We start from the raw sequence: 144,179 nt of genomic DNA, 5'->3' as shown, positions 1-144,179 counted from the left end.
GCAGGACTTGTAGCTCTGAACCCTCTGCATATCCACGGCCCTGATGGAGGCTGGTTGTGGGCGGGGCTTGAGCCTCCAAAAGTCGACCACATTCTCTTTGGTCTTGGAGGTGTTGATCTGGGGTTGGTTCGACCTGCACCATGTCACAAAGTTCTCCCCCAGGCTCCTGCGCTCCCCCTGCTGTCCTTCCTTGATACACCCTGCAATCACCATGTCATCTGAGAAATTCTAATGTTATAGGAATCTGTGTTGTTTCTAAAGTACCAGGTGGAGAGGGTGGACAGGACAGGGGAGAGGACAGTCCCCTGTGGTGCTCTGGCGCTGCTGGTCACAGTCTCAGAAGTGTGATCCCTCAGTCAAACAAAGATCTCCTGCCAACCTCAGCATCCCTCTACCCAGATCACCATCCCTCTGCTGTCCACGTCCAAACCATCTCAGTCTGACTTTATTTCCAGAACATCTAACATGTGCAGTTCCCCCTCTGGTCCTCTCCATCCTGGTCACTCCCAAGGAGGACCTCCACTTCTTCATCTCTGCTACCTGCAGCTCTTCCTCCTCAGTGTCTCGCACCAACGTCCTCTGCACCTTTCCTCTCATTCTGGCTGATCTCACCTTTATCACACCTGAAACTTTTCTCCACCTTTTCCAAACTGCTTCTCCTTGCTTGATCACCTCTTCTCCACTCTCACTCTGGACTCCAAGTACTTAAAATCCTCCACCTTCTTTATCTCCATTCCCTGTAGCCTCACCGTTCCCCTTGAGTTCCTCTCATTCACACACTTCCATTCTATCTGTGTGTGGCTAGCCTTCATTCCTCTGTTTCCAGAGCATACCTCCGCCTCTCTAGGTTTTCCTCCTTGTTCCGTCCCTCTGATGGACTCATTCCAGATCTTCACTCCAAAAGAGAACCTCATTTTCATCTCTGCTGCCTCCACAGTGTCTCATGAATGGTCTCACCTCCATCTTCTTTCTGATGCTCTTTTCTCCACCCATTCCAACCTCCTTGAACCCGTTTCTTCACCTCACCTCCACCCCTTCCATTGCGCTGGACTGTTGACCCTAAGCACTTGAAATCCTCTACCTTCTTCATCTCCACTACCTGTAGCCTCACCGTTCCACATGGGTTCCTTCTCACACATGTATTCCGTCTTGCTGCTCTTCTCCTCCTCAGAGCATACCTCCACCTCTGGAGATTCTCCCCCATCTGTTCCCTGCTCTCACAATAGATCGCAGCGTCGTCTCCAAACATCATAATCCACGGTGATTCCTGTCACACCTCAGTTGTCAGCCTGTCCATCACCATAGCGATCAAGAAGGGGGTGTGAGCTGACTCCTCATGCACTCCTGTGACCACCTTAAACACCTGCTGCAGGCCTCGCCACAGTTCTGCAGAAACTACTTCTCTGCCACTACATTCTTCCTCATACAAAACCACAGTACTTGTCTTTGCTCTGACTTGTATGCTTTTTGTAGGTCTACAAAGGAGCAACGCAACTCCCTCTGACCTTCTCTGTAAGCATTCTCAAAGCAAATACTGTGGTGCTACTCTTTCTTGGCATTAAGCCACACTGCTGCTCGCCGATGCTCACCGATGCTCACCGATGCTCACCTCTGTCCTAAGTCAATTGATCAGAATATTTTTTGATTAACATAAAAAATTCCTCAAAAAAATCTTTGAAAGCCATCACAAGCTTCAGTAAAAAACTAAAAATAAATTACATTAATAATTAAAATCAACAGAAAATTCTAAAGCAGGCATGTTCAATGTCTGACCCGCAGGCCAAATGTGGCCCGTGTTCAAATTTGCACCGGCCACTGTCATGAAATCATTTTTGAATCTTTCTGAATTTTTCCTTGTTTTATGTGATATTCAAATCTGAAAGTAATACCACAATAACTTTGGCAAAAACTTAAAATTTGAGTTCTATGTTAAGACTTGAAAAGTATACCACTTGCAATAAAAAAATTAATGAAATAGTTCATTTGCATTTAATGTTAATGGTTCAAAGAATGCCAGGCTGAAATGGTCGGTCGTCACACATTTTCACCTCACCAAATATGGCCCTCTTTTCCAAAAAGTTTGGACACCCCTGCTCTAAAGAAATAACTAAAAGGTCAAATTTAACTGAGAATGCAGCTGTATCAAAGCACCAAGAACTCATTGCAATAAAAAAATTGATGCCTCATCATCCTGTGACTGCTTCAGAGCAAAAGGGACAGACAAAAAAAAGGGGGGGGTTCAACTTCAAACATCTACTTATACAGATGTTTACATCGTCAGCAACATTTCTGATTTATTCTGATTTATTCCGCGTCCCCAAAAAATGGCAGGCTGATGGAAGACGCGCCGGCCCAAGCTTTGACGGTTCAGCAGAGTGGAGGGGTTCACTCCTTGTCTGCCGAGGCGTCGCTGTTGCCCTGTCGTGTGTTTGTTTCCCGTTTTCCGCCCCCCCCGGGTTAAAGCAGGAAGTCGACGAGGGCCTGTGCGGGCACGCAAACCTCGAGACGCCGGCCCCGGCGTAGACGTGTTTTACATATGCAGATGAGCTTCGGTCGCCGAGGACTTTGTGATGCATAAACAACACTTTGTTTCAAAGCTCAGAATGGCTGCAAAACAAGGTTCAAACACTATAGATTCATAAAAAAGCCAGTGTTAAAAACAACTCACCTTTTCTTTTTCCTTTTTTTAGGAACGCCGGGAGTGTGGCTGAGTGCGCGGAGAGGTGAGCGCCGCGTCGAAGGAAACAAAAACGACTGCGAGCGGTTTATTTAAATTTACATGTGACAATTTTGAAAAGGCGGCAGGCGCTTTCCCTGCAAATACATCAATCCCTATTTATTACATAAACTTTTATTTTGAAAACAAACCAAAAGACTCACCCTGACACTGAACTAAATTTAGCTTATATAGCCCTAATAGTGTTTTTGCATTTACATTTCATTCATTCTCTGTACCTCTCATCCTGCACTCAGGGTCCCCTGGAGCCTATCTCTGCTGTCATTGGATTAGAGGTGAGCTTCACCCTGGACCTGCAGCCAATCGATCGCAGGGTCGCAAATGGAGACATGCAACCGCTCACCCTGTCATTAGCACGCTGTGACGTGCAGTCAGGGGAGGCAGGAGAGGCGGTGCCTCTCTCGCCAATCCTGGAAAGACAAAAATGTAAAATGAATAAAAGACTGAAATTTATATACTTATCAGAGATTTCCACTATAAAGGTATTTTCCATTTAACTTCACCAGTTTTAGATTGTTTCAATTCAATTTCCACATTTACTGTTCAAATACTAGGAAGAGACGTGCGGTGAGGCTATGAACTGTCGAGCCTCAACATAGATTGCGCAATGACAGCTGACTGTTGGCATGCTCTGCAGTAAGACCGTATTGCTTTCTCTGTGTATGTCGCTATTAAAATATTTAAACACTCTTGCTATATGAGCTACATTTCCAAATGTACAGTGTTTCTTTTTTTGTCGACAACTATATGTGTGTTACTAGTTTCTTGTGCTGAGCGATACTAAAACTGCTGTGAAGAGTAACCAAGTGAGGCACGCAGTTCTCCTGCCTCATGCCAGGGGGCGCTCGTAGTTCCAGGGATTCTTCTTTCGATTCCTCGTGCAAAATACAGGGCCTCACCAGCCATGAACCTCACCGCACGCCACTGATCACACCTCATATAGAGACACGCAACCATTGAACCCCTCCTGCTGTCTCCTGCTCAGGGACCTCGGCCTTCCTCTCCCCTAAAAGTTTCCAGAGCAGGACCTCATACCTGGATCATTCGGTGGAGGAAGCTGCTGGTTCACATGCGCGTCCTCTGGCGGCGGCATGCATCCGTTGTGTTGACCGGTCAGTTTGCTAACCCCCATCACACACAATCACGGACACACACACACACACAATCTTATTGAAAGGGTCAGAACAGACGATTTCAGGGGTGTTTTGGAGAATAATATCAATTCTCCACGGGAAACGAATGAATAGAGGCTGCGCTGACGCACCTCCCCTCGTCCGACCGCCGCTGGCTTGGCGCCGGGGCACATGGCCGTCGTGTCAAAGCCCTTCAACGCTTTTTTTTTTTGTTTCGAGTGGGAGAGTCACCCCTTTGCCCCGACTCCCCATGTCGGGAAAACCCAAAAAAGGCACGGGGCTGAGAGAGAAAGGAAATATATAAACCCAAAAGCTCAGATTAATGGTTGATTGAAGGAGATGGAGAGGGCCGGAAGGAAGGAGGGAGGAGACGGAGGTACAGTCGGAGAGAAGAACCAGAACAAGGAGGGAGAACCATTCAAAGAGAGGAGATGGATGAGAAGAAATGATGAGAAGGAAAGAAAGAGAAGAGGCCAGGTGCGGCAGCGGAACAGATGGAGAGACGAGTAGAAGGAGGGATGAAGAAGAGCGATGGCAGGTGGGGAAACAGTGGAGTGGAGGAGTTAATGTCTGGACTGTTGTGTGATGGGGCGTTTCTACTTCTCTGCCAGACTCTTTCTCATCCTCCCTTCGCGCTTCCTCCTTTCTCCGCCCATTGTCTCCGTTTCTCGCTCTCTCTCACCCCGGGAAGCGCCTCAGACCGCCTCCCGAAACAGAGTCGCCTTTCAGCGACCTGCACAAACGGGACGCGTAAATAACCCATCGTTGCCAAAAGCGAAGGCTCCGCCCCCTCGGAGGGGCGAGTCCACCCCGGGGCGCCAGTTGGTCCATCGATGCAACCGCCAGACTTGAACTTTCGAATGGTCACATCAAACGATGGTAATCTCCTCCATCCCTGCAGCGAGGTGAGAACAGAGGCCTCTTTTGGAAAGGACCAATTTGTTTCAGTTCCTCGAGCCTTTCCAGGAAGTCCTCTGGATCTTTGTGCGTTCAGACAGCGCAGGAACAGGAAACCATCGAGGCAGGGTCTTTTACGGCTTCTTGGGTGAAGTTGTTTGCCGATTGGTAGACTCATAAGTCCATTTCGTTCTCAGAATGTCCTCGCAGAGCGCTGCTTTTACTGATCAGCCAGTTAAATTGTCTCATAGTTTATTTCTTCACACCTGGTAACGATACGGGGCGGCTTCAGACGGAAAGGTGTTGAATCCAAAACGCCGACACTCGGATACGGCCTCACATTCATGAGGTAAACCAAACCGGTTGATGCGCTAATTGGTCGGGTCTTTTTCTCAGTTTCTTCCGAAACAAAAAAAAAATTAATGAAGTCTTCAAAACCAAACTCTCTGCAAGGGGGAAAAAAAAAAAACAGCACCCTTCTTCTTTTTGATGCATGAGACGTTCAGAAAGCAAAGTGCGTGAAAAAGAACCGTTACTTTTCTCCGGCAGCCCCGTGGAAAAAGCAAATAAGTGCATTTTTCTGGTACTGTTGAATTTTTGCTTGCAGTTCGTCTGTGTGTGGGTATCTGATGTTTAAATCTTTCCTTTGTCTGACTCACACACACACACACACACACACACATACGTGCATGCCTGCACTTGCTGGCATCTTTGCGAAGGCTCGCTGTCGTACAGAAAGTGCGGTAGAAATAGCATGAACAGTCTCTCTTCTGTCCCATCAAATGGTCAGTGGAGCGGCGCGGGTATAAACATAATAATCCTTTTGAGCGGCGTGGGGGGGGGCAGGATGCCCATATATGGACGTGAAGAGAAAGGGAGGCGTGGCGCCCCCCCCCCCCCCCCCCCCCCCGTTGGGGCCCGCGACGGCCCGCTTGACACGGCTGAATTAAATAAAGCCTGAGAAAGAGTCGGAGCGTCCAGACTGTTGGAGCGCAGTCACTGTCTGTCTCAAACACACACACACACACACACACACACATACACACAATCTGCTTCCTCCTTTCCATTCTCCCGTCTCCACGCTTTTGTCCTTCACGCCTTTTTTTTCTTTTTCTTTTTTTCCTCAAAAAGACTTTACCTTTCTTTCGAACCCATCCGTCATCCACGGCAACTTTTCCCCCCTTTATCCCACCCTGGCTTGTGACTCCTCCGCCCGCCCCCTGTCCTGCCCACGTCTGACCCACACCTGTTACGTCCTGCTGGGACTTTTATTTTCGTGGTCTTTTTGGATAAAAAAAAAACAGCAACGGGTCAGACCGGGGAGGCCTCACCGCCGCCCCAGAGCTGGAGACCATGCCCCCTTCAGTATTCCAAGGAATCAAGATTGATTAATGACCATGCAGCTGTTGGGCCGCTGTGATTTGTTAGCATTTAGCGGTTAGCAGTTACGCAGAGCCGCTCCCACTGTTTTGTTTCTCTAAAAAGCAACTAATAAATCAAACCATGTAAACGGTACCAGGTCTCCACTTATATAGTGCTTTTAAACCGCTATTACACTGGATTGCACCCACCCACCCACTCACCCATCCGCTCGCACACACACACACACACGCACACACACCGACGGTGACAGAGCTGCCATGTAAGGCGCTAACTTGACGATCGGGAGCAATTTGGATGGACGGGTTGTGTTTGGTGTCTTGCCCGATGACACTTTGGAGCTCAGACAGCTGGGAATTGAAACAGCAACCTTCTGGTTAGACGGGTACCCGTGACTGTGTGAGCGCCAGCATCACACACACACACACACACACATACACACACAAGCAGTGTCAAAGTTGCCTCTTAAATCCAGCAAAAACAAAGTTGACCATGAATGCAAATCTTGGTGTTCTGTGTTCCCGTGGCTGTACTGACTGAGCTACAGCCGACCCCACATGTGATATCTTGTATTTTTCTTTTAAGGGACTAAAATTATTAGAGGTAAAGTCTCTATTCCTGGACCAATCAGGTCTCAGGTTGCAGGACACAGCAAGAAGATCCATGATTCCGACAGGCGGCCGTTCCATTTGTGCCGTTCATATTCTCCCCGTGTCTAAAAACACGCAGGATTGGACACCTTAAATTGACCAGACATGTGAGTGAGAGAGTGAAAGGTTGTACGTCTATATATCACATTTGAATGAAGGGGTGAATGTTGTTTGTCTCTATTTCATGAGTGAATGAGAGAGTGAATGGAAATATGTTTACATATGATGTGTAAATGACAGCAGAGTGAACGGTTCCATGCTGGCTTGTCTCTATATGAGGCGCGGATGAAAGGGTGAATGCTCAGAAACGTGACCAAAAAAAGGTTCGGCACAGGTGTCGACATGAATTCCTGCTTATGTAAGATTCATTTCAATCATTACCACGCTCTGCTCTCCCCATTCTTCTCCTGCATCCGTCCTCTCCTTCCTCCGTTCTGACAGATTTTAAATGTTTAAACAGCAACTGTGATCAGCCATCAGTCACTCTGACAGATGATTACTGAAGGGGGGGGTGCACACACACACACACACACACACACACACACACACACACACAAACATACGCACGCATACACATGCACGCATGTACGAAACCTCAGTCATTACTAAACACCTAATGGACACGCAGCTAGGCTTTGGCCTTTAAGCACTACGTCCGTCATGTATACACACACACACACTCAATCACTCAAGCTCATTAGCCTTCACACACGCTACATCAGTCTTTTCCTTTCCATCTCTTCTTTCGCTTTTCAGTAAAAAAAGAGAATAAACCTCCCCCTTTTTTTTTCCCCCCAGCATTTCTCTCCCCCTCCCTGTCTCTCAGTCTGTGTCTCTCCACCACATTTCAGTCTTCATTTCTGTCCACGCACACCTCCGGCTCCCGCCGCCTCTCCCCGACACACACTCACACACACACACATGCACACGCATCATCTAATAGTAAATTTTGTTTCCTGTCTGCAGAGGCCGACACCGCCTGCAGCTCCGCGCCGAGTGATAGATGATACAATATTGAGCCGCCCCGAAAGCCGGGGCTGAGATCTAGGGTTCTCATAAGGAAAGGGCCTCCCTAAGCCTTTTGGTGGGCGGAGGGGGTGGGGGGCCCAAAATGGAGAAAAAAAGAGAAGTTAATTAAGATAGAACTTGAGGATGATGTAAATTAAGGCTGACTGCAGAAATTAGGCCCACCGGAAGGTGAGCGGAGAGGAATACTACAAACGAGCTGATAAATGATTTTCCCGCCACAAAACAGCGAATTTTTAAAAAAAAATGTACAAAACATTTTTTTCAAACACTTTTTTTTTTTATTTTCAAAGTCAAGTGTTGGTGAGAGAAAAAAACGTGTTCGCTCGAGATGTTGTATTTGAGGCGTGTGCCAAAGCTATCGTAAGATTGGTCAGCTATTTGAAGTGGGCGTGGCTAATGCGGGATAGTTAATAGCCCTAATTTTAAATACCGCTTTTGTCACCAGCTGTTATCACCGGGGTGTGGAAGGATTCAAGAATTCAAGGTACTTTTATCGTCATACCAGCACACATTACAGTTTGTGGTACAAAATCAGTCCCCAGCCTTGGTTTTAAGCCGTAAAAAAAAAAAGAAACAAGAGCAAAATGTAAACATGTAAACAAGTAAGAACGATAATTCAGTAAAGCCTGGAGTTAGCTCTATTAGCACTAAAATTTACAAGTGAAAGCAAGGAGGTAGTTTGTTTTATTACCGCACCTATGATAATGAAATATTGCACTTAGCTCAAGCATCCTGGGAACTGAATCACCAACCTTCTGGTTGAAATTAGATGAAATTGTTGTTCCTGCTTTTCAGGGATGAATAGTATTAAGAATGTTAACTACTTGTGAGCTCTCCATCTGAGTTTCTTCTGATGTATGAAACGTCACGGACAGAAAAAACTTTGTTCTTCCTTCTCGTGGAGTATTTTGAGGCTTTAAACCTTCGATTGTCAAACTCGATTTGGGCGAAGACTGCGTATGGCTTCAGCCGTTCATCCCATGTCGTTTCAAACTGGGGCAGGAATTATAAAATAAGATTATACTTTATTGATCCCCATAGAGAAATTTGTTTGTCACAGCACCGCAACAATAATAATAAATGTGAATTTAGATATAAATAGAAGAGACAATTAAAGGGCCGAATACAACAGCAAGGATAAAAATAGATTACAGAATGACAACACTGTGATGCTAATTCATGCTAATCGTGCTAACGTTAGCCGACTCGGTAGTCATGTAGGACTTGCAAATTTGGTCATTACAGATAGCAGCAGGCTGACGGCTGGTTATCCCCGCTGTGCCATGGACTCTCTGTGAGCATTTATCCACTCATTTGCCATACCGCTTGTCCCACCTTCAGGGTCACCAGGGTGTCGGAGCCTATCCTAGGTGACATCGGGCGAGAAGCGGGGTTCATCCGGGACAGATCACCGTGCCACATATGAGAGATACAACCACTCACATCCACATGTCATATAAAGACACACAAGCATTCACTCATTCAGGTGTGGAATAGAGTCGTACCCCCATGTCACCAATTCTCATTTATGCTAATGCTATGTGCGTAAACCTGTACCCATCAAACGTCATCGTCTGCATACTTGCGACACGTGATTTACGTCACCATGGTCGTGAAGAACTTCATCCTCTTGCGGGCAGTGCAGAAAGTGGAGTTTACTTCTTATGTCTTCTCCTTGTCAAAATCTTCTTGTTCAGTTCTGAACAGAAGAAGCCTCTCGGATGAGGGATGAAACGTCTCCAAGTGAAGAAATCCAAGTCTATTTGCTGAGACAAGAAGAGTTTGACAAGAATTCACGATGACCTGGATGACTGGGAACCTCCACGGACACTTCTTAGGCCATGGTGTCATTTCAGACAACAACAAAAAAGACAGAAAGACGCAGAGGAGTGGTAGCATAGTGGCAGAGTACTCACAACACTGCCTGCCCTGTGGCATCTGCCGGTACCGTTTGGTTTAGCGTCCGCAACCTTCCGGAAGACCCACAGAATTACGCATGAACAAATGCGCTCTCTCTCTTCTGCCCCGACTGGTGGATGAGGAAGACCGCCGTCTGTAAGAGGCAGTGTTTCCTCGCTGCTGTGGCCAAGTGCTTGCTCATCGACTCATGTCTGTCGAGGTTCTCAGTCATCCAGGTCATGGTGGCAAGGTTATTGGACTTGAGGATATTCAAAATTTCGACAAGAACTCATCGGCTAATGTTGGGTTTCTGTAAATCGTCTTAAAGAGTACGACCCAGACCTGCTCTGCATGGAAAGCGTCATCGGACAAACGTGTTGTGATTAGGCACCATCTAGATTAAACGTGAATCGATTTAGCCTCGTGAGCTAGCCGACGTTGGCCACACATTAGCATCTTAAACCTGTACGCTAGCATCTATCAGGGAAGCTAACATCAAAAACAAACGATGTTGATCACGTAATTTGAAAATCTGCTTATTTAAGAACCCCGAGTAAGTTTTAAAAGTTGTTTGCAAGATAGAAGAAGGGGTAGGGGACATTATTCACTTTTATGCAACATTAACCAGACAGCGTGTTTATGAGAGAACAAAGCTTAGCCAAAACTTGCCTTGTCAGGCCCATTAGCCACTAATGGCATTTAAAAAAAAAAAAGAAATGTCAAAATGACACCAACTTGCACATTTTAACCGAGTGTGTCGGAGAGAAAACTTCATTTTTTTAATCCCTCACACATCAGGGTTTTTCTGTGTGTGTGTGTCTGTTTGTTGTCTGGTTGCACTCAGTTTTCAACAAGTGTGTAACGGCACCGAAAACACACACGTTTTCTCTTTATTACTTGTTGAAAATGAGCCCCTGGATACACAAGGGAGTCAAATGTCACTCCGCATCAGGTGATGAATAGCACGCTGGTCGGTCATCAATCCAACCGTTTCTCCAAACCTAAAGGCATGATTCTGTGCACGTATGTGTGTGTGTACGCACACATACACACTGGAAATGGCATGGGTAACGCACAGGCGTCCTGCACGCAGTGATTGATTCCTGGGAGCTCCGTCCGCACGTGAAGCCGAGGGCAATTATTAGGAAAAAAAATTAATGACGGACGACTTTTCATCCCTCGGAGAGTTAAAGAGCGCGACATGCCGAACCAGAGGCATTATTAGAAAACATCACAACCACAGAAACGTCTTCCATCATTACCTCACCCCCCCCTTTTTTAATTTCAAAATATATCGCAGTACACCAGAAGCCTCTTTGTTGCTCTAAATAATGTCCTCAATTAGGGCTGCAAAGAGAACAGAGGGAGGCTGTTGGAGCGAACGCTGGTTGTCGCTGCCGCCGGCGGCGGCGGCCACTTCTTTCCGGAATATCGGTGCTTCGTGAAACTGCTGGGGAAATTTGGTGAAGCAAGGGGTGGGGGGGTCAGCGTGCGCTCCTGCAAGAGCTGCTACGTTGGTGCTTGTTGTGATATTCAGTCTTGTTTGGCGAGAAACTCCTCGTAGGCCTCGCCCACATCATACGTGTTTATTGTGAAAATGGAGGCGATGCAATGAGATTATCTGCAAATGCCATTAGGCCAAATATACCTTTTTTTTTGTTTTTGTTCATGATTTCATTCTTTCATCCTCGAACCTCTAAAATCAAAAGGCTCTACGTCAGGGAAGTCAAACTCATTTTCTCAGAGGGCCACATCATCAGCATAATGGTTGTCCTCAAATGGACACATGTGACGGTAACAGTATAAATGTAACTAAATGTAACCAAATGTTGTGGATACTCTGCAATCTAATGGCGGGATGCCATCACTTCACGGGTAACATGATCTGCATGAATTGTGGGAAATTGAGTTTATGGTCAATGAACAAATTTGACTTATTTATTTTAAGACAATCAGGACCTTTTAAGATGTTCTTGTGGGCCACATAAAATCACATGATGGGACACATCAGGCCCAGATCACAATGTCATCTGCAAACATCACGGTCCAGAGATTTCTGATTCCTGGCAAACCTCATCTGTCAAGGGTTAGGGTTAGGGTTAGAAGAGGCTCAGAGCTGATCCCTGATGGAGTCCCACCTCCACCTTGAACATCGCTGTTACTCCTACAGCACACCACACCACTGTCTCACAGCTAGCATACATGTCCAGCACTAACGTACTTCATACATATCACCCTGTCATATGCTTTTCTAAGTCTACAAAAACGCCATGCCTTCTCCATACTTCTGTATTAGCATTCTCAAAGCAAATACTGCAGCGGTAGTACTCATTCTAGGCATGAAGCCATACTGCTGTTCACAAATGCAGACTTCTGCTCTCAGTCTAGTTTCCACTACTCTCTCCCATAACTTCATTGTATGGCTCATCAACTTTATCCCTCTATAGTTGCTGCAATTCTGCACATCCCCCTTTTTCTTAAAAATGGGCACCATCACACTTCATCTCCATTCTTCAGGCATCTTCTCACTCTCTAAGATCCTGTTGAATAATTGAGTTAGAAACTTGCCCGCTGCCTTTCCTAGAAACTTCCACATCTCCACAGGTATATTATCAGGACCAACTGCCTTTCCACTTTTCATCCTCTTCAATGCCTTCCTCACTTCACTTTTACTAATATCTGCTACTTTGTGGTCTATAATAGTCACCTCTTCTACCCTTCCCTCTCTTTCATGTTCCACATTCATCAACTCTTCAAAGTAGTCTTTCTATCTTCCCATCACTCTTCTAGCATCTTTCAATATATTTCCCTTTCTATCCTTAAGCACCCAGACCTGTTGTACATCCTTTCCATCTTTATCTCTCTGTTTCACCAACCAATATAGATCATTCTCACCCTCCTTACTATCCAATCAAGCATACAAGTCATCATTTGCCCTTTGTTTTGCTTTTGCTACCTCTATCTGTTACGTCCACTAGGAATGTTCGCTAGAAGCAATGTCTGTTGTGTTCTCCCTGTTCCTCCCTTCTCTGATTCTAGGTGGGCATGTGACGTTGTGTGGCGGTGAGGCAGACAGGTGGAAGCAATTGACAATCAGCAAACAAGGCGCAGCTGATTGGCCACACCCATCCTGTGCAGCTTAAAAGCCGCACACACCGGATGGCTAATCGCCGGAATGTTACATTCCACAATGACGACCACCGGGTCACACATGCGATGACCTGGTTCTGTTAGTTCCCCCGTGCCAGCTCAGCTTCTGTCCGTCAGAACCCCTGGATCATTCCACCGGTCTGCTACCCCGTCATCCAACTCCACCGCCACACAACGTGCTCTGCCTGCCTGGAACCCCCTGCTTGACTCACTGCCTTCCCACCAGTTGAGTACCATAGGATCGTTTAGATTAGGAATCCTTGCCTTACTGAATTTGCCAGTTCATTCATTCGCCTGTTTGTTCGTAGCCTGTTCGATAATTGATAACATTAGTTTGTATCGCCACTTAGGTCTGTTAACTAGCGTTAAAGCTAGTCGCCTTCAGTTTGTTAACCTGTTCACTAGATTTTCTAGTCTCCCTTAGTTGACCTGTTCACTAGTGTTGCTAGTTGTCCTTTGTCCCCTAGTCAGTTTTTGTTTGGCTCCATTTCTGTTTGTGTTTTGGCTATCATTAAATATTTATTTCTAAATTCTGAGTCCTGCTCGTGTCTTGTTGTTCCACACCTGAGTCTTTGAATCGCCCGTAACACTATCTTTACCTTATGTTGTAGCTCCCTGTACTCCTGTCTGTTCTCTTCAGTCTCCCTAGTGCCCCACTTTGGTAAGTGCTTTGTCTGTATGTACTCCTGCACTCTTGATCTTCTTTGTCACCAGTCATCCTACAAACCACCATTCTGTCTACACTCACCTGCAACTACTTTGCAGTCACTGATCTCTTTCAGGTTACCTCTTCTATACAAGATGTAGTCTACCTGCATGCCCCTGCCTCCGCTCATGAGAGTATCCTGTGTTCATCTCTTCTTTGTCACTGGAGTGACTGGCCGGCTTCAGGAAGCATTGAAAAATTCTCACAGCTGATGTAGAAAGTGAAGTAGTTCAGGACAGGAGGCATCATTTGTGGGAAAAAAAAGATGATATATTTAATTTACATCAAAATTGAATAATGTTTTCATTCTAGTAATATTTCTCAGTATATTAAGCCTTGTACTTGAGTCTCTGGTGCATCACTAGACGTGTGCGCGCCGGTGCGGCTGTGTCATTTTTGCTCATGGTAAAATTCCAGTCGATGTAGAACCACAGATTCATGAATGAATTATTCTGTATATCCCTGAATAAAAAAAATATAAAATGAGGTTTGAAAAATTAAAGGCAGACACATTGGTAACAGTGACTCATATTTAATGATAAATGATGAACGTCTTGCATGTTTTTGGACTGCGGAAGGAACCCGGAGGCAACCTCGCAGACACGAGGAGAACACGGAGACTCCATGCTGACGGCACCTTCCTGGTTTGAGCTGGAGTGTTTGACACAGAGGGAAAAGATTGAGAAGGCTGGGAGAGAACGGGAGTGCGATGAAGACGAGTTGAGAAAATTTGAAATGAAAACCGAAACGCTAGCTTTACCGTGTGAACGACTGGCTGGGCCGACGCCTCGCAAACACAGGGAAATCCTGGGAATCTGAGGGCCACAGAGGCTTTATTTCTTATTTTTTATGTAATTCGATTTACAAAAATCTTATTTGCGCAGGTGCAGTTGGAAAAAAAAACCAAACCTATGAAATGTAATTTGATTTAGCGGCGAGACTTTAAGACTTCAAGGCACAAAAAACATTGTTGTCGTGCAGTGGCCAAAAGGAAACAACAGCAACCAGCAAAGTTAGGAAATTTAAGGAACATGAATTGTCTGATGTCTGACTCACCTGGGTTTGGAAGATAACAAGGAAGATTACCGAGGGTTGAAAATGTGTGTGTTCACCCGGACCAGTCGATCCCAGGGCCACGTCTAGATACATACATAGAAACATACAATCATTCACTCACTCATTCACTTTTGCATAGAAATATACAACTATTCATTCAATTATTCTCCTGTCACATTTGTACAACCATTCATTGCTCATTAACGTCACATAGAAACATACAACTATTCATTGATTGATTCATTCATTCTCATGTCTCACAGAAATGTAACACTATTCCGTCACATGTGATATAGACATACAACCATTCATACACTCATTCACATCCCATAGTGACATACAACTATTCATTCATTCATTCTCACACCACATAGACACATAAAACTGCCTTAATTTCTGGACTATTGAGCGCACCTGAATATAAGCCTCACTGGCTAAAAATACGTTAACAAATATATGTGTACATATATAGGCTCTAATGAGTTACCCAGTGTTGGGAAAAAGTAGTGGCTATAGTCCAGTAATTACGGTATTCATTCATTTATCTACCATTCATATTGAAACATGCAACCATTCATTCACTCATTCACATCACAAAGAAACATACAACTATTTTCTCAGTCATCCAGGTGGTTTTGAATACTTCTTCTCGTGGCAACTGGACTTGAATCTCACCCCTCATCCTCAAGAAGATTTTGTCAAGAATTCATACAACTATTTATTCACCCATTCACATGTCATATGGAGACATGCGACCATTCACTAACATTCACCCTCTCATCCACACAGCACAGAAGCACAACTATTCACTCTGTCATTCACATCACATAGAGCCATTCAACCATTCATTCATTCATTCATTTCTACATCACATTGACACAAAGAAATATTCAGCCTCTCATTCATGGCACAAAGAAACATACTGTCATTTCCAGACTGCTATAAACTGCTACTTTTTTCACATGCTTTGAACACTGCAGCTTAAACAATGATGCAGCTTATTTATGGAGTTTTTTGGGATGACGAGCTTCATGCCACCCAAAACATTTAGCCTCGTCACATCGGACCAATGAAATTACAGTGAAATGCTGAGCCCGTTTAATTCTGACACTGAAGAAGACTGATTTAATGGATTTAGTGCACAGGAGGAAGATGAAGATAGTGATCAGCTGGAGTCGGACAAAGCGGGAATAGAAAATTTTTCTTTGTGTCATTTATTATACATCTTTTTCATCAGCTGTGTTACAGGCACTGTTTTTAATTAAAAGTTGAAAACAAAAGGTTTTTGTGTAACATTTTTCTGAATAAATATCTCATGTTACAGCATGGACACGTGCAGCATGTAGACATGTGCGGCCTATATATGTACACATATATTTGTTTAGGTATTTTTAGCAGGTGTGGCTTATATTCAGGTGTGCTCAATAGTCCAGAAATAAGGGTTTATTAATTCACTCAATCATTCATAAATAGACATACTATACACACAGCACAGAAACACAACTAATCATTCTCACGTTCACAGAGATTATCAACTATTAATTCCCTCATTCGCATAGAGACATGCACGTGCACGGTCTCATTACAATCACACAGAAACACAACTATTCATTCACACGTCATATAGAGACACACAATTATTCACACAGGAACAGAAACACATTTTGTAGGTTTGGATTGTGGATGATTTGAAGGCCTGGACTCCATCCAGGGTGACCTCATCCACAAATTTGAAATGATGAAATGTGCTAGAATTATGTGGCGGCGCCACCGAAAAAAGTATTGAAGTAGATGAAAAGAATATCATCTTGGGTGACACGTTAGCGCTTCCACCTCACAGCAGGAATGCACCCGGATGGATTCTGACTGTGTCTCCATGTTCTCCCTTTGTCTGCATGGGTTTCCTCCAGGTTCCTCCCCAGTGAAGCAAGGTGAGGTTCATGGCTGATGAGGCACGAGAACTGCATGCCTCACTTAGTAGCTCTTTGCAGCCGTTTTATGATTGCTCAGGACAAGAGCTTAGTTGACAATTGTTGACAAAAAAAACACTGTACATTGGAAATGAAGTACATAAAGATGTTTAAATATTTTAATAGCGACATGCAGAGAGACAGCAATACAGTCTTAGTGCAGAGTCTTAGTGCAGAGTATGCCGGCAGTCAGCCGTCATTCAATCTATGTTGAGGCTCAACAGCCCAGGGCCTCAACGCATGTCTCTTCTCAGTATTGAACAGTAAATGTGAAAATCCAGTGATTTTGAACAAAAAAAACAATCAGAAGCTGTTAAAGTTAAATGAAAAATACTTCTATAGTGCAAATCACAGATAAATATAACCATTACATTTTTTTTCTTTCCAAGATTGGCAAGTGAGGCACAACATCTCCTGCCTCACCTGACTCTACATCACTGTTCCTCCCACAGTCCAAAAGCATGCAGGACGAGGTCAGCAGTAGAAAGGGTAGCCTAACTGCAGGTTTCTATATGACATTTGAATGAGAGGATGAATAGTTGTACGTCTCCATCTCGCCAAATAGATGGAATGGAGTTGGTTGATTGGACCAAAAATGCAGAGGCAACAAATAAATTCATACTAAATGCTTTAGTGTCAGCTTGGAGGAAAACTCATGCGACGATATGTCCACCTAACATACATTTATAGCTTTACTTTTCTAATGTTTTTATCTACAAAAAGAAATGTTTTTTAAAAAATAGGAAAAGAAAGAAAACGTGCGAATCCAACGTGATCTGTCTGATGTGACTCCCTTTGGCTTTTGAAAATTATTAATGAGTATTTAATTAAAATGTATTTTATTTTAGTGTTTTTCATTTTTAAAATGTAATTTTACATTTGAATATGATGCCGATCTTGTAACATCTAACTATAATGTGTTCAAATATTTTTTTTGCTTTTAATAAGTGACTGACAGCACACACAGAGAGGATGCCATTTTTGGTTTGCTGGCGGTGGATAACATAAGTTTGGCTTTTTTTCTTAAATACAAGAAGGACCCAAATAGACATTGAATATTTTGCTTGAAAATATCCTGCAACTTAATGTCTTTTTTTTTTAGTTCAAAATGTTTTGTTGCATGCAGAAATGCAATTTTGTTTTCTCTGCAGTTGTCCCAGCCCCAGTTAAGGTCGGAAAACAATAAATGCTGCCTTTTGCCTCAACGGCACTTTTTCGCCACCGGAGGAGCCCTCGACGGCAAGGAACCCCATAAAAAGTCAAATAGATTAATTTTTTCATACTCTCCCAATGATGTTATGATTGGCTATGTCTTGTGGACATATAATTTCCCAATCCTGGGATCTAATATTCCTTTATTAGCGCTTATGCTGCATCCTATTCCAGCTGTCACTGGGCGTCTTTTTCACATCAAATTGAGACACGCAAACATTCATATTTCTGGACACTGACAGCCCCTCCCTGTTGGAATCCAACCAGGGACCCGTTGTTACAAATGCTTTCATTAAAAGAACAAGAAAATAAATGATGTCTTTACCTCCTATCATTGATGTACTGTATTTATCCAGCGTTTGTAAACAGTGTGTTCAAATGCCCATCTTGAAATAAATGAAAAATGAATCATGACTGATTGACTTCCCACCCCTTCATTTCTGTGGAATTGACTTTACACCCCATAATGCAATATTATAAATATATATATATATATGTTTGATATACTCTCAAGATCCGCGGCGGGGATCAATGGTTTATCCTTCCACCACACAACGTCCCCGCAGCTCTGCGCCATCTGGTTGGAATTTTGTTATACGTGTTGTGCGCTGGAACCCCCCCATCCCCCGGCCATATACACACACATAAAGGATGCATGGATTCATTACATGTTTATGTATAGAAAAAAACCACTCAAGGCTTCGTGCTGCTGGGATTCTCATGCCGATTCGAGCGATTAAGGGGCTGCTATGCTTTTTTATTTCCGGAATTTCCGGGGTGCAAAGGCAAAGGACATCACCAGGTTTGATGAAGATGTCGCTCCGCATTTTGTGCTTTGTATCTATCGTTGATTCTGGCGTGCAAGAATCTCATTGGACACCTATCATATGGACGTAAGACTTGACGGATGCCATTTCTGGGAGATGAAAAGAGACTGAACATGATCCTGGTTCTGAGGAATGTCCTACCGCATGTCAGGACAAACTTATTTTCATGGCCAAAAAAAAATCACAACACAGTTGTTTGGTATGGACTACACTCTTTCTGACTCTTTGAGGCAGCAGCGTCCAAATGTTTTGCAAAAAGGGCCACGTTTGGTGAGTTGAAAATGTGTGTGGGCTGACCATTCAACCTGACATTCTTTGAACCATTAACATTAAATGCAAATCAATTATTTAAATATATCTTTTTATTGTAAATGGCATTCTTTTCATGTCTTAACACAGAACTCAAATCCAAAGTTTTTCCCAAATCATGCTTTCTTTCATATTTGAGAACTACATTAAACGAGGACAAAGTCTGTCTGGAAAAAAAAAAAAACTTTCAGAGAGATTAAACATATCTAGGTTCATTTGAAAAATGACATATTATTTACTATTAAATGTTCGCTATGAACTTCTACATTAAAAAACATGTGAACATGTGGGCGGCCTTCTGCCTCGACCAGCTGGGGCTGAAAATGGGAGAGAACAGAGACAGAAAGCAGAAATTTGACAGAGGCAGTTCGAGATACGAGGAACGGGCACAAATGATCCATCACAACTAATTCCACTGTGGCTAACATGCTAATAGCTGAAATGATACGTTAATAGCTTTAAAGTTCATAAAAGAAATGGTGGATGCATCGCTGTAGATCAAGCCAGATCCCCTGAGAACCTGTGGAACATGAGAAGAAATGTGTCTACTATCATGCATCATGCAGAATAAGAGAGATGCATTATGGGATGTCCCTCAGCAGAGTAGTCCCATGGTGCTAGCCCAGCGTTAGCTATAGGCTTTTCTAAAAAAAGGAAAAGTTTTAAGTCTATTTTTAAAGAAAGAGAGGGTTAAACAGGTCGAGACAATGGTTGGAAAATGGTTCTGCCGAAGAGGAGGCCGGGGTCGCTCGGAAGAGGAGAAGGAGAGAGAAAAGGGATTACACTTCATCGTGTTAAATCTACATTCGTTTTAAAGTCTTTTGATTCCTTCTCAAAGGAAACAAAACTGAGGTGTGTGTGATTTGTGAATTGTGCTGGAGAACATTGTTAAAATCTGTGTAAGATTAGACCCATGCGTGCATATGTGTGTGTGTGTGTGTGTGTGTGTTGAGCGCGTCTTCATCAACTTTTCTGATGAATCCGTCGGTTGCGCATGCATGTGTTTCCACATCAGGGGGAGGCGTGAGAACCAGGTCAGTCTCCTGAGGAGATGAAGTGATGAACGAACGAGGGGAGCGGAGAAGAAAGGAGGTGAGGAAATGCTGATACGGGGAGATCAGCGATAACCAATGTCTGAGCTAATTAGAACTAAAGTTTATGGACATTTATGGGATTTTTTTCACGATACGAGATCTTTCTGATCTTCCTTTTTAACCTCCCCTATTATTTTCACTGGACTAAAAAAAAAAAAAAAGAGAGAAAAAGTATTCCTGCATCTCTGACCTACTGTGATAATCAGGGTGAGGAGTCAGAGGAACCTTATTTCCATGGCAACCCTCCATCCAAACACTTTCACGTGATGGCGCCGATGTTTTGAAAACAATCTCTGTGTGCAGGAGTCCACAGTAATCACCAGAGGTGCGGTGACACACATGCCGGGCCAGTATTTGCGATTTTGTAATGGAGTATAAAACATGTCCGCGTGTAGATACACTTCTTGTTTCCCGACGGCGAGATGAAAAGTCAACAGTGGTGATGAAGTGGAGGTAAGGCTCGGGGCGACCTCGAACTAGAAGGGTCCAAGACATAAACAAAAACATGCTTACGCTGTACCTGTCAGAATTGAACCAGGGGCCTGGCTACTATGCTGCTGGAAGAACCGCCCCCGTTCCCCAACTAACTTCCATAGCCTTGTTTGCAAACTACTTCAGTTGATAAAAACATAAAAGACATGTTGATGCACATACCTGCACAGGATTAAAATTGCCAAAATTAACTTAAACTGATGAAACTAACCCCTCTGTGAGCTGCTACCTTATTGCGGTGGAGGGGTTTGCCTGTCCCAGTGATCCTGCAAGCTATGTTGTCGGGGGCTTTATGCCGCTGGATGGGTCACCTAAGGTAAACGGAAGACCTCAGAAGACCTCCCATGAAGAAGACAATCATTGGATCCGGTTTTCCCGTGCCTGGGTAACCGGGTAGGTCACCGCCCCCAACCCCTCCCCCCGGAGCCAAGCCCGGGGACGGGGCTCGGTGGCAAGCGAGTGGCCGGGTACAGCCCGAAGGAACGCCATGGGTCCCTCTTCCCCTGCGCTCGCCACCCACAGGAAGGGTCAAGGGGGTCGGGCGCCAGGTGGTCTGAGTGGGGGGACCTTGGCGGTCCGATCCTCGGCTGGAGAAGCTGGCTCTTGGAACATGGAATGTCACCTCTCTGGTGAAGAAGGAGCCCGAGGCGTGTGAGGCTGAGATTTCACCTCGATATAGTCGGACTCACCTCGACGCACAGCGAGGGGTCTGGAACCAGGCCGCTCAATTCTGGAGTTGCCTTCGGTAAGAGGCGCCGGGCAGTTGTGGGCATATTGATTGCTCCCCGTCTCGATGCCTGCATGTTGGGGTTCGACCCGATTGGACGAGAGAGTAGCCTACCTCCGCCTTCAGGTGGGGGGACGGGTTCTGACTGTTGCTTGCACCTATGCACCAACAACAGTTCAGTTTACCCACCCTTCTCAGGATCCCTAGAGGGGCTACTAGAGAGGGATCATTTGTTTTACTGGGAGACTTCAATGCTCACGTGGGCAACGACAGTGTGACTTGGAAGGTTGTGCTTGGGATGAACGGCCCACTGATCTGAACCCGAGCTGTTTTTTGTTATTGGACTTTTGTGCTCGTCATGGATTATCCATAACAAACACGGTTCTGAGATGGCTATTTGGTAGAATGGTCACTTCTGACTTCCGACTACTGGTACTTCGGATCTTTGGTGACTGAATTACACTTTTTGTAAATCGTTTTAGATAAAAGCAAATGAATGTAATGTAATCGAAAACACCATGTTCAGGCATAAAGGTGTCCATATGTGCACTTGGCTCCAACACGCCTTAGACCACAGTTCTTTGACTGACTTGTGGTTGTACCGTTGGACTCGCGGCTGCATGTCCTGGAAACTCGGGTGAAGAGAGGGCTGGAGCTGTCAAGTGATCACCACCTGGTGGTGAGCTGGCTCCAATAGCAGGGGAGGATGCCGTTCAGTTGCTGTATTTCAGCTAGCAAGCTAAAAGCTAACACCATGTCAATGCTCACCGTTATATGAGGACTACATGTGTGGCTATTTTGGATTTGCACACCACAGGTGGTCGCTACATCGGCTAATGCGCACAAACAAATACCGATACGTTTGCGGAAGATCGAAACAGTCTGGATTCTCTCAAACCCGCCCCCCAAAACTCGGGAACAATAAGCCACTTATCCCAAAATGTCATCGCTTTAGCTCCCTTTATTACCCTCGCAATTTTTTTTTTGACGATAACATTTTTTTATTGTGCCATCCTCCCCCAGGCGCTAATCTCCGCCGGGCCGGCTGCCTCGCCGAGTGCCTTTTCACAGGGACGTGTTAATTAGAAAGCGAAGCTTTCTTTCCCGGCTCTGTTAAATAGGAGAGAGTCTTTGATCCTCTCGCGGGCGCAAACACTGGAACACCCCTGAGACTGAGAAAGAAGGCGAGAGAAGAGGAAATAGAAGAAAAAATGGTGGACGGCTGCAACGTTTTTAAGCTGAAACTCAAAGTAATGATGTTTGAAATTAGCTCGCTTTTGTCAAAAGTACGATGGCAGGTGGTGGAAATGTCATTAAAAGATATTTCCATTGATATTCTGAAGTAGAAATCAGGATAATTTAGGTGTAAACATGATGGGAAATTTGTGTTCATTATCGGAACTGCACTGCACATGATGGGCATCGATGAGCAGCTTACAGCTAGCGGGCTAAACCGGCTAGCATGCTCATGGGTCAGAAGGGGGAAGCTGCTGAGGAAAATTGTCTCTTTTTACTGACTCAAGCTTACATGAGTCCCTCACCGAGGAGAATCTGTTTTTTATAGCCTTTCGAGTCACTGAGTCAGTCCTCCCTTTTATTCGTTTACAAATGAATACCTGACTCAGTAACTCAGTGAACGACTCACTCGTTGACTCAGTGTAGTCGTCCTAGACAGAAAATGAACGACTCAGTGACTCAAAAGGCTCTAAAAATCTGTTTTTTTGGGTGAGTGACTCATAAGTGAATTCTTAATTGTGTCACTGAGCAAATCATATGTTTTAGTACGGAAGGCTATATTGAGCTATTGAGTAAGTTGTTCGCTGAGTGAGTTCTTGTTTTTGTGAATTTTGCAAGTGTTTTTTTATTGAGTTCTGAATAAATAATTTGCTTTGTGAGAGGGGAGTGCTGCTGAAAGCACTCCGGGATTCTTTGTCCACAGTCCAATGTGCAATTGTGATACTTTATCCAGTCTCTAAATTGCAGTCAGCTAGCTGGGTAGCAGTAGCAGGGGCGAATGATTGAATGAGTTGATACTGACGAGGAATCTTGACTCATGAATCATTAAAAAGACCTGAATTATGAGTGATTCTTCACAATTCGAACTTCACCAGAACAGAACTAATCGCTTGCTGTTCTTTATTTATTTATTTATTTATTTTATTTCTTACTTCAAAACAAAATTTCTTTGCCCGACCCCCAATTTTTTTTAAACAGTGAATATCAATGTTTATCATTCATGATGACTTATATTTGTGACACTGTGTGATTCCAAATGCCGCTTGCAAGGGCGTAACTTCGCTTTCAAGTTGCCCTGTTTGCGGTTCACCCAGATAGCCAATTTTGGCAAGCATCTGACTAGCTAAATAAATTTTTTTCTTTATTTTTCTTACAAAATGGCTCAAGTGATCTTACTTTTTTGTATAAGATAAAGGCTCAGAACCAAAACAAAGAGAACCAAAACATTAAAACCAGTTGTTGCCATTTGGGCTCTGTAGCATCCAACGATTAGCATGATGGAATTCAAAATGGTGTATTTATGACATATATATATATATATATATATATATACACACACACACACACACACACACAAACACACACCACACACATGCCATCTGCAGCCAGTCTATGCTCTTATTTGTCCATTTTTAGCTCTTACCTCACCAGCATTACCAGGTGGTAATTACCTCGTCATAACCCTGCCGTCTGAAAATCCCGAATCGCAGCGGCGGTAATCTAGTATAATAACCTGCCTTCTTGCGCTGTGAATCCAAATGAGGGACCCTGGACGTGGCTACGAGTCGGATCTACAGTCCAACACACACACAAACACACACACCTCCTCGGAGCAGATAAATAAGAGCTAATTAATTTTCGCTCCAAATTAGGTTGACGTGCTTCCCCTCACAGGAGAACGCTGATGTGTTGAGGGACTGTAGAGGTTTGTGCACACACACACAAAGACACACACACACACACACATACATACATACATACATGCATATACACACACACACACAAGCGCGCGCAATAACACACCGCCATGTCGTCTGTTATTTAGCCTTTATTAAATAATAATAATAACATTAAAAAAAGAATTTTTTTCTGTACAAAGTCTACAAACAACAGTTTGAGATATCTGGCCAGTGCCGCAGGGGTGTGTGTGTACTGTATGTGTGCATGGGAGCCTTTGTGTGTGTGTGTGTGTGTATGTTTCCATCAGGACAACAGAGGTAACATTATCTGGACTTGGGAAAGAGAGAGCGAGATGACCGACGAGTTGTGTGTTACTATATTACTCCTTAGCTGTTGTGTTCAGAAAGTGTGTGTGTGTGTGTGTGTGTGTGTGTGTGTGTGTGTGTGTGCGAGGGAGAGAAACGAGAGACAGACATAAAGTGAGAGCTCCAAGGCACTTGGAAAACAGTCAGATGTCGTGAAAGCTGACGGTCCATCTTTGCTCACCTTTCCAATTGACTATTTTTAATGTCCATTTGTATATATATATATATATATATATATACACACAAAAGAGTAAGAGAGAAAAGAGAGAGAGAGAGAGAGGGTTTTTAGGAGCCAAAGTTATGACCTCCTCTTCACCTTTACTTTGGGGCACGACGGCATTTCAAATCGACGCACGAATGCTTGAGACCCCCCCGCCCCCACGGCATTTACTTGTAAACAATGACAAAAAAAAACAAGAAATGGTTGTAATGGTTCGTTCGCTGAGTGACAATTTTCTAGACTCTTTTCTTTGAATGAAGACATTCATCATCTATGTTGCTCATCGAGAGGTGGGGCTCACAGGCCGACATATAAATGATATAAAGATTCACTCACTCATTCGCACATCATAAATTCACCCTGTCTGTCACATTCACCCTCTCATTTACACATCAAATAGACAGAACCATTCATCCTCTCATCCACAGGTCAGATGGAGAAGTAAATATTCACCCTTTCACACATCATGGAGATATACAACATTTACTCATTTTCTTGTCATAGACACGCAGTCATGCACACTCATTCATATGGAGACAAGATTCACCTTCTCATTTATACATCATGAAGAGACATACAACCATTGTATTATTGTCTCCTGTTATATATATACATATATATATATGTATACATGACTATTCATCCTGTAAGGTAGATGTCTGAGCCCAGGGGTCTTGCAGATGTTGAGGTCCCTCCTCCTCTGACGCCTTGTCTTTTCTCTCCTAGACATTTTTAAAGGATAAACAGGCGACGTTTTTCTTTTTTTGGGGGGGAAAAAATAAAAAAAAGAGAAAATATGGGTTTGAAACTAAAATAAAAGATATCATTTGATCATTTCCAGTCTCGCAGCTTGTCGGCTGTCATCTCTCTCGCTCTCCGTGTGTGTGTGTGAGTGTGTGTGTGTGTGTGTGTGTGTGTGTGTGAATCAGTCCCCTCCAGCGGCACCGTCCCTCCTCAATGGCTGTCCTCCGATACAGCGTTTACTATAGTAGCTTAAGGCTCGATTGTGTGTCCAAGGAAACCTCCGTTCTTCGTTTCTGGAGTCGCTCCTCTCCTCTGCGCGTGCTCGGGCGGGGGGGTCAAAGAGCGTTCAGACGCAAGGGCGGGTCCACTCCTATCTCCACCCTCCCTCCCGTGCACGGCAGCTCTTTGGCAATCCATAGGTTGCAATTGAAAAAAAAACAAAAAACAAAAAGCTTATATTTTTTTTGTCCACTTGGGACGTTGAGCGGATCCGGAAAAACTCTTAAGGATCGAGAGGAGAGGAACGGCGACTCCGTGGCGTCCCTGCTGGGCGTCTGGGGTGCGCCTGCCCTCTGGGCCCTCTGGTCGATGGGAGCAACGTGATACAGAAGAAATGGAGCTCAAACACGATGCTAAATTAAATCTAAAAGCAAAAAACAAAAACAAAGAATAGGGAAAAGTAAGAACCCTACAGGGCGGCTACGAACCGAAACTGGCTTTTCTATTCTCTATGCCCGCCCCCTAGCCCCCACCGAGAGAGACGCACGTCTAAATCAAAATCAAACAAAAACGGTCACTTTTTTTTTCTTCTTTTTTTTTTTTTTTTTTTTTTCCTAAAGCCACTGGTTTTCACGAAGCCGGCGGAGATAAGGAGCGAGCGGGGGTGGGGAATGGGGGACGCTAACATACTCAAGAGAACGAACAGAGAAGGGGAAAAAAAAGGAATCTAAAGTAAAATAAATAAATTTTTTTTTTTTTTTTTCAACCTTCGTCCTCTTCCCCCTTTTCTTAACGGTCGGATAGAAGTCTGCGGCGGGCGAGGGTCGGGCGGGGGCAGGCATCTTGATATGTGTCGATTTCAGTCACGGGGGACCCGCTCCGATCCGTCGGGGATGAGGAGGACGTCTTCGTTGCCCCACCCTCCTCGCCGCACCACCACTTCCGAATCGTCCTTTTTTTTTTTTTATTTATATATACGTCGTTAATTCAATGCTATTCATTCCTTCATTCATTCACAGGCTTTTAGAATCAAGCAGGCTTCTCTCCTGCAGGCGGAGGAGATGTGGGTGGAGGGCGGCGGCGGAGGGAGGGGGCGGAACCATCCTCCTCCTCCTCCTCCTGTTTTAGGCCTCTTAGCACGTAGGGCAGGTGAAGGTCAGTTCCTTCCGGGTTCCAGCTCGGCCCCTTTGGACATCAGTGCGTGGGTGAAGCGGGAAACAAGGGAGGGGTTGAAAAAAAAAAAAAAAAAAACCCTCCTCCTTCTTCACGCCTCCGAGCAGCACCTCTGCTGGTTGATCTTCACTTTATGCTTGATGCCGTCGTAGAGCTCAAAGTTGTAGTTCTCCAGCGTGGTGGAGGAGCGCGAGGAGAGGCCGCTGTAGGAGCACGTGCAGTAGAGCAGCAGGCCGGCGCAAACGGCGCCCAGCACGACGCCCAAGGAGCTCATGACGATGATGGTGAGGAGGATGGGGTCCAGCGTGTACAGCCAGGCGTTGTCCTTCACCTTCTCCGACACCAGGGTGACGGCGGGGGAGTCTGCGTTGGAGGACGGCGGGGTGGAAAAAGGCGACTGCCAACCGGGGAAAACGTATTCTGGGGAGGGAGAAGAAAGAAGAAAGAAGTTCAGCCAGGTGGAAAACTGAAAATGTTATTCTGAAGTTACTATTAAAATGATTATTGCTATCATATTATCATAACCAGGATCATCATGATTGTTTTTATCATCATCACCATTTTCCATAATATCATTATCATCATTATTACTCTAACAATAAATGTTAGTCATATCATTATTACTATTGTTATTATTCATTCATATCATTATCATCATTCTTGTTAATATTGTTTATTATATCTTTATTATAATAATTATCACTTTTTTTATTACTTTTATCAGTAGAGTTCTAGAGTTCCAGTCTTCTAGGATTAACAAAGCTATTATTATCATCTGTTGTCATCAAATTATCTTCATCATTATTTCTATAACGATAATAATTATTCATTTATAACAAAAATAATAATAATAATTATTATATTAAGATTACTATTGTTACTATGTAACTATTAATATTTTTCAAACTGTTTTAATTTAATTCTATATTGTCCTGTTCCTAATTTTGTTTCTGTTCTATGTTGTTCTTCTCAGATACACAAGTTTCTCACCTGTTGTTCGGATTTTCCCTGATTTCCCTGTACTTAGCTCTAAACTGTTCTTACAACCACTTGCTTAAACGGAATTTTTACATGAACAATATCTGTAAAAGATGTGACCGGTATTTGAATCTGGATGGGATGGTGGCGTCTCTGTCCCCACCCCCTGGGCCACTGGACCCTCCCCCCCTTGCCTTGCAGCGAAATGTCCCATCCTGCCAACTCAGGGCAGGAAAACTGACCTACACTTTCGGGAAATAAAATGGGAAAAAAGGCCATTTCTTGCTTACTCTCTTCTTGGTGCAGACAGCAACACAGATACAAACTGATATTTGCAGAAACACACACACACACACACACACACACACACACACACACACACACACACACACACACACACACTGGAAGACAGTCGTGATTGTTACAGACAGGCATTGCTCTGGTTGCCAGAAGGAAGCTGCCTACTTTGCTCTGTCTGCCATGAAAGATGAAAGGGTGGGATAGCAGGAAAGCAGGGGGACGCTGGCTGACATGCCCCCCCCCCCCCCACACACACACACACACACTAGCACACACACTAGCACATACGCATACGCTCTTTGCCCTCACGCAAAGCACAATGTTTCTGTCTGTCATAGCCGCCAGAGGGTTCCTTTTGGTGGAATCACAGGTGATGCAAAGAGCCAGCGGCGCCTCTACAGGCTGCTTCACTTCCTAGTGTGATTTTTGGAGTGAGATTCACAGAAAGCGAAAATTGTAGAAAAAAAAAGTCTAAACAAAAAAATAAAATAAATAAAATAAAGTAAAAATAAAATAAAATAAAATAAAATAAAATAGAATAAAATAAAATAAAATAAAATAAAATAAAATAAAATAAAATAAAATTGAATAAAATAAAATAAAATAAAATAAAATAAAATAAATAAATAGTTGAAAATTAAATTAAATAAAATTATCTCACCTTTGTTGTGTTTTGGCTTATTGAACGCAGGGTCTGTTTCAAAATCCATGGGCTTTAGATCTGTTAGAAAATGAGAGAGGGAGAGCGAGAGAGAGAAGAGCCATATTAATACAGCTAGTCTGATTTCAAAGAATTAGGATATGTATATATGTATATATAGAAGATGTTATACAAACAATTCCAGTTATAATCATAAAAAAAGACAAAACCTCTCGTGGAAAAAAAATACAACTTTTTTTTTATTATCATCATATACACAGTGCTTTCATTCCCAGAGCCGGAGAGCTGTGACAGCGCCAGGGTACGAACGCTTCGAAAAAAAAAAACAATCCTTGGTTCAAATCGAGGAAATTGACATTCCAATCAGAAAATGAAAAAAAAGGCAGGAAAAGGAGGGCGGAAGAATGGGAGGAGGAAGCAATATCCCTTGCATCTGATAATGATTTATCCACAAGCTGACTGGGAGGGGAACATAAACACATCACCTGCAGAAACCGTAGGTTATTTCATGAAAAAAATTATTTGTTTGATATTAAAAAAGATATGGAGCCTCATTTCCTATTTTTCTAAAAGGTGGTATTTGAATACCGGCATCTTTAGTAATCAGTTTTCGCAAACTTCTCACTTCCTCCGGCGTCACGACACTGTCAGGAAGAGTGAAGAGGCTGTTTTTTTCTCTTATTTTGACAGAAAGGCTGGCATTTAAAGAGGTGATTTAGCCACTTAATTACACCGAAAAGGCGTTTTATAATTCTTAGGATTAACCTGGTGGACCAATAACACCCAGGAAATCCTAAGATAACAGAATCCGATTCAATCTTAATGGTTTCTCAGGTGCTGATTGCTTTAAGGTGCATTCAAGTGGTTTAATGGCGTTCGATCGTCGTCGTCGAGTGAAAGCGCAGCCAAACAGGAAGTCAAAAGAACTCATCAAAATCAGGGCGCTTCCTTTACTGCCACTGTCGGTAAAGCATGAGGCTAACCGGTTAAATAAAATACATTAGAACAATGGCGATCGAGTGATGTTTAAAGGTATTTGCCATCATGGAAAACCAAAATAAAGACGCGGTGTAGCGTTGCTCAGATGGCCAGCAGCTCCACAAGAAAGCTGACACATGAGCCACTACTGCTAGCTTGATACCAATAAGGTTTCCCTCACTTGGCGGGGCGCTTACGTTGCATGAAGCAAACAATCCCGTGTGTTGATGATGTGAATTCCTGTAATTTTGAAAGGAAGTATAACTTTGAAAAAGATTATATGGCCAATTTATTGCATTCAAATAAAAGTGGTTAAATGTAAATTAATCAAATTCAGTCTAAATAATTTCTTGTGCAATAGCTGATAAGCTTTAAGTGCTTGAATGGTCTTCAATTGGTGTGAAAGTGAAAGTGAAAGTGAAAGCGCAGCCGAACAGGAAGTGAAAAAGACTCCCCATTAGCCAGCTATGCTTAAAATGTGCTATGGGTGAAAGTGCGTGCGTGAGTCGTTGACAGTCTGTTCTAGATTCCGATCTGACTCCCGCTCGAACCCGCCGTGCTAACGTTAGCGCTTAGCTTAAATTGGTGCGGGGCCTCTCAGGAAAACATCAAAACAGCTAGGGGGAGTGCCGGGATTAAGAGGAAAGATGTTCGGACACTCTTTGGACGGCTGTTGAACACTCTCTAATGATCCCCCCCACCTCCCCCGTGGGCTCGGATCCTGAGATGAATCAACGCTTAGATTTGAAAGGAGATTAAAAACTCCACCCCCCCCACCCCCCACCCCCCACCCCCATTCCGACACCAATTAGCCAAGAAGAGTTGAAATGGCGCGGCTTTCTTTCTTTTTTCTTATTCAGGCAAAGACCTAGACGGCTCTTTGGCATCTAGCGTCTGAGGGGGAAGGGGGCTAAAGGACCTGTTAGAGTGCTTCCACCCGTAATAAATAAATAAAAAGAGGACCCCCACCCCCGCCCCCACGGGCTAGAAATGCTTACCGCTGGGCTTTATGAATGCAATCTGCTCCATTAACTAATTAGAAATATTAATGGGTGCTTGATTTAAAGGTCCCGGAGAGATAACAGTTGGATGTTTGAAGAGGAGACATAACATAAATATAGCCGTATTGATCGGCATTAAGGCGCCTGGCTACAAGAACCAAATGTATTATATGTGATAAAATGCAGAAATGGAAAAATGTGGGATAATGTGACAAAAAAAAAGCATCAGCATGGCGTTCGAACATGGATGTGATGTCATTTGGGGGCGAAGGGAGGTACTTTGGCACAAGTAAAAAAATTATCTAAAATCATTCAGGAAACACCAGAATAATCCCAAGAAATAAGAAACAATGGGGTGTTTCTGTAAAAACACATGATAAATTAAGAAAATGGAAAAAAAAAAACATCAAGAAAACACATGGAATCAGGTGGAAATAAAGCAACAAATGTTTTTGGAAATCCACAAGATGCACGTGAATTACTCAGAAGTTACGCTCAACTGCATGTTGACGAAAGAAAAAAAATAGAAAATAAACCACATTAAAAGTTGAAAGTTGAAATCATCTTAAGAAAAATGTATGATTTAAAAAAATATGACAGAAAGTAAAGACAATGAAATAGTATACTATTTCATTCACAAAATAAAAAGAAAAAAATAAGCCGCGACTCCAAAAAAATGAAGATTTGTCAAAAAGAAAAAAGAAATAAAAAGATGTAAAATGAGAAATGTATATGCTCTGTTACACCTTTATATCACAAACTTTCACCCTCTTTAAGAACAGGCTCAAAACTTTTTTTTTTTAACCTACAGTTAGCATTAGGCTAACCCCAGTAATGCTAGCTTTTAAGACTCAGCTTCTCCAACAATCTCCATTGACCCTTAGCTAGGCTAGCGTCCTAGTCATGCCATTGTCATGTCCTTTATGAATAGCAAAGTTATTATCAGATCATTTCAGCTATTAGCATGGATCTGCTTTAGTAGCGCGGTTTAGTAGTCGTGGGCCCTCGTTCCCTCCTCTGTCCCTTCCTATCTCTCTATCCTCTCTTTTCTGGTGGACGCAGACGGCCGCCAACATCTAGCTGGAAAAAGGCCGTGGTTCCTCAAAGCCGATCCTCGATCGCGCTATCAGAGGGTCCTTTCCCTGGATTTCAACCATCTGAGCTACACAAGCTAGCTTGTGTGTGTGTGTGTGTGTGTGTGTGTGTGTGTGTGTGTGTGTGTGTGTGTGTGTGTGTGTGTGTGTGTGTGTGTGTTTGCGTGCACGTTCGCATGCTTGGAAGAGCAATGCATGTCTCCATCACACCACCATAAAGACTTGCTTTCATGTGCTTTTTGTGTTGGAAACAATCGCTCCCTCGAAGCCTAACCCCCTGAACCCACCTCCTGCTAGGCCATCCACTTGGAGGAAACGTGAGAAGAGAAAAAAAATCTATCTTGAGAAAGTAGAGAAGAGAAAATGCTTTCTTTCTCTCGCTATTTTTTTAACTTCTTTCATCTGCATCCATCTCTGAGGCGGTTCTTTGGGGGTTGAGGGGCTCCCTTCATGGGCCCTTGTCCACTGAGAGACTAGAACCCCTCTCCTGCTCTCTTTAGACAACGGACAGCATTTGTGATGGAGGTAAGAAAGACGAGGATGACAAAGAAAATGAGGGTATTGATGTGTGTGTGTGTGTGTGTGAGTGTGTGTGTGTGAGTGTGTGTGTGGCTTCAACAGAATATTCACATGGCACCTGAGGTCCGCCTGGGGATCTTCCAAACAATATGTCAATAATAATAATAATAATAATGTGGATCTTGATAACAATAATAATAATAATGATAATGATAATGTGTTTCTAATATATGATATTACTATTATAATTGTTGTTATTGTCATTAGTAGTTGTAGTATTATAGGCACACTTAATTAAGATAAGGCTCTGTTTGATCAAGTTTCCTGATGAGAATGAGAACAACTTTATTTATCCCGAAGGAAACTGTTGAATTGTTGATTGGGTAAGAGATGTAAATTAAATGTTTAAGTGTATACTAAATGTATACTACACCCCAGGGACAACAACTTGTCACCAATTTTATTTTCTTTTCAAATGTAAGATTTATACAGCATTAACAGTATAATTTGATTTTTTAAACGTAGATTATTATCACATTAATTTACAAATTTGTCATAATTTTATATGTAAATATAAGAAATATCAGCATCTCTTGTTAATTTTGTCTTGTTTTTCTCCTTTTGTCACAATAATATTGACATACAATATCAATTAATGAATTATAAACATTATTATTTAACAAAAGGAGAGGAAGACGATTATGTCATAATGTCAGATAATATTTATAATACTAACAACAAAACAAGAACAAGAATAACAATGACAACAATATCAACAGTAAAAAATAATACTGTTACTGTTATAATTACTATTATTACGATTATCATACTTCATTTTTCAAGATAATGGATTATTATTATTAAAAATGGTAATGGTTATAATAATAAAATAACATTTTTACTTTGTTATCATTATTATTTATTACTATTATTATCATTATTATTGTTATAGGATATATAAATATATTATTTTGAGAGCTGTTCTTTTACATTGTTTGAGTACGGTTTAGCCTCTTGGTTTCTTCCTATTACAGCCGCTAAGCTCAGGGTGAACAACAGGCCAGGTGGAAGAAACGCGACAAAACTAATTGTTTGACTAGGTTTTCTGACATATATATTTGTTTCCAAAGGGGTGCTGGTGCATTGTAGCACCCCCTCAGTGGGGAATTGTTGTATTAATATGTAATATTAGATTAAAAACATAAACATATTATTACAACTGGGTGGGTTTTAAGCAGGTAAATCATTGATAGAAACAGTGCAGCTCCTCCCCCACCCCTGATCCCACAAGCTAACCTGGTGCAGCCGAATGCAATGAATCTTATAGATGCCAGATGCTGGAACAACAAACGCGCACGTGCGCGTAGACGTGACATCAAAAATGTAACTGACAAACATGACAAACTCATCAAGAGTTCGGGCGCGAACCAGGTGGAAAACACCAAGAGCGAAAACATTCCTAAATATGAGGAAATGGTTTTGAGGATCACGGCAACAACGCGCATGCGTGTGTGTGTGTGTGTGTGTGTGTGTGTGTGTGTGTGTGTGTGTGTGAGAATGAATAAAGTATCAGCGTAAGACTCAGTTATGAAAGCCACCAGTTATGAAAGTTCGTGCAAATACTCCCGTGTTTGTGTGTGTTTCTCAAAATAAGATGCATCATCCTCCGCCACCCCCCCCCACCTGCAGGCTGATGTGTGGCTGTCAATCTCGTCCTATAACCCCGCCCCCTTTTTTTTTTTTTTTACTTTCAGCCACAAAGAAATAGCGCTTTTGAATTTTTACATTGCGTTTTGTGCAGATTCCTTCATGTCAGACTGGGGGATTTTTTTGGGGGGGGGTCATTGAGACCGTAACCCCCGCACACACACACACACACAAACAAACATACACACACCCACTCTGGTGTTTCACGGTACCAGTCTGTTGCAATTGTTGTCTGTTTTGATTGGCGGCTAAAGTTCAACAATCTCCAAGGATGCGAGAAGCAAAGGTGCATCCTGTTCAGTTTTTAATCACCCATGGGCGACAGGAAGTGCAGTGTCACGTCCACGGTGCAGCGCCAGAAAGAGCGATCGCGCCAATCCGCGCTGGCTCCATGATTGCGGAGGGGAGGCTCCGCCCCCCCCCCCCCCCGGCGGTTCAGAAAAAAAAAATGGTCAGGGTTTCAACACTGGGAATCGCAGCTGTCGTCCGTGGCCCGCCTGATGATGAGCGCGGGCTCCAGGTCGGGCCTGCCGCCGGCGCCTGCGGGCTGCTGCGCCGGCTCGTGGATCAGATTGTAGCTGGGGTTCTGGCTGCGATAGCAGTGGCCCTGCTGGCTGGGGTGCTGGCCGCTGCGGTACGTCACCGACGTCACCGCCTGATGGTGGCCGCCGCTGGTCTTCTTGGACGCCCAGTGGCACCGGCGGCAGCACAGCGTCGCCACAGCGACTACGGTTACCAGCAGAAACAGGGCGCCGCCTCCCGCCAACAGGTAGTACCAGTAGGCAGGGACGCTCTGCACCGCCACTGTATTTACTGTGGGTTCCATCCCAGATATGGCGCCCCCTGGAGGGCAGGAGGAGACATTACTGGGAGGCTCGGCGGGTGGAGGGAGACAGGCAGGCATGCAGGGCCGTGTTTCTTTTAAAAGCTAAAAGCTGTTAATTGACCATTCGCGAAACCCATTCGCTTAGCAACCAAGCTTTGGAATCCTCGACCCGGTAGGATGAAAACAGATTGGAACGGCAAAATGCACGGAACTGTTTTTCTAAGAATGTAGAGAAAACTTTTTCCTTGCACTTCAATTCCTGGCTGTTAGCATGTCAGCTAACTAGCTTAAAGTTAAAGGCAATTGTTAAGTCTTTTTCCCGCGGGGATGTGATTTCCAGCTCTTCCATAAAGGACTTTGTCTTGGACTTATCTGTCTTGAACAAGAAGTAAATCGCGTCAATAAAGATGGGGGCATGATCGCCGACCTGCAAAATAATCTGGTTTTGAGTTGAGGACTACTGAGTTTCTGGAAATTTTTCTCATGGGTGACGTCTGGAGCCGTGGATCGGCAGCAGCGGTGTTTAGCGATTGTAAATTGATAAAAAAAATACATGTGTGATAATGTCTTAATAAGCCAAAACACATATTATATCCTGAAATAATAATAACCCGTGGTACATGTCTTGACAAAAGGTGCAGCATCAGCATGTCAATCACATTTTGTGATTGTGTCATCAACAGCAGCATTGGATATTGGCCATATTGGATGTTAACAGAATTTCTTTTGGGATCAATAAAATATCTATCTATTTATCTATTTATCAATGGAATGGGCCCCGCTGGCTCTAAGGGTTAACAGGGCTTAGGGAACGGTCAATCGCTGAGATGCAGAGCTGCAACTGCAGAGCTGAATCCGCCGCACTTCGCTTAGCGTGGCAACGAAAGCAAGAAAAAAAAAAAAAAAGTGTTAAATTTCACAGGAAATGTTGATTTTGTTTCTTTTTTTTAAATTTCCTTGCTGTGTGATTTCAGTTAATGCAAAAACATTGCAAGCGTTAGCTGCACATGGACACGCAAAGGCTCATGCCGCGGGCTTGGGGTGTGACTGCCGGATGCAGGGGCCTTGTCAATAGGCGGAGGCTTTTGTATCGTGGGGCGATATCACAATGAAGGAACCTGATTAGATGTAGTGAGCGGGGGATTACAGAAAGGATGAGAGAGAAGGCGTTATTTGAGGGGCGGTGGGGTGGTTGGCAAGGGGTGTGGGGGGGGCGAGCTAATGCCGCCATGATATCTTTAATCCCGCATTAAAGGGGTGTTCGACTGAAACTTCAATACTCTGTCAACTCACTGACAAAGGAAAACCAGCCGAGAGAGAAAGGCTGTGGGCGGGGTGTGGGAGGCTGAGGGGGAGGCGAGAGGCAGAACCTGAGCGGTGGAGGGAGAGAAAATGATGGCAGGACGTGGGAGGGGTGATGGAGAACCTCAAGGAAAGCGGCAAGCCTTTTTAAGTTGAGGCATACAAGTTTGGGGGTTCAAATTTGACAGCGGCGTGGGGACATCCCGCCAACAATTCAGGTGCCAAAGATTTCCGCCGGTTGCTTATATTGAGGTTTTTTTTTTTTTTTTGGAGTGGGAGGGGTCTTTGTTGCGCTGCTTTCAAGGAACCGGGTTGAAAATTAACTTGGCCATCTCAGTCCCGGACCCCTTCAAATCAGGCGTTGACGGGCCCATCCACTCCTCCCGCACCACACCCCTCCTGGTCGCAATGGATACAAAAACCCATCCTCATTGGTGACAATGGATAATGGACTCGTATCGTTCTCTAACCCACTGGTGAAGAAGAGGAATTATTCATGTTATCTCCAATACTTATCAAGGTCCACCCGGCAGAAAGATTTGAAGAGGGATCAGCGGAAGAGTCTTTCGCGCCAGGCCCTCAAAAACGGAAAGAAATCGGCAAAGAAAGTTCAGTGTACGTTTCGCCACGGGATCGTTGGAACGTTTCTGTCCCTGTTGTTTCGGAGACAAAAGTTCAACTGCAATGAAAATCCGGTCACGGAGATTCAGAAACCTGCTCGCGCTCTCTGAATGACAATTCCGGCCTCTGTCGTTGGTTTTTGTAATGATCCGGCCAAATAGGGTGGAATGACTCACATGGCTCCAAGGAGGAGGTCATTTCGAGGGTGACGAACCAAAGAATCCAAACATCTGTTCCCAGAAGTTCACTGCTGTCAGGATGCACTTCACCTTCAAGGCTCGTTTATGCTCATGTTACGTACGTAAATCCTTCTGTCTCAAACTTCGTCAAGCGTCTGTGCCAGGATATTTCCCATGCGTTCTTCACTTGCCGTGGTTGTGGAGCAATATGTCTACTAGAGGGCAGTGCAGAGGTCAGAGTTCACTCCCCAGTTCAGCATTCTGCTTCAGACAATAACAAACACGTCTGTTGGCAGAGGAGCTGGTGATAATGTACTTTCAAAGAAAGAATTGGTGCAGCAGACGGCGGTGATCATTAAAAATGCAGCATGTGGGAGGAGAATTCTTCCCGGTTAAACCAATGCCGTGATGTCCTCTTCTTTTTTGTACCTTTCGCTGGGTGGACTTCAGCACACTGTGCAACATCAACAATGATTTCCAGTGGTGCTGCTTTGTTTGGCCACACAAGACGTACAGAATTATGCAGGGGATGAACAGGGAATCCACCTTTTTGCAGATTCCATGTTGCGTATATCCTTTTTTTAATTACACTTTTATAATCTCTTGCGGGAAATTCCTTCTCTGCATTTAACCCATCATGGATGAACCATGAGCAGTTGGCTGCCATCTAGCGGTGCCAGGGGGAGCAGTCAAAGTTTTGCTCAACAACACTTTGACACAGTAGGAGGAGCCGGGAATCAAACCAGGAATGTTCGGTTCCAAGGACGATCGTCATGCCACCCGTATACGCCCCGTTTACGCAACAACGTTTTCGAGGGAAATCGAAAAAAAAATGAAAATTCGGTGGCGTTCTGACTGTCTACACAAGAAAGGCATGTAGAATGGGAAAACTCAACACTTTGGGGCACAGGAGGTTGATGGTTGAAGTCAATTTGCATGTGTGGATAGGTTAACCATAAAAAAAAATGGCGGACTCCAGAGTACGGAGAATATTTCCACTGCTGTGGAATTTACCCGCCTTATAATTCAGGGTCACTCCAAGCAGTAACTCCACCTCATCCCCTGATCCGTACAAATACTTGTCTGCTTGTCTTTTTTGACATTTACACTCATTGTAGTTCCCACACTCACTATTGCACCAAGATAGGAAGTGTCTATTTCAGTTCATCTTAAAATCACATCGCCACCCACTGGTCAGCTAGGGGTATTACAGCGTTATGGTGTTTCCTCAAGTCTAATGTCCACAGACATGGTATTCAAGGAATCGACTGAATAGCTAAACAGAATATTTTCATGTAAACAGCGCCATACAAACAACTAATCCCATTTTACAGATAACAAAAGAGAGGAGTACCACAAGTACCATCTGCATAGACTCCATACATACAAGTCTGCACCGAAGTGGTAGCTAAAGCCCAGCATCATACCCAACCTAACTATAACAAGTTGGTTTTTCCATTCATTCATTCTTTGATTGATTCATTCAATCTCTCACTATCTAGACTGCTTATCTTGTAGTCAGGGTCGCGGTGGGGCTGAAGCCTATCCCAGCTGACATTGGTCAAGAGGTCAGGTTCCACCCAGATCGATCACAGGGCCACATATAGAGGCATACAACTTTTGATCCCCCCACTCACATATCTGGGTAACTTCACCTAACCTGCTACTACGACGTCTACTACTACTACTATTACTACTATTACTACTTTTACTTCGAGGAGGCAAGAACCCAGGGGAAACCCAAACAGACACAAGGGCTAACATGGAGACTTCCATGTTATCCAACCAGGGACCTTCTCCCTGTGGGTCAGAAATGCTAAGCACCGCGCCCTCGTGCATCCGTCGCAATGGCTGTAGAAATAACATAAACGTAAAGACAATGGTTTACATAAAAACAGTCGTTGCTTTGACCGTGGCACTGGAATGTGCCTCTACGAGGAGAATACCAGCACAACAACCGCTCTCTCTGCAAACCAAGAAACGAAAATAAACACATCTTTCCCAGTTTGCCGGACACAATTTAATATCCACCACGGGTTTATGATATTGATGTTTGTGTTTTCTGCCTCGGGAGACTCCAAATGCCTGCTCGTGGGTGTCAGTCCAGCATGCGGGCAGGGACTCATGCCGGAACGATGCAGTGGAGGATCCATTTTCATCGAGGGCTGCAGTGTTGCAAGTACTCGCGCCCACTTCGGACATACGTCTGAAGGTGTATGGAATATTCGAGATAAACACGCTGTTCTTGTGTTTTGTTTTGTTTTCGGACCGTGGAGGTGGAGATCAGGTGGTAACGTTTGTTACACACAAACAAGGTCATTTTGGGCCAGAGCGGTGCCGGGAGCTGAGCTTAGCAACAGGCAGGAAAGCACAGACGTTTGGCACTGGAGACACAAACGGACACTGGACGGGAGGGGAGTCAAACTTACTAGTGATGCCGGGGGTCAGCGCCGGGAACGGCTCTGGAAAAGAGAGAGAAAGAAAAAGATGAACGATTGCGAAGAAGTAACCACAAAAATTGTTGTGTTACATACAAAAGACATGTTGAGATGAAATAGACCTTTCAAACGCAGTTCGTTCATTCATTCATTCATTTATGCATTCATTCATGCATGGACTTCCTCTATTTTCTTTCAACGTTCCTGTGAAATGCCGTTTGGAAATAACCTGAATTCTTAAATGTGAACGCGAAAATGGACGCTTCAGTCCTCTTCTGACGATCGTTTCCGATGATCAGTGACAAAAACAAAATGCGACCTTAAAGAGGAAAATCTCAAGGTTTCCGGGAAATAATATCAAGGAGTAGAGACAGGGGGATATGAGGGTTCGGAGAGAATGATCTCTCACTAACAATAACAGTAGCGCTGACAGCTACATGCTAATAGCTTAAATGATAGAATAACTACTTTGATATTGCTAAAATAAATAACAATAGCGGACAAAGATATGAGGTTTCTATTGGGCCCTAGTGATGGGACAGAATGGGAGAATTGCATCATGGGATATTTCACAGCAGAGTAGACCCATGCTAGCATAACTAGCGGGCTAGCCTAGCCCTAGCTAGGTTTTAAGCCTATTCTAAATCAAAAGGGAGGGTGTCTTATTATGCGCCCCTGTCCTCAATAACAATAATGAAATGTTATTCTGCATTTGTTGGCGGTTCAATGTAAATGCAGTTTTTGAATTATTATGTATGTAATAACCCATCGTGACTTCGGCGTTGGAGTCACTCCATAAAATTGAGCCTTGCACATTGAACATGTTTAATTCATATTTCCCTCGCCGCAATTTTTTTATTTTATTTTATTATTATTTTTTTTATTACATATATTTAAAATGCTCCCCCGTTCCTGCACGAGGCATGCTGCCAATATATTACGCACTGTGTCCACTCAGCCCCACCGATATATGAGTATGATTAAAAAGGCACGGAATAACAGCAACAGGGAACGCTTATGAAAAAAAACAACTTTTTAATATAACCCTGAATTTGTAAAATGCCACGTTAAGGGGTATTTATTACGAAATACCCAGAGGGAGGGGGTAACAACGGTGAGAGTGCGGGGGGGTGGGGATTAAAATGTGAGGAGGAGTTTATGGATACATAATTAATGATTTAAATGTTTTTTTGATATGTGCATGTAGCTATACCTAGCACACACATACACATATATACATATAAATATATATTTAACTTTATGTTGATATATATGTAGTTTATACCTATGTATGTATACATGTATAGAGTTTATGTAAATGTGTGTATGTATAGGTATTATACATTATATCAAATATCTTAATCAGAATAGGAGCAGGAGCATCCAGGTATTCAGCCTCTCCCTGCTGTGGAACCATCCTTCCAATCCCCACCCGGCAGGGGCGGAAGTCCACCTTTTGTTAAGGAATAATCCTTTCTTTTTGAGAAAGCTTATAGTTAGGGCTAAGCTAGCCCCGAGTTATCCTGCCTTAAGCTTGGTTTGCGGAGGGATATCCTATGATGCACCTCTCCAACATCAAATCTCTTTCAGGGAATTTTCTGGTGAGAATTTCCAACTAATTAATTAGTACATACTGAAAAAAACAAGATATATTGAGTCCCGGAGCAACAGCGGGAAAATATACTCACATCAGAAAGATCACACACACACAGACAGATAAAAAAAAAAATCATAAAGCTAAACATGAAAATGCTTGTTGATGTGTGTGTGTGTGTGACAGACAATCTTATTGGCTCTGTAAGCCTCTCACACACACACACACACACACAAACAAGGTGCGGGGGTCAACCCCCCAAAGTGAATGGAGGGTTGAAAAGAAACCAGAAGAATCAAGAAATGACAGCGCTGGCTGATATTGGAAAAAAGTGAAGGAGACACGGCGAGGGGAGATATAATAAAAGATAAATTAGAATCCATGCCCAACGGCCGTTTATGGCCTAGTTTCTTTCATTTATATATTTTATTTTCTTCTTGATGTGTCTGTAAGTGGAAAACGAATAAAAGAAAAGATTTTTTTTTCCTCTTCCCCACCCCTTCTTTTTTTCTCTAAGTCTGCCGAGGAGGCAATATTAGCTAAATGGTACGACGTGACGGGAATCGGATGTGGCGGGTTTGGCGGACTTACGTGTGCACTGCTCCAGCTTGACGCTGCTGCTCATGTGGATGTTGTCTATTCTGACGTGTCCTCTGGTCGGATGGTCGAAAAAACCCTCGAACACGACCTGGAGAGTAGCGAAGACAAAGGAGAGATTGTTGAAAAAGTGTCTCATGGAACGCGGCAGCTTTGAAACTGGGGGCCATTTCATTTCCTGTTTCTGGACATTCCTGCTACCGTGAGTTGTCTTGATGTGATGCGTATGGCAGGGGCTCTCACGCTTTTCGGTGCGGCTGTGGGTCAAGTGGCCCCGCTAGTCAAGATCCAAGCCCAGACTTCCAGTTGTGGGGGCGGTGGTTGTATTCCCGCCTCCATCCATCTGCACGTTGAAGTGCCCTTCGGCAACTAAGATACCCCTTATAGCCCAATTAGTGGCCACACCAAGCTGGAATCTGTTTCTGCCCAGAAAAAGGCAATTTTTCCTAACTTGCTGTTGGAAAGTACTTTCTCTTGAGAGCTTGGACAAGACAGAACGCCTAAAGTGCCCTTCGGTAAGACACGGAATACTAAGATGCCAACGATAGCCGGATTAGCGGGCATATTGAGCTGGGATCTGTTTCTGCCTGACAAAAGGAAGTATTTCCTTGCTGACATTGTTGAGTGCTTTGCACTTGGTCAAGAGGCTGTGAACAATTTTGGTTTTCTATAATGTTTCACTGCTGTTGCCAAGTGTTAGCTCATGGGGGGTATGTTGACTTTACTTTACTTTTTTGTTAATAGTTACACAAGATAGTGTGGTCGAGACAGAAGGCTGCGGTCACCGAGCCACGATCTGTGCAATGTTTCCTCACCGGTAGAAGGCGGTGTTTCCTGACTACCGTTGGAAAGTTCTTGCTCATGGGGGACTCTTGGGTTTCTGTGAACAAGACAGAATGCCTAAAGCGCCCTTCGGCAAGATGCTCCCGATAGCCTGATTAACAGCCACATCGAGCTGGGATCTCTGCCTGGCAAAAGGCCATGTTTCCTTGCCGCCATCGCCAAGTGTTTGAGTACGGTCCTGGACTGTTCTACATGTAAACTGTGACTTGATTTGACAGTGTCAGAGTTTCCATTGGCCCAAGGCCAAAGCAGGGTTGCCATTTTGTCGGTTGAAAACGCAAACTGACACTTTGTTATATGTTCTTGCTTTGACTTGATTGGCGATTGGCAAACAGCTACTGGGTGTATCACCACCTCCCTCTGATCTCAGAGGGGAATTAAGGCATTTATTATCCATCTTAAGAAGACAAATTGTACCCATAGTGGTCTTTAGGGGACTCAAGGGGTCCCTTGGTCCCAGTCTGACAAGTGTGGGTGTCCTACCTCTGTGAAAAAAATAATCAGTGACAGCATCTGGAAACTCCATATCTTGGAAACAACCATCGCATTTGTTCCCTTTGATTGCGTTCGTCACACCACTTCAATGGTTTATGTAGCTCTCACTTTAACACTCAGGAATCAGGAATCAATTCTTGTTCATACCATCCCTTTTGGGACTGGATCATTCACCAACACGTCACGAGATGATGATGCTGCTTGTGAATTCTTGTCGCGATCTTCTTGTTATGGCAACTGGACTTGAAATTCTTCACTTGAAGACACTTCATTCAAGAGGCTTCTTCAGTTCTAATGACCCGTGGGGAGTTTCCCAATAGAACTACCAGGGCTTTAGGCGGGTCTAGGTTAAGATTATTTGTTATGCAAGTGGAAGAGTTGATCGGCACAAACTAGGTCGAAGGGGGTTGCTATGCTAGCTCGGTTGTCATTGGGTGGAGACAAAGCAGCAACTTTTGGGGATTTACCTGGGTTGGAATGTGAAAAGGTACAGCCAAACTTCTCAGAATGCCAAACATAGGAGTGAAACCTGTTGGATACCATGGACTGAGGCTCATGTGAAAGGTACCGGGGAAGTGTTGGATCTTTCCCTGTTGTTTGGAGGGTGCAGATGGACCTGGTCCATGTGTGCTTATCTGCCTTGGTATTGATCCCAGTACGGCGTTAGATGTTGGTGAAAGGTTGTGTCTGAGGCCCCCTCGTGGTTCTAGTTTTAGTTCAGAGGTAACCACTCTAAAATGGCTTGGTTTTTGAATGGAGTTTGGTTGGGGGGGGGGTGATGACACTTGCCTGGTACTCCTTGGGGCTCTGGGGCAGGATGGTGCGGCCCTCTCTCCAGTGAGGCCCCTGATCTCCTTTCAGACTCCAGAGCAGCGTCTCCTCCTGGTCGCTGTCCCTCAGCAGCACCCTCAAGCTCCCCTGCGCCTCCCCCTGGATCTGGTAGTAGAAGACCAGACAGAGGGGCCCCTGCTCCGGAGCCACCTCAGGGCTCAGCAGCCGGGCTCGCTTCCTCTGGGTGTGTCCGCCGGCGTCCAGGTGGAGGTAGTTCCCCGAGAAGTCTGGAGGTGAGAGCGGAGGGTTTTACTGGCGTAAATAAAGTAAAATAAAATGAAAATAAAAAAGACGGAGTGAGATGTGAGTTCTGAGATGCTGTACAAAAAAAGAAAAAGGAAAATAACATACAATCGGGATTGAAAACAACAATAATGCCGTAAAAATGAAAGAACTTTTAGTCCCGATAAAACAGACTGTGCCGTAAAAGAAGGGGACATAAAAGCGATAGAGGAGGGATGAAAAGTGCTGTGTTATTTCCCTAAAATCAATTTTTAATAACCAATTCTATTCAGAGGGCCCCCTTGGAGTTTCACGATAACTTTAAACTACCTCTACTTTTTAATACAACTCTATTACATGCTAATAACTTGGTAACAAACAGCTTTGCGGAAAAAATAACTCATTTTACCAATATTTTTTCCCCCGAGTTTGCGTGTGCAGGCCATCGAGAAATATTTTCCAGGGAAATATTCATAAGTTTTATTTTATTTCCGGGCCATGGGCACTTAAATACCGAGGCGGCGGTGGCGCGTACAGGATAAACGAGTCATGAGGTGTATTATCAAGCTGTTTCATCAGTTAAATATGACCCGAAATTTGCGTGTGATGTGCGAAGCGGCGGAAGGAGACGGCGTGATGCGGCGCTGCAGCTGGAGGTGGCTGTTCGGAGACGGACACATTACTGCCATCACTCTGCGGCATGAGGCTTGGCCACAAAATGAGACCGCCATTTCATCATGGCCGCTAATGGCCACGGGGAGAGATGAATACACACACTATATGTGTACACACACACACACACACTCACTTGCAAACATACAATACCACTAAACAGCCCTAATCACTCTGAATGCCGGCACCTCTTTTCGTGGCAGCTCCCATTTTCACTACTTAGTCAGCAGAGCTGTCATTGCAGTAATGCTTTTGAGTGTGTGTGTGTGTGTGTGTGTGTGTGTGTGTGGGTATGAATGTGTGTGTGTGTGTGTGTGTGTGTGTGTGTGTGTGGGTGTGTGTGTGTGTGAGCCCCCGCATTGCATTTTTTCATTAGCCCTTTTTATATCTGAACTTAATTACTTACTCCCCTCGTCCCTCATCCGTCCCTCTATCATCCATCCATCCATCCATCATCTATACATCTGTTTTTCTATCCATCCATCCATCCATCCATCCATCCATCATCTATACATATGTTTTTCTATCCATCCATCCATCCATCCATCCATCCATCCATCCATCATCTATACATCTGTTTTTCTATCCATCCATCCATCCATCCATCCATACATACATCTGTTTTTCCATCCATCCATCCATCCATCCATCCATCCATCCATCCATCCATCCGTCCATCCATCCGTTTTTCTGTCCATCCATCCATCCATCCATCCATCCATCCATCCATCCATCCATCCATCCATCCATCCATCCATATATCTATTTTTCTGTCCATCCATCCATGTCTTGCTACCTGTCGATCTGTCTCTTCTCTTTCCTTCTGTCCAACATCCACCTATCTACGTATCTACCTTTCCATTCACTCATCTGTCTATTGGTCCCACCATCTCTCTCTCCTGCCCACCCTCCCCCCGGCTGCGCCAAGGCGTGTTTTCATCACAGCGGTCATGATGAATAATGGATCTGGGTTGAGGTAAGTGTTTCTTCACTCGGAGGCGGCGGAGAATGGCAAACTACGTCTGCTCATTAAGGACATCTAGGAGAAGAAAAAAAAAAGTTGCAGTGTTTTTCCATCTTTCTCTTTCTCTCTCTCTTTCTCCACGTTTGATCTCGGCGAATGTACAAAGGGAGGGAATTAATTAACAAATCTCCATGGGAGGGACAGGCAGGGATGTAGAATTAGCTCAGAGGGAGGGAGACAGCATGTGTGTGTGTGTGTGTGTGTGTGTGTGTGTGTGTGGTTGCATTATTTGAAGGTATCTTCTGCTCATGTCTGTGCGTGTCTGTGCGAGGGTTCATCTGTCAGTCATCGCGATCGTAACACCATTTCATCATTTTGTACACAAGTACTGCATCTGAGCAGTATATGCAAGTACAAGTAGTCGTTTGAATAAATGACTGAATAAATAAACTTTATCCTACAAGAGGTTTATTTGACTTTTTTCAGAAACTCTTCAAGGGCTTTGATCAATTAAAAAAAAAATCAGTTTTCTTATCATTTTCCAATAGAAGAACAAAATAAATGTAGAAATCACATAAGATAAAAGAATATATAAAAGGATAAGATTGAATGATTACCTTTTAAATGTCCAAAGTCTTATTATTTTCCAAAAATGAATAACAGAAAATAAAATATAAATAAATAAATAAAAATTCCATGTTAAGTCAAAGATTCAATCATTTTCCAAACATGAAATGAAAAAAAAAAATGATATAAAATAATAAGTGAATGAATACAATGAATAAAATAATAGGATGGAATAATCTAAAAGAATGACATAACAGTCAGGCATTGCCTCTTTAAATGTCATGGGTCATTTCTTAAATAAAATACTTTAAACAACCAGATATATTCTTATTTTTTCCTGTTCTTCTTGTCACTATCATTATCAACTGTTAAAATACGCAAATAACTTTCCAGATTTTAGAAAATAATAATTTATATTTTTATATTTCATTTAATCCCTCCTCTATGAGTTCTCCTTTAGGACATTTTTTACATTGATGTTACCGCTACCGCAGTACCGTGCACTGCCACTAGGGGGCCCTGCGGAGCTCGCTGAACACGCCTGACTGGGAGCAAAAGGGTCAAATGCGTCATTTCTGACGTTGAATTGCCGGAAACTCACACTACTCAGCCATTTCTACTTCATATATATATATACCTATATATATATATATATATATATATATATATATATATATATATATATATATATATATGGATTATATATTTAAATTCTACCCGCACTTGCAGCAAGGATTTCTTTCTATGAAAGTCTCCACAGGGTAAGGAGTTTCGTGCCCTCATCAGAGATCAAAAGAATAACTTGCACACTCGGTTTTGGGTCGGATTTCCCTCTTTTTTTTTCGTAACCCCCCCTCACACCTCTTAAGAAGCGCTTTGGCTGACAAGCGGCCGGGGGGGTTGATCTGCATATTGAGACAGCTCGCAGGACGGGGTGCCGGCGTAACGTCGCTGTAAGAACAAGACTTAACGTCATGTTGCTGTCTGAACACCCAGGCGGGGGCCGGCTTGGAGTCAATTACACACACGCGTACACGTTTTTTTTAGACTGTGTGCGTACACACGCTGAAAAGACCCACACACACGCACACACACAAGCAATTCAGTCTTATGTCACAACCCTGTCTGGTCATGAAGGAGCTGCTCAGTCAACCGTGAACCAACAGATACAGAGAATATAGTTATACGGCAATGTGCCTGTATGTGTGTGTGTGTGTGTGTGTGTGTGTGTGTGTGTGTTGGGGCGTGGGGTGCAACCTACACACCCTGGAGTGTTAAATATGCGGACAGACCAACCTTGACTGGTTGGAAAATGTGTGTTTGTGTCTCTTTGGAGCCTCAAGGATAGTCAGAAAGCTAAGACAGCAGTTCTGTCAAAGACATCATCCGACTTATCTGACGCTTGGGGCGTCAGGTAGTGTGTGTGTGTGTGTGTGTGTGTGTGTGTGTGTGTGTGTGTGTATGTGTGTGTGTATTATTGGATGAGAAGATTTTCCTCTGGTTGTCTTATTAGAGAAGATCCCCTTGTGAGAAAAAGCCACAGGATGGAGGTCAGCAAGGTGGCAGAGGCGGATCGAAGTCTTTTTAAAAGTATCTAAAAGTATTTCTGAAACAAAACTATTGTTCCATCTTCACGGTGTGAGTGGGAGGGTGAACATTTATATCTCTATATGACAAGTGAATAGAATATAACATTCCTTGAATCAGTGTTTCCCATCCACTGTGCGGTGAGAGATCATCAGGTGTGCCATGGAAAAATGCCCACTTTCGCCTGATTGGTCCAAAAATGATTTATTTAACGCAAATTATGTCTCTGTACGTCTATCTATGTGGGCAGCATGCAGTGACAAGCATTGGTGGTGTGCCGTATATTTTTTCTATTGTAAAATATGTGCCTTGGCTCAAAAAAGGTTGGGAAACACTACCTTAAAATCATCCCACAGTGGAGATAAATTTAATTTCACACACAGCAGAAAGGTGATAGTGCAGTAGAGGTAGCTGATAACATGTAGGAATCATATATATAAAAAGATAAAAAATAAATTAATATAAGAAATATAGACAATATGTAATCAGTATAAACATGTGCATAGTTGCATGTCTGTAAATGATGAGAGTGAATTGTATGTCTCTACTTGCGATAATTCAATTTAATACAAATATAAATGTGGCCGTGAAATAATTTTTTTATGGATATGCATCTTCTAAGTTTTCATCTGTCAGCCCCAGGGATGGTTTACAGAGAGAAAAAAAAAATAAAAACAAAAAATCTAAATAGACCTCATATAATGAAAAAAAATTGAAAAAGATAAGCTCAACAACGGCCGCATGAGAATATGTAGATCAAAAACGGAGCTGCGCGGGAAGGGCCTCGACCCAGCGGGTTGGGGGGTGGGGACGAAAAACAAAACCACACATATTTAAAAATAAACTGAAAAGTGAAAGAAATAGCTTATATCAAAAGTCCTCTGAAAACCTGCAGTAAGTAGTAATAACACTGTGAACAAAATGATAATTACAGTGTTATTACACATGAGAGTGTTTAAGCGCAGAGGGGCCACTTGGTGTGTACTCACTGTCCGACCCGAGTGACAGGTCCTGCCTCGTTTCGTGGCCGCCGGAGCCGCTGGCCGCCGTGTGCAGCAACCAGCTCACGCCGGACTGGGGGTCGGCCGACCAGCCGCACAGACTCTGCTCGAAGTCGCAAACGGCCGACTGGGATGTGGTGGCCACTGCGGGCGGGGAGGGGAGAGAATGTCATTGAGTCCTCCGGATATTTTGACAAACATTAAATTATGTATTTAAATGCATCCGACTTTTTCATAGTTACAAAGTCCACACTGTGAGTGTGATGAGACTTTTCAAAATTTTTCTGCCAGTAGCTGTTTGTGTATTAGGGAACCAAAGCTTTTTGATTTTTAGTTGAAATGTTTGCATGAATATTTCTACATGTTGTAAAAATAAGAGGGTGAATGGTTGCATGTGTGAATGAATGAGTGAATGGTTGTGTTTCTCTATATTATGCTAGATGAGAGAGTGAACAGTTGCATGTCTCGATGACTTTTGAATGAATGAGTGAATAATTGCATATCCTTATATGGTGTGTGAATGAGAGGGTGAACGGTTGCATGTCTCTATATGTGGGCCTGCGATGATCTGGATAGATTCCTGCCTCTTGTCCAATGACAGCTGGGATACATCCAGCTCCCCTCGGTGCAGGATAAGCGGTATTGATAATGAATGAATGAATTAATGCACACAAGCTCCTCAAATGTCCCCACAAAAGTAGTAAAACAAGTGCCAAATAAGTGGCTATGCAGATATATGTATGTATGTATATGTATAACAGTGCACAAAATATATCCCTGATTCCTTGACTCCATGAATAATCATGGTGTTTTTTGTTTCATTTTGAGAGAAAACTCCCATTGTTTTCTCCGCTGCTCATCCGCGACGACATCTTCATAAATCCAAATTCAAATATTGCAGCGGGGGAACTGGTGTGTGTGTCTGAATACACGCTCGAAGGTTTGTGTTTGCGTTTTACCGTGTCTGGGTGAAGAGGAAGTGGTCTGCTCCACTCTGGGCAGGGTGGGGGTCGCCGTGTCCGGTATGGTGGTTGTTTCTGCAAGTGGGACAGAAGAAGTGCACAATGATCAAACCAGGTGTTCGGGGGGGGGAGGGGGGGGGGTTCACTTCCAGCTAGTTAGCTTAGCATAATGGATGGAAGTTGTCTACCTCCATAAATAGCAGTCAACTGCCCCTATTAAGCCCCTCAAACTGTCTAAGTCCATTTATTTACAATAAACTACAGCCGGCTTAACTAAGGTGGTGCAGTAACCCGCGGCAACAGGCCATAACCTGTGGCAACAGGCACAGAGCTCCTCCCTCCTGGCACGCCTGCAGCAACACTCTACGCCTCCTTGCTCCACGCACGCCATGCGCACGACTTAAAGTCCCCAACAATAGTGACAACATGCCGCTGCGTTGCTAGCATGCTCATGATACAAACGATATGTACCATACACATACGTTTGTTTCAAATGCGGTCAACCGTCAACACCCACATACTTTCCTCTGTGCTGTTGAGCAAAAAATCCACTAGAAGATGCAAATTTTAGGAGTTCATTTGCAGGTTTTACGTTACGTTTTGTACAATAACAAACGTGGCGCCGGCAGCAGAACTGGTGATAATGTGGATCGGCGGCGGACTGTGGGGCCATTAAAGCATGGAAGCATGTGAACGGTCATATGGACGCCAAGTTGTTTTCTTCTTCTCTGTTCCTTTTCTTGTCACAAGCAAACGTAGATTAGCATACGTATGATTAGCATACGTATCTGCTGGCTCGGCAAACCTTCGGTGTCGCTACGGGATGACGTTCCAGGCAAATGCAAAGCCGGAACTACTTTCTCGCTCAGGTGCGGATTTTATTTTCAAGGTGGTAAATCACAACCCAGTTGTCTGATGACACTTTCTTAGTGGAGCAGGTCTGGAGAGACAAGGTGAGGAAATACCGGCGGAAACCTTGGACAGATGTGATCTCAACTCGGGCAGCCTTCTGCCTCGACCGGCTGCTCTTTTCTGTTGTGTGAACAGTGATGAGCGAGAAATACTAGGGACCGATTGGGCGTGAGCTCCGATTGCAATTCGACGACAGGTCGAGTCACGACGAGCACGTGGACTAGTTGACTTAGCACCAAGGCTAACTAGCACGCCCAAGCTGGTGACGCAAACATAGGGAATAAAAGGACTATCTGTCTTACTTTAAGGGGCCAGCGGGAGTTGTTTATTGGTGTTTTGCGACACTGAGCTCAGACATTTAGCCATAAAAGAAGATTCCCGCGGACCGTGTTCCATCGATGAGGTTAGAAATGCCGTTTATACACTGTTTATGAGCCCAAGGCCGCACTCGGTCGTGATCCGGGAAGTGACGGAGAAGGCTGACGCTCATCTGCAGACGGGGCCACACTGCTCTCTTCACCCACTGTGGGTTGGCACACACACACACACACACACACACACTCATTCAGTCCTGATGATGATAGATGTTGCACTTGAAACCGACCTTGGCGCGCAGCAGTGAGCAGCGAGCCCGCGATGGATCACACACAGACACGTCATCGGCGGGGAATGTCAGAGCGAGACCTCTCCGGTCTTCACCAGGGAACTTTGAACTCTTAGTTAAGAGCCTTTGAGGAACTCGGAACACTTCACCACCTTGCAAATGCTTGTATAAATACGTGTGTGTGCATGTGGGTGTGCTTGTGTGTGTGTTGACGTAAGCGAACAGACGAGTGTCTGGTGAACCTTCAACACCACAGCCCTCTTTCTTTTCCCCTCCCTATTTTCCCCTGAAAGAAACAATCTCTATTTTCTTCTGCCTCACTGTTATATATGTGGAAGAGATTTTTGTTAAAAGTACATACATTTTTTTTTGTTTATAAATATAATATATATATATATATATATATATCGTATTTTCATGACCTTAAGGCACAACGTACTAAAAGGCGCAGTCTCAGTTATGTGTGCCATTACTGTATTTAACACACATATAAGGCGCACCTGATTATAGGGCGCGGGTTTCATATCGTCACCCTCTTAAAATAATCGCCAAAGTCATTTTTTCAGATTTTTCAGGAAACACAAAAAAACGTATCCGTTTGACACACTCTTGACATAGGCAATTTCTACCACAGGGGTAGAATGGCACAATCTGTTGAACTGAGGATGTAGGCAATTTTGCCAGAGGTGGTCAGCATCATGAGGAGATGATTTTTTACAAACATTTTTGTAAAAAAATGACTTAGGCGATTATCTTAACAGGTTGACAATATGTAACCCACGCCCAGACTTCCCCCTTCAACGTTCTCATGGTAGTCTTCCATGTTAGTGTTGTGGCTGGGCTGGATGTGTTTGTCGGCAATGTGTTTGCTGCAGTAAGAGTGAAAGATGGCACGCTTTTCATTATAATCCGTTGGAAGTTGCTGCGCTACCATAATCCTGGTCCGGATGGAAAAATGGCACCTCCTTGGAAAAGTTCAATTTTCATTTCTTCTGCTAGCGTTACTGCTTTTAGTCGAATGGTGACCATCGAAATGCTTCTCCCACTCGTTTTTTGCTCGATGATCATCAGCTCGAGTCTTTCCTCCAACTCGGGCCACCTGCCTTATGTCCGCGGAAACTCAGCTGCGTCTTCTTGACCTGTCGGAGCTCGTTTTCAAGCTTCCTCCACATGCGAACCATGGATTCATTAATCTTAAATTCTCTCGCAGCTGCTCGATTTCCATGTTCCTCCGCATAGCTGATGGCCTTCAGATTAAACTGTCCTTCATAAGCGTGTCTCTTTGCTATTTTCAGGGTTGTTAAAACAACGGTGTTCTGCTTAACGCACATATCCGTTATTTTATATACAATCAACGCCCACGATTCCCCCTTTAACGTTCTCATGGTGTCCTCTACTATCTCCGCGTTACAACAACACACACAGGAGGCACTGCACTGTAAGGCGCGCCGCACATTTTGAAGGAAATCCAAGATTTTTATGTGCGGCTTATAGTCGTGAAAATACAGTATACAAACAGTGAAATCTGAAATTATTCATACAAAAAATTACTGCTTCACTATATATAAATCAATATATAAAGCTTATTGTTTCAACAAATAAAGAGATGAAAATAGATAGATAATATGATGAAACATATAGCAAATAGCATGAAACTTAACGTATTTGTATGTGTGTGTTTATATAACCATATACACAATCAAACTTGACAAACTTACATACAATTAAAGCTAGACTGGATAAAAATACATATTTATAGATTTATGAATCTATGCATAGAAATAATTTGAATATTTTACATGCATATATTTGTACATAGATATACACACGCCCCTACATATATTCATATATATAATCCTTAGTGTTACATGTTTGAAAAAGTTGCCGTGTGAACGCATCAACACAGATTCAGAAAATTGAATGATACACGCGCTCTCTGGGTAGGAGTGTGTGAAAATGTGTGTGTGTGTTCTTGGCTCAGACTGAACTTTTAACCCTGGCTAATAGGTTTGAGGTTGGCGAAGTGGCGAGATGAAATCATCCCCCTGTTCCGTGTGTTTGCGCATACTTTGTAGAGTTGTTTACTCAGTCCGGTCACAGTGAAAGCATCCAGGATCAACATGCAACTCTAAACAAAGCAGTCTGGTATCCCACACACACACACACACACACACACACACAGACACACTTCACAGCACAGCACAGCACACTGCACATACACCGTGCTTAAGTAGCTCACTGCTACCGACCTTAAGCAGTTTAAATTGGTGGCCTTTACCGCCGCTGACATGGAGGGGAGAGGGGGATGACAGAGGGACGGAGAGGGAGAACAAGTAACCCCCCCGCCCCCTCCGTGCACCATTTTCCAAATTAGCGACCACACACACACACACACACACACACATACATACATACACCTCTATGTAAGGAGTCACCACTGTGGTGTTTGTATTGAGAATAATAAACCACGTTGTGTGTGTGGAAGGGTGCTGCTAGGAAACCTGTTACATTCTGTTCTTGAACTGATGCTGTAATACGCAAACATTCATTAGTTCATTTTCCATCCTTCTCATCCTGCACTCAGGGGTCGTGTCGGGCCATCGCAGCGCTCATTGGGCGAGACGGCGGGGTTCACCCTGGACTGATCAGAAGGCCACAAAAAGACGCATACAACGACTCACTCATTCATAAGTCGTAAAGAGACATGCAGCTATTCTCCTTCTCACTTGCACATTACATTATATAGCGACATGTAACCTTTCACTCACTCATTCACGCATCATACAGAGACATTGAACCTTTCACCCTGTCATTCATACGTCATACAGAGACATGCAACCAAATTTCATTCACAAGTAATATAGAAACAAACAGTCATTCACTCCATCGTTCATTTGTCATCTGCTGACATGCAACTCATTCAAATTTCATAAAGGGAAAAATGACAGCTTTCTACCATAATTTGCTGACTATTGAGCGCACCTGAATATAAGCCACACTGGCTAAAAATAAACAAAATTAATATGTGTGTACATATATAGGTGGCACTTGTCTGTCAGCCACAGGTGTCCATGTTGTAACGAGATATTTACACGGAAACATTCTTTTTTTTTTCTTTTAATTAAATACATGCAGATAACATCCACACATAGGTAATGGAAATGCTTCTTTCTGCTTTTTTTGTCTTGTTCCAGCTGGTCGCTAACTTAGTCTTCCTCCTGCGCACTAAAACCATTCCATGTTGGAATTGAACAGCCTCGGAATTTCAGGGTAATTTCATGGGTCTGATGTGACGAGGCTAAATGTTTTGGTGGCATGAAGTTCGTTTGCACAAAAAAATCCACAAATTAGCCACATAATTGTTCAAACCGCAGTGTTCAAAGTGGGTGAAAACTAGCGGCTTACAGTCCGGAAATTACGTGATTTACATCATGTAAAAAATATAACCATTCACCCTGTCATTAATACGTCATATAGAGACATATGACCAATCATCCTCTTATTTATGAGTTATACAGGGACATGCAACCATTCATTCGATCATTCATACGTCATATACATTTAACCATTTACCCTGTCATACATATGTCATATATTGACATGCAACCATTCACCCTTGCATTCACATGTAATATAGAGAAATACAACCATTCACCCTCTAATTCACGTTATATAGAGACCAGGAACCATTCACTCTTTCATTCACATGTTCTATAGAGACATACAATCAGTCACTCCATCATTTACATCATATAAAGACATGCAACATTCACCCTCTCATTCACATGCAATATTAGGACATGCAACCATTCACTCATCCATTCAGCTATCATTGAGTGAAAAACGATCATTTAGTCTGTCGAATAGAAATATGCTATCATTTATTTCATCCACGGCTATAGATTGTTTCAAATATTGAGAATCATAATATAGCTCTGTCTCAGTGCTGGAAGCCAGATGGAAATCTCTTTGTCAGCAAATGACTTTGCAACTGTGTGTGCCAGACACACACACACACGCGCTCAAGAACTTTCACCTTTGTCGAAGAGAATTGAACCAGTAAAAAAAAAAATAAAGGAAGAGAAAAGCAAACTGTAATCTTCTCATCAGTATTCAGAGGGGCGGTCATCTTTAACGCCACCACCCACACTTTCACCCTAAACGGAGAAACAGGAGATGCTGGGATGGGCTAACAAGATACATGCACGCTCATTCGCCACACACACACACACACGCGCATACACACACACACTGTCACAGCCCCAGGGCTCATTGAAAAACTGCTGACTTCGCAGAACGGAGCGGAAACAGAAAGACGAAAAACTGTTCAATTATGGAAAGAGCCCTGGGTATAAATCTACCTCTGTCAGCCTAAATAATGACTACTGACACAATCTGGGAGTCCGTGTGTGCGCGGTTCTGTGTGTGTGCTTGCGTGTAAGAAAGAGAAAGTCGTTGCTGGTTCTAACTGTTGATGACATGTGTTTGTCGGGGTGGAAATTTCCGTTTTAAAAAACTCAGCGATTGACTGACACACTGGACGGTGTGTGTGTGAGTGTGTGTGTGTGTGTGTGCGTGTGTGTCTGTTTACCTGGGAAAGTACACAAGAAAATAATTGGGATGGCGGCGTGTAACCTTACAACCCTCTGTAGCTCATATTACCATCCACCCCTGCCGCTTTTCTTCAGCTCTGCAGGTACGAGCCTTTATCTCCGCCCGTTATCCCTCCGTCAACTCATCGCTTGCTGTTTGTCCTCACTCCCTTCTTCGAATGAAACTCCTTCCTTTTCTCACGAAAAGACGACCATTTCAGTCAGTTGTTCGGATCCATCCCTTAACTCCTCGCGGTCCGGAATCGCTAATTCGACTCAACCTACTTCTGCACGCAATATCCGCTTTAAGTCGCATTGTGCAATCCTTAGCTCGCCGAGCCCCAAGCCATGCTAAGGGATATCCCATGATGCCAATCGCTCCCATTCTCTGATCTACAGCAGCATCTCGCCAAGCGTCCACCGTTGTTATTTTTTATTTTTGGACAATTAAAGCCATCAAGCACATAATTTCAGCTATTAGCACTGTTAGCGTCAGCGGTATCGGTAATGGTCACACCTTTGCTCTTTATCTCTCTTTCCTGCTTTGGTCGACGCATTTGGCCGCCCACATTGAGCCGGGATCAGTTCCCTGTTCCTGCCCGGTAAACGGCAGTTTTACCGGGCACCAAGTGCTTGCTCACGGGGGACTGTTGGGTTTCTGTAAATGATTTTAAAGAGTGTGGTCGAGAGAGAAGGCCGCCTACTCAGTACTTGCATCCATCCAAAGTTTCCTAAAAAAACTTTGTCATTGCCACTGCATAGACAAAGAAGGATGTTGATCATTTTTGAAGAATGTGGTCCAGACCTGCGCTGCAGGTTCCTGAAGCAACTGTGTTTTTGGGGCCACATAAATTAAATCTGATTTGGCTTGAGCTTCAGTCATTGTTTGGATTGACTCATCTTGAGTTATTAGCTGACTGCTTCACTGCCGCAGGATAAGAAATGCATCTTAATTTCTTCGGAAAGTCTGTAACAAAATCCCATTTACTGAAAATGTACCGTTTAAATGGCACCTACTGAGTTGGCTTTTCAAAAAACGTCAGTCGTCTAAATCCAACAATCATACAACTGCACCTTGAGGGGTTCCTGCCCAAAAAATATGCAAGTTGTTTTTCCTCGTACCTTGACACGCCGGAGCGATTACGACGGCCTCAGACGCGTTCTCTAAAGAAGGAAATTTCTTAAATGCCTGATTATGCTATTGTGCGGGAGGCTACGAATGCTATCTGGCTTCACGTTGCGCTCAAGGCTGTACCCAATGAGCGTAGTAAAAAAAAAAAATGAATAAAATCAGACAGCAGCGCCTGCATGTTTTCATCAAAGCTCCACAAGATATGTGATTGTTGTAATTGTTGCCTAAAGTGAATAAGAGGAAAAAAAAAATTAAAAAGAAGCTTCTGGCAGGAAACGGCTAACTCCATCAGTCAACGGTACGCGGCTACAAAAGGAATTAGCTGGAGTGTGCCAGAAACCATTAAGCTAAGTGTGCTATTTACTGCCTCTGAGAAGGATACCGTGTTTTTTTTTTTTTTTTTTTAGATGGTGGGGCGGTAATAAGAGTTAAATGACTTCCAAGACCAGTTCCCCGAATTTTTTTTTTCAACACCGTTAATCGCAGGAAAAACATCGCAGATGTCGCTCGTGGGCGTTCGGCTAATTCATCCCCGCTGAATGAAAAGGAAGCTTCCGGTGGCACAGTTTCCATGGCTGTCTTAAAAAACAGAAAAAACTCACTCATGCCTACATTGAGGCTGGAAAAAAAATCTGCGAAGCGTCTACTCATCTGACCGCATGATGATAGGACAGGATTTTCCCGATGTCAGGATAGGCGGAAAATAATTTCTCTAATCCACAATGATTGGACGGACGCTTTACTTCCTGTCACATTTCAACAAAATTTGGATTTGTTTTTGTTTGAAAAGCCGATGGTTAGCGCTAGCTTTTATTTTGGTGGGCTGGCCTGGGAGACAGCCACCGACTTGGGTTGAACAATTTTGACACGACCTAAAAGTTTGGAGAGACCGGCAACATTTTTCCGAAGAAAGTCGTCAGCGGCAGCCCGCGGGAATAGTAAGGTCACGAGCGTGTGTCTGCGGCGGTAGCAGCGGCGGCGACAGCGGGGGTGTTACAGAAGCCTCCTGGCAGGAGATGGGAGTGATTACAGTGACGAGGAGTGTGTCGGGGCAAACACTGGCTCACTCGACCTCCCACGTTGACATCATTTTCCATTCCCTCACAACGCAGCGCTACCTGTTTGCACGAACTTTTCGCTGCTCCAATTAACGGAATCCGCCGCGGGAAACAAAACCGCACTCGTGGGAGTGAAACCGCGACCTCAGGAGACGCAGGATGGCTATCATACTTTGGAAACCTCTGAACAAAATAATAATAGGAAACACTATAAAAAATATATGAATGGGTTGAATCTGTTTTTTTTTTTTCCCAGTTTATACCGAGTTTTTGGATTGGAGCCATGGCTCACATGTGAAAGCCATCAAGGATGGAGAACACACACACACACACACAGAGTTGTGCTGGACATGAGAATGGGCTACTGCGAATGAGCGTCTCCTGCACTTCGTCAACATGGCTGACAAAAACAAACAGCTTGATTTATGTACGACTGACCTGCCATCTTTGCGCCTCGATGGATTTCAAAATAAAAGTCCCTCATTTTAATGGGCGCCGTGAAAATATCGGTCAGACATTTAACTTTTATTGCCAGGTGACATAAAAAAAAAGCTTTATCTGTGAAGGATCTGATTAGCTTGTTGCTACTATATTCCCAGCTTGACACACTACATAAAATCATCTTTCATATTTAGTTAATATTTTACTTCTTGACCTGTCAGAATGTCGAATGCTAACAATCTTATCTGAACAGTGTTGACAGCCCATGCTGAAATTGTTCGCTAACTGTCTTACAATGATCCTAGTAGTAGCGTTGCTAATGTTGTCTTCTGTTTGCGGCCCAGAGCCGTCTTTCATCGACGATTTATAGTTTTCCCCCGACTCTGGTTTTAAATTGAAATCTTTGATCCTGACATGCTAACTGCACTGCATGTTAACAGTTTGGCACAACAAAGTTTACACGCTTGCGCACATTGTTGCTCCTTGTTGTCGGGAGCAAGGACACATTTTCTGTTATGTACAGGGTTGTCTCAGAAAATTAGAATATTGTGATAAAGTTCTTTATCTCCTGTAATGCAATTAAAAAAACAAAAATTACTTTTTCATGATATTCTAATATTTTGAGATGGGATTTTTGAGTTTTCTTAAGATGTAAGCCATAATCAGCAATATTAAAATAATAAAAGGCTTGCAATATTTCAGTTGATTTGTAATGAATCCAGAATGTATGACATTTTTGTTTTTGTAATTGCATTACAGAAGATAAAGAACTTTATCACAATATTCTAATTTTCTGAGACAGTCCATTATGTTACGGCCAGGCTAAGATTTGGACCGAACTGGGAAGGTCAGTTTCATCGATGCTAGCATGCAAAACGCCCATATAGGTCAGACTCTATCGATTTATGTTTCATTTATTCCAGATTATCCCACTGAGATACCACATCCCTGCTAATAGCGAGTCCCAGTCCGGCGGTTATTATATCGATCTCTGAAGAGTCTGATGGCTTCGGTTCAAATATTGATTAGATATCGAGGTATTTTGCCGGGATGGGGGACAGATATGTGGCGCAGCTTCACCGCCCTTCACGGGAGCGGCAGCAGCAGCAGCTGGCGAGGCGAAGACAAAGCCATTGACACTCAAAGATTCCTGACTATAAATAAATGCGTTTGCCAACGTCCCCCCACCTCCCCCGCCCTGTGGCTTTCAGAGAAGACAAGAAACCCGAGTACGTATTTGCACGTCGAAGAACAACTCCCCCCCCCCCGTCGCCGTTTGCCAAACAGGTGGCATGCACGCGGCAAAACAGGATTGAAAGCACCGGCAGATGTTCTCCGGTTGGGCTCAGTCGTTTTCACCGAAAAACGAAGAACGGAACTGGCAGCTCGGTTCACTTCCTGAATGTCAGGGTTACACGACTAAATTACACATCGCCTCCGCTGCGATCGCGGATGATTAGAGCGAATCCCGCAATAGAATCCCAGGCTTTTGTCTAACGATAATAAGATGCTAAGTCAGTTAGCGTGCGCCCTGCTAAGAATACGGCACCTGTTGTATTACATTTCTTCATCGTAATTGGAGATTTTTTTTCTTTCAGGTCAAAGATCGGGTCAGAAGGCTTTGCAGCGAAGATTGCAAACAAATACGGGTGAAGGAAACCAGTGATTGATGGCACCTAACCGAGCTGTCCGCGCAAACCGGAGTGACGCGAATGGAAATGTAAAGCCCGGCAGGTTATGTGGCGCAAGGAATTCGTGCGCCGATGTCACTGAGCCCAAAGCAAGCGGTGATTTTGACAAAAAAAAAAGGTACAGAATTATAACACGACATGAAAATTATGGCAATTGCAATGTTATTTTGGATAAACACACAAAATCCTGTCATGAAAATGAACCAACTGACAGTCTTTTGATGATCTGATTATCACATTTCCCATGTGTCCCATTTATATATCAGGGTAAAATGTCTTGTAAAGACATGGCACTTTCTCACCACTATGATAAATCAAAATTCTACTGTGAACAACCATTGTTAATTTATTCATTCTAAATCATATTCCAATGAATACACCAAAAAAGATTGAAAATTAATGTATGGTTGCCTGTCTCTATATGACATGTGAATGAGAGGGTGAATGATTGCATATCTCTATATAACGAGTAAATGAGAGAGTGAATGTTTGTATGTAAATATGAGGCATGAATGAGAGTAAATATGTCTCCATACGTGGCCCTGTGATTGGTTTGTGACTGCTGTATAGAAAGAAGATAAATTCAGAATAAATGAATGAATGAATGAATAGTTGGGCTGATCCTTCAGAAAGGCTCAGGACCACAACAAATGAAACACACGCGCACACGCGCACACGCGCACACACACACACACACACACACACACACACACACACACACACACACACACACACACACACACAACCTCTATAATAGCTTCTAGGCCTTCATCTGTATTATTGTATCTCTACTGTTGTCTAAGGAACTGTTTGTATGTATGCATTTAAAAGGACTAGTCGAGTCATCACGCACCAGTGATTGTGTGTGTGTGTGTGTGTGTGTGTGTGTGTGTGTGTGTGTGTGTGTGTGTGTGTGCGTGTGTGTGTGTGCATGTGTGAGCGTATGCATATGTGCGTTTGCTGGTCAAATTCCACACCAAAAACAATATTGAATGTAAAATGAATGTAGAATGTCATTGATCTTATGTGCAAACAAAGGCTGTGTAGATGTTGTTGGTGCATTCATTCATTCATTCATCATCCACAATGCTTATCCTACACTCAGGTTTGGGGAGGCTGGAGCCTATCCCGGCTGTCATTGGGCGAGAGGGCTCACCCTGGACCAATCACAGGGCCACCTAGAGAGACGTACACTCTTTTATTCACCTATTGAGACATATGACCATGGATGAATGAATGGATGAATGAAATCACATTATCATGGCTGACTTCTTTAAATTGTTACTTTTTTCATTTCACAGGATCTCAACTCAGGTACGTGTGTGTGTTTGGATGTGTGTGTGTGTGTATGTGAACATGCAAATACTGCCTGTTTAATTATTCATCAACTCATTAATTTGCTCATTTCCTTTTGGTTCGCTGACCTCCTCCTTCCCGGCAGCCAGGCAGGCTTAAAACCAAATCTGGGAATTCCAGTCTTCATATCGGCGCTTGTCGAGGCGAGGCAGCGGTTTTTGTATCCCTTTTGTTCAAACAGCTCAAATCAATCGTTTAAATCTTTAATGACACTGCTCACTCGGCGTACTAAATAGTCGATATGTGTTTGTCTCTGGGACATGAACACAGGGAAGCTGTGTAAATCTTTTTTAGCTAACCCGTTAGCTCAAAAGCGGACATGCTAGCGCTAAGAGAACCGCAATGTGAAACCCAACCCACTCTATTTACATTTCACATTGTTTTTCACCAGAATAATCACAATTCAAATCTGTATCTTGTCTGTTCAGGGTCTTTTCTGGCGAAAAAAAAAACCCAAACGGAAATGTAAACAGAGCGGATTCGGTTTGACTGTGAGATTCTCTTAGCGCTAGAATGTTAGCCTTTGAGCCAACAGGTTAGCTAAAAAGGGACATTTGTATGACCTCCCTTTGTTAACAATATTCAAATTCAAATCTCTATCCTGTCCGTTGATAAAAATTAACCACATACTAGCATATAGCTTGCAATGTTGCAGGACTAATATTATGATAAGCTAATCTTTGTGTTCACATTGAGCTTTTTGAGCAAGAATACTAAAACTAGGTTTGTGAATGAGAGGAGGAAGGTTTGAACATCTAAATGAGAAGGTAAATGACTGCATATCTCCATATAACTTGAAAATAACAGGGTAAATGTTTAATTGTCTCTTCATGAGGGTTGGATAAGAGGAGAGAGTGAATGAGAGAGTGAATCTGATTTTATCCTTGTTGATGTCTTTGTCCTTTTAACTCTCTCCTATATTTATATTTATATCTATATTTATATTTATATTTATTCATATTTATTGTTAGTGTTGCACTGTTGTGACAAGAGAATTTCCCCCACGGGGATTAATATATTATTGTTATTATTATTATTACTATTATTATTATTATGTCTCTATATGACATGTAAATGAGTGAATGTCTGTATGTCTATATGATGGTTGAATGAGAGGGTGATGTAATAAGTCTCCATTATGTGGCCCCGTGATTGGTTGTGCAGGATAGGTGGTAGAGATGAAGATGAATGAATGAATTATTGAATGAATAACTAGTCAAGCTAGTGTTCTGCATCAGTCAAGTGTGAATTCAACAAATTCATCAAGGCTCAGAACCAAAAGAACTCACTCACACAAACACTCGCACACACATTTGCACACACACACATAAATATAACCTCTATAATAGTTTCTAGGCCTTCACCTCTGTAGTCGTATCTCCGCTCTTATCTGTGGAAGTGTTTGTGTGTGTGTTTAAAGGATCGCTCGAGTCAAGCACGCGCCTGCGACCGGGCGTGTGCGTGTACGCTGGTGGCAATGTGTAAACAGCTGTGTTCGGCGGACTGAAACAGATGCACCGTGTTGAGTAGTTCACCCGGAGACACGCCGCCGAGTACAAAAACCCAAAGAAAGGAGATCTTTATCTTCTGTCAGCTGCGCTTTTCACTTTTAATGTTTTCATTTAACGCGGCGCTAAAGCGATCTGCTTCTCAATGGCTGCTATTTATTTATCTGTTTATTATCCCACCAAACCCCCCCACCCCGCACCCCTCTAAGTGTCATTATCAACAGCATGGAGAATTGAAAAGCAGACAAAATGAAAGCTCCGGGCCGCTGGGGACGGGTGTGGGGGAATTATCCCAGTGTGTGGCTGCGCAGGGGTATTTAGGCTGCAAGCAAAGGTGGCGGGGGGGCAAAGTGGAAATGAACTGTTATCGTGTCTAAACGCGCAGATTACATCCAGAAGGCGCACATCTGGCTCCCAGACACCCCCCAAACACACAGACGCACACACACACACCCTCGACTCCCGGGGCCCCCAGGCGGGTCTACGGTGGATGACGGGTGAGATATTGCTGTACGGGGGGGAAAAAAAAAAACTTCCACGGGAAACTACAAGAGGTTTTGCAGTTATTGGGGATAATCGGTGGTGAATTGATGCATGTTTGTATGAGGTGTGAATAAGTGGATAGTTGTATGTGAGTTAATGGTTCGATGTCTCCATACGACGTATGAATGAGCGAGAGATTGGCTGTGTGATTTGTGCATGGAAGGGTAAATTTTTGTATGTCTCTCATGTGTGAATGAATGAGTGAATGATTATGTCTCACAGAGATGTGAATGAGAGGGTGAATGGTTGCATGTTTCTATATTAGATGTAAATGAGTGAGTGCATGATGACTGAGTGAATGGTAAATGGCAGAGTGAATGGAGTATATGTCTGTATAATTTAGAAATGAGAGGGTGAATTATTGTATGTCTCTGTGTGAAGTGTGAATGAGTGAGTGAATGCTGACATGTCTCTATTTGACGTGTGACTGAGAGGGTGAATGGTTGTAAGTCTCTATATGAGATGTGAAGGAGTGAATGACAGTGAATAGTTATGTGTGTCCATATAATTTGCAAATAGGAGGATGAATTTCTGCATGTCTCCGTATAAAGTATGACTGAACGGATGGACGTGAGTTAATGGTTGTTTGTCTCTCATGAGTAAATTTGTGAGTGAATGGTGAATGACACAGTGACACGGTCTCTATATGACTGAGAGATGACTTGTTGTACGTCTATACCAGTCTGCCCCGTAGAGTAGCCCTGCCTCTCACCCCAAAAACAGCTGGGATAGGCTCTGCCGCCTGCTGCAATCCTGACTGCGGATAACAAATGAATGAATGAATGAATGAATGGCCAAAGTGATGATCAGCCGCAGATGTTATTGTCGGTGCACGGCTTGGTGCGTGAATGCATGGATTTAGCAAAGCTAAAAGTTTCATGCCCCTGGTACTGCTAGCATACAGCGCTACACCTGCACCTCCTGCTGACAGGACCGTTTGCTGGAAACCAGAGAGACCAGAGAAACTTGACATAGATCAGCAGCTGTTTGATCCCATTCTCCTCATAAAGTTATTAAAACCCCTGATGTTATGTCCAAGTGCCTGAGGTGAAGCGTCCATTAAGTTTAAGGTTCATCTTCATCTCCTCCTCCTACTCTTCCTCGTCGTCTGAATTGTAATTTCATTACAACCTCCTGTTAGTAGCCGAGGACGTCCCCTCTCGCCTCATCACCAGCAGCCTCCCGGCCTGTCCTGACACATCTAGGATATATTTTCCCTGCAGGCCCTCAACCTCACACACACACACACACACACACACACGCGCCCATGCCGTAAAGGAAAATTCTGGTGGCAGGCCATCAATTGCGGCCAACAGCCCACTTCACGTCCGCAGGGAACAGGTGCTTGTCATTTGCCGGCCTCTTTCCTTCACCTGTCCGTCACATGTCATAATCTGAGTGAAAAGAGGGGGATGAGGTGGAAGAGGAGTGGAGCGGGGGGGTAAGGTGGTGGTGGAGGGCTGCCGACTGCCATGGTCACGTTCCTAATAAGACATTTACAACTTTGGCACGCTGTGGCGCCGCCCGTGTTATACCAGATTGACTGACGGTGCAGAGAGAAAAACGCAGCAGGTTTCTTTCATAAGGGAATTAATGACAGAAAAAAATGATAATAATAATAACAATAATGAATATAGAAAAAAAGAAAATAAATAAATATATGAATGGATAAATCAAAACATTCTGGATCTGCATAGCAAAATACATGGTTGTATCAGAAATACTGCTGTATTTTATCATGTAATCATATAAGTTTGCATAAGTTTGTTTTTTGGTACAGTTGGAAGCTAGTTATATAAATAAGCAGTAGACGATGGATGGATGGATGGATGGATGGATGGATGGATGGATGGATGGATGGATGGATGGATGGATGGATGGATGGATGGATGGATGGATGGATGGATGGATGGATGGATGGATGGATAGATAGATAGATAGATAGATAGATAGATAGATAGATAGATAGATAGATAGATAGATAGATAGATAGATAGATAGATAGATAGATAGATAGATAGATAGATAGATAGATAGATAGATAGATAGATAGATAAACTCCAGATAACTTCAGATAGATTAACTAACTTTATCAAATTAACTAAAATGTAAAAGAAGTTGATTGAAAAAAGTCAAATTAAAGTAGTTTTGGGTAGAATCTGACTCGTTTTTTATTCCACACATTTCAGTAAAAAGTGTGTGTATGTGTATGTGTGCATGTAATTGTGGAAAATATGATCTCAAGTCATGTGTCTTTACTTGCGTCTCTAGCTTAGCACATTCGCAGTTGAATCGCCTTTTACTCTGCGTTCTAATGGTGCTTCCAGATCCGGCTGTGGATCCTGAGGCCTGGAAAACGGGTTGATCAGAAACCCGCGGGGCCATGATCCGAAAAAAAACAGACCGTCGACTCACAGCAACCCAGATGGTCGCCACTGCCGCCGAAGCCCTGTGACCTAGACATGTTAATCCTCGCCCAGACATGCTGCTGCCTCCTATAGAGGAAGATGATTAACCCACTGTCAATAAACCCACGCCAGATTATATGAGCTGCTACTCAGATGCCCGGGCCGGATGCTGCACGCCATACCGAACCAACGGCGTCCGATTCGAGCCACCAGTAACGAAAACAGACCCTTTTTTCATCTCATACGGCGGGCTCTCTTACCTGGCAGATCGCAGCCCAGCACCTCCATCCTCATCCCGATTCCAGCGATAGACCACCTCTCTGGGAACACCCGGATGTACTGGGCGGTGATCTCGTCGAAGCGCCGCACCTCGGGGGTGTCGTAGTGGCTGTTCCCCTCAAAAATCTGACAGTGGACAGAAAAGACGTTGAGGAAGGTGGGAGCGCGGTGTCCCGACAATCACACCGATTTGTTATCTCTTTAGTTTCACTTTCACTTTAAGAGATTATTGTGATCAAAATTTAGATAGATACAGAAATGACTTTATGAATCCCCGAGGGCGTTGTCATAGCAGCTTGGGACAAGACAATTTAAACGCAAAAATATACAATAGTAGCATAAAATACAGGAGGCGGCTTCTCCAGCTCGATGACCTGTGGGGAGTTTCTGAATATAACCTCCTGGGTTGTGGGCGGGTCCAGGCTATGATGGCTTGTTATGTAAATGGAAGAGTTGATCGGCATGAACTAAATCAAAGGGGGTTATTATGCTAATGGGGGTGTCGTTCATTGGGGACGAAGGAGCAAATTTTGGGGATCACCTGGACTGGAATGTGAAAAAATGTACAAGGCAATGGCAGGACCGGCAATGCTGTATGGTCTCAAAACAGAGATAATGACGAAAAGACAGGAGGCAGAGCTGGCGATCACAGAGATGAAGATGTTGGGGTTTTCTTTGGGAGTGACCAGAATGGATAGGATCAGGAATGAGTCCATTTGAGGGACAGCACATGTTAGATGTTTTGGAGGGAAGGTCAGAAAAGCCAGACTAAGAAGGTTGGGTCATGTACAGAGGAGGGATAGTCAATATATTGTTAGACAATGCTGGAATTGGTACTGCAAGGCAGGAGGTCTAGAGGACGTAGTGAGAGAGGATATGAAGTTAGCTGGTGTGAGAGTGGACGATACGGAGAACAGGGTTAGATGTCACCATCTAACCCTGTTCTCTGTATTTGCTGGTTGCTCGGCTGTGGCGACCGTGAAGAGAAAAGCCCAAAGGAAAAGATGAAGATAGGAATGCGAAAAGGTAAGGCCTGTCAAAGGAGTGAAGCCTATTGGATCCCTCATGTGGAGCCTCATGTGGAAGTTACCAGTGGCTGGTTCTAGTGTTGGATCGTTCCTGGTTGTTTGGTGGGTGCAGATGAGCCTGGTGTGTGTGTGCAAAACCATCTTGGTATTGATCCCAGCACACATGGACCAACCCCATGTGCACCCTTCAAACAACCAGGAAAGATTTTTAGGAATTACATTCATTCATTGATTATCTATACCAGTGTTTCCCAACCTTTTTTGAGCCACGGCACATATTTTATATTAGGAAAATCACACGGCACGCCACCGAATAAATATGTCAAAAAGGTTTTCAATTCAATAGAATGAAACTGTGGTCTCAATTAACTTAGTGTGGGGCTATTTCTTGAACAGCGCCAGGGTCGTCTATTTTGCATGCAGGTAATATTAATGTCTCTGCAATGAGTTCAGCAACTTTTTAGCGAGCTTTCAGAGCTTTCTCACTCGTCTTCACCGTTTCCTTCAACAACTGCCCGTTTCTCAGCCCGGTTGCACAGATGAACCAAATAGTCCGAGTTCTTATCCCGATGTTAAGGCTGTTTAGTTTGGAAATGGTGTTTAAGTTTGCTTGGAACCATGACACCATAGGACAGCTTTTTCCCCGCACCGGGCACATCGGAGTCAGCTTGGTCAGTTCCCCGGTAAAAGTGAATCCAAACTTAACATATCTTTCATTGTATTGTCCCGAGCTCACCTTTTTCCCTTTCTTCCGACCACTACTCAAACTTGGGCCTTCATCTGGGTCAGAATATTCTTCAGGACCAGACGGTCCTGACTTTTTCTTTTAAAATATGTATCCATGGTGTATAACTGTCGCTGTTTCATTAGAAGCATCACTATTTACGCAGCAGCAGGTAGATACACAAGTTCATTCACTACCTGTTGCCATCTAGTGGAAGAGCAATTAATTGTTCTGCCTGTCACTGCACGCTGCCCGCATAAATAGTCGTACAAAGACACATTATTTGCGTTTAATACATCATTTTTGGACGGCACACCTGATGATCTCTCACTGCACAGTGGTTGGGAAACACTGATCTATACCAGGAATATGGTCCTTGACCAAAGTAGGGAGCAAATATAGTGACATACAACCATTCACTCTCACTTTCTATATGGTATAGATAATAAATGAATTCAAATTTTCAGACTGTATCCAGCGGCAGCTTTTTAGCCTGACCCTCCAAAAGCTGAAAGATTGCCCCGAAAAAAAAAAAAAAAAACTGTCAGTGATTTGAGTTTCATTCATCTAACTGTATCTTCTGTCTTCCTTGTTTCGTCGGTTGTAAAAAAATAAAAATAAACCACATGATGAATATCCCCCGTGACGCTAATTTATAAAGATGGGAAGATGAAAACGAAAGAGAGAGAGATGGGAGCGCTCAGTAGTGTTATTACAGCTTTATAAGATGTATAGTTTCTGTAGTTTAAAGCAGCCCGTCTCGCCACATTTTTACCGCCAGCGAGGAGGTGGAGTGGCGAGGCGGGTAAAAAGACATTTTTAATTAACACCCATGAGAGACAAATTGTGGGTGAGTGAACAAGGGGTGTGTGTGTGTGTGGTGGGGGGGAGAAAGAAAGAGAGAGAGGATACAGAGGAGGAGTAAAGACAGGGGATTGAGGTGATTACACTGAATTATTGTCTGAGCCGGGGCTGCAAGAAAAAAAAAAAAAAAAAAAGCATTTTTCTTTTTCTTTGTCTCTTTCTTGAAGGCGCGGGGGTTGAAAGAGGCGCGGGGGAAAAACAAACAAACAAAAAAAAAAAAAACATGGATGGAGTTGAAAGGTGAGATTTTTCGTTTTTTCCCGTCCACTTACCTTAGCCAGGCCGGTCTTGCCGTCGATGATGTACGTCCAATCTTTGCCGCTCAAGCTGTGGGCTAGTTTGTACTTCCTGACGAACGCCCGGTTCTCGGTGCTGGTGCTGCCCTCCAGCCCCCGCGCGCCCTGGGTTATGATGCCGCGCACCATCTTGGGCAGCCCAAGGTCCACCTGCAATATCGTTGCTGTTAGATTGATCTTTCCAAATTTACCCGACGACATGCCGTTTCTTCTGGATGAAAAAGACAGTTCATGCCCGTGGAAACCGGCAGATACGGATTTTTTTTTTTTTTTAAATAAGGACTTAAAAAAAAAAACTAAGAGAAAGGCTGGGTGTTCACGCTCAGGGTAAAATCCGCATATGGATGGAGCGCTGAACTCTGAACTCTGCACTGCCCCCTTGTGGATTCATTGCTTAACATAAAGCACGCATGGGCCGTAATGTTTGATAATGTTTGACACAGTAGGTGCTTGTTTACGGTTGCAGTGTTGGAATTTAAATACCGAAAAAGAGAAACGGACAGCAGGTCTTGACCGTCAATTTTCGCGGCTCTGTACACCTTAGACGCTAGCGTTGCTAACAGAGCTGCCTTGCCCATTACGCTAGGCCAGGGGTCAGGAACCTTTTTGATTGGGCGAGCCATAAAAGCCAAATATTTCTAAATATATTTCATTGAGAGCCATATAGTATTTTTAACGTATAATAAATTCAATATGTCTTACTTTTAATGCGACCTCTGGTACTGCATGGTTTTATTCGAAGTGCCTCTTTATATTTGACCATTTCATCGATGCAATTTTATCACTGCATATTAGACATACTGCAGATCCTGCTCTCTCCACAAATGCTAACTCCTCTGTCCACGCTGCCAGGAATTCATGGTAATCATCGTCTTTTTTTTCTTTTCGCCATCTTTTCCGTTACAAGTGTTGAAGCAGATAAACTAGTTGGCCGTCTGATAAAATTGATTTCTTCACCTTTACGATGACCCGGTCATGCTCGGAAGCCATTGGTTCCCGACCCGACCCACAGTTGACCCGTGAAATTTATCTTTAGAAACTAATTTCTGTTTGCTTTAAAATGACACAGTATTATGGAGAAGTATTTTAAAAACAGTTCCAAACTTTTTTTTTTTTTTTCTTCAACTCAAAATTGACTGGGCGCCATATGCCGTCACAGAGGGAGCCATAGGTTCCCGAACGCTGGGCTAGGCTAATGCCAAGGACACCATGGCTTACAGGGCGCGCAGCAAATCAGGGAAATAAATTCCCTCCAATATAATTACATTCAAACTAGTCATCACTATTACCGAAATGTAAAGCCATTTATATTACTACAAATGATAATACCAAATAAGCCCCCCCAGCTGCTCGGTAGGGTTTCTTAAATGTTGTGTTTGTGATGTGATAACATGCAACTATCATTAGCCGATACATATCGGCCTCGGGGTAAAGACGGCCACGCGATCCCATGCTTCAGCTGGCGCCAGCTGAAGTATTTAATATAAGATACCTCGCTCCAGTTTTTATTTGCATGCATAACATAAGCACAAACGAGCCTTAATATGGTATTTTTTTTCACAGACTTTCGGGGGCAGCGTGACGCACCTGCAGCCACTCCTCCCCGGCAGTGGGCTGGGTCGGGTTGGGGAACCAGCCGGAGCGACTGGCCACCAGCCGGGCCGCCCCCATGGAGCCGTGGATATCCCTCATGGAGGACGCCGAGATCTGGGAGTCCGGGAGCAGTCCGGACAGCATGCCCTGCAGCTCCGAGCAGGGGGCGTCTGCAAAAAACAAAAAAAAAAAACGATGAAAAAATTAAAAAAAATAGCATAAATTAAATGTGCAATTCTGCGTTACTGCTGGGTGTTTAAAGTTTGGATTTGTTTCCCGTGTGGGGGCGGGGTTTTGCTCATGCAGTGGTATTGAAATCAGCAAGGAATGTTGCTGCCTTCAGGGGTTTTTGGGCTTATTTTTTATTTGTTTATTTTTAAGGAAATTGCAGGATAACGCACTTTCAAGCAGGGGATGATTATTAACTCTCTCTCTCTCTCTCTCTCTCTCTCTGCGCGGCATCGATCCCCGCAGTCGATGTTGCATCGCTTTCGCATGTCGGGCTGGAAGTGACTTTTATTCGCTGAATAAATTGGTGTTGTCGTGTGTTGATTGGTTGTATTTTCTTGGTGCCCTCCCCACTCACCCCACCTCGCGCCACTGAATAACAACCTGTGACCCCCTCCCCCCCGTCCAATTTCCGGCGGGGATTGGCTCGGCCGACCTTCGGAAGGAAAGTCTCGACGAAGTTTTCGGGTCGCGGCCCCGAAAGAGTGAACGAAGCGCTGCATAAATACGACGATCCCAAACGTAGATTTATGGTTATAGGCCGTTGAGGGAGCGAGCCAAAGAGGGCGGTCCACAAATTGGCTAAAGTAATGAATATGTCAGTGGGCTGATGTGGACAAACATAACAAAGGAACCAATAAATGAATGAATCTACAAACACACGAATGAACGAACGAACGAACGAACGAACAAACGAACGAACGAACGAACGAACGAACGAACGAACGAACGAACGAACGAACAAATGAACGAACGTTCAAACGAATGATCGGACAAATGGACAAACAAACGAGCGATTGAGCGAGAGAAGAACACGAACAAACAAACAAACAAACGGGTTAAAGAAGGAGTGATCAAACAAATGAATAAACCGATGACGGACAAACAAACTTACTAACAAACAAGTAAGCGAGCGAACTAACATTTTATCAAAACACAACCGAAGAACGAACCGACGGACGAACGAACGGAGCAACGGATCAAGCAAATCAACTAATCAATGAGCTAGCGATCAAGAAAGCAAAGAACACAAACAAACAAACAAACAAATAAACTAAAAAGCGAGCCGACGAGCGAACGAATGGATGAACGGACAAATAAATTCACAAACAAATGAGCAATTGAGCAAATGAACTGCTGAACGGTTGGTGGATGGACGGACGAACCAATGTACGAATGAATGAACAAATGACAGATAAACAAACGGACAAAACAAATCAATGAACTGACTAAACAAACAAAGAAATGAATAAAAGAAAGAAATGAACAAGCGCGGCAATGAACTCGAGAATGATAAATAAACAAACGAACAAATGAACAAATGACAGAACGAATCGACAAGTAAATCAACGAATGAACAAAAAAAATGAACAAATGAATGAGTTAATGAACAAGCAAACAAAACGGCGAACAATTGAACGGCGTCACAAATGTTTCCTCCTCATTCGTGAATGGACGGAGAAAATCGAAGATGAATGACGCGAACGGACGTATTTCTTATGTTGTGTCGCGGCGAGTGCTGAACTCTATCGTTTCCTTTTCGAGTTGTTGTGAAGTTTCCTCGTGAGATTTGCGAGAGCAGCTACAGGAAGGCATGGGAGGAGGTTCTTCACGGGGAATTGAGCCGAGGAAGCTCCCCGATGGAGGTACTAAATGGAATCATGCTGCAGATCAAAGAGGATACTGTTTACCAGGGCTGAAGAATGAGTCCCGAGCTGACGGGAGTCGGAACGCCGCATTCTCAAAAAAAAAAAAAAAACATTGGGAGGGAAAAAACACACTAACGCGTCAAACAATGTTGATTTAAAAAAACAAAAACTCCACAAAGGAGAAGAAGAAGAAGAAGAAGAAGAAGATGCAAAAAGGTCGGTGAAAAAAAAAGTTCAAGGGAGCGGAAAGGGGAGGTGGAGAAGAAGGGAAGGATTTGTATGGAAGCGAAGGGTGACGGTGATTGATGGTGACATTCTCCGGGTCTCGGGTGGAGATGAATATTTAATGGCGTGACGCTTTGCGGCCGCACCTCACTTCGGTAAATAATGAATCGACGATAAACAACGCCGCCCCCGAGCCATGTAGCCAGGAGCAAAAGAAGCAGATCAGCCAGGAGTAGATTTCTGTTATCGGACTGTTTATTTTTGTTCCCTTATTCGTGCGGGTTGCCGGCAAGTCGACGGGAATTACGTTGGCGTAAAGTGACACACACACACACACACACACTTATGCAGGTATGAGAGCCTGCGATGTCTACGTTATGTCATGAGGTGTGTACTTCGCAACCCAAAAGTGCAGTTCCCTTCAGAAATCAGAAATCCAAAATCAGAAAAAAACTTTATTTATACCCGAGGGAAAATTGGGGCAATTCATTTAATGGAGGGGAGTAAAACTTGTAAAGTGTATTTTGGCCGTCATACAACAGGTACATCAAATGTACATTGTGTTTTTATGTGTGGGGGGGGGGGGAACTGTCGCCATGGTTCACGATTCAATTCCAAAGCCGACCCACTGTGAAGCGGTTGTTTTCGGTTTCTGTGAAACCGCTGAACTTCTGGGGTCCAACGACTAAAAGTGACTTCAGTGTTTTGGTGGATGGAGGACGGGAACGAACAGGAGGTATCATTCATTCATTCATTTTGTTTACTGCTTGTCCTACTTTCGAGTTAGCAGACAGGCTGGAGCCTATCCCTGCCATCATTGGCTGGGAGGCGGGGGTTCGCCCTGGATTGGCCGCCGGTTGATCACAGGTCCATTCATTCAGATGTCATTTGGGGAAATCATCTAATTTACTCACAAGTCAAATAGAGACTTACAATAATTCCCTCTCTCATTCACCCCATATAGAGACATACAACCATTAACAGTCATTCATATGTCATATGGAGAAATACAACTATTAATCCTCTCATTCACAAATCAGACATGCAACCATTCATCCTCTCACTCATGTCATTTAAAAATAGATATACAATCATTCACTCTTTCATTCTCAAATCATAATGAGGCTGACAACCATTCATCCTCTCATCAACAGGTCCTATAAAAATATACAACCATTCACCCTGTCACTCATGTGTCACACACAGACGTGCAACCATTAACTCTCTAATCGGATCCTCACACGCAGACAAACAATCACCCTCTCTTTCCCAAAGCTTGGCAATTTAGGATCTCAAATTATGATAATATACAATATATAGTATAACCCAGGGCAGTTGATCCCTCTGATGCGGTTCCCTGAGGCTTAGAAAATAATTAACAAGTATTTAATTAAAATGTATTTTCTCTTAGTTCGGTCATTTTTAAAAGGTAATTTTTAATTGAAGATCATGGCGATCCTGTTACATCTAAATAAAACGTGTTAAAATATTTTTGTCACTCTTAATGAGCGAGTGACAGCACACAGAGGGAGGACACCATTTTTGGTTTGCTGCCGGTGGATAATTTAAGTGATGCTTTTAAAATACTCAGTTATACTGAGTTAGTTTTGCTTCTATTAAAAGTATGTGGACACTCACAACTGAGAGTCACATACATGCACACTCGTGCGCGCGCGCACACACACACACACACACACATCTCTGACAAGATACAAACCTGATTGCAAACGCGACAGCCCGGCTGAAAAATAAAAAGAGCGATGGATTCGATCGGGCTGGAATAAAACCAGATTGGGCGTGGGGGGGCTGGATGGGGGGGGGGGGGGGGGGGGGGGGGGGGGGGGGATGGAAGATGTCAACAAAGGCAATAAAAGGATGGAGGGAGAGCTGATGGAAAGGAGGAAGAGAAGGAGGAGGAAAAAAAGTAGAGCCAAGGTATAAAAGTGTGATTTAAGTTAATGGCATGTCACTGACTGACTGCTTTATGCCTGTCTTTATAGGCCTCTGTAGGGCATTATTACATTCCTATAGCACAGCGTGTGTATATATGTGTGTGTGTGTGTGTGTGTGTGTGTGTGTGTGTGTGTGTGTGTCTGTCTGGGGAAGAACCAGAGAGAGTAATGTATCTTTAGGCTATACGGTGCTCCCAGCTAGTTAAACCAAGAGTTTATGTTTCTTTGACCTTTTCCCCTCCAGTTGATAATATTACTTCTACTACTACTACTGCTACTACTACAAATAACATACTATAAAGATTGTTTTTATTCAAAATTGCTGGATTTTAAAATGTATTGTTCAAATACTGAGAAGAGACGTGCAGTGAGGCTCTGTACTATTGATTCTCAACATAGATTGTGCAAATGTCTCCGCATGTCGTATTAAAATGTTGAAACACTTTTTCTATATGAACTACATTTCCAATGTACATTGTTTTTTGTCAACAACTGCGGTGTTACTAGTCTCTCGTGCTGAGCAATTATCAAACAGCTGTGAAGAACCAGTAAGTGAGGCACGCAGTTCTCCTGCCTCATGGTAGGGGGCGCTTATGATTCCAGGTATTTTTCTTGCTTACTACTCGCCTGTACAATAAAGTGACAGCAAGCTAGAATTAGCAAGACAAATGCAGCCATCCTTTTATTTTTTCCTGTCACTTACAATTAAATATCCAAACTTAGACAGTTTTCTAACGTCTATAAACTTTTATAAGCATGTTATCAATGCTTTTCTTCAGAACCAGGGGCGCATTAACTTCATTTATAGGTACAGGTAAGACCATAACAACTTTTTTTTAAATTAAATGTGCTTTTTGTGTGCTATAGTTTGCGTGAAGAAAGCTGATATGAGATTTTAAATATAACCCATTTACTACTGCAAATCAAATGGTAAGTTACTCTGTAGGGTTCATATGTCTGTAAATCTGATTTTGATGAAGTCAGTGCCTCACTAGCCATGAAACCCACCGCACATCACTGATTTATATCGTGTATATATATTTTGATAATGACAAAAACGTTACTTCTGGTAATAATGAGACGTGGCATATTATATATGTGTGTCGTTAAGAGGCAGGGCCGCACAGTTAATCACAATTATTAACGTATAAAAAAATAAGACGGTCTCCTCTAAATTCTCTTCTCCTAAGACGGCGCTTTACTTGCCAGGAAGCGAACCGTGTCGGAGAAAACCCACTCCAAACTAAACATGCCTGCACTACGAGGATGTCCCTGCTCTCTCATCAGACCCCACAGCCTCAACCCCCCACCGAGACCCTCAGACCCTCACAACAACATCTGTCTGGAACGTAGTTTCATGAAATAATAATGTGCACGTTTTGAAAAAGAAAAAAAAAAAGATGGAAAGATTTCAGGGCTACAAGGAGACTACAAAGCTGTGACAAGACTTTACCAGACATTGAAGAAAATGAAATAAAATGCAATAAACACTGGAACTCCGAGTGCATGGATTAGCGCCGTAGACGTTGACTGACTGAATGAACAAAAATAAAAATAAAACTAAATTAAATAAAATAAGATATACCCAGTGATATACCCAATGGATAAAATTAAAATAAGATAAAATAAATAAAATATAAACTGCAATTCTGATTGCAAGATAAGTGATTGAGACAATGAATGAATTAAAATAAGATAAAATAAGATAAGATAAAATAGAATATACCCTGCAACTCTGAATGCAGTTAAGACTGATTGACTGACTGAATGAGAAAAAATAAAATGAACTAAATAATAGATAAATAAATAAAATCAAAGCAAAATAAACTGAATGAATGAAGTGAAATAAAACAAAATAAAATAAGAAAATAAGATAAACCAAGAAACTCTGAGTGCAGGATATGTGGTATAGACAATGCAATGAATGAATGAATGAATGAATGAATGAAAATAAGATAAAATAAAATCTGACCTGCAATTTTTAGTGCAAGTAAAGCAGAATAAATACACAATGAGGGAATGAAAATAAAATAAAATAAAATAAAATAAAATAAAATAAAATAAAATAAAATAAAATAAAATAGAATAAAATAAAATAAAATAGAATAAAATAAAATAAAATAAAATAAAATAAAGAACAGGTTAATTGGCATCTGAGTGGTATATGGAAGAGAGAGAGGAAAGCAAGGTGAAAAATAATTCAATTCAATTGTTAAAATGGATTGAAAACAGTTGATAGGAACACGCAGAACACAGGAAAGACACCTGAGGTGGCCTGTAGACCCTATCTCTCTTTTTTTCTGTTCAAACACACATACACACACACACACATACACACACACACACGCGATCATCTTATTTTGGTGTGGGCCTGATTTGTGTGGGTGCTGAAATAGCCCTCCTCGATAAGAGCATATCTGTCCCTCTCAATGGCAGCGGAGAGAGGCCCTAACCTAATAATGATACAGTGGGGCTCTCACACACATACACACGACCACATACACACACACACACAGATTGATTGAAACTCGTTCTTTGCGCATTTCTATATCACACAAACACAGACGGTCTAATTAAGTTTTATCTATTTATAGTATTGAGCTGATTATGCCGGTGCGAAACTGCGTTTTGTTTGCCTGGGCCACGGCTGAAAGCCGAGAGCCCGCCGCTCTCTGATGTAATCACCCACACATCACACTCCGCTATTATTCTATTAGAGCCGAGTGTGTTTCTCCTTTGTGATCTAGCAAGGTGTGTGTGTGTGAGTGTGTGTGGGAGACGGTGGATATGGAAATGGAAGAGGGAGAGTTGGAGAGCACGCGGGAGTGAGTGTGTGTTAGTGTGTGTGTGTGTTTCACGTGAGTATGAAAAGGGAGTGCAGAAATGAAAAAAAAAATCTAATGCACGTATCAAAGGTCTGTACGAGTGTAGCTGTAAATTATTTAAGATTTATACAAACGCAGGGAAGGAAACGCTTGTTTTCTTCCAGGAAGTCATTTCCAACCTCCCGACCCCCCCCCCCCCCCCCCTTGTGTTAAAGGCAAAAAAAGGCTGCCATTTCTGTTTTTATAGTAGCCATCCTGATGAAGGTGGCCATTCTCTTTTTTTTTTTTTTTCTCACCGGTGATCTGGCAGCCGTACAGCTCGAAACGCAGCGCGATGCCGTTCTTCCATGTCTGCGGTCGGATGCGGACGAAGCGGGCCAGCACTGGCTGCGGGATCCGGTTCAGAACCACCTCGGTGGCGTCCGTATTGGCGTGGAAGACCTGCAGAGAGAGAAAATTAAACATTCCTGATTAGAATCCAGATTCATTTTTCACGAAACGAATCTCCTGATTTGATGCCGCAAATGTGTCTGTTCGTCCACAAGTTAAACAGCCGCCGTGCATTTGCATTTGCGCTCCCTTCAGCGGCCAATCATCTGCCTCCGTCTAACACACATGCATCCCCGCTTTCTCTAGCTAACCTTCATGTCTCTGCTCTCCGGAGCAGATCTCCAACTCCGTAGATGTTCCACCACCCTCTCCTGCTCTCACTATAGATCACAGTGGTGCCTGCAAACAAAATCCATGGAGACGCCTGTCTAAGCTCATCCATCAGCCCGTCCATCACCATGGCGATCAAGAGGGGGGTCAGAACTGATCCCTAATGCACTCCCACCTCCACCTGGACCTCCTCTGTCACACCTACCACAAACCACAAAGGTCCTGTTGAACCATCTAGTCAATGTAATGTAATGTAAAGTAATGTCATGTAACGTAAAGTAATGTAATGTAATGTAATGTAAGTTAAGGCAGTGACACACACGATGCAACGGAAAAAACACACAGTCAGAGGTGTGTAATGAATCAAAGGTGGAAGTATGTGTGAGAGCATCCTCTTCTCACGTCCTTTTAGCTTCAACACACACACACACACACACACATGCACGTAGAAACACACACACACGTGGACATAATGTAATCATGGGTTCGTCCGCGTGAAAGCTAAAGGAAAACATACACAGTCACTCTGACTTGGTCGTCCCGTAAACACACACACACAGTGTGCAGTCTGCCCTCTGAGATCTTGAAAAAAAACACACACACACACACAAATGATTGTGCAAAAACACACACAGGCCAGCTCGCGTTACCCAGGGCATTTTTTTTTTTCAGTTTGTGTTTCAATGGCAGAACTTTTATATCTCTGCATATCTTCCTTGTCAGTCTGTCCGTCCATCTGTCTGTCTCTGACGGGCAGCCAGAGGCCCGCACACACACACACACACATGCACACGCACACACACACACACACACACACACTATCAATTCACTTTTATTTCCATGTCAGCCTCCCTCCGCCTCACTGTTGCTGTTAATACACTGCTTTGGAAAAATGAAATCAAAAATACAATTCACACACACATGCACACACACACACACAAACACACACGCACAGTTGTTTCATCACACAACCTCAAAGGTCCCTCGCTTTCCTCTATTATTCCAGGAACACAGGGGCGGCGTGTTCATCGCGGCGAGCAGCGAACCTTGCCCGCTGGCGACAAAGGCCCCCACAATTACTTGCATGGGCACTCATTTAAAGATATTTCCTTTGTTTTGTTTTTTTTGCGTGTAAATTCTGAGATTTTTTTATTTATTTATTTAGTTCCTCTTAGGATCCCAAGCTTCACGGATGAAGGAGCTCACTGGTGGGGATTTGAACCCGTGACCCCCGCGGTGTGCAGAAAAAAAAAAAAAGGAAAAGTCAAAACCAGTGAACTGATGTCCTCTTAATTGTTGTAATACTGGTTAAATGATGGAAAAATGCCAAAAGGTCCTAAAAGAGTTAAAGGGAGTGTAATTATGAGTGTGTGTGTGTGCGTTTGTGCGTGTGAAAGTGTAATTATAAAGTCTCACTCTAAGGATTTGTGACTGGAGGTGGCTTTCTGATTTCCCTCGGTGGACTCCACACACTTACTCGAAAACACACGGCTTTGTTCGGGGTCACCAAATTTAGACACAACTGTCGAATAAAATACAAGCTTTCTGGTGTCGTGCACACTGAAGTCAAATGCCTTCAGTGGGCAGTAGTTTACAGGCAGCGCACACACACACACAGACACACAGACACACACACACACCTGTTTGAGCTTATCACCATAGACGGGGCTCAAACCACTACTGCCGACCACTAGGGTGCGTTTGATTCATCCACCAGCGTTGCTGGAATCACTCAAAGGGGGCGGGGCTTCCTAAAGAGATGCATCTCCTGATAAAAGATGTAGTTGGTAACGGCAGGAAACGCTTTCCAGTGTTTTATAATTTGGCCGTTTTGTGTTCGGACCAAGCGGAACACTGATCGCTTTTGAGTTGCTGAAAAATATCACTTTTTTTTCCCACGTTTTGACATTGTGGGAACCTCAGGTGAGGAAGTTGCATTATCCTTTTTGTTTTTCCAGTCGTCATTCTCACGTGATGTTTCTTTTTGTATTTCTGATTGCCGCTTTTGCACGATAGGCAGTTTTTGAAGCTCCTAGAACCTTTCCAGAAACTTTTTTTTCGTGGCAGGATCTTTTTATGGCTCCATAGGAGATGAAGTAGATGCTTGGTGATTGGTAGAACTTGTTATCCAAGTACGGGACCAGGAAATCGCCATTTTCTTGAAAGTTGCGCAGTTGCTTAACAGTTGTTTCTTTTGTGACAAAATGGGACGGAGGAGTCTCCAGGGACCTCTTTTTACGGTTCCATGGGAACCATTGGTGATTGTTGTAGCTAATAAGCCGTGACCATTTCCAGATACTTCTCGCAGAATGCAGAACGCTATTTTTAAAAAGTACAGTAGTCACTGGTTGTCTGTTTTCTCAGGACAAGAAGCAGCGAGAAATTGACTGATGAAGAGCTCCAAGCTCTTCTGGCCACTGAGGGGTTTCTGGGGCTTGCAAAGGAACATCAACGTTTTGGGCCAAAATAAGTACAGCGTTAGCTAATGGTGGGGTTCTTCACACGGCAAAGCAGCCCTGAGAGGAAATAAAACACATCAACCCATCTGATAGTCCGTACTTATGATTCCTGCCATGCACAAATGCTGTGGAAACTTGGCTCTCAATGTTTTGAAAACTCAAGTTCCCCTTTTTGTGTGGTATTTCCCGAAACCAATCCAAGCCGGACACTTTTCTAAGCCGCGTTCTTGGAATTTTTCTGTCCCAAGATGGCTCTCGTGAGTTATCGTCTCAAAAATCATCACGTTGTCACGGGAACCTTCGCACTGTTAGTCAAGGTGGCCATATTTCTTAGCTTCAGCATCAGCTGGTGGAGCTTTTCTGCATCAGCTTAGTTTTATTTTCAGAATTTCTTTCTTTAAAAAAAAAGATAAGCAAGGTAGAAGAAAAGGAAGCGTTACGCTAATTTACGACATTGTAATTACAGATACCGTTGTTCCTGTCACCGCAGCTGATGCTGTGGTAGGATTCCACGGAATCCCCGTGTCTTACAGTCCTAAATTCCCCCATAACAATCTCTAAGAGGCTTGAATAGCAATCAGCTAATGGACTGCGTGTGTGTGTGTGTGTGTGTGTGTGTGTGTGCCCGCCCCGTTAATAGCGTTAATAGTCTGACATTAAAAGACGATGTGAACCGACACCGCAAATTAAACTCACGTCAAGCATGCACTCTTAAGAGTTCACACCTGGCACGGGGCTGGCTCAGGTGACCACTCGTGATCGGATCACATTCACAAACTCACACATGCACACACACACTCCGGCCTATACAAACAACCTCATTGTAACGCGATCGAAATCGTCTCTCAATTACTTTCATCTCACATTTGGCGGTCAAAGGTGGCGAACAGGGAGTGCCCCGGAAGCCCCCCACATCTAAAAGTCACTCGCCGCTGAATAACAATGGTGTCTCAGTTGGCTGAAGGACACGATGCAATGGCACCTCTTGCAAAAGAAAACAAAAAAAAAAACACATCTGCACCTTTGAGCACAGCGCTAGCGGAGTGGAAGCGCCTGGAATTTAGTTTTTTACCATTTTCTTTTTTCATTTAATATTTTTTTTCTTTTTATTTTTTTTACATTTTTTTGCCTGAGCCCCATCTGGCTCGGGCGGTCAGTGTGTGTGTGTGTGTGTGTGTGTGCGTTTGTGTGTCTGAAAATGAAGAAAAGCGTCATCTTAGACCGACGCTGATTTGCAGAGGAGTAAACAAATCACCTGGACTTAACAAAGCAATATGAAATTCATTGCCCTGTTCAGAGGTGTGTGTTTGAGAGTGTGTGTGTGTGTGTGTGTCGTGAACCGACACCGCCTCTGTCAGTCAGTTGGGGAGGACACTGGCGCAGACACGCTAAATAATTCAAATGTCCGTGATGTGTGTGTGTGTGTGTGTGTGTAAGTGGTTAGAGTTATAAAATAATAAAACACCCGCATCTCCTCTCATTCCATCACTCAAGGACACGCACACACACGCACACACACACACACACACACACACACACACACACACACACACACACACACACCTCTGTATGGCAGCTGACGTCTGAGCGTGTCCACCAAAGACATCCTCTTTTCTCCTTTTTGTTTCCCCAATTCTTTTTCCTTTCTCCCCTCCTCCTACATATCTTTTTATTTTATTTTCCCTCCTCTTCCTCCTCCTCCTCTTCCTCCTCTGCTGATCCATCCGTTGGGACTTGTGGTCAACACACTCGTCTGCTAGTCTCATTATTCCTCCTCCCCATTCTGCTTTTTCCTTGCGTCTGCCTTCGTTCTCGCCATCACTTTACCCTCCCAACACACACACACACACATGCATAAACACACACACACACATTCCTCCATTCAGATTAAGGTGAAAGCAGCGGGCTTCCCCCCTCTGTGTTCCTGGCTAAAGTCCAGCAGTGTAATGGCTGCCAGCAAAAAGTTCAGAAGCGACCCAGAGATTTAAATCTATTTGACATATAACGTCTCACTAATATTGTGGTTTAAGAAAAAAAATTCGGACCAATGACTATCTAGGCAAATAGAGTCCTTTATTGGCGCCGACGTTGACCCTCCTGGCACAGTAAGCAGGCCGTTCATAGCCCTTCAAATAAAATAAAATGCTAAATAAACACCCAAATTTGACAAACACCACTAATACTACTGAAATAAGTCAACAATAATACATCCTGGCAGCGCCAGTTTGGCTAATTTTAGCATGCTAGCATTCAAGAATTGAGGCAAGCTGTGAACAACATGGCATTCATGAGTATTTAAAAGGCTTAATACTAAAACCCCAAGGAAAGTCAAGAAAAATATATTTGAGGTGATCCAAACAGCGCTTGTTTCGCTAATATCAACAAATTGGGATTTTGGAAATGCGGCAAGCTTTGATTGTCAGTGTTGATCTGATGCCTGGTTAGCTTAGTGTAGTTAGCATTAGCCTCATGGAAACTTTCCAAACCACATTCTACATTAAACTGATGCGGGAAAAGTGTTTAAACACAAAATCACAACATTTCGGGAACAAAATTAGCGGCTCATTACTTTCTAATTTTGACCAAAATATCGAAAACGCTGCCAACCGCTTACAACGTCATGAAATAAAGCATAATAACTGTAGCTTCCCATATTTTCACAGTATATTGTATTGCAGCTTGATGAGGCTATATTGTTCTCATAGCCCTTGGGAAGAAAAACAAGTTCTTGTGGAGTAAGTAGAGGCCACCACTTACCATCTTTCAAAAAAAGTAAAAAAAGAATTAAATGGTAGCAGTATCAACATGCTAACATTCTAGAAAGGCAAGATGTGAGTGTTAGCATTGATATGATATAAGGCCTTGTTAAGTCAATGTGGTTAGCATGAGCTCTGCTAGGAAACTTCCTGCATGTATCGTGTAGCTTGTGTAGCTTCCTGCTAGTATCAGATTTTTTGAATTCTTGAAATGTAACTTTTGAAACGTAACTATGAACTATTGAGAACAAATTTGGCTGAAAACTGTGGCTTATTTGAACTTTGCTAAAACATCTCTGTGCCATCTGGCTGACAAACTCATGGACAACACTGCAAATCTGTAACTACTAGTGATTTCACTATATTGACTTTTAAAACTTAATAACTCGTATAAATGCTAACTTCACCTGGAGCTTACTTTCACCTTGAAATAACTGTGCTGTGAGTGGCTGATATGTTAACGCATTACTTCCTGACATAAAATGCAGTTCTCTGGAGAAACGGGGTTCAAATTTGGCGACAACAAACAGAAAGGCGATTATTGGTTTCACTGTCCATTACTAGTGTTTATGTTTGCTATTAAGTGGGGGATAGTAAAATAAAATAAAAATAAAATATCCTATTAAAAATTATCAACTGTTTTCCTACTGGTGGGGGGATGGTTTTACATGCTCTTATCTCGTAACGTGAACATCTGTTTCCCACAAAATGTTCTAATAGTAAAACAGGAGAATGTTGGAATTACTTCTCAGGCCGGCACAGATTTTTCCGGGGATGTTTTATTTTTCTCTCCCTCTCTTCTCAATCGTGTGTTTTTAATGAGAGGAAAATCGGTCAATGCTTTTCACAGATTATCCAGGACGTGTGGGAACCCCGATTTTTTCTCAGGCTCATCGTAAAAAAAAAAAAAAAAAAAAAAAAACGTAGTTGTTGCGAATTTGACACCTCACTCCTAACATTTATCCCGTCTGGCCCATCTGGTTATCGACGGGGCTTCTAAATGCTGTTATCAAATACATTACCCATCGCACAAATCACCGTTCTCTAGGCCCAACAGCTGCAACAGGTTCCATCCTTTAAGTTTGGAGGTAGAAATTCACCTCCGTCTCCGGTTAAAGTCACCAATTTGGGAAGACTTGGAATTGCCCAATCGGCTCGCTGACGGGTTTCCGTCTCTGAATAGTTTTGCACCGGGAGCGAGGGAGTTTGATGCCTGACAAAGTCCCTGATTAGATTTTGCACCTCCTCTGACACAGCTCCTTTTTTAGTTTATAAAACAACCATTCAATAATTCTTCTGGATTAGCACAAGCACGCAGAAAAGAAATTTGCTCCAACGGCAAAAACACATCTTTTCCATGATGACTTTCTCAGAAACATGAGGGGTGAGGAGGGAAGTGGTGTGGAGGGGGGGTGTGATGGATGAAGAGATTTTGGGGTGACCCGCGGACGGGCGAGTGAATGAAAACGTCAGGAGAAAAGACAAACGGGCGGGCGGTTCAGAACGAGTTCACCGCGTCAGACAAACCAAGCCAACATCTGGATTATGAAATAATAACTTTTTAATATGCCGCTTTAGATTTTCCCTTCCCATCAATCCTGACCCGCGACACGCTTTTCGCTTTTTCGGACAGAGTGAGATTTACAGGTGAGTAATAAAGGCGTGAGCGTCGGATTCAGCTGCGAAGAAATATTCACCGTCGACGGGCAATGACTGATAGGATGACAGTGAGAACAAAATTGAATTGCATCGTAGTGATATGTTGAAAATTGATTAACTGGTGCGTAATTATTGTGAAGAAAAAAAAAAAAAAGAAACATCAGGAAAATTGAGCAATAAAATCAAAATAAATATTGATTTACATCTTTAGTTTCCTCTCGCAATCCAATAACATGCAGGACGAGACCCTTTGGAGACCCTAAATTGCCTCGATGCTTGAGTGCACGAGCGAATGGTTGGTCTTTTCTATTTTTGGCCCTGTGATTGGTCCAAGTTGAATCCCAGTGTAGATAATGAATAAATGATAAACACATATATACATATGATGGGTTCCAGGTATAATTCCGGGCTACAATTTCTTCTTCCTGCCCACTTCCTGTTGTCCGCTAATTGATTCATTATACTAGTAACAACACATGTTGTCTCTTTGTAAACAAAAGCGCGGATCCAAATATCTGGTCCGAATCAAACCGATGCCGCAGTTCTAGGACCAAATAAATGACCATGGGATTCTCTTTCTCACCTTTTTATATTTTTTCTCATTCTGAATCCGCCCCCATCAGCACCGCAGCGCAGAAACCACTTAAACAGGAAATGCCAACAGCTGGAGCCAATGAAAAAACAAATAACCGTTGGGCGAACTGTCATACACCCTCACATATCGACTCAGTGGGCGACGGTGGGTTGGGAGGTTTAAAACCCTCATCGGCCGGTTTATGTTGAGCCCTCACCCTGCCAGTGTTAGGCTCTGAAGAGCTGCTTTCCAGGGTTATCAGGGAATCAACGGGGAGATTATGGGTTGCGATACCAGCGCAGAGATATCATTAATCCCCTTCCATATTTTTGTTGTCTTTAGTTTGAGCGACGGCGTGGCTGGACGAGATGCGAGGAAGGGGGTCATTCAAACTGGGCTTGCAACCTTTCGGCCCCCGACCCTTAAAAAAAAACGCCAGACATGGATAAAACACATGTAGCCCAGCCTGGCATTGCACGCGATTATATGTGAATAGATAGAAATGACAAAAAAAGACGTCATTTGTTCACTATTGCTGCTGCATTCAGGGTCGCGGGGCAGCTGGCCCCTTTCCCGGCTGTCATTGGGCGAAAGGCAGGCTTCGCCGCTGAGACATTCAACTATTCATCCAAACAGACAGACTCTAAATTGTCATGGAAATATGTACGAATGAAAGGGTGAATAGTTTTGTGTCTCTATTTGTGGTCCTGTGATCGTTCCAGGGTGAAACCTCGATTCTCTGAGTCGTTTCATGACGCTCACTGACTGTTACATTTCCCTCGAATTAACTGTAATTTCCAGGCCTATGTGCATCTGAATAAAAGCCGCAGCAGCTAAAAATAAATAAATGAATAGATATGTACATATAAAGGCCGCACTTGTCTGTAAATCGCAGGTGTCTACATTGTTACGTTGCGCACGCAAACATTTTTTTTCAACTTTTAATTAAATACATTCCGCTAATATCCACAAATACATACTGGAAATGCTATTTTCTGAACAGTGCCTGTCACATGGCTGGTGAAAAAGATTAATAATAAATAACACAAGGAAAGGTCCATCCATCCATCCATTTTCTTTTCCCGCTTTGTCCTACTATTTGATTTCCTTCTTTGACAGCCAGGTTGATTGCCCTTAACTTAAAATCTTTATCATATGCATTTTATTCATGTGTTATCCATGATGAAGGTGTGCATGAAGCGCAAATTGACTGATCTTAAGAATTTATTGCATTTGATTGGTCCACGAGGCTAAATGTTTTGGTGGCATGAAGCTTGTCAGCACCAAAAAATCCATAAATTAGCCATATCATTGTTTAAGCTGAAGTGTTAAAGCGTGTGAAAAAGTAGCGGCTTACAGTCTGGAAATTACGGAAATGAGTAATTTATTTTAAAATGTTCATTACTGACTGAAAGATGTGCAATAAAGAACAACACTATTACATATTGCAAAAAGTACATATATATATATATATATTTACAATAATTTCTTGATTTCTGTGATTGCAAATAATTTAAGTAGGCTCTTTCTAATCATTTGCACATTTTGCATGATTTCCAAAGCCCCCCTTAAGGTCCCGAAGGGTTCCGATCCGAGCTTCACTTGCGTCTGTTTCAAATCACAACTCTTTCCCACTTACCGCAGATGTGGACTTCCCCCCTTCCTCCCGCCCTCCCAGGCCTGGTACATCAATTAAATAACCCTTTAAAAAAATGAAACATTTTTGTTTTTTTTTTTCCTGCCGATCCCCACCTCGCATCGACTTTATCGAAGTTCCTCACCGTCGAAGTTTTTTTCCCGCCCCTTTTCGTCCCAAACTACCTTTCCATGCATCTCGCTGTGTTTTATCCATCAGTCGTCTTCCCCCCCGAAGTCAGACTATAAACATTTGCGGGATGGGCAATTCACAGAAGACCCCTCCCCGCCATAAACTCTAACGTGATCAGCCCTGCTCTAACGATTCCTCCTTGCAGTTTTTTTCCCGAACTGGTCATACAAATTCGTAAGTGCGCCTGGAGGAATAGCGGAGGTCAGCGCACAATGCATGCAGCTAGCGGTGACAGCCGAGATGCGTTAAACAGCCCCAAAACGTGCGCTCTTTAATCCGAGCGCGTATCGCGGTACCATCTGCTTAATTTCTACACGGAGACACATAATTCCATGTGGATTAAAAAAAATAATAATAAAAAAAAGTGTGGTGAGAACTTTGACTGGTAGATAACGGTAACCAGATGGGATGGGAAAAGCAGACGGTGTAAATGTCGTTGCATGCAATGATGTAAGGTATCACTTAGGGATGTGTGTGTGTGTGTGTGTGTGTGTGTGCGCGCGTGGGGATTCTGGCTCGGTCATAAACCCTTAAATTACGCCAACCGAAGGGCGGTAGAGCGGTTGTAATTGCAGACAGGTTGAGTTTTGGGCCTGTGGTCAACTCCTGCTGCATAAACCGCGTCTTGCGTTTCCCTCCCCTGGCGTGCCTCCACGTGCGCATGTCGGCGTCGCGGTGAGCATCGGGGCCGCCATCCGCTCCTCACACTGGAGTCTCGACGCTAATATCAGCCACGTTGTACACTCTCTTCCTTACAAACCGATCTGTGCCTGTATGTTGACGATGTGATTGTTTATTTTGTACACGGATGGGCGTCGTTTTGAATGGAGCTACTTGAACTAAAGGAGTGAAGAGGCCTCTCAGATGAAGGGTGAAACATCTTCAAGTGAAGAAATTCAAGTCTAGTTGCCATGACAAGAAGATTTCAACAAGAATTCACCATGACCTGGATGACTGAGAACTTCCACAGACATACTTGAACGAACGTGCGATGTTGCTGTTGAACGGCAATATTTTATGTTTTGAGCCACTTTTGATCATTTTTTGGAGTTATCTCTGGTCTTGATGCCATTACACTATCATCAAATTCAGGTTGTAAATGTGTCACGTGTTGAGCTTAATCCTAGCATGCTAATATTTTAACACACCTCAGATACCAGATAGTTATTCGATTGTTCCCTCGAGAGAGCGGGGTTAGCGAAAGCCCACCAACCAATACGTCATTCATTTGCACGTCACCTACATGCAACCATTCACCATCTCATTCACACATCTGGAAAATGGTGAAAGATATCAGCCGTAAGTTTGCCACAAAGCATGCTAACTATGCTAGTGAGCAGTCAACACAAGAACAGGCGACCATACCTCAGACCTCAGAGACTGAAAGCTGATTTACAGACACTGCAAAATTTTCCTCATACAAACGGCGGTAAAGAATCGAGTACTGATGCAGTTTTGTGTCGGCCTTCAAATTAGCAATAAACCATGTTTGTAAATCTCCGCAGGACGACACATAGGATGCTAATGGTGTTTGTTTTAACCTAAAAACACCAACAAAACCTTTCACAAATCCAGTTTAACTGACCAACACATCAGATCCATCCTGAGAATAGCAACAACAAAACTAACTCCAGACTCTGATGCACTGGAAAAAAATGTCCAAATCCTTTTACTCATTGGATTTGAAATATATTTCCCTTCTATCTATGTCATGCATATTAGTTCACGCAAATATTCCATCCGTTTGTTCCTGGCTCGGACCTTCTGTCAAATTTTAGAACCCATTTCGGCTCACGAGACAAAAATTTGCCCGCCCATGATTTACTTGTACAATCAAGAAGTTAAGAAGTTAAGTTCAATGTCAGGCCCGTTTGTGTGTGTGTGTGTGTGTGTGTGTGTGTCTACCTTGTGATTCTTGCCATGCCTATAAACCATCCAGTCCTCTCCGTTGGTGCTGACCTCCAGCTTGAACGTGGTGACATAGTAGGACTTCTTTGTCTCTTTGGAGATGGCGCCCTGCATGGCGATGCCTGTGAGCACCTTCAGTGTGTACAGATCCACCTGGAGGAGAGAGAGGGTGCTTTAAAGGGGTGATGACGTAAACACACACACACAGACATGCAAACACACACGCAAACAGTCAAGCAGTTTTTTTTTTCTTCTAGAGTAATGGGTTGGGGTTTACAGAAATGGGGGGCTCAAATGACAGCCTAAAAATACAAAAATATAACATCCTGGTCCTTTCCACTTTCCAAAGCGTGACTCGGCTAAAACATGGACCTCCTCTAATCAGCATCCAGCTTTCATATACTACTTTCTCCTTCCTCCCCTCTCCTCATCTCCATCTCTTCCGTTGCTCTTTCCCTCTCTCTCTTTCTGATCGATCGTAACGACCCGGGGGCTCATTTTAATTTCCTCCGATACGAATGCTATAATCACCCCTCCATCCTGGCCGCGGACGCTGCAGTACGTGTCTGGAATGCCCGGAGTGGCTTTTTTGCAAAAAATTTGCTTTGCTCCGCGCTTTTGTTTCCCTGAAAACAGAGACCAATCAAACTCTGAGTGGGTGATCCAAACAGGGGCAGGAATATACATATATAGGTATGGAAGTGGGTGTGTGTGTGTGTGTGTGTGTGTGTGTGTGTGTATGTGCGTATATAAAACACTGACCTCATTCAAAACAATTTTCTTATATTTTGTATACATATTTTGTACATATTTTGTTTACATATATATATATATATATATATATATATACTTAATTATCCGTTTATATTTATCTATTTAGTCAGTTCCCAGATGTATATGTGGAGGTATGGTGGTTGGTATGGGGACAAAAAGCAGTTTGAGGATATTTAGTAGTTGTTTTTATCTTATTTCTTTTTGGTCCTGAATACAATGTGCAGCACAACAAAAGTGAAGTAGTATGTTTTAGACCAATTTAGTTATCTTTTTTTTTTTTTATGAAATCAAAAAAAAGAATAGATAAAAAAATAATAATAATAAATAAAAATTATATATATATATGATAAAGTAATCAGAAAATAAAAAGAAAAAAAAAATCTGATCCTGATTCTGAAGGACAGGGTGAATGGTTGTGTGTCCCTATATGTGGCTCTGTGATTGGTCTGAGATGAGTCTCAGCTCTCGCCCAATCACAGCCGAGATAGGCTCCACCCCTTACGACCCTGAAGGCAGGATAAGTAGTTAAGTTAAAGAATGAATGACTGCTTTATTGATATATGCTAAGAAATAAAAATATATGTAATATTCATTCATCATTCATTCATTTATTTATTATCTATACTGCCTATCAGCCAGGGGGCGGGGCTAATGGATCCTACACCAGAGGTGGTGTTCCCCCTGGACCAATCACAGAGCCCCCCTCATTTACATAACTGAAATAAAAAAAGGCCCTTCCTCTGCATTACAAGGAAAAGTTCGATTCTTGCGTCGGAAATAATGCTATCATACCGAGTGAAAACGTGCAAAAGCATGAAATGACGTGCGCACCCCATCACGATGTGCTTCAGTTTTGTAAAATGACTTTGTCGCGGAGGGGGGAGTAGTACTTACATTTACTCCAGGAAGGAAAACACGTGTTCACGCAGACCCTGTGCTTCACAATACGAAATGAGGATGAAGATGCTTTCAACTGTCAGTTATTTATTCCCCTCCGCGGGTGCTGCTGAAACTAGTTCTTTAATCAGTCGTGTGTGTGTGTGTGTGTGTGTGTGTGTTGTCCCACAGGGGAAGAGTACAACACACCGGGGGAGGTAAAATGCTGCGTTTGTTATCTGTCAGAAAGACAGGTGTTTTAGATTACTTCCAACACACACACGCGCACACACACACACACACACACACACACACACACACACACACACACACACGGACGCTTGCTTAGGGCCAGACAGAGATCCACCTAGACAACTAATCGATAGTCCGGAACCAAGGAGGGGAACGGATGAGAGAATGAGAAAGAAGAGAAGAAGGTGAGGAACAAATGAGAGCCAGGGATGCTAAGTGAACCCTCCCCGGGACGGATCCTCATCAATCACCCCGCCGTTGGAATAACTGAGCCACCGGCGTACACATCATCAATCTGCACCACACCTTGCCTGACCGTGGCAGAATACTGATGGCGGGCGGGTGGCGCCATTGGAACCGTAGACGGCAGGACAGCCCGGACAGAGATGCTATCAACATAGGGAAAATACATACATACAGAGGGAAAGTGGTAAATGTGTGTGTATGTGTGTGCATGTGTATGTGTGTGTGTGTGTGTGTGTGTATGTATGTGTATGTATACACAACACACACATACACACACATACATAGACATACATACCCCCAGAATGAGATGATTATCTATACGCATCTATCTGTATGATGATGATATAAACATATTAAAAAAATCATTAAACAATGTACATAATAAGAATATTTACCTGGTTGTTTATATAGTCATATAATATTCTATATAGAAAATGATATACATATATATTTTACATTTATCATTTATTTATTGAAATTAATTGCACCTCAACTTGGGTACATTCATGTATCATAAGAGGTAGCATAACTAGGTTGGGGAGGTCTCAGATTGAGATGTTTTTATAAATTAATCAATAAAAATGTTAAAATGCATGTGTAAATATATATGTCTGTGTTATATATATATATATACATATACATAGACATATATTTTTATATAAATATATATTAACAAATCAATACACAATGGAGAACGCGTTGGTTTTTAAATCATCCCCTCGAGCCTTTGCCTCGACTCAAAACAATTGCGCGTCTTCTCAATCTTATCAATCAAGGGAAGGATATCGATCAGTTTGTCCCATTTAAACTAGCATCCTTTGCTAGTTAGCTATTGGAACTAAGGGGACGATGGACATCGCTTGTTGTAAAAAAATATGATAAAACAAACTTTTTTTCTGATTGCAGAGACGGTTTCTTGTTTCCTGTTTCCGAAGCGTTGATTTTTTTTTTTTTTTTTTTGCGTTTTATCGAACCAGCCTGCTGATCAATTCATCAAACTTCACACATGCTCAAATAGAGACCACAAGGTAGAACATGCAAGGAGAGGCATGTCGGCATTTATGACAGCTGCTCGTCAGAAGACAGAAGCAGTTTGGAATAAACACACACACACACACACACACACACACACACACACACACACACACACACACTGAGCCAAAGGTGTTAACACCAGCAAACAGCTGAGGGGTCTCCGTGGAACGCGGAGAACCCAGGCCGCGGGAGGCAGAGACGCGAGCTGTCGGGCCGATTTTCCACGAGCGCCCGACGTGTCACGAACAATAAAACGCGATTCGGGCGCCTCGCCTGCGGATTGACGCGATTACACGGCTGATCTGAAATGTTAAAAAGAGGAAGATTTATTGGACATGTGTGAGGGAGGGGAGGCGGCGGGGGAAGGGGGTCTTGAAGAATTGATTCATAGGAAGCGCATTCTTTATGTCAGATCGTTTCGGAGGTGGGGGGGCTTCTGGCTGTCAGTTGCCGAGGAGGAAGGATGTCCAAGACGGATGGGACCTCGGGCAAGTGCTGCCTCTTGGCCATTTCTGCTTCCTGTATTTGATGGCTCTGGAGGTCAGCCGCCACGGAGCTTTGATAATAAGTGGGGAGGTAAGCAGGGGGGTTGGGGGCAACAACTTTGCTTTTCTGATTTCTTTTTTTTTCGTTTTTTGGGCCCTTGTTGTCCGGACGAGGGGGCGAAACTTGTATCACAAGTGCGGCAGATTTAGCTAATATCTGATAGCTCTGCTAGGGGCTATGTTTAGACAACCCCTCATGAACAAGGCCGGGGGAAAGCCTAATTATAGAATGCCCGACTTTGGTAGACCGCGGGCCAGATCTTACAAGTCTGGATTGTTTTTCATTCATGCATCTGTCTTTCAATCTGTCAATACTCTTTCTTTCTGGCCAACCACCTCCCTCTTTATTCATATATCTATTTTTCTGTCCATCCATTTTTTACACATCCATCCATCAATCCATTGATCCATGCATCCCTCCCTCCATCCATCCATCCAAATATCTTTATCTGTTTTTTACCCATCCATTCATATTTCTTTCTTTCTTTCTTTCTTTCTTTCTTTCTTTCTTTCTTTCTTTCTTTCTTTCTTTCTTTCTTTCTTTCTTTCTTTCTTTCTTTCTTTCTTTCTTTCTTTCCTTCTTTCCTTCTTTCTTTCTTTCTTTCTTTCTTTCTTTCTGTCCAACCATCTACCACTTTATCTATTTTTCTGTACATCCAAACATCCATCTAAATATCTATTTTTTTACCCATCCATCTAATTTTTTTTCAAACTATCTGCTAAATGTTTATCGTTTTTTATATATATTTAGCGTATTTTGTGCAATCTCTGGGTTCAATGAATATGCAAATGTAAGGAGAACCTGATTGGCTGAAAAAGTTCTAATTCATTGGGATATATTGGAGTTGAAATGTATGGCATTGTTACCAAATTGTAGGAAATGGGGTGCCGCAAGGCTGTATACTGGTTCCACTTCAGTGTACTTCATAAAATTAAGTCGTTTTTCTGGTAATCCCATCGTTCTGTTTTTTTTTTTTCACAGATGATCCCACTTTTTTGGCCTGTAGCCCCCGGAAACATCTTCACATCTGCGCTTCGTCGTTTCCAGGCAGCACTCCTTTCAAAACCAGAGAGCATAAAGAGCACGTGTTCTCTGAACCTCCGCTGGCAAACTTTTAGTCTTTCAAAAACAGCACTCAAATGCTCTCACTGGCTCCTTGACAAGCACTCGGAGGGGGGTTAAGGTTAACAAAAATTAAAAAGTTTAAGTTTTCTAACGGAAGCCAGGGGCATTTGCCTGCTCGTGACTCAAAGACCCCTGTCCTGACGCCCGAGTGTCGCTACCGACTTTACAGCAGTACTTGTGGGATAAACTTCAGTTTGGGAATGTTTGAAAACAAATAGAACTACAAAGTAGAGCGCAATATAAAACTTAGCATAAAAAGTTTTACTATGTAATTATTCTTTTTTTCCCTTGTCCTGCTTTGTTTCGGTTTTTGAAAACTCATCTGACTAAGTAATTGACGACTCGCCACTCTTTTCACTTTTTGATCCGTGGTTAGGTTTTTTTTAATCTCCCCCCTTCTTGCCGACTGCGTTCACTTATTGTCGGGCTTGTCCTTGAAAAACAAACGCAAATCTCGAAGGGGGCGCCCGACTAAAATAAATAAATGAATATTACGTACTAGCTCGCGCCGAAGCGAGCACGAAAATGGATCCGACTCCGCCACACACCGGTATGCTGAGTTTGCGAGGCTCCAGGAAGGCGACACCCAACAAGATAATCTGTTGTTTACAGAAGGCATCTCGCCGAGTAGAACCTCTCCTCACGGGGCTGCCTCGAATCCATTTCTGTCTGAGAGGTGCGTGAACCCCCCTCCAACACCCCGCCTCTCCGTTATATAGACTAACTCATAACTCTGGCTTGGCGAAGGGATGGCACAAAGTTGGCAAGGAGATGGAAATGCTGGAAACAATGCCTAAAAGAGGCATCTCACTGCTAGAGCCTTGATATCACTACACCACCCACTTTTCTCTTCTCCCGCACACACTGATACCAATATAGCAGCTCTGCAGTTATTATGTGTAACATGCTGTTCAGATAACGACGCCATCTCTTTACTACTCCATCCAGAGTTGGGCTTTTCCTCGTTCCATACGAGCAAGATTCACTATTTCAGTTAAGTGAGCCCCCCCCAGTCCGTCTGTGGTGCGCTACGAGCACTAGGTGATTATTTTGCTTTGTGCGGCCACATAAGGCGGAGAAAAAAAATGTTTTATGCCTCAAGGAAGTGGCAAGGAAACGTACTTACCGTTGCCAATTTTTTCTGAAAAATTGTTTTCAATTCATGACACATTTGGGTTTGGATGGAAAAACACGGCTCGGGAAGTGCGGGGCCCCGGCTGAGATTGAGATGGGAATTAATCCCCCCCGCCCGCCCGTCCATCCCCCCAACTCGCCCGGTTCGCCGCAGCTGCCAAATATATAATTTACAGCCATTTTCACTGCCAATTTATCATTTTAAGCCATTTCTAAGAACAGATTGTTACTGTTCTATGACCTTCCTACAGCACAATGCGACAGTAATCTTTGAGTTGATGGCCAGGAAAGGGGAAAAATAAACAGGTTGCATCATAGCCCCATCTCCCCTTTCTTTGCCACTTTGAGGGGCAACCTGCGCCCCAATTGCCACGGAAACCGATCATCGGACGGAGTCATCGAATCTAAGTCAAATTTTGCCGTTGCAGCTGGGCTTGGTAGACTGCTGGAGTTGGGCATCGGCGGTTGGTTAAGAAAGTATGTGATGTTAACAAGTGATTAGGGAACAAAGGTACAAATTCGAGGGACTCACCTGAGTTGAAATCTGAGTAAGCAATCGTAAGGCTAACGTGTAGAAAGAAACCTGTTAGTTCTCTCGGGTTGAGGCTCCGGCAGTAGCGGCTGGGAACCGGTTCGGGTTGTGGATCTCTACCGGTAATCTGCACGGTGCAGATGGATCTGGTATGCTCATGAAGGATCTCAGCTCAGCCGTGTAGGGTTGGTGTAAAATTGTGTCCAAGATTCCAAATCAGGTTAGACCATGGAATTCATACCTTTGTACAACAACCCCATCAATCCTTCAGCAAAACAAATCACTTATGAACACAACAAACCCTCTTGACCCGAATCAATGCTCAATTGGGATTGGCCAAAGACGAGTTACATAGTGGAAACTCCCCCACGGTCCATTGGAAGAAGCCACTGGGGTGAGAGGTGAAATGTCCACCAAGACACCAAGTCCAGTTGGTAGAGCATTTGACAGGAATTAACTATGAACCGGGCGGCAAGGAACATTCTCGGACACTATCTGCGCTCAAATGCCAGTATTTTTGGGGTGTCTCATCATCACAAGACACCATCATTGAGCCAAGGTGATAGAACATCAGACTTCTCCCTGCGGCCCTTTTTCTAATTTATTTTTAATTTCGCCTCTAGAGACTTGAAGGAAGCTATCAATCTTCCCGTTAGGATGGTATCTGTTTTATTTTTACCCGACTCACACATGAGAATGAACCGAGCGGATGGAAGCGACAGACTCTCAGTATCTTCTACCGAGGGAGACCGACCTGTATGAACTCCCGGTTGCTGTCCTCGTTGGGTGTCCACCCGTTGTCATCGTAATTCAGCCTGGCCTGGTGCGGCTGCCAGTGTCCGTCGTAGAACGCCGACGAGGCCGTGATCTGGTCGTCCGTGATCTTGCCCGACTCCAACCCGAACGCGTTGCTACAGTGAAACGCTGCGAAAGGAAGGGAAATGGGAGTTTTAGATCTGAGTTTCCGGCGTAAAACCGAACCCACCGATCAAACTTACTCTCGCTGACTTCCTTGTGCGTCATGTTGTATCGCGCCGAGAAGCCGTCTTTAGCCACGGCCATGTCGGTGTGGAAGGACAGGGAGAGGATCCCTGTGGATGATTGGATCTCCGGGGGCACCATGGTCCCGCAGTATCGACCAATCAGAGGGCCCACTGTTGGACGGACGGGACAGAAAACCAGCAAACTGTCACTGGGATCCAAACAAAGACCGAACACTGTCAGCGGTTGCTGGTGCAATTCCTTGTCTGATTTTAAAATCCCCTTAATTTCCCAGTGAGCTCATCGGTCCCCTGACGGCCATGTCAGGTAATGTGTCTTGTCTTGTCCTGGTCTTGTCTCGTCTGCTCAGCCGTCAACCTCGGATCGTTCTAAGTTCTGGACCGGACACGGTTTTTGTCCCACGAGCAACAGAAGCGAGCGTAAATCCAGAGATCTAAGTGATTCGTTCACTGTCTTCCTCGCTAATATGCCAACTTGTATGTGTCAACACAAACAGATGAGTGTGATCTAGAGCCTCCGGGAGTGTGTGTGTGTGTGTGTGTGTGAGAGAGAGAGAGAGAGAGAGTGCAAGGATAGTAGATTTATCCTGCTACACCCTGAATCCACACACACACATTCGGGCGGGACGCCTGCGGAGGAGGCGGAAGATGAGAAAACAGCCAGCAATCGATTGGTGTTGGGGGGGTATTGATTTTTTTTCCCCCCTTCCCTTTCAGAACGGGTGGATATTTGAAATAGGGCTCATGAGCAAACAACAGTAATAACTCTTCTCCTGATAGCGCTGAGGACAAAAGGGAGAAAGAGGAAGAGTTGGGGAAGAGACGATGAGAGGTGAAAAAAAACAACTCAGAGGTGGGTCATGGGGGATACAGGGCTGTCTCAGAAAATTACAATATTGTGATAAAGTTCTTTATCTTCTGCAATGCGAATTATCAAAACAAAAACGTCATACATTCTGGATTCATTACAAATCACCTGAAATATTGCAAGCCTTTCATTATTTTAATATTGCTGATTATGGCTTACATCTTGAGAAAACTCAAAAATCTTATCTCAAAATATTAGAATATCACGAAAAAGTGTATTTAGTTTTTTTAATTGCATTACAGAAGATAAAGAACTTTATCACAATATTCTAATTTTCTGAGACAGTCCTGTATATACGAGCTTGCTGGTATCAAAAAAAAAACCAATCCGGTTGTCCGTTTTCATCAGCGGGCGTAAAAATGGATTTCACGCGCAGCACCTGCATGCCTTATGATATGTATGGGGAAAAATAATGTGGATACATGAAGCATCAATGATTTTTAAATGGGGAATGCTACAATGCTAACGCTATCATTTATTACTGAAGCTAACATACAACCATTGCATGATTAAGCCTTGTCAATATTATTAATTATCTTGATAATGAACAATTTGTGAATGGATGACTGAATGAATCGTAGGTTGACGTGTGATCCAAATGTTGTATTTCTCTAAATGATGTGTGACTGAGAGGTGAAGGGTTGTATATCTCTACATGTGGCCGTGTGATAGGATCAAGTGGATCCAGCCTCTCGCCCAATGACAGCAGGGAGAGGCTCCAGCATCCCCCTGCTGAGTGCACGATACGCGGCAGAAGACGGACGGATGCCTGAACTTTAGAATTTTTAAAAAATATTTCTGAAGTGAAAGGGGATGGTTATTATCTGGTGGCAGAAAATAAAAAGTTGTGAAATCCAGATGCCCTGAAGTCGCTCTCCGTTGCAGGAAAGTGTCCTGACCTCCTTCTAGTCCCTTGAAACGCTCCTGTTTTTCTAACTGCAGGCAGACCGGGAGTCCTCTGGCCTTTCCTCACTCTCCCCCCTTGTTTTCCAGCTCCCCTCTTCTTCCTTCCCTCCCCAGCGGATCCAGCGTCTTTGCGCCTCTCATCCCCCGCCTCCCCCCCCTCAACCCGAGCGCCGCATCCAGAGCTCGAAAATATCCTCACGCTCTCACCGCCCCTTCTTTTTCTTTTCCCATCATCTCCGCATCTTCTATTTTACCCCCCCCCCTCCCGATGCAAAAGTATGTTGTTTCCTCACAGCGGTTGCCAGCACTCCTGCCTGTAAGCTCAGCTTTCATCTACCAACGCAGAGCTACTAAAATAGTTTCTATTCCACCTCAGTCAATAATCACGTAGGCAGGACGGAACACACACACTCACACACTCATAGGCTGCACTCATCGCGTCCCGGGATGAAACCCACTTCACGTTTTTTTTTTTGTCTTTAAAAGAATGAAGAATCGAAACACCTGCCCGTTTCTGGGTTCGAGCCTCACCTCCGGGAAGGCCGTCCCACACCTCCAGCCAGTCGTACTTGCAGTCGCCCTCCGCTCCCGGCAAAGGGTCGTTCTCCAGGTCAAAGGTGAGGAAGGTGAGGGTAACGTCCATGCTGGGGGGCACGATGATGATGAAGGAGCACTCCAGGTTGTGGGGGTACTTGTCGGGGAACCCCGGGGACTCGATGAGACCGGTGGGACTCGTGAAGTTGCGGGAACAGTCCGACCCTGGGTGGATGCAACGACAAGAGCCGTAGTCATGAAATATCTCATCATTGTAAGAGAAAACACAAAATCCAATTTTCCAAAGGATACCTCTCACTACTTTGCTAACTCATTGTTAGCGTTCGTTATTTTAGGACTGTTTTGTGTATAATAACCCATTTATTAGTATTCATCCATGATATCATCTGAATTGAACCAATGTGGAAATTTAGTGGAATTGAAAAAGATGGCTTTCAGCAAACCATAATCCGATGACCAGGACGAAGACCCGAAAAATGATGATGTCACCCCTTTCCACCACCGTCAAATCAGAGATTCCTTAACGCAAACTAAATCTCACCCTCATCACACCCAGAAATCTCCACCGTCCCAAAGCTTACCTACTGAGAGATGTTTTGAGGTTGATAAACCCACTGGTTTATTACAAAAACAAAAATGTCATACATTCTGGATTCTTTACAAATCAACTGAAATATTGCTAGCCTTTTATTATTTTAATATTGCTGATTATGGCTTACATCTGAAGAAAATCCTATCTAAAAATATTAGAATATCATGAAAAAGTAGTTTGTTGGTTTTTTTAATTGCATTACAGAACTACAGAACTTTATCACCATATTCAAATTTTTCTGAGACAGTCCTGTATAATTGGGTGTCATCTGCATAGAATTGAAAATTTATAGTGTTGCCTAATAATACGACCCAATGGAAGCATACATGGGGTAAAAATGCACTGGTCAAAGTAAAGAACCCCAGTCAGAAATCTCTGCGAGCCCATGGCTAATGTATTCAAGTTGAGTCAGAGGTAGTTCTGTCTCGACCAAATTCTTTAAAAATTTTTTTACAGAAACCTGACATTTACCCCATGAGTGAGCGCGTTGGGGATAGAAAACAAAGGTGTGACTTAGAGAGTTTGAGGGCTGGGAGGACTGGGCACAAATGATGTCTTGCTAATCATAAAATCAGCTATATTTAGAGCACATATTGATGATCTCTGTTTTGTCTGAGTTAAGCGATAAAAAGTTGTCAGTCTTCAGGACTTTTATGACCCTAAGACGTGTCCTGAGTTTAATAAACCCACTGGCTTCATCTGGCTCCGATGAGTTGCACAACTTGGTGCCATCTGCATAGAATTGAAAATTTATGAGGTGTTCCCTAATAATATTACATAAAAGGGAGCATATATAGGGTAAAAAGTATTGGCCCATGACCAGAACGTTGTTGATGACCGTACTGTAGTTTGGCGCACGAAGAGGACACCTCAGGTTTGTGAAATGGAAAAGAAGGTTTCGGACAAACAATGATCAAATGCCGGGATGGAGACCCAAAATCTGCATTGCATCACGTGATATCACAGAAAAAGACTGCTTTTAATATTAGATATTTAAAAAGGAATACTGTCAAGCATTCACAATGGAACACGGGTTCAGAATGAGATAGGTGTATTATGGGATATAGCTTGCTAGGCTAACGTTAAGCATAAGCTCTCTCAAGAAGGAGCGTTGGTGAGTGGAAGATGGTTTCACAGAAGAGGAGCCTGGTAACTGAACCTCCCCTTCCAAAAGCACTTTCCATCAGCGAAAATCCTCTTTCTAGCCACAGATTGATTTATTTACAGATAATTGAGGGTTAAAAAAAAAAAATATTTTTTTTTAGTGCAGGAAGCAGGCATTGAGCATTGGCTCGGTCCAGAAGTTTCCCAGGCTTCGGGATGATCCTCCGTCTAGAAACTGAAGCGGGGTTTCGCTTTCCGAATCAGAGGTGAAAGAAATATATGAATTAAGTACAATCCCTGCTTAATCACTATTGGCATTGCGTCTGCGGCACCAGCGGCTTGCAAACACATCTACTCCTGTTTCTAAAACATGCATTGCGTTGTAACCACTTCCCTTCTTATTCCACTTTTTCAAGGGTGACGTAGTTGTTGCCGCCGTTGGGCAGCAGAGCAAAGTCAGCGATACCGAACACTGGGAGAGCTGGAAAGTAGAGAAGCTGAAGGACGCACATGTTGACAGCAGCATGCCCGGGAGGTCTGGCCGTTTACATTATCAACACACACACACACACACACATATGCGCACATAATGATCTCGGCTTATAATCTGATGGTCTCCTTTTCCGAACATCTGTAATACCCCCTCTATTAATGCTCTTACGCACACACACACACACACACATAAGTAAATGGTTGCACCGAGTAGTCTATTATTCCAGACCACTCAGTCATGTGTGGCCAAACACCCAGACGCACACACACACACACACACATTGACTGTCTAAGCCTCTTACAGTAACCCATTTCCCTCCAGTCTGTTTGGGTGTCTGCTATTGTGCTTGCGTGCTAGCACCGCAGAGCGAAGGGGAAGTAAGTAACACATTAAGAGAAAGTCCATTCCTGCATGTAAAGTGCATTGAAACTGTCAGATGTAGAGGAAGCACTACAATTTGTAGCCTGGGGGTATTCATATAGGTATAAAATTATCTTCAAAAATACACAGGACATTATGATATTTCAAAAATGCTAAGTTACCAAGCTCTTCAGATCTCCACCCAGAGGGCGCGAATGCCCTCTAAGAATAGGCTTCAAACTTTTGTTTTTGGAGAAAAAAAGAAAGAAAGAAAAAAAAAGAAATCTCGTCTAGCCCCGAGCTACGTTGCTGTCGGCTTACTCTTCATCAATGCATGACAGTAACCTCGTATCTTCTCCCGAGTCCCTGGGTTCTCTCATTTTAGCGGCTTGGCTTTATCCACCGTTGTTATTTCTTTTAATATTATTAAAGCTGTTACTGAATCATCTCAGCTATTGCCAGCTAGCAAGTGGCGCTACTCATTTTAGTCGAAAGGGATCCTTTGCAGCAGTCCCTCCCAACCCGCTAGCACACCCTTGCTTTCTGTCTTTTCTCTCTCGCCCCCTCTCTTTCTTCCCCATCCGGTCGAGGCAGAATGCCGCCTACGTTGAGCGGGTCTGTCCAAGGTTTCTACTTGTCAACCGGATGTTTTTTCCTTGCCATTCTCCACCATCATAACCCATGAACCCCCTGCTAATGACTGGAATGTCAGTCATAATATTGGAGTGGCCACTTGACAGACAGACGCGAGCGGACACTGATGAGATATCGCAGCCGCCGCCGCTATGCTACTTTAGCTTCGGGAATCTCCGGGCTTTGTGACCAGGACGTTGACGGGCTGTCAGTTGACGGGTGCCGGTGGCGTCTCTTTCCTTGATGTTCATTTTTGTAAAAGTCTTCTGCTCTTTTGTCAGAGGAAGTGCGTGGCGCAGATTCGCGTTGATGCGGATTCGACCCGGAGGCGATTTCAAGAAAAAACTACAAAACCCCAGACTTCCTGTAGTTTCATTAAAATCCACGTGATGGTCTCCACTCCATGTTGCCACCAGCGGCTGTCTTGGAAGACTGTTTTTCTGTCCCACTTTCCAGGCTGATTTCCTCATAGCCATTACCACGTGACACACACACATGTACACGCACGCACACATGCACACACACGCATGCATGCATACGCAGTCTTACTTGTGTCTGGACCCCCTGCAGAGTCCGTCCATGGATAATGCAGGTCTGCGTGACTGTGAGCATGTGTGTGTGTGTGTGTGTGTGTTTGTGCGTGTGTGTGTGTGTGTGCGTGTGTGTGTGTGTGTGTTTGTGTGTGTGGGTGGGTGTATGTGTGTGTGTGTTCGCCTGACCCACTCTGTGGCCAGCAGCGGTTTTATTCCCTCCTCATTACTTCACGTTCATGAACATCACAAAAACACTTGTGCCCTCCTTTCTCCACCCGATCTGCTCCTCCTCCTCTGTCATCCATCCCTCCATCCCTCCATCCCTCCATCCATCCATCTATCCATCCAAAGATAAAGGGGAAATTATTATGTTTATAGTGAGGACCTGCAGGTGTTTAAAAATCCTCTTCAGGCTGTTTATTGTGACAATTCTGTTTGTTTACGAATTAAAATAAAAAGAGTAACCTTCTCATATCTATTAATTTCATAAGATACAAAAAAATAAAAAAGTAAAAACAAATATCCTGTGTAAGACAGTGTCTAATACACACACACACACACACACAAACACTTATATTTATATTTATATCTTGTGCATAGTCACTCGGACACATCTAATACTACAACTGTTATTTTGTGTGTGTGTGTGTGTGTGTGTGTGCATGTTGCTGGGTAGATTGCCGCACGTCTGTCTTGCGAGTGATCTCCCCCCCCGGAGCTGACCGGGCAACAAGAGCGATTCCTATTCGCTGATGACCTCGGTCACTGACCCAAAATGCTCAACCAGCCTGAAAAGCAGTGCCAACTCGGGCTGCAGACGCTCATTGACGGCTACAATAGATACGGACCACCGGTCATGAGGTGCGGGACAAAAAGAAGAAATATTACAGAAAATAAGAACTTTATTAATGTAATCATGAGTGAATCTGATGTTTTCCTCATTATAGAAACCGGTGAACAACCGGTAAGAGGAAATCATGGATATTTATGATAGCACCACAAAGAAACAGCTAAACTTCTGTATATTTGATTTGCTGTGTATTTATTTTGCTTTATCAGGTGTATTTATATGAGCCGTGTGTGTGTTTGAGAGAGAGAGAGAGAAAGAGAGAGAGAAAGCGTGAGAGAGAATGAATTAGAATAAAATTGATATTCTTTTTTCTATGGACACACTCAATCATTCTATTGTCAAACTTAACACAAACAGTGTTTCTATCTCTCCTCCAGTCAGATTGGGTTCTGCCATTAGCACGAAGTGACCTGGTCAGTCGAATTCATTCATTCATTAATTCAGTAATGCAGTAATTCAGTAATTCAGGAAGGAACCTGATTGGTCAGAGTCATTCATTCATTCATTGCAATCATCATGAAGCAACCAGATTGGTGGAATTCATTCATATTCATTCATATGGGGGGGGATGTGCTATCACCGGAAAGCAATCTGATTGGTTGAACTCATTCATTCATTCACTGCCATCACAAGAAAGGAAGCCAATTGGTGGAACTCTGCCATTCATTCATTCATTGGAGGAATCTGCCATCATTACAAACCAACCTGATTGGCCAAACTCATTCATTCATTCATTCATGGGGCGTCTGCCATCATCACAAAGTAACCTGATTGGTCGAACTCATCTCTTTATTCATTGCCATCATCAGGAAGGATTCTGATTGGTCGACCTTATTCATTTATTTGTTGGGGGGGGCTGAAACATATCCCAACTGGGTGAGATAGGGTTCACCCTATCCTTATAGAGACATACAGCTATTCACCCTCTCATTCACATAACATGTGGAGACATTCAACTATCTCTCTCTTCATTCCCCAGGTGGGATGTTAACAAACTTTCCATCAGTTACGTCACCAGCAGTGTCCGTCTTGGGGGGAGGAGGGAGGTCTTTACTTTTAATTTAGATAATTCATGTTTTATGTGCTCCCAGGACCTGCGAGTCCATCGCTCGTCACAGGGATCTTCTCGAGCTTTGCAGAGGGGGAGCCGCAATTTGCAAAAAAATATATCCGTGCACTTACAGGTAGGTTGTTCATGTTTCTTATGCTGGTTTTTGTACTGCTTCTTAAAAATGGTTTTTAGTCTATATTCGCAAGCTCATATTTGTTTTACAGCATAGAGATACCAAGGGATCTAACAGATGGAAATCAGCTTTAAATAAATCTGATCAAAATCATCCCTTCCCCGTACGCTGGATTAATGTTCCAGAATCCGGTCCCTTGACAAATACTAGTAAATAAAATAAAATAAATGAAAAAATCGAAACAAATAGATTAGCAAATACATGAATTTGTAAATAATATATATGAATATAAAATAAAAAATAATAAAAAATGAGCAAAACATGCGAATAAAATATGAATTATAGTATAAAACAATAAATAAATGACAAATATGTGAGAACAAAATGTAAAAGAAAAAAACAAAAAAGCTAAGCATCAGAAACTGCAAATAAATAAATAAAACATACAAGCACATAAATGGATAAATGATTCAATCAATATGAAAATAAAATAAATAAAAAAAAAATATATATAAATCAATGACAAGCAATGACAAGTGTTCTCACACTCCTGACAAAAAAAATTACCGGGTGATTTTCAGTATCTCCCTGGGAGGCAAGTGGCGCAGACAGGCCGGCCTTTCAGGGTCACGGGCGTCACCATAGCCACCAAAATATTGCCGCGCTCTAGCGAGCGAACGTGTCGTGCAGACGTGGGGCTACAGCCGCACGTTCATGCCTGTCTGTCTGTCTGGTGAATTCTGGGTCACAATAACAGCTGGGGGGCAAATGCCCCAGACTGCGGCATCTGATTGGACCCCCGCGCTGCGGAGACTGCACTCATATTGGCTGCGGTTGTACTACAGCATCCTCAGTAACACAGGGAATGTGCAAGTTGCTTTTTGGGTTTGTTTATTTGTGCCGCGTGTCTTTATTTCACCTATAACAATCAAGGCAAAAGCAAACAGATTGAAAAACAGTTTTTAACCCAGAATGGTCGTAGCTCTAAATTCGGCACAACCCTGAACACTTGAACCTTCCATACAGTACAGCTTTTTTTACTTCTTTTTTTACTTTTTTCTTTCTATATATTTATCTATTTATTCTCCTGGATGTTATTTGTATTTCTTGTCTCAAATCTTTTCTGTTATATCGCTAACCTAAGGATACTGCTATTGTTGTATTATGTTGTGTCTCGCTTTTTAAGGTTGTTTGTGTCTGTTTTTGGTTCCACTGAACCTGAGAGCTACGATCTGTAAATTTCATTACACTCTGTAATGACAATAGAAGTCTTAAAGTTACAAATAAAATACGAAACATGTAAATAAACACAGGCCATTGTGGTTCACTTTATCCCTTTTCTTCTATGAAGTAAAAACAACGCAGACTAAATAAACAAACTAAACCAGGGTCGTCGTTTTTTACTCTTTCTTTTGGTTCATACCATTGTAACCGGAGGAAGGGGGGAAATGCAGATTTCCTGAAAAGATGTTACGATGATTCCTCCCCCCATTCCCAGTGTTTGTCTCCCGCCTTGAGTGTCGTCCTCCCTGCAATCCCATGCAACAGCTCAGATAATGCTTCCAGCCGCCGTCAGCCAAAAGAATAACACGGCAACAAACCGGGCTGACGAAACACGCACCAATGTTCCCGCTTTTTTTTTTTTTTTTTTTTTTAAAAAGGAAGAGAAATATATATTTATATATAATTTAAGAAGAATTGCAAAGCTTTTCAAAGCAAACCGAGACGATTCGCAGCTGTCGGAAAGAGGATAACCGCGTCACTTACTGCTCTATTGACACTTTGTGGTAACAAGGAAAGGAGGAAAGGAAAGGAGGAGAGGAAATGAGGAGAGGAAAGCCTTGCTTCTCGCTTTTAAAACGATCACAACATGGTGTAACAGAAACAGTGTATGCATATTTCGGCGGCTCATCGTGGCACAACACTGTACGTTTACAACACACACACACACACACACACACGTGCACGCGCACACATGAACTGCAGCCGCCCACACAACCAGACGTTCACTGCACCTTCCAGCATAACAAGATCTTGTTAGCAGTATGACAACAGCTTGGATGGCCCAAATGGCTCCATCATTACTGCCAGGGATGGATGGACACACACACTCACACACAAACACACACGCTTGCAATCATTAAAACAAAACCTTGGAGCCATAAATGATGTTCTTCTTTTTCTTTTTTCTTTTTTCTTGATTTTGAAAGCAGACTCATCCAGCGTGTGTCTTCATTGTTTGAAGCGGCTCATTTTGCGCAAGGTCGCCTAAAAGATGATGATGATAGCGGTACGGACCGACCCTGGCGCTAATTAGCATCACTCTCGCCCTGCGTTTTGAAAAACCTCGGCAAAAACAGCAGCGGATCTCAAGACGGGGGAACGCCCACAAGGCTAAACATTGACCGGCTAACTACGTAAGCCAGCATTAAAACCATTAAGGGATGCTAACAGTGTCTGCTAACTTTAGCGCCACTTCCATGTATGTAAACACAATAATACATGTGAATAAGAGGGTAGTGTGACTATTCACTAGCTGAGTTCTAAAAGGGCGATTTCACGATCAGCATGACAAAAAAATCAAGTATTCTAAATACTTCCGGGGGGACATGGATTTATATGTAGCGTGATCCTATTTAATCCGATAGGATCGTAAAATGGATTTTACTGCATGCTCACAAATATATTACGAATGGTAGCTAGCAAAATATTTGACGCTCATTAGCTTTTGGACGTTACAATGCAAGACATTGCTTGTCGTCCGAACAGCCTCTCCCTAACCTTCTCCCTCTCTCCTTGGCTCAGGTGTAAACAGTGACACTTTTGTTTTTAAAACTCATTGGGTGGAATCAAACGCGGGGCACACACACACAAACACACAAACACACACACACACACACACACTCACACACACACGGGATAAATCCCAACTGGCTGGTGCCAGAAAAGTGAGAAACACCGACAACCACACGTGTTGTGTTAGTAACCCCAGCTCTCTGATCATGTGTGTGTATGTGTGTGTGTGTGTGTGTGTGTGTGTGTGTAAGCTCAGGACTCAATTAGGCAGGCATGTGTGGAATGCTTTCAGGGGAACGGAACAAGATGGCTGAGGGGCCGACACTGCGTGCCCCTCTTGTCTCACTTGCCCTTGATCTCAATTGGTCTCGCTTTGGCTGACCCATGGCAGCGTGAAGGGGGAAAGCCGTGTCACACACACACACACACACACACACACACGCATGCACGCACACACATGTAACTCGCACACAAAGTGCCGTGAAGAAGGAAGAGATGTCTCGCATGGAGAGTCTGAAGGGGTCTCAGGGGTCTTGTGCAGGGTATCCCCACCCGTCCCTCCAGAATCCCCTACGTGTCCCGTGACGCGTGGGCTGGGGGGGTCGAGGGTGGGGGGGCCGGGATCAATGAGCCCGGACACGAAATGAAGCGTGTTGATTTTGCCATGAGTAGCTTGTAATTCGGCCACTGATAATCCATTCGCGGAGGTCAAATTATAATACGATCTTCACACTGCTCATGTTCCTAGGCTGGGGAAGGAAATATTTCCTTTTGAAATTATCATTCAACATTCAACTATTCATTCAACATTCAACTATATATATATATATATATATATATATACATGGATAAATATCAAATCACGTTATATGCAAATTTTTTTAGATCCAAATGGTCATTTGAGCAAATTTTATCCCTGACATAGAGAAGAAATACAAGAAAGTCAAAGAAAATCAAGAATATAGAAATTTGAAATTTGTGCGGTATGTGCCAAGCGAGCTCCCACAACACAAATATGTTTCATGATGCCGCTGCACCTTCTGAGTTGCTGCTCGCTGCTCTCATCTTGAACGCATCGCAGCTTCCAGCATCCCTTGGTCATTATACAACACTATAAGTTTACAATAACCATGATTTTTCTTTTTGATGTCCCTTACATTATAAATATCCCTCATTTTCCGGTATTGTCTATATCAATATCCTTGTTTAGTGAGTTTTTATTTTATTTTATTTTAAAATTCCTTTAAATCATGAAAAAGATCAACATACAAACCCACTTTTGGAACAAATTAAATTCATATCTTAAGGGACCTTTGAAAACATACACAGTATATCTATATATGTTCCGTATATTTTAGAGTACAATGACTACAAAGAAGTTCTGGGTGTCAAAATATAAGTGAGAAACTATATGAATTAAATGCAATAACTGGAAAGTGTATGTCATTGCCTGTCTAAAATTCATATTTACATTTTGCATGGAGTTAGTGAATGGAGTTAGAATAAAATAAAAATTAGATTAGCATTATCATACAGTATATGCTAACATTTTTTTTTTTTTTTAAATGCAACAATAATAATAACTTTACCGGTTTTGAAGATCTCATAGCGCAGCGAGAAGCCCGCCCCCTGGTGGGCATAGTCGGACACGAACTTGATGTGCAGCGAGGGACCCGAGGAGATGATCGGCGCAGGGGCGATGTTGCTGCAGTGTTTGCCCAGTAAGTCTGCGGACTCCGAGTTTCCGTCGTGGATCTCGACATAGTCATACCTGCAGGCGGGAACAAAAAAATAAGCATGTATACCTTTTCTTATTGTTTGGCCGAATCCTGATGTACATCTGGTAACTCTACTGTTATCTGAGAGAAGAACGCCCTTTATATAGTCGAATTCAGTTAAACAAACAGTAAATCATCATTAGCAAACAATCGCATTCAACCAATCACAGATGGAACATGAACAGCACCTGGGGAGAGTTTGGGGGTCAGGAGGAGTTCGGGAATCGAACCGCGGACGTTTGGCTCCGAGACAATTGGTCTGACCACCTGATGTCACGCACTTTGAACTTCTGATGAACCCTGCAAGCCCTTTGTACCAGCAAATAGGCAACAAATGCTCCCGGCTGGCACCCCTGTGGAGCTGCAATCACAGAGAATCTGTGACAGGGGGCTTCCTCGATCAGCAATCGAAACATCTCCTGCTCTCCTAAGTACGGCGAAACCCTTGAAATTTTGAACAAACCACGTCGACGTGTTCCAGGGTGGATAATCAGATTTTTACTGGTTCATCTTCAACTCAAGAACATCAAAATGCTGCCTGTGATGGCTGATTCTGGATTTTTAAGGCCCTCTCTTTGTTTAACAATATGCTTAAAACCCCCGTTTTTGAGAGACTTTATAGTTAACGCTAGGCTAGGCTAGCTTGTAGATGCCATAGGCTCTCCTGAGTCCCCAGGCTACCTCATTTCACAGGTTCTCAAGGGTGCGTGGCCTGATCAAAATTAATATTTCTAATATTAAAAGTATTATTGTATTGTTTTAGTTGTTAGCATGAAACTGTTAGCACTACTGTTATTTATTACAGTGCCTGAGTGTGGTTCTGAAAGGCCTTATAGTTAACGCTAGGGTAGGCTGGCTTGTAGATGCCATAGACTCTCCTGAGTCCCCAGGCTACCTCATTTCACAGGTTCCCAAGGGTGCATGGCCTGATCAAAATTAATATTTCTAATATTAAAAGCATTATTGTATTGTTTCAGATGTTAGCATGAAACTGTTAGCACTACTGTTATTTGTTACAGCATCTGACTATGGTTCTGACTGACTCTACATGGAAGTGTCATAAGACAACTGCGCTGTGATTCGCCGCCATTAGAATAAAATTGAACTTGACTTCAGTTCTTCATGCTCAACTCTCAAACATCCACCCCGCTCCCGAGAGTACAAAGCGACTACCAGTTCCCAGATTAGCTAACATTAGCCGCGCATTCATTCCAGTTTCTTTGAAGCACCTGGGTGCAGATGCAGGTTCTGGACTGCGGACCCTCAGCAGGGGCAGGCCGCCGCTTTGTCTGGACACCGGCGGCGTCCACCTGCCAGCCTCATAAATAGCTTCCCAGAGACACATACCACGAGCAGCTTGCCCGCGAGACCCAGGTTGACTTGGAGCTAACGGCATTTTCAATTAGAGGGGATTTTAAACCGACAGCTGGGGTTTAATTGCTGTTTTTGTCCATCAATTGCGAGGCTAATCAACAAAGGTGACCCAGCAGGTTCTTCATCCATTCACGAAAACACAGGCGCTCAGTCCTGGTGTACTCGCACGTCTACGTTCTACCTCCATTTTGTTGGTCACATGACAGTAGCTGTCTGTTTGGCATGGCTGGATATGTAGACACACATGTACACATGCACGTGTGCACTCACACCATACTAACACACAGACATCATCTGTCTCCCAGTGTATGTTGGTGTGTGTGTGGTTTATGACAGCTGATCAAGTTCTGACTCCTTCCACCTACACCGGCTGGGACAACACAGTCATGATGCAACCCTGCACGTGAGTGTGTGTGTCAAGCACACTGGGTGTTTTGCAAATATCACAGTAGAGAAGCTTCGCGGAAAGAAGTGCAAACATGTGCATGTGGACGGAACAATCTCCTTCCTGTTTCCTCCCGCCATGATTTTCTTCTCTGGTCCTTTAGTCGGCATACGTGAGTGTTCTACCCAACAGCGCCACCCCCCTCATGACTGATGACAGTACTGCGTCTAGCTACGAGCCATGACCTTCCCGAAAACATACAAAAGTTAGGAAAGAAAGGAGGAAGACATACACACACACACATACATATGTATATATATATATATATACATATGTAAACTTTAGCAATGGGAATGAGAGGGTGAATGACTGAATTTGTGGCCTTGTGATCAATCGGTGACTGATCCAGGGTGATCCCCAACTCTAAGCCAGTGCCAGTGACAGTGGGAAAAACAATGAATAAATGAATATACAGTATGTGCCCTGACAGAAATTAGCCAAATTCGCGATTTTGTCCGCACACGTCATGCCTCAAACCAGCTTGGACTTTAAACGGCTGCAAATTGAAAGTAAGTTACTACTTCCGGCGCTGTCTCGGGCAGCTGCTTGACAGAGTTTCTCCTCACCTCAGTGTCTCTTTTTCCTAAATTTTCTACTTTTTTTATTCTATTTACTTCTTTGACTTGTTACTTTGACACTTTATAGTTTTATTTGTATTTCTTATTCTCCCTCCTTTTTTATACTGTTTATACAATGTCCTACTATTATTTATTATTGTTATGTTTTACTTGAAACCCTGGCACAAAATTTCCTTCGGGATAAATAAAGTTGTCCTTATTCTTATTCTTATTCTTAAAAAAAAAATAAAGGCACATCCTTGATGTGAAAGGGTGAAAAACCAAGTAAGCCAAATTACCAACAGCCAAAGTAATATATATATATATTTTTTTGTTAACCTTCTTGGCGCCGGCGTGGGAGGAAATTGAGAGAGGGAGAGCGAGGGAGAACATGACCTGGCACTGACACCGCCGCCCCCCCACATTTGACGGACAGGGACAGGTGTACCCCCCCCCCCCCCCCCCACACCCACACACACACACACACACACACATCGTCCCCGCAGTTTGAGTGTCTGATAATCCCTCCATGTGGGAGGACCCTCGGTCCGACCCTGCAGCCAATCAGATAACTGTAAAGTAACTGATAAGGATAAAAAAAATAAAAAAAATTCAAGTTCTCCCACACTTTAGCTTTGGATCCATTTGAAAATAAACAAACCTTTTTCCTCTTTCCCTGCAGGACAGTGTTTTCTGATGGGTTTGTGGGAGTGGAGGGGGGGCGCTGGGCAACCTGGAGGATTTATGGGTGTTTGTTTGGGGGAAGGGGGTGCGTAAGGAGAAACACTCTGCCAGGCTGGTTGGTCTGACGTGAATCCAGGACGTTCTGGGATGTTCCCTCCTCCTCCTCCTCTTCCTCCTCTTCCTCCTTCTCACCTCTGTCATGGTCTTAATTGCCCCCCCCCCCCCCCTCTCGGCCCGGGAGCAGACTCCTTACACCTGCACATTTCTCTCAAACATCAGGGTGCCTTCAGGAGCAGACAGAGTGTCTACGCCGCAGCCACACATGCTTTTGCACACACACACACACAATAAACAAACACACACACACGAGTTGTGTTTGACAGCTTTTGCTCATACAGCGTGGAAAATCCTGCAAGATTTTCAAAAGATGTCTAACGGCTGATCTCAATCTGCAGTTAGGGATTCATCTGTTCCACATGCCCGCGCTGTTATTGTTGTTGTTGTTTATTTATTTTAAAACCGTGTTGTGTCTAATAATTTTTTTTGTTTAATGTAATTTCTTCTTCAACCTTGTCATCCTTGATCTGGGGAGCCTCTCAGAATGAGGAAAATTACGAAAAACATAGTTTAGGGACCTTAAAACACAGTGTAAATAATGATAAAAATATCACCAATAATAATAATTATAATACAGATGGTGATAAAATAAATAAATAACAAAAACAATAATAATACTAAAATTATTAAAACAGATGGCAACAAAAATAAAGAAATAATAATCATACTGATGTTGATAATAATAACAGCAGAAGTAGATTAATTGACACATTGTCCAAATGTGCGAATCATTTGACATGCAAATGAGAAAGTGAATGATTCTATGTCCCTTTCTGTAAATGATGCCTGAATGAATGAGTCTCTGTATGTTTCATTCTGTGTGAATGAGAGGGTGAACGGTTATACGACTCTATTAGTGGCCCAGTTATTGGTTCAGGATGAACCCGCTTCTTGCCCAATGTCTGCTAAAAGAGGTGAAACTCCCTCAAAACCCTAGTTGCAGGATAAGTGGTATAGATAATGAATAAATGATAATATGGCAACAACAATAATAATAACAATAATAGTAAAGGTCCGATATTCATGGGTTTACTATGTACACATAAGCATGGGAAAACCCTGGAATGGAGAGAAAGAAGCGAAACCATCAACAGCTGCCGGTAGGGGGGAACTGAAAGGCTCTGTGTGAACACACACACACACACACACAGTTTCCCAGCTTGGATCATCAAGATATGATAAGGGTGTGATGGGAAGACGGGTTTGAGGAAGTAAAAGCCCTCCACTCAGGGATTCCGAGCCCTTCTTTTCTATCGTTTTTGTTTTTTTTTCTAGCAGGGAACACAAGTCACAGGGTTCAGGGTGACTCCGAAGTTCCGTGCTTTAATTAAATTGTTGTGTATTAGTTCAAGCCTGTGAGCGTGACCCCCCTACACACACGCACACACACACACACACACACTGTATATATACAGTACATCCATAAACCTGCATAGCAATACAGCTTTCGTCAGTCTCTCACTGAAGCAGTTAATAGAGAGTGAGGATGACTGACTTCACTGTTATCAAGTAATTGGCCTATTACTGTGTGTGTACATGTGAGTGTGTATGTGTGTGTGTGTGTGTGAGTGTGTGTGTGTGCTGGCTTAAGCACGCCCGTCCTGAGGTATTCTCCAGGACAACTGATCAATTCCTCATTATGGTTTTAACACACATCGATCTGGGGTTAGTCCTTCAGAAATGCGTGCGCACACACACACACACACACACACACACACACACACACACACACACACACACACACACACACACACACACACACACATCACTACAGTAACAGACATCATCGATCAGACCAACCTTCAGGGCTTTCGGGGAGTGTCTGTATATCACAGCACTGATATTATCTTCATTACCTGTGTGTGTGTTTGTGTGAGGGTTTGTGTGTGCATGTGTTTAAAGACTTCGCTTTATTTAAAAGATCTCCTTGCATAATTCCATAATCATATGTAATATATTCCATCATGGAGGGCAGCAGTGGAAGGTGTAGGTCTAAGAGGGGGAGATGATTCCATCGGTTTGCATTTAGGAGGAGAATCAGGGTCTCCATCGAGAAAAACAAAGTATGACTTCCTGCTTCTTCACATCTGTACGCAAGATGACAAAGGGAACGGAACCAAACAAGGCTTCCTTTTAGTCAAATTGACCAAATAGCAAATAAATTTGCCGGCATGAGGCCTGGGGTGGCAGAGAAGTATGATAGTGGTGCAGAACATGTATGAGAGCTGAATGGTATATGGCGGCGAGGTGCGATGGCAGCGCATCAAGGGTCAGGTCCGAGCCCCTTCTTGATCGCTATGGTGATGGACAGCCTGGCAGGTGAGGTTAGGCAGGACTCACCATGATGTTTGCAGAAGATACTGTGATCTGCAGTGAGAGTAGGTGGGTGGAGGGAACTCTAGAGGTGGAGGTATGCTCTGGAGAGAAGGGGGATGAAGGTTAGCCACAGCAAGATGGAATACATGTGACTGGATGAGAGGAACCTGAAGGCTACAGGGAGCGGAGCTAAAGAGGGTGGATGAGTTTGAGTCCTTGGGGGTAAACAAGTCCAGAGCAACGGAGTGTGGAGGACTGCATGCAGGCAAGTTGGAATGGGTGGAGGAAAGGGTCAGATGTGATGGTAGAGGTGAGGTCAGCCATGTTGTTTGGTTTAGAGACAAGTAGCTAGCAGATGTGAAGATGCTAAGGATCGGGAATGAGTCCATCAGAGGGACGACACGTGTTAGATGAAGGAGATGAAGTCTCAGTTTGGTTTAGACAAGGACAGGAATGGTGAAGATCTTGGGTAGAAGGATGCCGAGGCTGCCAGAACCACAGAGAAGATGAAGTTAGCTGGTGTGAGGGAAGAGGATGCAGAGAAGAGGTTTAGATGGAGGATGATGATTGGCTGTGGCGACCCCTGAAGGGAGCAGCCCAAAGGAAAAGAAGAAGAAGAAGAAGAAGAAGAAGAAGAAGAAGAAGAAGAAGAAGAAGAAGAAGAAGAAGAAGAAGAAGAAGAAGAAGAAGAAGAAGAAGAAGAAGAAGAAGAAGAAGAAGAAGAAGAAGAAGAAGAAGAAGAAGAAGAAGAAGAAGAAGAAGAAGAAGAAGAAATCCCATCAGTTGCTATATTACTGTCTGAGACTTCATCATGAGCTGCATATCCGTAAGTTATTTCAGATGGGTTTGGCTTTCAGACATTCACTTTTTGCCATTTAATATTCTAGGTATACCGTATGTTGTTGAGGTCTTCGCCTGGAGTTCGGACCAGGTCATCAATTTTCAGAGTTCCATCACCCAACGTAACGGAGTTGACTTTTTGTGATACAAGCCAAAACCAAAAAAACGGCATTGCTCCCTTGAGCCACGATGAGTTCACAGAGTGAGAAACTAGTCTTGCGGTTAGCCGTCTTTTCCCCCCCGTGCTTTACCAAGATCCGTGGCGTCAGGCGGAGCGACCTTCATTTGCATGGAGCTGGAATCGAGTGAGGCTGCAAACGAAAGGGCTGAGGGGACGAGCTGGGGGTCTGGATTCTGCACCGTCACATTTATCATCCTGCCCGCGCTCCGGGCTAAGTATCGGGAAGGATCGACACAAGGGTGCAGGAGTGAAGGGGGGAGGAAAGGAGCGAGGGATTCAATCGAAGGAAACACGGCGGTCCAATGAGAGGCCCGGAAAAAGGGGGAGAAATGATGGAGAGTGGCGCGGCGGGAGGGGAGAGGGAAAAGGTGCGTTACCAGATGGAAGGTGATAGATGGGGTCCGTTTGACGGCGGGTGAGGAGGATGGAGGGATGAGGAATGGCGAGTTGAATGAATGGGAAAGAGAGAAGCTGTTAGGATGATTTGAGCCCGGCCTCAACAGGATCCTGACGCTGCACTTTTGCCGTTTGCATGTGTGTGTGTGTGTGTGTGCACGCAGACATGCCCCCTCCCGACACTCCAAATAGATATCTTGTTTTCACAGACGCCGCAGCGAGCATGCGAACTGTGAGCCGCCCGGAAATGCGACTCGCTGCATGTTTAGTGCGACCTCTGTGGTCGCACGACATCTACGAAGCTTCATTCCCGATCAAACGCCATGGGCTAACGCTGAATGATGCTCAGGATTGAACCATGGCGCCTTCAAATTATCGGCCGGCCCGCTCTGATGCTTGAAAGGCATCGTCATGTAATTTTCTGAATGAAAAGCTTTTACGTAAAGGTACTATTGGGGCAACTTGACCTGTAGCTCTTTAGGAAAAAGTATCGGCAGCTTTTCGAGGAAACTTTTTTGAGGAAAGTTTGCCGGTTTGGGATTTGTCCCATTTAAGGCTGGGAGCCACAGATCCCTGGCCATTTGAGAAAATTGAATGCTGTTGTGCACACTGCATTTCCATAGTTGGAAGTAACTATGTTGAAGTTGTACCTTCCCAGAAATTGTGCTTCTAGTTTCCGGCCGCCCTGCACTGCTGCTCCGAAAGAAAACTTCACGGCATAAAAGTACTCAACGGTGCCACCGAAAGGACGATAAAACGTGTTTGGTAACGATACTGACAAGGGGCTGCACTTGTTGCTTGACTGATACTTTAGGTTATGACTGAATGCACTGACTTTTTATGCTAGAAGGTTTGCTGGTTTGAGATTTGTCCCACTGAAGGAGCAACAGATTCATGGCCATCTATGAAAGCTGGAAGGTCACAAAACGCTGTTGTGTAACTTGTGCAATTATGTGTTGGACATAATTGCGATGAAAACAACAAAGTTGTACACTCCCAGAAGTTGCGCTTCTAGTTGTCAGCCAGCCCGCACTGCTGCTCCAAAAGAAAACGGCGCCGCTGAAAGTACGATGAAACGTGTCGAGTACGGCACTATCAAGGTTAGTAGGAGCTGCACTTGTTGCTTTCCTAATACTTTACTTTATCTAAAGCGATGCGATATATTTTTTTGAGGAAAGTTTTACGGTTTGGGATTCATCTCATTGAAGGCGGGGAGCCACAGATCCACGGCCATCTGAGAAAATTGGACAGTCGCCTGTAACTCCGAAACGCTGTCGTGTGCACGCTGCAGCTCCATAGTTGGACTAAATTGCGATGGAAACAACAAAGTAGAGACATCAGTGAGACGATTCTGGCAAAGTATGACTTCCTGTTCTCTCACATCTGCACACAAGATGGCAAAAGGGAAGGAACAAAATAAGAGGGTTCTCTTCCAGATAAATTTACCAAATAGCAAATTTTTTTTTTTTGTATTCGAGTGCTTCCACATGATGTTTACAGATGATATTGTGATGGACCATGATGTTTGGAAATATCAAGATATGTGGTGAGGGCAGGGAGCAGCGGAGGGAACTCTATAGAGGTGGAGGTATGCCTGGAGAGGAGAAGGATGAAAGTTAGCTGAAGCAAGACAGAATACAAATAATAGTGGAAGCTACAAGGAGTGGAGATGAAGAGGGTGGAGGATTTTAAGTACTTGGGGGGTCAATGGTCAAGAGCAATGGAGAGGGCGGAGATAGAAGGATGCCGAGGCCGAGGGGATGACCGGAGAGATGTTTGGATGGAGCGACACAAAGTTAGTTGGTGTAAGAGAAGAGGATAAAGAGGAAAGACGATTGGCTGCCACAACCCTGCAATGGAAACACGCACCTCTGCATGTACTATAAATACATTTCTTGAGTTGTTGATTATAGATATGAAATCTCTTCTTGATGCTAAGCTAACTAGCAGGAGGCTGAGTTCTAGTTTTAATATAGGGATAATTTCTATCTTCCCTGAAACGCAATGATTCACTTCAAGTGCCTCACTGAGAGAACTTGAAACTTTATTTGGACTCGCACTTCCAAATAGCAGACGTTGCGAAACCGCAGCAACTGTGGGAAAGTTTTGGTTTTTTTTTTGTGTTTTTTTTTTTTTTTTTAATTTCATCTTTTCCAGCATTTTTCTGCAGAAGAGGCCACGTTCTGTTGACTCAAAATGACATCAGACCTAATGATCTCAGAAAGGAAGTGCCAAGAAGTGTTAAAGCGCAGCACTGCAGCCTATTAGCCACTTCCATTTACAATTATTGGAAGCGAAGGTGGGTAAATGCTGAACGGTATGAAAAAGTAAATACATAAAAAGAGGATGACGATGCTCTACAATTTTCCATATTGATTCATATTCCCATCAGGAGCTGATTAAAAGAAAAAAAGAAAAGAAGGTTTAAAATGAGGAGGAAAAACAGGAAGTCACCTTGAAATTAAGCAGTAAGGAAAAAAAGAGGAAAGAGAAAATCAAGAAAAAAAACGGTTTTCTTGTGAGGTTACGATCAAAAAGTCTTTAGAAGGATGTTACAATCAGATGGTGATTGATATACACTGACACACACACACACACTCACACACAGATGGTGATTGATATACACTGATGCACACAAACACACACTCACACACACACACACGCTGATGCTCACAGTGTGTCAGTCCATCACGCGGTTTCCAAACACCTGGAAAACGAAGAGAGGGGGTGGCAAGTTAAACCAAGCTGGCAAAGGACTGATGCCCCCATCACCCGTCATGTGACAGGAAAAGGGAAGTCACGCTGAGTCACCATTGGCTGATCTTAGGAGGCACTTCCTGTTCATGTCTCGCTTCCTCTGAATGACTCTTGAATCTGCGGCTGCTCATGACTCCTAATGAAATCATCTCTCTCTTTCTCCCTCTCCCCCCATTGATTTTCGCCGCCAGAACCGGCGAGGAGGAAACGTGGCGCGGTATAGATTTACAGATTACCATCTTAAATCGCAATCAGAGTAAGAGGTTAGATTGGATAATAAAAACAACATGTGTTCGACTATCTGATGGCAGCGCTGCCTTCATCTGCGCCGAAGAAGAGGAAAATGTCAGCTTTGTCCAGAAGCATATATGAGTCCATTGTGCTTGCGTGTGTGTGTGTGTGTGTGTGTATGTGTGTGTGTGCGCGTGTGTGTGTGTGTGCATGTGTTCTATTCTCCAGAAAGAGGAAGAGATGAGCAACACTCACGGGGAAAGGGGGACAAAACAGCCAGTGTTTGTTCCGGCCCAACGGGATGAAAGTTTACGTATCTGTCATGGCGGGGGTGCAGGTGTGTGTGTGTGTGTGTGTGTGTGTGTGTGTGTGTGTCCCGATATGTCGCATCAGACGTTCTCCAGATATGACTCCCGTGACGAGTCCCAGATTCATATTTCACAGATCTGGCCAGATTTTCGGGGACAGCCGCATAGTGAGAGGTCCGAAGATACGTGTTGACATTATTGGCACTCAGCAGGCGCCTCATTAGAAAAAGAGCTCTGATTCCTCTTAAATGTTAACCTTGTATGATTTATTATCTGAAAATGATCTCCACTGGAAGAAAATATATCATATATTATGTGTACGTCTTGAAATTGTGGACTAACAAAAGATTTTATGTGATTTTATTAAAAGTGTATTATGAATTTATTACATGTTGTATTAACGTGTCTGTTTAGTGGGCAAGTGGAGGAGGGCGTTTCAAACATTTGACCGGGATGAAGACAGAAACTTAGATCGGGTGTGCTGACAATCACAAAGCGACAGCCACACACACACACACACACACACACACACACACACACACACACACACACACACACACACACACACACACAGGCATAGACATGTGGCTCCCTCTCCTTGGCCTCCTTGCCCTCTGAACCTAACAGATCAATTTCAGCCCTTCCATTTGTGCACAAGCGCGCACCAGCACGCACGTACACACACACACCCACACACTGCTGGCACCGGTTGCCTGCGGACTTAAATAGCTCCGTACGGCAGGACACTTGTAAATAAGCAGCTAACGGGGCCAGCGATGTTAGCCGCAAGCTGCAAATATCCGCGTCTCACAACTCCATATATGGGTTATTACACATTAACGGAGCAGCTACAAGCAAAGTAAAATAAATAAAAAACAGGATGTGTAAGTTACAGCACTTGGTTATTTCCACTAGGAGGGTAAAGCTCTCCTGGGTGTTTTTTTTTTTTGTTTTTTTATTGACCATTTCCTGCATAAAAGCAAAGCAAAAGCTTTGTCTCCAGCCTCTCAGCCTTTTCGACAAACAGCCGACCGGTGAAATATTCATGGCCCCGATTCCATCAAAGAGGCCTCCGAATGATTTGGGGGGAAAACCCGGCGGGAGGAAGTTCACCCATTTATAATTGATACGCCTGAATTGTCAATCGCGGGACGAGAACCGGAGTGGAGACATTACGGGAAATAAATAAAATAAATAAATAAAAAGTGTGTGCGGGTGGGGGGAGGTGCAAAGTATTCTGGTATTTGTGTCAGTGGGTTTGGAAAACCCTGTACAGATACTCATGACGCCAATGTTAGTATAGTATATATTTAGAATAGAAGTATTATAAGGTTTGATTTTTGGTCGTTCCATCAATCCAGTCATGCGTAGAGGTGCCGATTCCTGCTCTGGGGGGGAGACGATGATCATGGTTGGAGGAATCCATGCAGAAAACTGCATCTTGTGCAAAAAGGCGGTTAACAAATTCCAATGCCCGCCTAGAAGCACCGTCCTTAAAGCGTATAACTCCCGAAACAAATTTGGGATCCTTTAGCTGATTATTTAGCATACGTATGAGGGCCGATCGCGGATGATAAAATCAGCCGACTGGCCACAAATCTCAAGGGTGGGAGAGGGTGGGGCTCGATCGACTGCAGAGGTCCCGCCGGGCGCCTGCCGTTGTTATTTATGATTGCTATTATTATTGAAATCCTCTCGTCGTAGAAATTAAAGTCCAGTTGCCACGACAAGATTTTTCCACAAGAATTCACCATGACCTGGATGACTGAGAACCTCCGCAGACATATTGCTGTTGTTATACCAGGTTAGCTATTAGCATGAAGCTATTAGCGCTACTGGTCCCTACCAAAAACTCTCGCTTTCTACCGCTCTGTCCTTGAGTCTCTCTCTTTCTATCTAGTCTGGTCGAGGCAGAAGGCTGCCAACATTAAGCTGGGATTTGTTGGAGGTTCCTAGCTTGTGCTTCCTTGCCGTTTCAGATGAGTATTTGCTCACAGGAGAGAAATTTGGGTTCTTGGAATTGATTTTAAAGAGAGAGGTCGAGGCAGAAGGAAGCCAGCATTGACCCGGGGTCGGTGCAGGGTTTCCCAGTAACCTCCACTTAAAACCAAATTCTCGAGTACATTTCTGCATTTTTATGCCGTTTTCTTCTTTGTGCCTTATTTCAATTTACGCCGCTGACAAACCCCTTCGGTTTCACTAACCCAGCAGAGGCGTGCGGCCAAAAAAAAAAAAAAAAAAAAAAAAAACGTGATGGACAACAAATCCTCTTGTCAGTGCTAATTCTTTTCCGAAGTGTGAAAAAGCAGCCCAGAAGTGAGAACTTGTTGCGATTAGACTCCGATAATTAGAGGCGAGGGACCCCGGGAGGTCCCGGAGCGATTATTAAGGCCCAGCCAAAGCCAGGGAAGCAGGAGGAGAGTGGGCTGACCGACTGGCGGGGAGAGAAAGCACAGAGGGAGTAGTTTTTGTTTGTTCGAATATTGAGTTTCCAACTCTTAAACTTTACTAAACTTGTCCTGACCTGCAGTCCAGTTTCTCTATCTCGAAGTGCGGGTTGAAGTTGAGGACGATGCGCTGCGAAGGCTCCGGCGCTGTGATGATCCAGCGGCAGTTCTGGTGCGGCGGATACTCCAGCGGGTAGCCTGGGGTGGTGATGTAGCCGGCGTCGCTGGCATCCAGGTAGCCGCCGCAAGGCTCCGACCCTGGGAGGAGAGAGATGAAAAGGGGGAAGATACATTTGTTAAGGATTGAAAGGAAAGCAGAGTCCGGAGCGGCTCTAAGGATCAGGCCTCTGGGGATCTAGAGCTGATCCGTTTGCTGTTCATGTTTGATCCCGACATCTAGAAATAAGGGAACTGATTGGATGAATTTAAGAAGAAAGAGAATGGATGCTCTAGATAGTATTGCCCAAGGACACTTCAGCATTCAGACAAGAGGAGCAGGGAATTAATATATGTATATATATATACAATTTTTTTTTTTCCTTTACTGTTTGAATTAATTGTTGTATGTCTGACATATATATACACGCACACACACACACGCATAAGTACATGCATACACTATGAATATACAGTATGTATATGTATGTACATGGATAAACATGAATACATACATAAAATCATACATTTTTAAATACATAGATGTATATATGTACACACACATACACCCACTTACACATGTGCGTAAATATATACATCAATTTATATATATATATATATATATATACACATACATATGTATATGTCAGACATACAACATTTAATTCAAACAGTAAAGGGAAAAAATTGATGGAAAGGAAATCCATTTAAGAAGGATTTACAAAATGAATGAAAGAAGTTGTAACGTATCCGATTTAAATTGAATTGAAATTCATTCAATCTCTGTTTATCTGCGAACCCTGTTCATCGTCCCTTCACTCTTGATATAATAACTTAGTATTTACGAATGACAGAAGTCTGTATTTAACATTTACTTCTCCAGAAATTCAATTTTAATTGATGGTTTTTTTTTTTTAAGAAATCCTTAATTGGCTCGATTTAAAAGCTGGTTTGGGAAATGAGCCCTTCGCTTCGGAGCGGCGGATAAATCTGGGCCGCTGCGAAACCCCAAATGGTAACTAACCATTAATTACAAGCCGCAGAGTGCCGGTAAGGGGAGCGTTCACCAAAGACAGGATGTGATCAACAAAGAGGTGTAGGAGGTCGATATAACATCACCACGTACAAAGACCTCATTCTGACCGTGCCCCCCCCGACTTTTTCCCACACACACGTGAAGGATCCATCCAGATGCCCCAGTTATTGTCACAGTGCAGATCCACTTGTCAGCAGTCATACGTCTGCATCGTACCGCCAACAATACGGCTCATTCAGGGCCGCTGATGCGCCCCGGCTCGCTCATATATACTGGTGACACCCGGCAGCGACAACATCCTCCGCGACACACAACGCCACTGTGCGAGATCTGTGGTGTCCTTTTGTGCCGCCTCGCCGCCCGTCCAAGCTTGATGGACTGTCCGTGCCGGCTGAACTTCGCCATTGTTTAAGGAAGTAGTAAGTTAAACAACACGGCGGGCATGAGGGCCGTCTTTGTCGCGGCAGACGCAACAGCGGCGTCATCAGGCGGGGAAAAAAAAAGGAAAACACGCCTGGCGCATTATCTCAGGGTGACCATTTGTCTTATATCCTGACATCTCGCCAAACGTCACCTCGCCACTTGAATTTCAGCTCTTTTAGCAGTTTAAGCGAATTGTGCAGAAGATTGAAGAGATTACTAGTTTTTGGTAGAGAGTTAGAAGCTAATGGTGATGTTCCGTATTTTGCGGACCATAAGGCGCACTGCATTATAAGGCGCGATATCAATGAATGGGTCTTTTTTCAGACATAAAGCGCACCATGTTACAAGCTGCATGGTAAAACATACGGCATATAACGCGAAACAAAACAGTAAGATTAGACAAACTTTATTCAACTTATTCACAATAACTCCGTGTACATTACAGTAAATGGACAGTAATATTATGTTGAAGCACAGTACATACCAGTATTACAAAAAGTGGCAGAGGTAAGCATACTATGTACTGTTCTCTGATTGGTTTATCGTTGTTAGCGATAGCGGACACCTGAAGATATTGTGAGGTTGGAACAATGTTGTATTCCAGCGCTAAATAATTAGTTATCTAATGTTGTCTGACGTTGCAGCCCGTAATCAACCAAGAACTGACTTCAATACAACGTCCCTGTGTCAGATGGGAACGGTCAATCAATCGAGCTTCGTCGCACTTAAACCTTTCGACGGATTTTTGAGCGCAGTGTACCACAAGTCAGTAAGCACAAGAAGAAGACATACATGAGGCGCACGGACGATTTTTGAGAAAATATAAGGTTTTTAAATATAATGCAAAAAATACGGTAATGGTAGGTTGAGACCGAGCACCACCCACTGGTTGTTCCAACTACCCAAAACAACTTTAACTCATTTTGTACTGCTGAAACTTTTCATACTTCTGAGAACCTTTTCAGGAACTACTTAATTTCTTGGTCCGTTCGGCCAGCAGAGGAACAACGACCTCAATTACGAGGACCATTGTAGCTTCAACTCTGAAGCAAGTTACCATAGGAACGCGATTGACATAGGCGCTTGGTGATTGGTGGAACCCATTACCAGATACTTCTTGTAGACCGCATGTTTAAAAAAACATTGCTAACAGAACAGGGGTTTCCGTGGATCGCAGCAGAATATCAACATTTTGGCAAAATGAGTTAACTAACAGCAGGGTTCCTCACAAGAAGTGAAGGGAGTAAAGAAAAAGATTTAAAACCCATCGAATAGTCCATGGTTATTATTTCTGCCAACATAAAGGAACTCCGCTCTCGATGTCGTACATGTCCGTCACTGCCTGTAGTAATGCAAAACTAAGAGGTTCCCCCGGAGGAGGGTTGTTCCTGGATGGAAATTCAAGTGTGACAGCTCTTAGAACTGAGTTCTTGGAACTTTTCCATCCGAAAGCGGCTTTCTAATCCACTAGTTACCCAACAAACGGGTTGGAAATTTGCATTTCGGTGCAGAGCGATTTTCCCGCTGTTGTCAGTCGGCGGCGGAGCCGTGACTCCGGCAGATTTGGACCATTCCCACGCCGACCGAGAAGCGTGTACTAGCTGGTGTTGTGATTTTTGTGAGCGTCAGAAAAATAAACAACAGCCCATATATTAGACGCAGCGTTTCAGTGAGCAACCTATATTTTTATATTTTTATTTTCTATATTAACCAAATACAGAAACTCAAAGTCAAAAACCCCAGACTGCCGGTATTATCATCTCAATAATGCCGAATTTTGTGCGTGACCACGTAGCTATGCGATCTTGTATCCTTTGCAGCTTTATTTATCACTGTCGAGTCGGGCGGGTCGGATCCGCTCAAACTGCTCAGCGGGACACGACGTGTTCGAATGCTATACATAGACGGGGCTACTGTAAACCAACTCTCCTGGAGGAGGCATGCAAGCAAACATTATCACATGCACGCAATGGCATTAACACTTTATCAGACGCCATGTCGGTTGGGCAGGTGGGGTTAAAGTCTGATGAAGCTATACAGAAGGGAAAACAGTGCTGAAATGTCAGGTTTTCATCGCTGCTAATAATATGCAGGCGTGCGGTTTGGGGGAGTCGGCGAGAGTGGAGGTCACATCCCAGCATGCAGCGCTCCGAGTGATTGATAGTTTGGCATCTCTACCTGCTGAGCACTTCACACTGTCTGTAAACAATTAGCGTTCACCTCTCTGTGTCTCTTTCATTCCTCCATAGCCCATCTCCCTGTCTCTTTACCCCCTACCCCCATCCTCTCAGCTAGCTAGTTGTGTCTACCTCCTCCTATCGGTTTCCAATCTCCCCCCAGTGACATATAGTTACACAGGAGTAGAGTTACAAGGCCCGTGTAACCCGGGCTGGGCGCATTTCATCTCAGCACCACCTGGATTAGTGCTTAACCACTCGGGAATCTGGCAGCGGCCAAACACCGCATTTAGCACAGCGCTCGGCGAAGATACCCAGGCGACGCGAGTTGGAAAAAAAAAAAAAAAAAAAAACTGCAATGATGAGGATATTTAGATTATTGCACATGGGATGCATAGGGAGCAGCTTCTGGATATGTGTAATGATCATGTGTGGGTAAGTGTGGTGGCCTCTGCAAATGTGAAGTTGTACCAGTTCAAAATAAACGCTGTAGTGAACAAAAAGAGCCTATGCGGGCAGCGATATCACGCTAGTGGTAATGAAGGGCATCTCCTGAGGATGTGAATTTAGTCCCTTGTTCATTATCCATACGACTTATCCATGAAAAGTAATGTTAGCTTAGTTAACAGCTAAATCCTAATTGCTATCCAGCAAGTAAACTGTTTACTTTCCCAAATGGTCAAATGGCTTTCCCGTTTGCAAACCGTGGGCGCTAACCCAAAGCATGGGGAGCAAATGGCGACATTCGGTGTCTTGCCCAAGGAAATGTCAGCATACAGACCGGGAGGACCAAGAATCAAACCACCGATCGAAGGGAACGCCAACTCTACCTACTGAGCCACAGCAGCCCCAAGAGAATAATATTGAATGTAAACAAACATGTCTGTGTAGTTGCGATGACATCCGCATGAGTCAAGTAGCTTCCTGCACCACTTCCTGTATGCACGTTTCACCATGTAGCTTAACTATCGCCGTTCCATCGGACTTTTCCTCTTGCTCTATTGTTGGGTCTGTGAAATAAAAAAAAAAAAAAGAGCAAGCCCTCAGGTCGTCTCCATTATCAATTTGTGTCGTGTAAATCAAAATCAAAACGAATAGAACGGGACGGTGTAACCTGAGCACCGCGAGTCGTCTGTTTATCCAGCAAAGCCTCTCCTTCCCTGGCCTCACCTCTTGCGCACAGCTGATAAGGACAGCGCCAAGTGTCTGATAAATAAGGCCACTGTGATAGAGAGGCAAACGCCGTTCGTGTGTGAAGTATTGTGTCTGCTCTACTTCAAGGGTCTATCAATCTCCTGACATGAACGCACACAACGCACGACTCAATGACACGCAAGCAGGGTCAGAGACGACAACAATTTAAGGTCTTGAGTGCTTTGGGTACATTGCGCCCCCGCTTGCATTAGGTGCTAACGAATTGTTTATCTAGTCAGTGGTTTATATACATAATGAGATATTTTGGAGAGAGGGCTCATCTGAATCCGGCACAGGGCAATTTGTCACAATGCCAAAGTATTAAAAACCTCTCAAGCTGCGGAGAGATATTGGAGCAGAGTCAGAAACTATCCCTCAGGTAAGCGTCATTGCCAACTTCAGTCAGGAAGTTTGGTTTTCTTTGTGGCTCTACGAGAGTAGCCTAAAGGCCGATATATTCTACGACTACCGTTCCGCAAAAGACTTCCACCGGAGCTGGTGCAACTGTTGTATGCTTTTATGGCTGAGTCACACCACAGGTGGGGGTTGAGTCCAGATGACTGTATTCACTTATTTCACGCCATTTAAACTAGCCAACAGGCTGCGGCGCATCCCGACAGAGCACTTCCAAGACCATGTGTACGGGACGATCCTTTCCTCTAAAATGCATTGCTTTTATGGTTGTCAGTGACACTGCGTTTTTTTCAAACGGTGACACTGTGGAGTCAATTTGTATGGTGGTTAGCGCTTCTACTTCACAGCAAGAAAGTCCATGGTTCAGTTCTGACAAGGGGTCTTTCTAAGTGGAGTCTTCATGTTCACTCTGGGCCCACGTGGGTCTCCTCCCAATATCCAAAACCATTCAGTAAGTTCAGTAAGACCCTGAATTGTCTGTGTGTGCAAATGAGAGAGTGAATGGCTGTATGTATACATGATGTATTAATGTCGCAGTGAACGATTGTATGTCTGTATATCTGGCCCTGTGATTGACAAGCGATCGGTCAGGGGTGAACCCTGCTCCCTCATCCACTGACAGCTGGGATAGGCCCCTGACTTTAGATTGCAGGATAAACGGCAAATAAAATGAATGAATGAACACAAGTTTCTCACCCGAACTTGAGTCAACACCCATTAAATTAGCTGTCATTAGCATCTAGCAGTATGTAGCAAAGCTCCTCAGAGCATTTGATGGGCATCAGTGCAAGTGAAGCTACACTGGAAGCAGCCTCCTAAATATCAGCCAGTACCGTAACCTAGGAACAAAAACATATGTACTCACTGCAGTGCCAGAAATACAACATAGCGTTCGGTATGCACCCATATTTTGCTCAGATCTGCCAGAATCATGTAGCTGTTTGCACTTATGTTACCATTAGCATGAGACCATTAGCTCCTGAGCCTTGCATCACCCTTACACAAGCCACTTCTCGGTCCTCCCAGTCTCGCTTTCTCAAACCGGTCGAGGCAGATGGCCGCCCGCATCAAGACTGGGAATTGCCCAAGTTGCAGAGTGCTTGTAGATGTTATTCTTTGCCATACTGCACATGTAAACAAAATCTATACCCTCTGTATAAAACAAAATGCATAGCGGTGCTGATCTGTATTCCCCTCGACGGCATTCTGACCTGAATCGTCTGCGCGTCGGGAACGGAGAAGATGCTGAGTTATGCACGTTCACGTCAAGAATGAACAATCAGGTGAAAGTGAGAAGAAAGGGAGGGATGAAAAGTACTCGATGGAAAGGGGGGACGGGGGCTTGTCAAAAGAGCAAGGGAGGAGAGGGAAAGATCTGAAGGGAAACCAAATGACCGGGAGTCAAAAGGAGAGAGAGATGTGAGGGGAGAGTAGACAGTTACGGCTGCTCTGTCTGACTTTCCAGCGAGCGTTCCCATGGACTCAGCAAACCTTCCCCAAGGTTCAGATGTTATCACAACTCATAAATCCAGACCTACATGCTGTTTCTATCCCGCTTTTGCTTTCATTGAGCAAGGATCTGTGTAAGGTTTGAGGCAAAAAAAATAATTTTTTGTGCTGGCCCATAGGGAGCGTTGGGTTTCTGTAGATCGCTTTAAAGTGTGGTCGAGGCAGAAGGCCGCAGAAATGGAAATTGGATCAATTCACGGATTCTACCTTGGGATCTGTCTAAATGGACAAATTTTCCTCACCACTGTTACTGAATGCTTGCTCATGGGGGACCGTTGGGTATCTGTCAATCATCATTGGTCGAGACAGAAAGCTACCAAAAATGCAAATGGGATCTGCTCAAGGATTCTGCCAGGTAAAAGGCCATTATAAAGAGTGCGGTCAAGGAAGAGGGCCGCCCACATTGAGCTGCGGTCCGTCCGAGGATTCTGCCCGGAAAAGGGGCACTTTTTTTCCTCGCCGCCATCACCATGACAACTGTGTTGTGATTCGGCATCATAGAAATTAAAATCTAACTTGGTTGAAATCAAAAACAATGTCGCTTTGTCTGAAAAATACCCACATCAAGCGAGGCGACTATGGCTGCAAACATTTGCTCAGTCAGTTTTCAGTTTGCTTTTGTGCCAGACAGTTGTTTTTTTTTTCTCTCCCTCTCTCTTCACCTCTCATTTGCGCGTTATCTTTTGCAATGAACGCATAAAATGCAACCACTGAATATTATCTCGTTCGCCCGCTAGTTTGGGGTATCGCTGAATACACACACAAACACACGGTATAAGCAGCAGTAAATGGTGCTAAGCAGTCATGCAGGGATATAAGACAGGTCATTGCATTATTAATGGCTTTCTGACACAGTTAGCCTTGCATCCTGATAACACCTTCTCAGCATCTCTGCCAAAACACAACACACAACACACACACACACACTATGTTGCGGCGCAGGCAAACACCGATGTTCTTTTTGTTTTGTTTTGTTTTGCTTTTTTTATGTTCCCCGCCAAAAAAAAATACCAGACGCGCGCTTGTTTGCCGGCCCAGAATGCAAATGGTCTGACCTTGTTTCTTGGAGGCGCTCTCGACAGATTCCTCCGTACGCGGAATCCAATTTAACTCGAAAAAGAGATGCTTTTCGGCTTGTCTCCATTGATTTGCGAGTCCGCCAGAACCCTAATAGCATGTTTGGGATTGCAGTACGCGCTTATTTCCACAGGTCGGAGCCAATAATGGAAACATTAGTTGTTTATTCACAGCATGCGCGTTGTGTGTGTCCCTACATACTGTGTTTCTTTCTATGGAGAAAAAGAAATAAGCTAACATCTGTACCTTTGGGTCTAATATAGTAGGGGCCAAAAGTTTTAATCTTTTAAGACCCCGTAAAATACAGGGATTTCTCGAAAACTGCTGCTGGTGCAACGGTTAGCGCGACCGCCTCCCGCCGAGAAGGTCCCCAGTCGGGTTCCCGTCGGAGGCTTTTCTGCGTGGGGTCTCCATGTGCTCCCCTGCATCTGCGTGGGTTTCCAAAAACATGCAGGAGGTTCATTGGAGACCCTTGAATTTCCCCAACGTGTGAATGAGAAAGTGAAAAGTGGAACATCTTATAATGACGTGAATGGCTGTACTGTAATTTCCAGACTAGCTGATAGTTTTTTTCACACCTTGAACGCTGCAGCTTAAAGAGTGATGTTGCTAATTTATGGATTTCTACAGCTGACAAGCTCCGTCCCTCTAAAACATTTCACCTCGTCCCATTGGATCAATGAAATCACGCAAAGACACCACAGAACACATGCCTGTGGTTTACACAAGTGACGTTGTGGGCGAAAGAGAGACTAAGGAAGTGTGTGTCGCAGGAATTCTGAGGATGTTTAATTATGGCACCAAAGATGACTTTGGTGGTTTTAGCGTGCAGGATAAAGATGAAATTAGCGATAAATGCCTTTTCCTGTTAGGCTACTATCGTTTTTCTTTTTCTTTTATACTAGACAAGTCACAGATACTGTCCTCAAAAATGCAAATCTGTGTAATATTTTTCGGTGGAAATATCTCATGTTACAAATGGACACTTGTGGCTTATTGACAAGTGCTGGCTTTAAATGTCCTTTTCTTTTTCTTTTCAATTTCAGTGGGTGCAGCTAATATCAAGGTGTGGTCAATAGTCCAAAAATTACAGTATGTCTCTATATGACATTTGAGAGACAAGGGACAATAATTGTACCGTAATCTCTATTAGCGATATGTTAAATCCCGACACTAAAGAAGACAAAGTTAATTTTAGTGGATCCAGGATAAAGATGGAAATAGCGATTGGTGACTTTTCTTGGTAGGCTACTGTATTTTTTCTTTTTTTTTTAAACCAGATGTGTTACACGAACGGTTCTGAAAAAGCATTTATGTAACAAATTTAACTAAAAGTTCTAAAAATCTTTCTGTGGAAATATCTCACGTTACAAAAGAACACTTGTGACTTATTGATAAGTGTGGACTTTATATGTAACTTTTTTTTTTCAAATTCAGCGGGTGCGGCTTGTATTCACATGTGCTCAATCATCCGAAAATAACAGTATGTCTCCATATGATGTGAATGGGTGAATAAACGTGCATATGTCTACACGGCACTCCACCGACAGTGAATGATTGCATGTTTCTATGCGATGTGTGAATGACTTAGTGATTGGTTGTCTATATTGCATTTGAATGAGAGGGTGAATGGTTGCACGTGTATATATCACGTGAATGAGAGGGTGACTAATTGCATGTCTCTAGAGGATGTATGAATGAGGAAGTGAATAGTTGTATGTTTCTATATGACATGAATGAAAGATTCATGAATGAAAGAAACATCTAAATGATGTGTGAATGAGAGGGTGAACTGTTGTACGTCAGTCAGTGGCCCTGTGATCGTGCCAGGGTGAACCCCGCCTTTCGACAGCCAGAAAAGGCTCCAGCCCCTCCAAAGTGCAGAATAAGTGATACTCTGCTGATAACAAATGAATGAAAGAATAAAAGAATGAATAATCATGGCGCCTCCATCGCCAGCTTTTGCCAGATTTCTCTCCGATAAAGTCCAACAGCGGCAGACTTGTAACTTAGTCACTCCTCCGCATCCTCTTCCCTCACACCAACTGAATTCATGTCCTCTTTCCCTCCATCCCTAAATATCTCTGGTCCGCTTCTAGAAGCTCCCACCGGGCAGTTCTGACCTCCGGTCCCGTTCGGAGTCAGGTCCTCGCTCCAAACAACCAGGGAAAAAAAACACATCACTCTCAGAATTTCCTGATGACTCATGGCAACTGGGTGGGGTTTGGGATCCTTCTGTTTTGGACATTAGTGCACGTAATGTGCGTGTTACGGGGAATTAAGGGGCAAATGGATGTGGAAGTGAGAGGGGAATCCCTGCATTGCGCACTTGACAAAAACACATCCCGGAGCTTGAGATCATTCAAATGAAATTGAAAAAAAAAAAAAAAAAAATGCGCATTTTGGCGCAGGAGTTAGCAGAGCAGTTAGCATTAGTTGCTCTCCGGTTGGATTCTGACAGGAGGGGCGATGTTTTCCCCGTCTCTGCAAGGGTTTCCTCCAAGTTCCTCCCCATCACAGCCCATTCATTCATTCATTCATTTGTTTATTCATTCATTCATTGGAGACCCCCTTCCGAGTGAGTGGCTGTAGATCTCAAAGCGACGTGTGAATGAGAGAGTTAATGCTTGAATGTCTCTACGTGCTCTGTGAGTGAGTGAACAGTGGTATGTCTGTATTTTATGTGTGTGTAAATGTGTGAAGGAAATGTTCTCTGTCTTATGAATCTTGTGAATGAAAGGGTGAATGTTTTATACAAGGGATGTCCAAAGTCCGGTCTGCGGGCCAAATGCGGCCCGTGTTCAAATTCACACCGGCCTGCAGCCTGTGTCATTAAATCAATAAGAAAATCTAATTCAGTCTGACAGTCCGTTCTTCTATTTCATGTTTTTGATCTGAGTCTAAAATTTAAATAAATAATCAAAAACACAATCATTTCTCCTTTTTTTATAAGGAGTAATACAATGATTCATACGGATCTCAATGTTTTGTATTTCGGAATAATATTACTGTCTGTGTTATTTTCCTGTTCACATGTTTTAAACTTAGAAGTTCATAAGGAGCATTTAATCGTGAATAATATGTAATGTTTCAAATGAGCCTAGATATGTTTCATCTTTCTAATATTTTTTTTTTCCAAACTGACTTTTTCTTCATTTCATGTGGTATTCAAATATAAAAGTCAGAGTGATTATGGTTAAAACTTTAATTTTCTGTTCTGTATTAAGACATGAAAATTATGTCATTTGCAATAAAAAAAAAGTCATGAAATAATTCATTTACATTTAATGTCAACGGTTCAAAGAATGGCTGAATGGTTGGCACTCACACATTTTCACCTCACCAAATATGGCCCTCCTTGCAAAAAGTTTGGACACTCCTGGTTTATACCTATATATGTTTTGGGAGTGAGTGAGTGAGTGAATAGTTTTATGTCTCCATATGACATGTGAATGAGATGGTGGATGGTTCAAAGTTTCTTTTTGAATTACGAATGAAAAGGTGAATAGTTGTATACCTCCATATGCTTTGTGTGTGAGTGAGTGAGTAGTTGTATGTCTTTATATGATGTGTGTGAATGAGTGAAAGAAAGGTTGTACGTTCCGGTATGACATTTGAATGAAAGGGTGAATGGTTGAATGTCCCTATCTGAAGTGTGAATGAGAGAGTAAATGGTTGTATATTTCTATATCTGACTCTTATCCCAGCTGAGGAAACAGTTTCCGGAATGAATGAATGAATGAATGAATGAATGAGAGTCCATTCTGGATTGCAATGCGTCAAGAGCGAGGCTACTATCGTTTCATGCAGTAGTCCTGTTCTTGCGAAAACAACGTTTTGGGGAAAAGCAGAGCCGGAGCGAGTATATTCCAGTCCATGTTCAGAGTAGTTCGTCATGGCTTTGGACACGAGGAACACGGGAAACAACACGTGAAAAAGAAAATTGTCAGATTTGGACTAAGTCCGGGGAGGTTTTTAGTCATCAGAAATAACCTGGGAAACCTCAGGAATGGACAGAGAGAGAGAGTGAGGACAGAACGGACTGAGAACGGGAGAAAAACGCCAGAACATCTGTCTCTCATCACTGAAAAGGAGAAAGTCAGCAGCTCAGGAAAAAGCTCTCTGGGCAAAAAAAGAAAAAAAAAAAAATTACAAGTAAAAAACACACACACACACGCACACACACATACAAACAGGTGGAGCTGCGGTTTGGTCCAGGTGCACTGCATTAAAATCCATGCAGGAAACACACTCAGACCAGCGGTAAAGAGGTGTGTGTGTGTGTGTGTGTGTGTGTGTGTGTGTGTGTGTTTTGGTGGTGGTGGGGGGGGGGGGGGGGGGGTTAAGGCTCGGGGGTGAAATAGTTGATGGGAAAATGTTTAAATGACAACTTTTGGAGAAGAAAGGGGGGGGAAATTGAAGAAAAGAGGAAGAGCATGTGAAGTAATAAAAGACAAAAACAGAAGTTTCACAACAGCAGAATGAAGAGGGGGCGTTTGGAGGGGTGGAAACGGGATGAGGCGGTTCTTTTCATTTGTTTCTTTCAACCCTGTTCGATTTGTGTGATTTGTGTGCACAAGAAAACTAAAGGGAGTTATATAGCCATACACATAAAAACACTCAAGTGCCGGTGACTTCATGTGATGGAGTCATATCATCAAGAAGTAGAATAATTATGATATTAAATATCTGTCTGTTTGTTAACATCCATCTGTGTGAGCTAATGGAGCTGCTTCTTCCTTTCCTTCGGGCTTTAACCTTCAGGGGTCGCCACAGCGAATCAACCATCTCCATCTAACCCTATTCTCTGTATCCTCCTCTCTCACACCAACTACCTTCATATCCTCTCTCACTACATCCATAAATCTTCTCTTTGGTCTTCCTCTAGACCTCCTGCCTGGCAGCTCCAATTCTAGCATCCATCCACCAATATATTGACTATCCCTCCTCAGTACATGACCCAACCATCTCCATCTGGCTTTTCTGACCTTTTTTCCAAAACATCTAACATGTGCCGTCCCTCTGATAGACTCCTTCCTGATCCTATCCATCCTGGTCACTCCCAAAGGGAACCTCAGCATCTTCATCTCTGTGACCTCCAGGTCTGCCTCCTGTCTTTTTGGCATTGTTACTGTTTCAGTGAGTGCATGTGGATATATGATCACACAAGAGTATATACATATATATACAGGACTGTCTAAGAAAATTAGAATATTGTGATAAAGTTCTTTATCTTCTGTAATGCACTTACAAAAACAAAAATGTCATACATTCTGGATTCATTACAAAGCAACAGAAATATTGCAAGCCTTTTTATTATTCTAATATTGCTGATTATGGCTTACATCTTAAGAAAACTCAAAAATCCTATCTCAAAATATTAGAATGTCATGAAAAAGTCATTTTTGTTTTTTCAGTTGCATTACAGAAGATAAAGAACTTTATCACAATATTCTAATTTTCTGAGACAGTCCTGTATATACACGCATCTTTACATCTCTTGCTCTCATCCTTTGCATTTTTTATATAGATTTTTTATCCAAATTTTGTACGTTTTTTTTTTATTCCTGATAGAATTCAGTTATTAATCTGGTTAAAATATCATATATAAAATTATACATATATTGGTCTAACTATATAAAATATATTAATATTGCATTTTTACATTATAAATATATATATATATATAGATATATATATATATATATATATATATATAGAGAGAGAGAGAGAGAGAGAGAGAGAGAGAATGAGAGAATGAGAAGGATGTTAAATATATACACATAAAAATATATATACATATACATAAACATACAGTATGATGAATGACATATTGATATATATCTGATTCTTTTTTTTTTTTTGTAATTTTTAGTGCCTTTTTTACATAATTCCGTATAATGGAACCGGCCCATGGGAGCGCACTTGGCAAAGTAGAAATAAAAAGAAGTTGCTGGAATAGGGCCTAAAACTGTCAAAGAAACTTTTTTTTTTTTTTTTAATTCCACAGAATAGAAACAGGTTATTTCTAGTTTGTTTTGGTTTTTTGTTTTTTTCAGATCACCTCCTGACCCCCTCCTCCGCCGTCTCACGACCCCTCAAGGGCCTGAACTCCGACTTAATGCTACTCATCAAGGTATCGGTCGGGAGGATGAATGGAATCGGCGTGAATGGATGATCTTTTCGGGGGCCGGGGGTGCGAGGGGGGAGAACGAGAAGGACAGCGAGTCGGGGAGACAGACAGAGGAAGGATGGGCGGCGAGGAGGAGGAAAGGGGGTGAGGCAGCGAGGAGGGAGGTGTGGAGAAAGAAACAGAGGGCGCCATTAAAGCAGAGGTGAAGCGCCGTGAAAAGAGGAAAACAACAAGATGATTCAGCGTGAAGGGAGAGAGAGCGCGAGAGAGAGGGGGGGGGGGTTGGAGGAAAACAACCTGTCACCTCGCACGGCGCCACTCTGGTGGGGACTACGGTGAGGACACGGAACACACACCCACACACACACACACACACATATACACACACCTTTTGAATGATACTGTTTTATTAGAATACATCCGGACAGAAGGATAATGCAAAGAGCGGGATCTTCCCATCCTTGTGAGGACCCCCCCCACTCCCCCTCAACACGCCAAGCCCCCCCCCCCCACCCAATTACGCCAGTCATTACCAGCGGCCGCCGAAGACCCCCACTTTACTAATGACATGATAACTGTAATTAGAACAAACTGATGGTCCTCCTTTCTGCAGGGTTGGGAAATGAAAAACAATGCAAAAAAAAAAAAAGTCTACGTATGAGTGTGTGTGTTTGTGTGTGTTTGCGTGAGAAAACCAGCTGCAGGTTAATTTGATTAATGCTTATTTGACTCTCCGATGTTTCCGGTCAGGTTCCTGCTCGGCCCAGCAGATAGTCGCTGAACAGAAGTAGTGAACAATATTCTCAAATTCTTGCTTTTGCTTTAAAGGATCTGCATCAACAATTATTTAATATATATACCTGTGTAATAATACGATCATAACGGAAATAACAGAATCGCCTCCTGTTGATCTTGGAATTAGCATCTATTCTTAGTGGCACTGTTGTGTAAGAAAAATATTTAAAAAAAAAATAAAAAAAAATTAAAATGTTTTTACCAAACAAGGAGGTGTGTTTGTGTCAAAAGCTATCATTACACGCTTACGCACAATCAAGCTGTTTTCTATTTTTGTATTTCTGGAAAGGTTTCTGGAATGTGGGCACATTGTTTTGTTGTTGTTTTTTTTATAACTGGAGAATAACACAATTGTAACATCGCTGACATCAATTTGGCATTAGCATTTATTCTTAGCTGCTCTGTTGTGTAAAACAAAGCAAACAAAAAAAAAATACTGGTTGAAACCAAACAAGCAGGTGTGTGTGTGTGTGTGTGTGTGTGTCAGTGCCTGTTATTAGACAGTTACAAACACTCAACATGTTTCTTTCTATTTCTCAAAAAGTGTCAGGACCGCATGCACAAACAATTATTTTTAATACCTAATATAACATGATAATAGTATGTAAAAACATATTACCTATCTTGTTTTAAGATATCAGATTTGAACTTGAAATTGGCATCTATCTATAAAAAAGTTAGAAAAAAATTACTGGTTGAAGCCAAATGAGGAAGTGTGTATCAGGGGTTTGTTTTAATTATATCAAAAATTAACTGGAGTGAGTGACAATAAGTTCTTTTTCCAAATCGGCTACCGTTTAAAGGCGGGCAGGCTTGCGCGAGTGGTCATTTTGATCACACACACACACACACACACACACACACACACACACACACACACACACACACACACACACACACACACACACACACATACGGGTATTAAGAGGTATTGATTGAAAACAAAGTAAGTTCACACCTCCTGTCGCCACCTAATGTTGAAGGAGGCGACTGCAGTGTGTGTGTGTGTGTGTGTGTGTGTGTGTGTGTGTGTAAAACATTAAGCACAAACACAAAGAATACATTAGGTGACCCGTCGCCCCGACATGTTATTACCTGCAAAACAGGAAATGGAGACATTTCCTGTCTGGCCAGCTGATGCGAACGCGTTCAATAAATGCAGGTTTACCGCAGGTGGCTCCACTCAACTACCGCTTTTCACACACACACACACACACACACACACACACACACACACACACACTCAGCTGCCTTCCTCTTATTTGGCTTAATGCCCCCAATGCTCTTTCCTTCCCCCTCGCCGCTCCTGTTCTCGCCCACTTTTTTTTCATCTTGCACAATCTCTCATTATTACTTTCTCCTGTTCGCCATCTCTCCCTTTCTCATTCTTTCTCTCTCTGTTCGCCACCCACAATCGTTTTTTCCCGCCCTCAGTATCAGCTGATCGTGGACGTGGCCGGACAGGAAAAATTTGCGCGAGTTGATCTGGCTTTCTCTCAACACTGGCGGCGCTCCGACGCCCCCCGACCGATGCAACGTTCAATCAAAACTAACAACGCGACCTTTGACCCCCCTACTCTCTCCCGAGGGGGGCTTCGGTGCCAATCTTTTCAGATGTAACTTGATTGGAGGACGCGAGATCTCGCCTTCGCCTCAGGGGGGAGTTTCCATGTCACGTTTCCATGACAACGAAGATGATTATACATAAAAATGGGAAAAAGCAACCCATGGAATGAAGAGCGATGGTCATTTCGCCGCCTCAACGAAGCGCACTCAGTGCCTGTCTCGCACCCCCCCCACCTCCTCATCCACTCCGAAACGCAATTGTTAGTTGTTGATCCTGTGCGCCAAGTGCGCGACCTTTGACCTCGGCGACTCCGGTGGCCTCGGTACCATTTTCATTAGACGTGAAATGGCGCGACTTAAAAAAACGATACGAATCAGCGTTTGCAGTGGTTCTTTTATCAGTTGGCACTCACATGACCCGGATGTGTGTTTCCTGGCTCGTTTCCACGACGACCAAGATGTCACAAGATACATTGGAAATGGATAAGTGACACCAGAATGTGAGTGTCATTCTAGCATCCCACCGTTTTAGCATTAGCGCCGCCCTCTGGTTACGATCAACTGAGCGCACTCGTTTCCGGTACCGGCGGGAAGACGGCGCCCGAGGAGACCCGTCTTGAAATTTCTGGTGTCAAAAATAAGAATTTGAACCTTCCTGGCGAACGTGCGACCTTTGACCTCAGCCTAGCGCAACAGACATAGCGCTACGTAGCATAAAAACACATATCGGCTCATCCAATCCGCTTGCGGTGACAATTCTCACCGGGGCTCTGACAAGTTTCCATGACGACGAAGATGCCGCACGAAAACAGGAACCGGCTGGTTTATCTCTTTTGCATTATTCACATGAACTCGTCACCATCCACACAGAGTACACCCGGTCTCCGCGACGCCGTGGCGGCGGAGGGAAGCCGCCCCCCCCCTACTTCCCCACCGCGCGGCACCTTCCGTCCTGTTTCATCATCAAGCGTATTCCGGCGCGGGCCGCTACGGAGGCAGACAGCCGGTCTTGAGTGGCCAATTACGTCCGTTTATCTCCCTTCCAGGCGCGGCTGCGATCAAACGGAATGAAGAAACAGGATCAAACAGCGGGGCTGGAAAAATCGCTCTTCCGCTTCGCTCGCTTCTTCCTCGCCGCTTCCCCCCGACCCGCTTCCTCCCTCCTCCTCCTCCTGTATGCCTGCGTATTAACACATACCTACACATCTCACAATGCTTCCCTCAACCGTATCTAAGTAGCGGGGTCTGTGAAAGTTTACTGCTGAGGGAGCTTCTCGTGTGTGTGTGTGTTTAGCTCCGGAGAAATCACCTTCAAGGGGAGTTTCCAGGCAAAGTTAAAGAGCGGCAGTGTGTTGCCGTCTATTTTTACGCAGAAGCAGGCAGGCAATGGAGCTTTTAAGGAGGTGAATTTTCCCTTCATCCCTCCATCTCTCCGTCCATCCATCCTGAGTCACGCTCCCGTTAAAAGGGTCAAATCACCTCTGACCCCCCCGGCCCAGATCTAAGAAATAAAAGCAGGGGGGCTCATGGAGAGGTGAAACCCTGACTTGAAGAAAGAATGTCACCACTGTTATTTCTTTTTATTTTTTTTAAAGTGATATTTGGTGGCCGGGAGTGAAGGGGGGGGGGGGGTCAATCTGAGTCACAGGATCTCCAAATCCCCCCCGATGGGCCCTGAATCAATAAAAAAAAACAAAATTTGCTTCCCCACAGCTCTCTATATAATAGGATCCCTTATTAATTACGATAGATAGATAGATAGATAGATAGATAGATAGATAGATAGATAGATAGATAGATAGATAGATAGATAGATAGATAGATAGATAGATAGATAGATAGATAGATAGATAGATAGATAGATAGATAGATAGATAGATAGGCAACAGCTCTAAGGTCGCAAAACTGTAAGGCAAGTCACTTTTGTGAGGGAATGTGTGTGTGTGTGTGTGTGTTTTTGGTGTGGGGGTGCGGACGTCCGCGCGTCCGGGACACCGGGACATACAAGAGTACTCCCAGCGATTAAAAAAATAAAATAAAAATACGTAACCTCACGCAAGTGTATCAAATTATTATTATTATTTTAATTTATTTATTTATTTATTTGTTTATTTATTTATCTATCTAATCAACGTGTCACGTGGAAAAACAAACTAAACATAGAGCGATCGATATGATCATCGATCGATCATCATCGATTAGATGACAGAGAGCGAGAGAAAGATGTAACAGGTGATTTTTTTTCGCTGGGGGGAGTCTGTCACCTCTGCCGTCTCCACCTGAACTTTCCCACGTAAAGAAGAAAAAAAAAAAAAAAAGCGTCCGTAACCATGGAAACGGCCACTTCGGTGACACTCCGGCTTTAAGTTGTCCGAGAGTTGAATCAATCAATCAATAAATATTTGATTAAATAAATGACACAGTAAATAAATGAGTGAGAGAGGGAGAAAACGGACAGTTTGATTTTTTTTCTTTTTTATATTTTTATATTTGGCGTGACCCCGTGGGTTTCGTGGGGGTCGGCGATGTGTCAAACTCACCTCCGTCCTCCGCCGCGGCCGCCGTGGGCAGGAGCACCGCCAGGAAACATCCACCGAGCCAGGCGAGTAAATCCATCTCTTGTCGCCCCCCCCCCCCCCCAACTTCAAGCCAACCTCCCGGAGGAGTTCTTTCAAAAAGAAAAAAAAAATGAAAAAATTGAAAAATGTGTATTGCAAAAAAAAAAATTAAAATATAAGTTGTAAAAAAATTGAAAAAAAAAAAAAAAACGAAATCACCACTCTCCCTCTGAGCCTCCCTCCCTTCTCCTCTGTCTTCTCTTCTCACCGAGCGCAACACGAGGTTCGTCCGCGCGCGCGTGTGCGTGGAAGTGTGTATCCGGAGATATCTTACTAAAAAAAATAATAATAAAATTAAAAATAAATAAGATCCAACTCCGGGTGCGTAAAAGGAAAACGGGTGTTTTTCCCCCTCCCGGTCCGGTCAGGGCGACGCGCACCGGGACGCAGAGCTCATCCGCGCCGGATCACGGGTGAGAAAATCACGGGTGGGAGCCATCATGGGGGTTCTGGAGTGGGGATCGGGGTCGAGAGGAGGAGGAGGAGGAGGAGGGGGGGTGACAGGAGCGTCCACCGATCGTCTCCCGTGGAAAAGTCTCGGTTCTCCTCCGGCGGACTTAAACTACCGGCGCATCACCGCCTCCCCTTCCGCCGCGCAACTACTTCTATAAAAACAATATAAATATATCTTTTATAATCCCACACTGGGTGAAGGGAAGGGGAGAAGAAGGAGGGAGAGGAGGTCTATCTCAGGTGTGCGTGGAAGTGGGTGGGGGGGTTAAAAAAAAAAAAGAGTCCGATCGCTGCGTGGAGAAGCGTCTCCGTGCGTAAAAGGCGGAGGAGAGGAAGGAGAAAAAGAAGGAGGAGGAAGAGGAAGAGTCGTGCAGCCGCTCCGCGCTCCTCTTGCAGACTCACACTTTATTCACTTAAACACGCTCGTCTCCTTCCCGCTCCCCTCCTCTTCCTCTCTCTCTCTCTCCCTCCCTCTCTCTTTCTCTCTCTCTCTCTCCGTGCGCTCCTTCCTTCCCCTCCGGTCTCAGCCGGGGGTTTGTGACAGCGCAGCCCCTCTGCAGGACCGCTCACTCGGTCCCCGCCACCCTCCCACTCCCACTCCCACTCCGTCACTCCCTCCACCCCTGTCGCCGTGCACGCCGTGCACGCCGTGCACGCGTCTCGGATTACAGTAGGCATACTCGGCCCCGCCTCCATGAACCCCCTCCAAACCTCCACCCGATTAACGCGCAGTTTTATTCCTCTCTCTCTCTTTCTCTTTTTCTCAGGTGCTCCCCCTCCTCATCCTCCTCCTTCTCTATTTTACTTCTTTTTTTTTTTATTTGCGTTAAAACGCTAACTAAAACGAGGGCGGGGGAGGGGGATTTGTTGCAATGAGTAGTTTAATTAATCTTCATCGCGGCTCATTAAAAATAAATAAATAAATAAACATTAGATTTCTGTTCTGGAGTCTATCCGGAGAACATTGTTTCTCCCACTCGTGTTTTTTTTTTTTTTTTTTAACTAAAATGTTTCACTTTTTTTTCCGATGAAATGAAATTAAGCGGCTCTGTTACTGCGCCACTGTACGCAGGGGCGGATCAACGCACGGGGACGTTCAACGGGCACACGCTCGAAACGGGGCCCCAACACTTCGCTATTTTTTTTTAAATGTAATTTCTTTAACATTTAACTGAATACATTTGGCTAACTTACTTAAAATGGTTTCAAAAAATTAATGGGAATGTTTCTTCTTTTTCAATTTCAGACAAATTTTCAAGTGAAATTTTGGCTCATGATTATTTCAACCTTTTTTTGATAGTTTTTTTTTGTTATTAGATGTTTTGGCAGATTTTTTTCTTTCTTTTTTTTTTTTTAAAGTCCAGTAACTATTACAGATACACAGTTATTTTTAATTCTTTGAAAAGTTTTCGATTCATTCAATCATTCGCTTGTTTGTTTGTTGATTCATTCATTATCTGTTACTGAGAACATGCAATCCCCAAAGGCCCCTTTTGGGAATTGAACCAGAAACGCCCTTGCTGTGAGGCACTCATCTCCGCACCCCCTAACTTTTGCAAATATGCAGATTTATTTAATATCCGAGAGATTCGTGAATAAGTGACACGTGCTTTTATGGAAACAGGCAGATTTGTGCCTGACAAGGCCACGTGGCTCAAACAGAATCGTAAAAAGAGGAACCGGATGGACAGCAACTTCATGGTGACACACACACGCACACACACACATGGAGTTTATAAGAGTGGATGTAGCTCCTAAATCCAAATGACACCTCTAAGCTGTAATCCCTCTAATGGCCACTAGGGGGAGTAACTACCAGGATGCATTTCGATGTTTGTAAATAAAGCTCTAGCAGAGAAGGGAAATCAAAACAAATGATCACTGTAATGTTGCCCTAAGACGTTCAAGGCTCAGCAAATCTCTGCCACCTCGCTTTCAAGCGCTCGGATTATGATCGGAGCGGACGCTGGAGGCGGGTTGGGGTTCAGAGCTCGCTGTCAATCACCTCAGAGAGAGGCGCTCCACCACGGCTCCTCTATCGTCCAAATATAGCATCCTGAAAACCGACGCGGTCAAAATGTAGAAACCCTCAAAACCCAAGAGCAAGAAACCAAAGGGTGATGTAATCTGAAAATAAGGGAACCAAAGCAGCGAGGGGACAATACAGCAGGGAAATAGACTAGATAGACTGATAGATAGACTGATA

General features: G+C 43.5%; 1 protein-coding gene and 1 long non-coding RNA gene across 3 annotated transcripts; one reads left to right on the top strand and one right to left on the bottom strand.

Annotated features, from left to right (window-relative positions):
• Positions 1–25,522: 25,522 nt before the first annotated feature.
• On the bottom strand, positions 25,523–142,378 carry LOC147234690 (neuropilin-2-like). Of its 2 annotated transcripts, XM_086145296.1 has the most exons (18): positions 141,443–142,378; positions 122,500–122,680; positions 109,581–109,762; positions 99,423–99,650; positions 97,115–97,270; positions 96,871–97,040; positions 89,594–89,749; positions 78,049–78,193; positions 70,868–71,043; positions 69,257–69,430; positions 66,350–66,494; positions 49,842–49,919; positions 48,871–49,026; positions 43,828–44,096; positions 41,695–41,791; positions 39,501–39,533; positions 28,845–28,904; positions 25,523–27,325 (listed from the first exon to the last, which is right to left on the bottom strand). In XM_086145296.1, exons 1-18 carry the CDS (start codon positions 141,516–141,518, stop codon positions 26,997–26,999), a joined length of 2,811 nt encoding a protein of 936 aa, XP_086001422.1. In that variant the 5' UTR covers positions 141,519–142,378; the 3' UTR covers positions 25,523–26,996. The 2 variants fall into 2 exon arrangements, with proteins under 2 accessions (XP_086001422.1, XP_086001423.1); XM_086145297.1 differs by lacking the exons at positions 25,523–27,325; positions 28,845–28,904 and adding an exon at positions 34,168–34,986.
• LOC147234691 (uncharacterized) lies at positions 67,277–70,960 on the top strand. The gene is made up of 3 exons (XR_015106036.1): positions 67,277–67,394; positions 69,152–69,224; positions 70,844–70,960. It is a non-coding gene; the product is annotated as an uncharacterized LOC147234691 (long non-coding RNA).
• Positions 142,379–144,179: the final 1,801 nt, after the last annotated feature.

Source organism: Fistularia commersonii, chromosome 4 (assembly GCF_037954325.1).
Source record: "Fistularia commersonii isolate RoL2024-O1a breed Wild chromosome 4, RoL_Fcom_v1.0, whole genome shotgun sequence".
Taxonomy (NCBI): Eukaryota; Metazoa; Chordata; class Actinopteri; order Syngnathiformes; family Fistulariidae; genus Fistularia; species Fistularia commersonii.
Note: the sequence above shows the minus strand (reverse complement) of the source record. Positions and strands in the feature narration are given on the sequence as shown.

What these genes read in the sequence shown, in the direction of transcription:
- LOC147234690 (XM_086145296.1), bottom strand. Translation starts at nt 141,518, where the DNA reads ATGGATTTACTCGCCTGGCTCGGTGGATGTTTCCTGGCGGTGCTCCTG. An exon ending in GCTGACCCCCGGCATCACTA is followed by an intron (nt 28,905 to 39,500) that starts GTAAGTTTGACT and finishes ATTTTCTAACAG; the next exon opens with ATCTAAAGCCCATGGATTTT. An exon ending in TAAGCCAAAACACAACAAAG is followed by an intron (nt 27,326 to 28,844) that starts GTGAGATAATTT and finishes CTCCCTCCCCAG; the next exon opens with AATACGTTTTCCCCGGTTGG.